This window comes from Balaenoptera ricei, chromosome 1, assembly GCF_028023285.1.
Source record: "Balaenoptera ricei isolate mBalRic1 chromosome 1, mBalRic1.hap2, whole genome shotgun sequence".
Classification (NCBI taxonomy): domain Eukaryota; kingdom Metazoa; phylum Chordata; class Mammalia; order Artiodactyla; family Balaenopteridae; genus Balaenoptera; species Balaenoptera ricei.
In genome coordinates, this window is record NC_082639.1 from 182,982,873 (window position 1) to 183,127,051 (window position 144,179).

The window sequence follows — 144,179 nt, forward strand, 5'->3', positions numbered from 1 at the left end:
TCTTATTTAAGATAAAAAAGACTGAAGAAATTATTTAAACCAATTTTACATTACTTATATTAAAGGAAATGAGCAGGATATGTTGGAAGTTTAGTGTAGAATTTGACCTGGCATAAGCAAATTATTTTCATTAGGTAACAGCAGGAAATTTTCATTGAAACCAATTTTTAAGACTTTGACTGACAGTGACCAAATTTGGCCTTTATCCTAAGGTCAATTAAATAAATAGAGATTATCACCACTCTCAAAGAAGGAGTAGATCAATCCAAAAAAGTGAACATTTCATCTAAAGTTTGTCATCTTGAAAATTTCATATCCAGAGAACATTTTAATTCATGAGCATCCCAGAAAGGCTTTAAAAACAAAACATAATAAGTCAACATATATACAAAAGACAACTTATCTTTTGAGTTATTTGAGATGATTCTGATATATCTCAAATCAAATGGCTACAACAATTTAATTTAGATCAGATTTATTACAGAAAATATTGATTTTGCATCCATTGAAATAATAAGCGAGGCACTGGGGTATATATTGCAGCTATACTCAATTGTAAATAATTTCAAATCGGAGTAAAGGAAATTGGCCAAATAGCATAGGTTCTAATTTAATATGCCTCTGAATTACAGTAAACAGTCAACATAAATGTTACTTAATTTAAAAAAAAGTGTTATCCTATTTTTGAGTTCCATTTGCGGCCTGCTGAAATTTTGAAATCAAAAACAGTTAATTAAAGAAAGTGTCTTCCAAATCTAAATATTGGTATAGGTACCAAGCCTGTCAAATACCATGTGTCTTACTGAAAAGGAAAACAAAGTAAACTGAGAGATATTCCATGTTCATTGATAGGAAGATTCAATATTTTCAAAATGTCAGTTCTTCCAAACTAGATCTATAGATCCAAAATAATCCCAATCAAAATCTCAGCAAGTTATTTTTTGGATATCAACAAACTGATTCTAAGGTTATATGGAGAGGCATAAGACCCAGAATAGTCAACACAATATTGGAGGAGAAGAACAAATTTGGAGGATTGACACTATCTGACTTTAAGACTTACTCTAAAGCCACAGTAATCATGACAGTGTGGCACTGGGGAAAAAGTAGTCAACTAAACCACTGGAATAGAATAGAGACCCCAGAAGTAGACACACTGAAGAGAAAAATCAGTCCTCCTGTATATCATCTACTGTCAACTAATAAATTTCTGACACTGCTGAACACCACAAGTGTTTGTGGGTAGTATTCCACACGAAGAAATTCTGCAACTCCAGCTGGTGCCCTACAATTCAGTTCAGTTCTGACACTATCTACCTAGAGTTAGCAACAGATCCCACAAGTTAAGGGCTCAGTCCCACAAGACTGTACCCCTCTCCACTTCAGATGTCAATTACAAGTCCGTGTTGTTATCTGTGCTTCTAACCAATTGCTTATAAATCAGAGGTTCCAAAGACCCATTCCTTGGGTTAGATTAAATTGCTAGAGTGGCTCACAGAATTCAAGTAAACATTTGCTTACTTGATTACTGGTTTATTATAAAAAGGATATGACCAAGGAAGAGTCAGAGGGAAGAGATGCACGTGGGAAGGTATGTGAGAAGGGACTAGTGCTCCCATGCTTTTGGTGCATGTGCTACTCTCCCTGCATCTCCATGTGTGCACCAACTTGGAAGATCTCGGAACCTTATCCTTTTAGGTTTTTATGGAGGCTTCATTACTCAGGCATGACTGATTAAATCATTGACCATTTGGTGACTGAGGTCCGAGATGGGACTCAAAGTTCCAACCCTCTAATTACATGGTTGGTTCCCCTGGCAACCAACCACCATCCTAAGAGGCTTTTAAAAAGTCATCTCATAACATAAATTCAGGTGTGGTTGAAAGGGATATGACTCTGGAGATATTTTAGGAACAGTGAACAAAACTAAATATAACAAAAGATGCTATTATGGCTCTTATATAGGAAACTACAAGAGTTTTAGGAGCTAAGGACCAGGACAGTGAACAAGTAACAAATATGTATTTCTTATCATAAATCACAATATCACCCCAACATAAATATAATCAACAGATGTTTAACAAAAGAGCAAAGGCAACACAAAGGAGAAAAGATAGTCTTTTCAACAAATGGTGCTGGGACAAATGGACATCCACATGTAAAAATGAATCTGGACACAGACATTATACCCTTCATAAAAATTAACTCAAAATGGATCACAGAGCTAAATGTAAGATGCAAAACTATAAAAAAGATGACAAAGGAGAAAACCTAGATGACTTTGGGCATGGTGATGACTTTTTAGATACCACACCAAAGGCATGATTCATGAAAGAAATAAATGACAAGCTGGACTTCATTGAAATTTAAAACTTCTGGCAAGGCAATGCCAATAGAATGAGAGAACACACCACAGAGTGGGAAAACATATTTTCTAAAGGTATATCTGATAAAATACTGCTATCAAAATATATAACTCTTAAAACTCAACAATAAGAAATCAAACAACTCGATTGAAAAATGGGCCAAAGACCTTAATGTACACCTCACTAACGAAGATATACAGAGAGATGGCAGATAAGCATATGAAAATATGTCCAAATTATAGTTATTAGAAAAATGCAAATTAAAACAAGCAGATGCTGCTAAATACCTATTAGAATGGCCAAAAATCCAGAATACTGACAACACGAAATGCTGACAAGGATGTGGAGAAACAGTAACTCTCATTCATTGCTGATGGAAATTTAAAATGGTATAGCAATTTTGAGAGACAATTTGGAGGTTTCTTGAAAAATTAAACACATTCTTACCATGCATTCTGGAAATCATGCTCCTTAGTATTTATACAAAGTATTTGAAAACTTATATCACAGAAAAGCCTGCACATGGATGTTTATAGCAACTTTATTCATAACTGCCAGAACTTGGAACCAATCAAGATGTCCTTCAGTATGTGAATGGATAAATCAACTTTGGTACATCTAGATAATGGAATATTATCCGGCACTAAAAAGAAATTAGCTATCAAGCCATGAAAAGATGTAGAGGAATCTTAAGTGGATATTACTAAGTGAAAAAAGTCAATGTGAAAAGTCTATGTACCATATGCTTCCAATTACATGACATTCTTGAAAAGACAAAACTATGGAGACAGTAAAAAGACCAGTTGTTGCCATAGTTTTAGGGGTGGGGGAGGGATGAATAAGTGGAGCACAGAACATTGTTAGGGAAGTGAAAATGCTCTGTATGATAGCGTGATAGATACATGCCCCAACCTATAGAATACACAACATTAGAAGTACACCCTAAGGTAAGCTATGGACTTTGGGTGATTATATCTGTCAATGTAGTGTACAATTGACAATGTGTCAGATGTAACAAAGGTACCACACTGGTACAGGACGTAGATAATGGGGAAAGGTATGCATGTGTGGAGACAAATGCTATATGGAAAATCTCCATACCTTCTTCTCAATTGTGCTGTGAATGTAAAACTCCTTTCAAAAAATAATCTCAATAATTTTTTTAAAAAATTGGTCAAGATTATTTAATTATAATTTAATAATACTTATTTTATAAATGTGTATGGTCTCTTACAAATTATAGGTAAAATATTTTACTTTGTGTAGCTCTTTGCAGCGCCCAAATTGATTTTACCCACGGTATATCATTAGCCAACATAACTACATTCAAGCTCAGCTAATGTTTGTCAGATTGTGCAGGTGATGAACCCACAGATCAGAGGCATTAAATTTCTTACTCAAAGTCATGTAATTGGTAAGCAATTTAAATCATTTCTTCTTACACTCAGTCAATTATCTATATTAAAACACTCTTGTCTCTTTAATACCAATACCATATATACATCTGATTAATGATCAGTCATTGCCGTTGACAAATATGCATTATTATGAGTATTCACATTCATACTTAGCTTCATTTTTCATGGTTTTATTGAAAAGTATAATTTTTAGAAACATAAGTGAAAATGGCAGATGACATATTTTGAACACTCTTTGTTATTTTGTTGTCATGGCATAAAAAATTCTCTTTCAAACACGTCATATTTTATCAAAACAAAATGGTAATTAAGTATTAGAGGCATCAGGAAAACCTTGTTTTGGGTGTCTGAGTAACAGGCTAATAATAATTTTCTTTCCCCTACTCTCCTAAAACTTTCATTCTCAGTGATATATAAAGTCTAGCAATTTTTAAATATTCATCATTGCTTAACTCTTCCAAAGTTATGCTTAAAAATAATTTGTTAAAAAATATGGGGTACAATTTTAAATTAGAGTTGTAATGTTCTAATAAATTAGCTATTTTCCTACCACTTTGAGCCCATCATGTGAAAGCCCTTGATTTCTGTTAAATATTGTTAAATAGCATTTTAATGTCATTAAACTATTGTAAAATACTTTACATCATTTAGAGGAATATAAATCACATAAAAGTTTGTCCTTTAGAGAGCATTTGCAAAGTTTAAGTGTATGCAAGCATTTATAAGTGCCTTTACAGCATATTGTAGCACTTTTTGCATTAATTACTTAGGAAGGTAATGGTTTCTACTAATTATTCCCAATGTAGTAACTGGTGAATGTTACAAAAATAATGCTGATGTACAAAATGAAAGACAATTTATCTTGTATGCTTCTAGGAAAACAAAACAAACAACAAATAACAAAATAATAAATGGTCTCACAGGATCTTTTTCAGTATTTCCTGATTCATATATTTATGAAGATGAGCTTTGTTTAAATTACTTGATAAACTGCAGTTCCCTTAATAAATCCCTAGGAAACCAAATCTTTAGGGCTCCTTTTCAGATTATGTGGTCATCAAAAAGGCTGCTATACACAAGTCAGCAGGCTCCTGGGAAGTCCTCTGTATTCTTCTGAAGTTTGCTTGAATTGCAACGCAGAGCCTTACATGAGATATACCAGGTACCAATAACTTTAAATGAATAAAAGAGAACTATAGATATGATTTTTGTATAGGATTATGTGCAGACTATTTCTCGTGCATATTTGGTATTGATCACAATGTTGAACTATTTTATTTCTTTATTCTTTACCTTTTAAACAAAAATTTAATTAAGATAAAATAATTCTAAATAAAAAGAAGTATTCAATATTATAATATATATTCTGGACACAGCATTAACAATGTGAAATTTGAATAAGTAATTAAACTCTCCTAAAATATTTAATATAGAATCTATCTTGAAGACTGTAAAATCTGAATGTCTAAGGCATATTTGGGGGCTACTGTAGGCACACTGTATTGTAATACAGATTTTCAGGTTTTAGTTGAAGGACTAATTGAGAAGAATATTATTGTTCTTAATGAAAGGCTTTATTAAATAACTTCGAGATAACTGTCTATTTTCTATCTAAATTCTTAATTTATAAATACACTTATTAAAAGTGTTTTTAATCAAAATTCTTCAACTACTAACTTTATATTCCTGTACAAATGAAAATTATATTGTTGAGGATTAAAAGGGTATTTACTGGCCCATAAATCTAAGAAATTTCACACCACTTATATCCCTGGAAAAACAAACAAAAATTACCAGAACAGCAATTAATTTTAAAGATACAATCATTAAACCCAAAGGTGAAAAATACAGAAAATTATAAATTATCTAGCTATCTGTACATAAAGTGTAGGAAAAACAATTATTCCGAACTCATTCATGCACAGTGAAAATACAGAATTAAATACACACACACACTCATGCACCCACATAACAGAATTAGGCCTCATGGCGAGAGCAAATAAAGAACAATCTGGTGACCAATATTCTGGCCTAGATCTGGTTATATATCCAAGAAAAACAAAAACACTAATTTGAAAAGATACATGCACACCCATGTTCATAGCAGGATTATTTACAATTGCCAAAATATGGAAGCCACCTGTTGCTAAACATAAGCAACAGATAAATCCATTACATATATATATATATATATATATATATATATATATATATACACACACACACACACAATGGATTACTCCTCAGACATAAAAACGAATGAAATTTTTCCATTTGAAGACACATGGATGGATTGGAGGGCATTATGCTAAGTGAAATAAGTCAGACAGAGAAAGACAAACACTGTATGACATCACTTACATGTGGAATCTAAAAAATACAACACACTAAGGAATATAACAAAAAAAGAAGCAGACTCACAGATACAGAGAACAAACTAGTGGTTACAAGTAGGGCGAGTGAAGGGGGGGGAGAGGCAATATAGGGGTGGGAGAGCAAAAGGTACAAACTACTGGCTGTAAGACAGGCTACAAGCATGTACTGTACAACATGGGGAATATAGCCAATATTTTGTAATAATTGTAAATGGACTGTAACCTTTAAAAATTGTATTATTAAAAAAAAGAAAAAGAAAAGAAAGCAGAGGAAACCAATATGCTGTCAAGGAATGTTGTATTCGGACAGAGGCGTGGACACTGGTGCCTCTAGGCAAGGTGGTTTCAAAAGGTTCCGAGTTAGAAAGGGTTAGTATGGAATATTTATTGAGAAACTCAAAAAGGCTTCATACATGAAATACTGCTTCATACATGTAATAACCCTTTTAAAAATAGGTAGGATTCCTCGACTTAGAATGCAGCATAAGTTAGGCAAAACTATCAGCAAAAGAAAAAACATAGATGATAATGATGTTAAAAAACAGACCAGTAAAGGCCTAACACCAAAGGAAGCTAGTGCCTGGGTATGTGACTCTGGGGAAATCATCTTCACAACTCTCAAATTCACTAAAACACTCAAAAAAAGAAAAATCTGGTATGTTACAGGTTAGGCTTCTGTTCTGCAGACAGACCTGTGTCTGCTGCAAACTCCTGCAAAGACAAAAGAGATCAGGTGGACATTACAAAAGAACAAAACAAAAAGAATGGAAAAGAGAGCTTTCTTGAAAGATGTGGAAAGATGTAACCAGATCCTCACCCAAATATGAAAGATTACCAGCAGCAGAACACGGTGGCATGGAATTTTGACCGCGAGTAGAGGAAAAATCTGATTATCACAATCCGCTGTCTTCAGTTAACTCATATCCTTTACCTACAGTAAAGGCAACTGTGTGCTTTAACTGTTGGAATTTTTGTATCAACAATTGTAGCACTTATGTCAGTCATGGAATGTAAATTAGAATGATCATGATATATATATACAATTTCTAATTTTCAGTTTCACTTTCTGAACTGAAGAGTTGTTTTAGATACCTTTAACAGCCCTAAATATAAATACATTCAGAAAAGCAAAAAAAGGTGGAAATTAGTAAAATGAGTCAGGAGGAAGGAAAAAAAGAGAGGTAGGAACTGTAGTGAACTAGAGAATGTATGCTCCATATCAAAGTATTCAAGTTAAGCCTGTGCAGTTGTTTTAAATTTTAAGAAACCTTTGAACTATACTTTGTAACTCCTAAACACATTTTATAGTTTATTGTAAGTATGTATGACAATATTGCTCTTACACCTCATTAAAGCTGTGAGCGCAGTGGGGGTGGTAGGATGCGGGGATGGGGAAACCCAAGGGTGCAGCCGCATCAAGAACATCATTCAGGATAATCTAGGAGAGGGGCCAAGCTGGGTATGGGATTAGCAAATGTCCAAAGCTCTTGAATATTATGAAAACGAGATTGAACTGTATCCTGAAGATATAACATGTCACTCATCAATTTTAAGCTTTAGAGAGTGACAGGAACATACTAATATATCTGAAAGATTGCTGTGGCAACAATATGCTGAATGAATTGCAAATCAAATCCATGTACTGCCATCTCTGCCTCAAAAACATAGGAGTTGATAAATGACTCACCCAAGGGCAGGAGGCTGAAACGGTTTGGATAGAATCAGCACTCAAACCCTAGTTCCTTTGATTTCACATACTGTGATCTCTAGTGGAACACAAACTTTTTCCCACACTAGATAATTTAAAGATCTGCAAATTGAAAATACAGGTATATATTCACAGAAAAAAAAAAAAATCTGCTTATAAGTGGTCCAGCACAGTTTACACATGTGTTGTTCAAGGATCAACTGTACTTGAATGAATGCAAGTTTATGATGACTCAACTAAGGATGATTAAAAAAAGTGAATGAAGTTGTTTATATTTATTTAAAAATACCAAATTAGTTGTATTAATTCACTTGTCAAATCATCCATTCAATCAATCTTTATTTACATCCTGTTATATTTTAAGTTCTGTTCAAGACACTGATGATCAGAAAATAAATAAGACAAATTAATATCATTTCTTCATTAAAATTATATAGTAATGGAGAAGTAGATACTAAAAATAAATGTTATTTCTTGTATTTACATGCAATATAAAGGTAAAAGCACAGAGATCAGACTATAGGAGTGGGGGCTTTGAGAAGGTAAAATTTGAAAAGAAACTTAAATGAAGTAAGGAAGTGGTTATTCAAAAATCTGGGGTGAAATATTCCAAGTAGAAGTTGCTACAAATGCACAGGTTTTGAGGCAGGAATTAGCTTGTCATACTTGAGAAATAAGAAGAAAGCAAAAGTGCGTGGAGTGGAGTACGCAGTACAGAGATTGAAGAAAGGAGAGGTTGAAATAATGGGATTAGGACAAAACAAGAGGGTCTTAGAGGTCACGGGGGACATTTGTGTTTTACAGACTGTGACAGGAAGTCAGTGCACTATCAACAAAGCAGTGAGGAACGACCTGACCTGATTTGTCTCTGGTGTGGAGAATGGAATTTAGGGTCAGGAACAAAACTTCAAGAAAGCAGACTTTTTGATGGCGTGATGGTCTAGGTGGTAGCAGTACAGGTGGTAAGTAGTAGCCAAATTAGGAGAATGTGTTGAAATTTAAGCTGCCAGGACTACCATAAGGTCGGGAAGAGGAATGTGAGAAGAGGAATTAAATTATTTCTAGATTTCTATTGTTGGTTTTCTTTTCAATCTCATTTATTTAAACTTTTAGTCACTGCATGATTGATAGCTTCGTTATGAAATTATGTAAGATGAAGCTAGGACAATATTTTGGGGAAAAACAAACTTTTAGATGGATTAAGTTTGAGATATCTTTTAGTATTAAATAATATTAACCTTAATTAATATTCATTTAATTAATAATTACATTGAGTAGAATACTCTGGTTACTTTAATCTGCAGCTCAGAAGAGACATTTTGACTGGGGATATAAATTTGAGAATTATCTATACATAGGTGGTTTTTAAGGCATAGGTAACCTAGGAACTTTGCATTGAGTGAAATGCCACAAACTAAACTCTAGACACTACCAAATTTTGAGCTAAGGAAGAAGAGCCAGAAAGAGACAATTTAAAGAATTGATCAGTAAATTAGAAGGATGACCAGGAGAATAATGTACTGAAACCAAGTGAACTAAATTTTCAAAACTGATAAATAATTTTATAATTCAAACTTAGAAAAAATGGTCAATTAACTCCAAGTTTTAAAATCAATTAATATATATACAAAATGCAGAGAGTTGTCAATTATTAATAAGTGAAAATCATAAAGCACAGCAGGAATAAACCCTGAAAGAACTGGAAAGAGAAAACAGAAGCACTGCACACAGAAACAGTTTTGAGTCTTTGATATAACAGGTAGAAGATAAGTGGCCCAGGAGTTAGACTAGGGATATATAAAGTTTAGAGACTGAATCATTTAAAAAAAAAAAAGTTTGCTGCTTCAGATGTGCTACGCATAGTTTAATTTACCAGCAGAGAGAGATTGTGAAAAATCAAAACTATTCTATGATACACTATTGTATCAATTCCTTTGTGAAAAGATTTGTAAATGAAAAGCAGAGAGATAATGAAGCCAACATCTAAGCAAGTATGTGTAGTTTTCGAGAAACCATAGATTTTTGAGAAATTGTTGGACCTTTATCTTCATATTTTATGAATAAGAGCTTTCATTATTACTGAGACAATGAAAGTTACTTCAAATATTATTTTCCAAAAATGCAAGAGGTAAATTAAGAAAATATTTTGCTGAGATTGATTTTTAAATTTGATTGTATGTTTCATTTAAAATTAATTTATTTTGTATTAAATGTTAGAGTTTTTCTAAGTGAAATAATTTTTCACTGTCATCAAAATTATAAGGAAAGTAGACATTGAGTATCATTTGAGTGAAATGGTGAATGTGTCAAATCCATTTTAACTAATGCATCAATCAGTCCAAAACTTAATACTGAAAGTTTTTGTAATTGGAAAACATTCTCTTCAAAAGATATTACATTTACCCCCAAAGATGTTAGGGAACTGCACATATTTCAACTTTCCTTACATAATCAAGAGGAGAATTTAAAATTAATTAACTATTAGACTGCAGAATGCTCCTCTATAACTTATATCTGAGAGAATGTTTATAACTGAGTGAAATAAACTGCAGAGCAAATATTTAAATGGTGTGAACTACTAAATGAAGCAACTGCTAAATATATGAAAGAATGTTGCAGACTCTGAGCAATTATGACACATACACTTACTCAATTTTTTTGTAGCCAAGGTAACTCTTCCTCCTGTCTATGTTCATTTCAGTTTAATTACTCCTGCTTGCTATTTTATTGAGCATGATCTTCAAAATTATGCTCCATTCATCTGAGTTATTAAATATACTTTGTGTGTTGTTTTACTAGAAAGAGAACAAAATACATCTTTTCTATTCCTTTAATATAAAAGGATTTAAAAAATCTTCATTTACACCAAAGCCAAGAATTGTGGGATGATAATGAAGATTCCCAAGAGGAATTATAAGCAGAGATGAAGCCAACACAGAGTTTACCATCAGTTTAAAGAGAGAGGATTAATTTTATTTATTATTTTTGTTTTTGTTGTTATTAATGAAACATGAATGTGTATGCATGCATACAACCAGCATTTTTTAAGTGTAAGAGTCAATATTGGTAAGAATTATCTATTAATAGTTGTGATAATAATACTTAGAGGAACAAATAGGGATATATTTTGAATATTTTTCACCTTTATCTTAAAGACTTGATCTATTACTAGATCATTTTGGATGACTCCTTTACTTTAGAGAAAAGAAAAACAAATGATATCTTATAGTCTATACTGGGCTGAAAAACACGACCCATTCACATTTTCTTCCATCTCTGGAATTATCAAGTACAAAATAGGCTGTGTTCTTAGTCTGTAACTATCAATGGAACAGCAAATAAGTTAAAACCCTTTCCACTTGGGTAATCTTCAGCATTTATCTCACTTAACATTTCTTTTCTTGTCTATTGTCTAGTGGAATTTCTTAAAGTTGGTGATTATCTCAGTTTGGAGGTTAGTAAAGGATAGCAAGTATTTGTGTTCTGAGTATGATGACATTTGTAACTTTAGACACATCAGAAATATACGTAGATTTTTATATTTGTTTGTTAAATTTGGGGGAGATGAATAAGTTGAGCCAATCAGAAGTAAACCCTACTTAGACGTGAAAACTCTAATAGTGACAGACCAAACTTGGAAACAGTATTCTATTAGGCTGGCCAAAAAGTACCTTCAGTTTTTAAGTAAAAATAAAAGACACATTTTTCATTTTCACCAAGAACTTTACTGAACAATGTATTCACCCTTTTGTTCCACTACCTTCTCCCATTTTTCAGACCATTTCATAATTCCATCTTCCCAAAACTTTTTATCTTTTTGAGCAAAGAACTGTTCCAGGTGCCTTTTACAGTCTTCCAGGGAATTGAAAATTTTTCCATTAAGAGAATTTTGTAAGGACTTAAATAAATGGAAATCCAAAGGTGTGATGTCTGGTGAGTGCTGCGGATGAATCAGAACTTCCCAGCCAAGCTGTAACAGTTTTTGCCTGGTCATCAAAGAAACATGCGGTCTTGCGTTATCCTGATGGAAGATTATGCGTTTTCTGTTGACTAATTCCGGACGCTTTTTGTCAAGTGCTGCTTTCAGTTGGTCTAATTGGGAGCAGTACTTGTTGGAATTAATTGTTTGGTTTTCCAGAAGGAGCTCATAATAGAGGACTCCCTCCAATCCCACCATATATACATCACCTTCTTTGGATGAAGACCGGCCTTTGGTGTGGTTGGTGGTGGTTCATTTCGCTTGCCCCACGATCTCTTCCATTCCACATTGTTGTACAGTATCCACTTCTCATCGACCATCACAATTTGTTTTAAAAATGGAACATCTTCATTACATTTAAGTAAAGAATCGCATACGGAAATATGGTCAAAAAGGTTTTTTTTGCTTAACTTATGTGGAACCCAAACGTCAAAGCGATTCACATAACCAAGCTGGTGCAAAAGATTTTCAATGCTTGATTTGGATATTTTGAGTATGTTGGCTATCTCCCGCGTACTATAATATTAATTGTTCTCAATTAATGTCTCCATGTAATTGCTGTCAACTTCACCTGGTCTACCCGACCGTGGAGCATCGTCCTGTGAGAAATCTCCAGCACGAAACCTCGCAAACCACTTTTGACACGTTCAATCAGTCACAACACCTTCTCCATACACTTCACACATCTTTTTTTGTGTGTTTTGGTTGCGTTTTTACCTTTCTTGAAATAATAAAGCTTAATATGCCGAAAATGTTGCTTTTTTTCTTCCATCTTCAATATTAAAATGGCTACACAAAAATTCACCAATTTTGATGTCTTTTTTAAATGCACACTGATATGAGAGCTGTCACAGTACAGTCTAACAAAATTGTTTTGAATGAAGTTAAAGACAACTAAGTGCTACTGGAGCCATCGTACAGGAAAAAATGAACGAACCTTTTGGCCAGCCCCAATACGTTTACGAAGCTCAACAGGGAACTCCAATTGTCATGAAAAGATAAAAAGAAAACACTGTCCTGGTAGGAGGCCTGAGCAGTAGTCACATGATGGATGTCTTATGATACGTGTCTTGAATGCTCTGATTATTTTCTACCTAGATCTACTAACTACCTTTCCTCCCTTAAAATATAAATAAAACTGGAAGTCCAAGCTATCCTGCTGCATTGATGTAGTTCCAAAATAATTGTCATGTTTAAGACAGGAGAGTTGCTCTTTCACGTATAACAGTCCAAAAGTAGCCAGGGGATGAGTCGGCTCCAGGCATGGGAGACCCCACTATTCACATATATGTCTTCCATCCTGACAGCTGTGCTTTTCCAGCCTGTGCAAGAAGTTTTATCTTTTATGAAATAATGTTGACATTACTTCCACTCTCGTTCTAAGTTCAAGACATTCCATCTAGATGGCCCTGTGGCCTGATTTAACATAAAGGTAAGGTTGCAAAAAGAATAAATGTAGGGAGAGAGTTTATCAGTTTGGGCCATAGGTACTTAGGGGGAACTCAATAAACGTGTAGTAGATTCTTCTTCTTAACATCAGTATTATTAAATATTATGATCCTTTCTGAATAGCTATGAGAATTGACATTTTTACAATAGTGAGGGTTTGCACATAACTTAGAGTATATGCTTCAATTTATTTTATTTTTAATGTCACTTAATAGGCGTGTGTGTGTGTGTATCGCAGAGATCTGTTAAGCTATTACTTGTTAGTGTTGGTAACATTGTGAACATGGATTCCTCCCTGTATTTCTTAAATAAGTACTTTTGGTGTATATTTTACATTTAAAAAATAAAATGTTATTATAATCTCTTATTATTTTCCCATGTCTTATCTTGGGTCTTCCAAGTTGGCAATTATATCACACAAAATAATGGCAATTTGGTCTTAGTCATCCCAGCCTGCAGTAACAAAATACCACAGACTAGGTGGCTTACACACAGACATTTACTTCTCATAGTTCTGAAGGCTGGGAAGTTCAAGATCAAGATGTCTGAAGATTCCAGTGTCTGGTGAGGGCCCTCTTCCCGCAAAATCAATATTTAGAAGATGGGAACTATTAAATGAAGCAACAGCTAAAGGTATGAAAGAATGTGTTAGTAAATATTTTTTCAGTATCTCATCATATACATATTTTTAAATATTAGATGTTATTAGAAGGAATTTGAGTCACAAATTTTTATTTCAATAAATTACACTAACAGGTTTCTTCTAGAAAAATATCTTAATACGCCTTGCCTGATGTAGATGCAATTCGCAGAATAAATGTTTTTGACTTTTTTATTGAGAGTTAGTTGTCTCACACCCTTTTCTCATAGTGTCCTTATTAAAACACAGATAATATTGACTGTAATGTTAATGTACAAAATCTATACAGGTGAATAAGTTACATGGGAAATTCATTTAAAATATATAAATGTGACTTAGTACTATGCTGTGCAATAAAAAAATCCTCTGAGAGACCCAGACATACTAGCTCACCCCCTTAGCCTACGCACTGAGTATTGAGTCTTCGCTTTTTGGTCTCCAGGTTTGCTCTGGATTCAATTTTTCTAAATGTTCACATTCCACATGTATATAAATGTTAATTCTCCTGTGTGATGATGTGCTGGAACTGGCTTTAACTGGCTGTATTTAGGGATATCACACTTGGAATTGGTCGTGGTGGCAACATTTATAACTACAGAAATGCAGCTTCTACAAATTGACTATTCTTCCCACCAGAGGACTGGTTTTTGAATATTTATCAGCATATCACTGGTCCTATATCCTCGAGTCCCTGTCTTCACCTCAAGGATTAGATAATCAGTAAGTTTCTAAATATCTTTCCATCTATTTAGTAATAAAACTTTAGTAACTATCTCCCAAATCCATGCTGATTCAAATGCATATCCCCCAGATAGACAAATCAATAAACTGTTTTTGATCAATCCCATATATATTTCAAATTAGATACATGCACACGGCCCTCTGGTCCTAGTATTCTTCCCTTGTGATGCCCTTTTCTAAATAAGTTACAACCTTACATGTTGTAGAAATACCAGATTTACACATTCTGCCCATGTTCCTTACCTACTGAACAGTTCCAGCATGAAAAGTTTCATTTGCAGTATTTACATTATATTGTGTTGTCAAAATATATTTTTTTTAAAGGAATAAAGTATTAATATATTTCTTGGAGGAACTTTGGATCAGATTCTGGTTTTCTATTTTCCTCTTGATAATATTTCTATTTTATGACCACTACTTTTTTCTCTCACTTACATCATGGAAAACTTATTGAAACTTACACCAAAGTAGTTTGTATGTTTATATGCCAATCTCTACTGCACATTCACCAAAGAGATGAAACAAATCTATTATATAACAGATTTGCAAAATGTATAACTGTGTGGAAATAGAGTGTGAAGCTTTAGAATGAACAGCACAAGATCATTCTTAAATACTTCAGTGGGAGTTATCATTATTACTACCATTATCTCGAATTTTATCATTGTGTCCTCTTAGCTATTGGGTTTGTTACTAGAATAAACTGTGAAATTACATTCAGGAATGCAATTAGGTAAAATTTCTTTGACTGAAACATGAATATCATCAATAATCTAAGCAATATTTTTTGAAAAAATGTGAGACCATTTTTAATTATTAAAAGTATAATTGATAAATATAAATAAATTACACAAATGCTATAATTTTAAAATGCTGCTATCCCTAAAATTATGGAAGGTTATGTGTATTCACTATTACATGATATAAATGATTTAGAATACGACTGTTGTCAGATTTCAAAAATATATTTCATAACTATATCTACAAATAAGCCAGAAAAGTGAAGTTAAATTGGGAATTTCATTTGAAAAGATTCCTTAGTGATTAATGTTAAGAATGTACTTAGTATTTTACATGGAATATGGTGTAAATACTATTACATGGAAGGTGACCATTTCCAACAGACAAAAATGATGCAAATAACTAAGCAGAGTTACTTAAGTTGATTATGAAGCACTAGGATCAGTTATTTGTTTCTAACAGCAATTCTCAGCACAGGTGAGTGTTAAAGAAATTATCAGAATATATGGGTGAAAAAAATGTTAGTGTAATGATTTGGTAATAAAATATTCAATATCATATTTTCCAAGTAAAAATTAAAATTCTTTGTAGATCTCATAAATAAACTATAAGAATTAAAGCATAAATATGAAACGTCCATTGCTTATTGAAATACACTTCATAAACCTACATTTTTATCATAAAAACAGATTTATTTAAAGCTATATAGTTTATGAAAGGCATTTTTTTTCAAAAATGATGACTTATACAGGTAATCTATAAGGCTCATATTAATTTTGCCCAAAACAAATATCTCCTGTGATTAATATTTTGAAAACATATAATCTAAATAACAGATAAATATAATTGTTTCCCTTTCTTTTCCTTCTTTTTTTTTTTTAACATGCATAGGAAGTGTGCTTCCTAGGTCTATCAATTAATGACTTCTATTTGATCAGGAAAATTTTTAACCATTATCTCCAAATCCTGCCTTCTCTCCATTATTTTTATTTTATTTTATTTTGGAACTCAAATTACAGATATTTTAGAGTTTCTCACTATAGCTTACATATCTTATCAGAGAAATATTGCACTGGAAGGAGTTAAACATGCAAGATGGACTCTACTCAAGTCTATTGCAACAGGGGTCAGAACTATTGCAATAGAGGAGAAAGGTAAAACTCAACTCCACTGAAACAAAGGGCACAAGGATTGTTAAACACTGGGGTGAGCTAATGGAAAACATTGAGGGGACGGTGGTCATTGTGATTAGGCCATCAGTGTTTTCTAATCCATGCCTATTGACATAAGGTCCTTACCTCCTACAGAGAGTGGGAGACAGGGGCCCTATCTTCCTTGATGATTACATCTCAAAGGGATGGCTCCAAGGTCCTTGTGAAACTTACAAGAAGCTGGGAGAAGATTTATACCAGAAGGACAAGAAAAAAATTGTAACTACAAGTTTTCTAAAGTAAACGCTTTAAGATGAGGGAGGTCAAAACAATTATATGCCAACAAACTGAAAAAGCTAGAAGAAATGGTCAACTTTCTAGAAACATACAGCCCACCAAAACTGAATCAAGAAGAAACAGACCATTTGAACAGACTGATCACTAGAAGTGAAATGGAATCTGTAACAAAAAAAAAAAACAACTCCCTGCAAACAAAAGTCCAGGACCAGATGCCTTCACTGGGGAATTCTACCAAACATACAAAGAAGAACTTATACCAATCCTTCTCAAACTCTTCCGAAAGACTGAAGAGGAGGGAACACTCCCAAAGTCATTCTATGAAGCTACCATCACCCTGTTACCAAAACCAGACAAAGACACTAACAAAAAAGAAAATTACAGGCCAATATCTTTGATAAACATAGATGCAAAAATTCTCAACAAAATATTAGCAAACCAAATGCAACAACACATAAAGAAGATCATACACCAGGACCAAGTTAGATTCATCCCAGAGTCACAAGGATGGTTCAACATTCATAAATCAATCAATGTAATACACCACATAGACAAAAGAAAAGACAAAAACCACATGATCATCTCAAGAGATGCTGAGAAAGCATTTGATAAAAGTCAACATCCATTCATGATAAAAACTCTTACCAAAGTGTACAGAGGGAACATATCTTAACATAATAAAAGCTATTTATGACAAACCCACAGCCAATATAATACTCAATGGTGAAAAGCTGAAAGCCTTCCCACTAAAATCTGGAACATGACAAGGATGCCCACTCTCATCACTTCTATTCGATATAGTACTGGGAGTCCTAGCCACAGTAATCAGACAAGAAAAAGAAATAAAAGGTATCCAAATTAAAAGGGAAGAGGTAAAATTGTCATTTTATGCAGATGACATGATACTATATATAGAAAACCCTAAAGACTGCACACACAACTACTAGAAGTGATAAATAAATTCATAAAGGTAGCAGGATACAAAGTTAACATATAGAAATCAGTTGCATATTTTTACACTAACAATAAAATATCAGAAAGGGAAAGTAAAAGAACAATCCCTTTTAAAATCACATCAAAAAATAAAATAATTAGGAAAGAACCGGACCACGGAGGTAAAAGACATATATGCTGAAAACTATAAAACATTAATAAAGGAAATTAAGAATGATTTAAAGAAATGGAAAAATATCCCATGCTCTTGGATTAGAAGAATTGATATTGTTTAAAATGCCATACTACCTAAAGAAATCTACAGATTTAATGTCATCCCTATCAAATTATCCCTGACATTTTTTTAAGAACTAGAACAAATAATCCTAAAATTTATATGGAACCATAAAAGATCCAGAATTGCCAAAGCAATCCTGAGGATAAAGAACAAAGCAGAAGGCATAACCCTCCCAGACTTCAGACAATACTACAAAGCTACAGTAATCACAACAACATTGTATTGGCACAAAAGCAGACATAAGGATCGATGTAACAGTATAGAGAGCCCAGATATAAACCCACACACCTACGGTTAATTAATCTTCGACAAAGGAGGCAAGAATATACAATGGAGAAAGACAGCCTCTTCAGCAAGTGGTGGTGGGAAAGTTGGACAGCTGCATGTATATTATGAAGTTAGAAGACACCCTGACACCATGCACAAAAATAAAATCAAAATGGCTTAAAGACTTAAACATAAGACATGACACCATAAAACTCCTAGAAGAGAACATAGGCAAAACATTCTCTAATATAAATTGTATCAATGTTTTCTTAGGTTAGTCTCCCAAAGGAATAGAAATAAAATAAAAAATGTACAAATGGGACCTAATCAAACTTATAAGCTTTTGTACAGCAAAGAAAACAACAAATAAAAAGAAAAGTCAAACTACGGATTGAGAGAAACATTTGCAAACAATGTGACTGATAAGAGCTTAATTTCCAAAATAATCAAACAGCTCATACAACTCAATAACAAAAAAGCAAAGAACCTAATCAAAAAATGGGCAGGAGACCTAAATAGACATTTCTGCAAAGAAGATATACAGATGGCACATAGGCACATGAAAAGATGCTCAAGATCACCAATTATTAGAGAGAAATGCAAATCAAAACTACAGTGAGGTACCACCTCACACTGGTCAGAATGGCCATCATTAAAAAGTCTACAAATAACAAATGCTGGAGAGAGCTGGAGAAAAGGGATCCCTCCTAACACTGTTGGTGGGAATGTAAATTGGTGCAGCCACTATGGAGAACAGTATGGAGGTTCCTTAAAAAACTAAAAATAGAACTACCATATGATCCAGCAATCCCACTTCTGGGCATATACCCTGAGAAAACCATAATTCGAAAAGATACATGCACCCCAATGTTCATAGCAGCACTATTTACAATAGGCAAGACATGGAAACAACCTAATGTCCATGAACAGATGAATGGATAAAGAAGATATGGTATATATATGTACAATGGAATGTTAGCCATAAAAAAGAATGAAATAATGCCATTGTCAGTTACATGGATGGGCCTAGAGATTATCATATAAAGCGAAGTAGGTCAGAAAGAGAAAGACAAATATCGTATGATATCACTTATATGTGGAATATAAAATATGTCATAAATGAACTTATTTATGAAACAGAAACAGACTCACAGATATAGAGAACAGACTTGCAGTTGCCAAGGGGTGTGGGGGGCTGCGGGGGAGGGTGGATTGAGAGTTTGGGACTAGCAGATGCAAATTATTATATATAGAATGGATAAACAAGGTCCTATTGTATAGCATAGGAAACTATATTCAATATCCTATAATAAACCATAATGGAAAAGAATATGAAAAAGAAGATATATATGGATAACTGAATCATTTTGTTGTACATCTGCAACTAACACAACATTGTAAATCAACAATACTTCAAAAAAAAAAAAAAAAAGAAGAAGAAGAAGAGGGAGGTCAAGGGATTAGAGTCAGGAAGAAACCTGTCTAAAGTTCAGTACATTTGAGGGGAATGCAAGGGTGACTTGGTCAATCTCTTTTCATTAATACTTTCTCTGACCTTTGTATGTCATTCTATAATGAATTCTATGTAATTTTTTCAGCTATATCTTTCACTGTACACATTCTCTTTTTAGTTGTTTACAACCTCCTGGTTTATGTATTCACTGAATGTGAGATATCAAACATTACATTCTTTTTCTCATTTTTAGATGCTCCATATGTATCCACTTTAAATAAGTTAAGACTAGTTACTCTATAATCTATATCTGAAAATTTTAACATCTGTAATCTTGGCAGTTAACCATTTGGATAATGCCTCAAATTAGTCTCTCTTATGGTGGCTCATGGTAACACCTGTTTGGCAATCTTTGATTGAAAGCTCAGTATTGAATCTTCATCAGTATCATATATTGAGAAATAGCAGGTACTCACAGGACAACCTCTTCCCTTTCTTCTGCTAATGGTAGACTGGCTCACTCTTCTGTCTGGACCAAACAGGATTTTTTTTTTTTTTGATATGCTTGTTTTTGGAGGAAGGGCAGGATTATTATTGTTTTCCCCTACTCAGGCTACTCTATTTGGTACCTCAGTTTTCTGCTGCAGGAAGGACTCTCAAAGTACTTAGCTTATTAAAATGACAGAAAGGGAAATCCTGCCATTTCTCTGTAACCTTCTTTAATTAGATGGTTGATCATAAAGCTTTACTGAATTCACTCTCGTTAAAGTCATCATTTACATCTTTGTTAAATCCAAAGCCAATATGTACTTAGCTTATTTGATCCACTATTAATATTTGATGAAGTATATCATACCCCTTTTTTTGAAAGATGCAGGTGTCTGCGTGCGTGCGTGTGTGTGTGTGTGTGTGTGTGTGTGTGTGTGTGTGTGTATGTGTCCATGTATAAATGCAGAGAGAGAAAGAGAGAGTTTTGGGACACTACATATTCTTTTTAATTCATTTCTTCTTAATTCATGGGCTTCCCCTTACCTTTCTTGCTTTTGTTTTATCCTTTCTTATCTCTTTGTTCTTCAAACGTTGGAATGACCCAAGGTTCAATTCTTGGAACTCTTCTCTGCTTTAAATATACTCCCTCCCCATATAATTTAGTTTTTCAGATGCATGAGTTAAAAATATCATCAATATACTGAAAATTTCCAAATATTTTTTCTCTGAAATCTAAAATACCTTGAATGGCAGCCTGGATCTGCAATAGCCTATTTAACATACCCATCTAGATGCACGATAGGCGTCTGAAAATTAACTTGTCTACATAAAAGTCCTTACCAAACCCAGGAACCAACAATCTACTCACCTAACGTCTTTTTCTACCTGATTAAATGTGTAGTCACATTTGTATTGTCTATTCTTAAAGTAGCCACAGGGATCTTTGAAATACCTGTCAGGTCACTTTATTCCTTTACTCAATACTGTCCTGTTAGTTGCTATAAAGACCTATTTGATGTGTTATCCACCACCTGTTGGCCTCATCTTTTACTACTTTGCTACTAGTGTATTCCACATCTGCAATGCTGAACTTCTTGATCCTCTCAAAACCCATCAAGCAGGCTTCAACCTCAGACATCTTTACTAACCGGTCTGTAATCTCAAGTCACTCCTCCGGATGGACACCCACAAATTGCTTCCCGCTTTCCTTCAGGTTTATGCTAAAAAATCGCTTGACACTGAAGCCTTGCCTGACCCTGTACTTAAAAGAAAATGCTTATACAAGTGCATGTACACACATACAACACACACAGACACAGAGAACTCAATAATGAATACCCTACCCCTTTTTAATGTGTGTTTCTAGTTTACTAAGATTTAAGGGAAAAGGGCAGGGGGGCAGTTTTCTGTATTTTTTTCACCTCAAAATTTTCTTCATGAATTATAAGGCCTGTCACCTAATAGGTGCTCAATGAATAAATTATTTCAATAATCTGCAAATGACATGTCAAAAACAGAAGTAAACTCTATATGTCATTATCAGACAAAACCATATGTATGTAAATGAACAGAAATATTAGGAAAAATAATACAAAACTCAGAACACTGGATACCTCTGGAGAGGCACCTATGTTAGGGTAATTGATAATTTCTGCCAACTTTTTGTTTCTTTGAAATGTATTACTAGATGAAAACTAAAAATAAAATGAAAAACTGTAAATTATATATGCCTACTTGAAGAAACTTGTAAAATGAAATAAGGGAAAAGTTGAAATAATAATCACCTTTGATAATATTACCCACAAATACCTCTTGTTAGTCTCTTTTCTGTCCATCCTTTCAGTTTAACCATTTTTCCCCATTCATATATATATGTTTCCATATCTATTATCATAGTAGGCTTTTTAATGGCTTTATATTATTACATCATATAAGTGTACTATCATACATTTAATCTATATACAATCCTGGATATTTTCATACTTGTCAAAATAATACTTATTTAAAAATAAATTTTAACCTGTTTTACATAAATCTTTGCTCAGGTGCCTTTTTTTTTTTTTTTTCTTTAGTGTATATTTCTTAAAGTGGTATTTTAACTACCATAGAAAATACCCATTGTTAATGTTTGTAATCATTGTATGACTTGTTCCCACCAGCAGTCCCACTTCATCACACCTTTCTCAAATACCCAATTGATATACAATTTACAATGTTATAAAATTTTGCTTGTTATTGTAGTTTCCTCTGTAATTTAATATTGATTTAAATCCCATTATGCGTTTATTCACTGTTTACATTTGTTCTTTGGTGATACTATTTCTTTTTCCATATTGTTTGAAAACAACAAAGAGGTTTTCATATAGGTTCACTCTTTTTATTATATATGTATATGTATGTGTGTGTATGTGTGTGTGTGTATATATATATATATAGTAATGTTTTTAAGTTTGGTAAGCTAATAGATATCCTGTTTACATTTTTTGTTAGTTTATTATGCAGAAGTTTTAGGTTATGAAGTCAGACATGTCCATTTTCTAAATGATTCCAAATTTAGTATCATTTTTAATAAAAACAAATCCATCTTTTAACAAATCACCTGTATTGTTCTTTATGTTTTTGATTAGATGTTTGCTTTTACATTTTAATCTATATATTTGTTTCCCAAGTGTTAGCTCATCTTACCAACATTATTTCAGGACCAAAAAATAAAAATCTCTTTCTCACTGATTTTAAATGCTGCATTTGTTATATATTAAATAAAATATGTGAGTCTATTTATGGAGCTTCTCTTCATTGCTTTTTTTAAACACTAACTTCCAAATCAACACTCCAAGATAATCACAGTTCTTTCAGGATAATCTTTAAAATGCCTCCTTGTCAATGGATTAGCATGAATGAAATAGTTTTCACAAAGTCTTTTCACACTTTTTCTTTACACAGTTAAAAAAAAAAAAAGTTAATGTCATTTAATTTTCCTTAGTAATTTCATACCTCATTTACACATTGATTATAAATAAGACCACACAGTTATAACTGAGTTACACCTTCAATGTTACTAAAACTTAAAAACTCATTAAAAGTCCAACAATTTTAGTTTCTTTTAGGAACCACAGTGTCTAAAATGTAAAATGATACTGTTTTCCTTTTTCCACTGAAGAAAATAGTGTCAATTGCTGTTTATACTTAGGTATTTAGAGAAAACACCAGGTGTGACTGCTGTACAAGGGTACCCAAAGCCAGGCAGAGAACATTTTATGTTGTGATTAAAGGTTCTTTAAATGCATTTCCTGTAATACCAATTCCTCAAAGCTACACCTATAACTTCAAGCAGATGCTAATTCTTTGAACTGTAATTAACAGTGTGACACTTATAAAATAATTTTTAGAATGATTACAGTCACTGTACTCTAATTCTCCAGAAGTGCTAAGTACAGTAATCATCACCTGTTCTCAGTGAACCTTATTGCACCGCAGGCTATTAACAATGGATAGCTCCATTTAACCAAAGCTTGGTTCCTAATGAATTATCAGTAACTGAATTTTTATGTCTGAGAAATGAACTGATTGGTACTTCCCTTTTTATTGACACAAAAATGATTCTCATATAAAAAAATAAACTTCAAAAATATACGATTTTTCTCAGTGTTATTCTTCAAATTGATTATAAATAAACTTTTAAATTCATACAAAAAATCTTTAAAAAATCTTAAGTCGGCTTAAAAACTTTATTCTGGTAGATTTTTTAAACTTTCAACTATTTTAAATTAGCATCATGTAATTTTTTTTCATTTGTTTGTTCATGAGGTTTGACCTATGTATGCATTTATGTAACCCTATCAATAAATTCTGCCTCTGAAAGGAACAGAATTAAGGCAAGGTAGGTTCTTCCCTTTTCCCAAAAGACTAAAATAGAATCTAAAAGCATCAGTAACTTGTCCAATTATATGTCTTATTATTAACAGAAGTAAACAAAGAACTCTCATATTCTAACTATAAACCTACCCACAGCTTTCAAAGAGGCTGTGGAATCCTTCTGTGCAAGAGTTTTCTTTGTTGACTAACATGATTATCCGATCACCAGGGCTTTGTGCTGACTCCATATTCTTTTTTTCTCAAAACAGAAGATCAGAGATGCAGCAGTTTAGACAGTCCAGCTCAGCAGCTACAAGCTCGTTGTGGGGAAGACAACGGCTTGAGTTTAAGCCCTGCACTGCCACAGGTTAGCTCTGAAAGCGATACCAGAGGAGAGGCCTTTCCAATTGTTCAACTCTGTATTCCTGACACCAGAACCCATATCCAGTAAACAGTAGATACTCAATAAATGTTCATAGAATGGCTGAATGAACCTTGGGTAATTTATTTATTCTATGTTTCATTTTTCACTTTTATGAATGTGGTAATAATACTAAATGTCTCATAAGATTGTGATGAATGGTATTGATATTTCAGAGTGTTTAGCACATTATATTCAGCATGATTATAATAATAATAGTGAGTATTCATGATTCTTTAATTCAGAAAATTTTTTTATTATCATTAATTCATTGGGTCATTGGAGAGATAAGAGCTCAAATGTTTCATTGAATTTCAAGAGCATTTATAATTGAGAAAGTATTTTCTCTAAGTATGCATTTATCAAAGCAAAACTATGTATATTATGAAAGACCATCTTAAGTGCTCTCGTTAACATCCAAAAAAGGGGAGGTACACCTAGGGCTGCAGAGTCCCAGGCCAAAGGTGTCCTGGGAGGAGATTTTGAAAAGTCAACTTAAGGAGCGGACAGATATGATCCAGTATTGGTGTCCCCGGCACTTACCAGCAGCAGTACTATCCTAGGTCCAAGGAGCCAAGCAAAGTAGAGGGACAGACATATCATATATACTGAAAAACAAAGACTTGGTTTTGTTTTTCCTTTTCTGTTTCCTGGTGGGTTTTTTCAAAGTCTTTCAATTACAGGTGAGGAATATTTGAGCCCAAGGCCAGAGGAGGCAGGTCTGAGTGGCAGAGGAGGGAGAGCGTCTCAGCCCCTGCTCTGGGAAACCAGAAAAGGATTGGCTAATGGTGTTTCAAGTTATCACCCAAGTCACCAAAGTGAGTGTCTAGGACCAGATTCCTGAGATAGCCACGCTCCCTCATCCTCCTTTTTTTTCAGGATTCTGTAATTTGGGCCAGACTTGAAATGCCTGGAAATGAAACTTCCAAAAAGCAAGGACTTGGTGAGGCCCCCAGCCCCCAGGGCATGTTTCATCCTGGAGATGTGGAGAGGTTGAATTTAGGTAAGCAAAGAAAAAAATCCTGTGTTACAATTAAAGAGAATCAGAAGCATTGGTGGTATTTAGTAATACAGTTGATTTTTTATATTGATCTCAAATACTGTGATCTTACTAAATATACATATTTATTCTAATTGTTTCTCTGTAGATAGCTTTTCATATTTTAGGCATTCATAACTCCTCTAATGACATATATATGTTCCCTTTTCAATACTTGGATTTTAAATTATTTTTCTTTTCTTGCTACACTGGCTAGAACCTCCAGTGTAATACTGAATCAGAGTTGTGACAGTGGATGTCTTTGGATTATTTCTTTGATTAGAATTGCTCCTGAGTTAAAAATACCACTGAAGGGGAGAAAAACTTCGATGCATATTTTTATTAATCATATTGCCATTGCATAAATGGGGTATTTTGTTGAATCTGCTCATTACCTTATCTCTAATTCTGAATTATTTTCAGAATAAGCAGGTAATAAGAAGAATAATATTGTACATTGTTTCTCTTATCCAAAGTGCATGATGTCTTTTATTCTATTTTGGTGTCTAAAGAACAAACTCATCATAACAGGGGGGCCTAAAGAGTCATCAGGGACTGCTCTATCTACAGATTATCATACAGTTCATATAACTTGTCTAAATAATTTTTCAGTCATCAAGATATTCATATAAAACCTCTATCAGTATTATTAACTATTTACACATTTAATCCACATTATTTGATAATTTAAAATAATACCAATGGAAATTTTTATTTAAGTAAATGCAGATATACTTAAAAATGCAGATTAACTTGAATTTCAGCAATTCTGCATAATACTCCTTTATCCATAAAGGTTGATTATACTTTCTTTATTAAATCCTGGACATAGAAAAACTACAGTGAATTCCTCAAAGTGTGACCTTAGAAACAAATATGAACCCAGAAATCACCCTAACAAATCACTCTAAACTCTACAAATGCAAAAATTTGCTAGCTTAAATTAAATAATTAAATAAATAAATAAATAAATAAATAAAATAATTAAATATTAAATATTTATATTATAAAAATGTGCATATAATAATCTATTTCAATAAAATGAAAGTAGAGATGTTACTTGATTGCAAGTCTGTCTTGTACTTAGAGGAGCCTATACGATTTCTGTAATTCTCATTTGCATATACAATGTATACTTATCTCTAATACCTAAATGACCTATGTTATGTATTGTTTATATGACCATCTCTCCACAAGAGTCCCTATGTCCTTTAAAGACAGAAACTATGTTTTATTTGTCTAGGGCATGGGATTACTTTGATGCAGAGCAGATTCTTAATGTCTTTGAAACATGAGTAAATTATTTCCTATTATGATGCTCTTAACTAAGAAGGAATTATTGCACTTTTCTACAGCTGCCCAAATGCCTTTAGTTGCCTTAAGATGTTTTTATGCTTATACTCCTGTACCTCTCACATGTTTTATTTTAACTTCTAAGACATTTTCTACCCTAATTTGAAATAATTGATAAGAACGTAATTGATGAATTATTGCATATATCATATTTTAAATAAAACTAGTAGATTTACTCATCTAAATATATCCAATATAATCTAAATACCAAAACAAAAGTGATGTCCATAATCATTTGTCTAAAAATTTATGAATAGGTTCCTCCCTGAAAGTCAGACATTTTACATTTTTTTTTTTACTGTTTGATGTTTCCTCCAGAGAATTTTTACCCTGTTGAAAATAAATGTAGGCTTTAAAATGTCTTGGTTACTAAAATATCATACTTTCTGAAAAATTAATCTGTTGATATTAAAAATAATTTTAACTTCCTGTTTCCATGAAGCTCTAATTGCTAACGTTTTTTCCTTCAGGATTGAACAAGCATTAACATTATTAGTTGTATATAACTGCTCAAAATGAATATATTACAAATTTTCGTTAGTATTTATCATAAAAAGCAAGCTGTTGTTGGAAATTTTACCATTAATGAAATGGAATGGGTATGTTTATTAGTCATTTTTTTGTTCATGACTATTACTTATTGTCACAGTAATAAAAGCAGCAGAATCCATTTTTAAAAATTTTACGTAGGTATAGAGATTTATTCATATGAATAAGTGAATGGTAATAGGCTTTTAGTAATGTCACTCAATTCCTTGAACTTCTTTGTAGTAGTAAGCCAAAGCCATATAGCAATCTATCATTTAAAAAATTTTATTGAGGTACCAGCTGAAAATATCATTCTTAAATTTGCTGAAAGCTAAGAATTATAGAATACCTGAGTTGTTAAAAGATTCCCTCTTTATTCATTAAGGTCATTCACTTTCTCCCTACCTACCCTAATACATAAATTATATCATAATTTGGATTTCTAGAGGTTTGCTCATTCACAGGAAAATGCAATATGGTAAGATTAGTGACAGGTTAGATGTGAGGGCGGTAACCAAAGGGCTTATTGTGAAATGGAAGACAGAGAAGCAGAATCTTCTTGATGGTTCACCATAGGCTCTTTGGTTTTGCAACAAATACACTTAGAAAAGAGTGTATAACAGTTTAAGAACATTAATTCTCCTAAAGATATCTAAGTTCCCCAAGTATCCCAGGTGTATTTTTCTCTTATTTGATGATCAACAATATTAAGTAACTTAAAAATAAATAAAACAATTCATGGTAATGCCATTAATCACATATTGGATCTCAACAATTGATAAAATCTTTCTTTTTCTCTTTAGGTTGACTTATTTTATTGATAAACCCATTTGATCCCTATATCTTTTCAGAAGGAGCACTAAATATATTTGGCTACAAAAACTCACTTTGTAATCTTGGTCCCCCAGCTTCATATACCCCCATGCCCTATGCTCATGCTACTCTGTGACTGCCCATATGCTCCTAGAAAGGCTTCTCTATCAAAACCTTACCCACCACAGAACAACTTACTTCAAACTTAGCTATTTTTATTAAACTATGAAACACCTAACTCACAGTTTCCTATGATGTTAAAATTAAATATGTTTACAAGACACAGCTAAGTATGTAAATATAGACAGATGATAGATGATAGCTAGCCAGATAGGTAGATAGGTAGAGAGATAGATTAATAGATGATAGATAGATGATAGATGTATATATATATCTAGAAATATAAATGTATTTCCCTATATAAAGAGAGTCATGCAATGCCCAGTCTGTACTATAAGCAATTTGGTTTGGGTTCAGCTTGAAAATCAGACTCACAATTGAAAAACTCCCAATAAACAAAAGTCCAGGACCAGATGGCTTCACAGGCGAATTCTACAGAACATTTAGAGAAGAGTTAATGCCTATCCTTCTCAAATCACCCCAAAAAATTGCAGAGGAAGGAATACTTCTGAACTCATTCTATGAGGCTAGCATCACCCTGATACTAAACCCAGACAAATATAGCACAAAAAGAGAAAATTATAGGCCAATATCACTGATGAATGTAGATGCAAAAATCCTCAACAAAATATCAGCAAACTGAATCCAACAATACATGAAAAGAATCATACACTATGATACAGTGGGATTTATCCCAAGTGTGCAAGGATTTTTCTGTATCTGTAAATAAATCAGTGTGATACACCACATTAACAAATTAAAGAATAAAAACCATATGATCATTTCAATAGATGCAGAAAAAGCTTTTGACAAAATCCAACATCCATTTATGATAAAAACTCTCCAGAAAGTGGGCATAAAAGGAACATACTTCAACATAATAAAGGCCATATATGACAAACCCATGGCCATTATCATACTCAATGGTGAAAAGATGAAAGCATTTCCTGTAAGATCAGGAACAAGACAAGGATGTCCATTCTCACCACTTCTATTCAACATAGTTTTGGAAGTCTTAGCCACAGCAATCAGAGAAGAAAAAGATAAAAGGGATCCAAATTGGAAAGGAAGAAGTAAAAGAGTCACTGTTGGCAGATGACAAGACAAAATAGGTTTTAACTAACACCAAGTTTACTTAGCTTTAAGAAAGAATACAAACAACAAACACACACCATCTATAGCAATATCAACCCAGAAGTCCCTGACTTTTAAGCCCAGCTCCAGTTATTCTACACTAGGGCCAGGTATGTTAAAAAGTTAAGTGTGTTTAGACACCTCAGCCCAGGAAAGTCATAACATCTGGGCTCCATAATGTTTTACTATGTGACTTACTCAAATGCGTGTGCCTGGACCTGATTCTCCCGCTCAGTTACTTCTCACTGGTACCAGTTATTAATTGTTCTATCAAAACCTTGAAAATTATTTACAGGTACATGGTTCAGTCCATAGTGTTGGCTAGATTTTTATTTATTTTGTTTCATGTATGGGTAACCTCCTAGCAATTCCTTGCATTAATAGTTGTATTAGATTCCTAAGGCTGCCATAAGAAAGAACCACAAACTGGGTGACTTAAAGCAACAGAAATTTATTATCTCAGTCTGGAAGTGAAACTTTGGAAATCAGGATGTTGGCAAGGTTGGTTCTTCTGAAGGCTCTGAGGGAGACTCTGTTCCATGCCTGTTGGCAGTCCTTGGTGTCCCCTGACTTGCAGACACAACACTCAAATCTGTGCCTCTGTTTTCATTTGGCCTTCTTTCTGTGTCTCTGGTTCTTCCTTTCTTATAGGGACAGCAGTCGTTGGATTTAGGGTGGGCCCTAAACCCAGGATGATTTCATTGCATAATCCTTAACGGATTATAGATGCAAAGTTCCTTATTTCAAGTAAGGACATATTTTTGAGGTTTAAGGTGGAAATGTATTTTGGGGACAAATGATTCAGTCCACTACATTGATGCAGGGAAAACTGATAAAGGTAAAATACTAATGTCACTGAGTCTAGAGGAAAGACTAATAACTATTTTTTAATGTTACTCTTTTAAATTATCTTCTCTTTCCATGAAGTTTTGAGACCATCCGATACTGATGGGCAATAAAGACAGTAGGCTAGAGTGAAGAGACCGATAACTAGAAACATTTCCATGAGCAGAGAAAGGAATTTTCAACATTGTGGTCAGTTTTATTTTCCCTTCTGAGAGTAAAAAATAGTAGTCTTTACTGTTAGAGTGAATGCTTTCAGTGACATCTTATAAATCTTTGCTTTGGCCAATATTTTTGCAAAGTCTTAACATGGAGGAGGTATGCCTGTCTTTCACTACTTCCAAGATTTAGAGGTATAATTTCAATTTAATGTGAAAAGATGTACTTGAGTAAGTTCCATTAGCCTCTTTTGTCAAGAAGAGAATATACCTATTCATTTTCATGTTCAATTTATATACTGAGATCCATCAACACGTGAAAGGTATTATGTAGTGTTTGCAAAGATGGGAGTTACTGTCTTTGAGATCCCCACATGAACAGAAGTCTTCTAATAACATTTATCTATATCTCTTTTACTAAGCAAATGTCAAGTACATAAAAGTTTATGAAATAGGGAGATTTTTCCCTCTTAAAACTCCTGCTTTCCAGGTAGTGGTGATTTTTCCATTTGCCTCAGGTAGTTATGATCTTCCAGCCTCTTCTTCAACACCCTCCAAAAATTACTCAGGGTAAATCTGATAAAGCAACTTACACTAAGATCTAACTAACATCTAAAGCTCAGTGTATAAATTAAGCGCAAGAATATTTTATAAATTACAATGTAGAGTATCTTATATATTTTAGTATTCCAGTTTGTGTGTGTACACACATGTAGGCTGAAAAGAAATATGCAAAAATGTTGATAAGGGTCACCTCTGAGTGATATTTTGCTTATACTTTTTCTCCAAGTTTTCTACATTGAACACTTACCACACAAATGGAGGCAGGTTGAAAGAAAGCTCACATTGCCTAAACAAAACTTGTGTTGATATTGATGCTTCTTTGCATAGGGGCTCAGTGAATGTATCACATGAAACTTCACTAAAGAATGTTTCTGGAGTGTCTAGGATGGGTGAGATGTGAGGGCCCATTTTTTGATAGCAGTGTATTGTCATTCTTTTACTCTATCACGGTATTGTGGTTTAGAAGTACTGTTCTACAAATGAGACCTAATCAAACTTGTAAGCTTTTGAACAGCAAAGGAAACCATAAAGAAAATGAAAAGACAACCTACAGACTGGGAGAAAATATCTGCAAATGAAGTGATCAATAAGGGCTTAATTTCCAAAATATACAAACAGCTCATACAACACAATATCAAAAAAACAAACAACCCAACCAAAAAATGGGCAGAAGAAATGTAAATCAAAACTGCAATGAAGGGAGAGAAAAGTTCAAGATGGTGGAGGAAAAGGACGAGGTCTCACTCCCTCTTCCAAGAGCACCGGAATCACAACTAACTGCTGAACAACCATCGACAGGAAGACACTGGAACTCACCAAAAAAGATACCCCACATCCAAAGACAAAGGAGAAGCCACAATGAGATGGTAGGAGGGGCGCAATCACAATAAAATCAAATCCCATAACTGCTGGATGGGAGACTCACAAACTGGAGAACACATATCACAGAAGTCCACCCACTGGAGTGAAGGTTCTGAGCCCCACGTCAGGCTTCCCAACCTGGGGGTCCGGCAATGGGAGAAGGAAATCCTAGAGAATCACACTTTGAAGGTTAGAGGGATTTGACTGCAGGACTTTGACTGGACTAGGGGAAACAGAGACTCCATTCTTAGGAGGGCACACACAAAGTAGAGTGTGCATTGGGACCCAGGGGAAGGAGCAGTGACCCCATAGGAGACTGAACCAGACCTACCTGTTAGTGTTGGAGGGTTTCCTGCAGAGGCTGGCAGTGGCTGTGTCTCACCGTGTGGACAAGGACACTGGCAGCAGAAGTTCTGGGAAGTACTCCTTGGCATGAGCCCTCCCAGAGTCTGCCATTAGCCCCACCAAAGAGTCCAGGGTAGGCTCCAATATTGGGTCGCTTCAGGCCAAGCAACCAACAGGGAAGGAACCCAGCCCAACCCATCAGCAGACAAATGGATTAAAGTTTTACTGAGCTCTGCCCACCAGAGCAATAGCCAGCTCTACCCACCACCAGTCCCTCCCATCAGGAAACTTGCACAAGCCTCTTAGATAGCCTCATCCACCAGAGGGCAGACAGCAGAAGCAAGAAGAACTACAATCCTGCAGCCTATGGAACAAAAACCACGTTCACAGAAAGATAGACAAGATGAAAAGGCAGAGGGCAATGTACCAGATCAAGAAACAAAATAAAACCCCAGAAAAACAACTAAATAAAGTGGAGATAGGCAACCTTCCAGAAAAAGAATTCAGGATAATGATAGTGAAGATGATCCAGGACCTCGGAAAAAGAATGGAGGCAAAGATCAAGAAGATGCAAGAAATGTTTAACAAAGACCTAAAAGAATTAAAGAACAGAAAAACAGATATGAACAATACAATAACTGAAAGGAAAAATACACTAGAAGGAATCAATAGCAGAATAACTGAGGCAGAAGAATGGATAAGTGACCTGGAAGACAGAATGGTGGAGTTCACAGCGGCAGAACAGAAAAAAGATAAAAGAATGAAAACAAATGAAGACAGCCTAAGAGACCTCTGGGACAACATTAAATGCAACAACATTCGCATTATAGGGGTCCCAGAAGGAGAAGAGATGGAGAAACGACCTGAGAAAATATTTGAAGAGATTATAGTCAAAGACTTCCCTAACATGGGAAAGGAAATAACCATCCAAGTCCAGGAAGCGCAGAGAGTCTCATACAAGATAAACCCAAGGAGAAACACGCCAAGACACATAGTAATCAAATTGGCAAAAATTAAACACAAAGAAAAATTATTGAAATCAGCAAGGGAAAAACGACAAATAACATACAAGGGAACTCCCATAAGGTTAACAGCTGGTTTCTCAGCAGAAACTCTACAGGCCAGAAGGGAGTGGCATGACATATTTAAAGTGATGAAAGGGAAGAACCTACAACCAAGATTACTCTATCTGGCAAGGATCTCATTCAGATTCGATGGAGAAATTAAAACCATTACAGACAAGCAAAAGCTAAGAGAATTCAGCACCACCAAACCAGCTCTACAACAAATGCTAAAAGGACTTCTCTAAGTGGAAACACAAGAAAAAAAAAGGACCTACAAAAACAAACCCAAAACAATTAAGAAAATGGTGATAGGAAAATACATACTGATAACTACCTTAAATGTGAATGGATTAAATGCTTCAACCAAAAGACACAGGCTCCCTGAGTGGATACAAAAACAAGACATATATATATGCTGTCTACAAGAGACCCACTTCAGACCTAGGTACACATACAGACTGAAAGTGAGGGAATGGAAAAAGATATTCTATGCAAATGGAAATCAAAAGAAAGCTGGAGTAGCAACACTAATATCAAATAAAATAGACTTTAAAAGGAAGAAGGTTGGGCTTCCCTGGTGGCGCAGTGGTTGGGGGTCTGCCTGCCAATGCAGGGGGCGCGGGTTCGGGCCCTGGTCTGGGAGGATCCCGCATGCCGCGGAGCGGCTGGGCCCGTGAGCCACAATTGCTGGGCCTGTGCGTCTGGAGCCTGTGCTCCGCAACGGGGGGGGCCGCGATGGTGGGGGGCCTGCGCACTGCGATGGGGAGTGGCCCCCGCTTGCCGCAGCTGGAGAGGGCCCTCGCACAGAAACAAAGACCCAACACAGCCATGAGTAAATAAATAAATAAAAATTTAAAAAAAAAAAAAAAGGAAGAAGGTTACAAGAGACAAGGAAAGACACTACAAAATGGTCAAGGGATCAATCCAAGAAGAAGACATAACAATTATAAATATATATGCACCCAACATAGGAGCACCTCAATACATAAGGCAACTGCTAACAGCTATAAAAGAGGAAATTGACAGTAACACAATAATAGTGGGGGGTTTTAACACCTTACTTACACCAATGGACAGATCATCCAAACAGAAAATTACTAAGGAAACACAAGCTTTAAAGGACAATAGACCAAATAGATTTAATTGATATTTATAGGACATTCCATCCAAAAACAGCAGATAACACTTCCTTATCAAGTGTGCATGGAACATTCTCCAGGATAGATCAAATCTTGGGTCACAAATCAAGCCTCAGTAAATTTAGGAAAATTGAAATCATATCAAGCATCTTTTCTGACCACAATGCTATGAGATTAGAAATCAATTACAGGGAAAAAAACGTAAAAATCACAAACACATGGAGGCTAAACAATACGTTGCTAAATAACCATGAGATCACTGAAGAAATCAAACAGGAAATCAAAAAATACTTAGAGACAAATGACAATGAAAAAACGACAATCCAAAATCTATGGGATGCAGCAAAAGCAGTTCTAAGAGGGAAGTTTATAGCAATACAATCCTACCACAAGAAATAAGAAAAATCTCAAATAAATAATCTAACCTTACACCTAAAGCAACTAGAGAAAGAAGAACAAACAAAACCCAAAGTTAGTAGAAGGAAAGAAATCATAAAGATCACAGCAGAAAAAAATGAAATAGAAACAAAGAAAACACAAGCAAAGATCAAAAAAACTAAAAGCTGGTTCTTTGAGAAGATAAACAAAATTGATAAACCATTAGCCAGACTCATCAAGAAAAAGAGGGAGAAGACTCAAATTAATAGAAATAGAAATGAAAAAGGAGAAGTTACAACAGACACTTCAGAAATACAAAGTATCCTAAGAGACTATCATAAGCAACTCTATGCCAATAATATGGACAACCTGGAAGAAATGGACAAATTCTTAGAAAGGTATAACCTTCCAAGACTGAACAAGGAAGAAAGAGAAAATATGAACAGACGAATCACAAGTAATGAAACTGAAACTGTGATTAAAAATCTTCCAACAAACAGAAGTCCAGGACCAGATGGCTTCACAGGCGAATTCTATCAAACATTTAGAGAAGAGCTACCACCCATCCTTCTCAAACTCCTTGAAAAAACTGCAGAGGAAGGAACACTCCCAAACTCATTTTACGAGACCATCAGCATGCTGATACCAAAACTACACAAAGATACTACAGAAAAAGAAAATTACAGACCAGTATCACTGATGAATATAGATGCAAAAATCCTCAGCAAAATACTAGCAAACAGAATCCAACAACGTATTAAAAGGATCATACACCATGATCAAATGGGATTTATCCCAGGGATGCAAGGATTCTTCAATATATGCAAATCAATCAATGTGATACACCATATTAACAAACTGAAGAAGAAAAACCACATGATCATCTCAATAGATGCAGAAAAAGCTTTTGACAAAATTCGACACACATTTATGATAAAACCTTTCTGGAAAGTGGGCATAGAGGGAAACTACCTCAACATAATAAAGGCCATATATGACAAACCCACAGCAAACATCATTCTCAATGGTGAAAAACTGAAAGCATTTCCTCTAAGATCAGAAACAAGACAAAGATGTCCACTCTCACCACTATTATTCAACATACTTTTGGAAGTCCTGGCCACAGCAATCAGAGAAGAAAAAGGAAAAAAAAGGAATACAAATTGGTAAAGAAGAAGTAAAACTGTCACTGTTTGCAGATGACATGGTATTATACATAGAGAATCCTAACGATGCCACCAGAAAACTACTAGAGCTAATCAATGAATTTGGTGAAGTTGCAGGCTACAAAATTAATCCACAGTAATCTCTTGCATTCCTATACACTAATGATGAAAAATCTAAAAGAGAAATTAAAGAAACACTCCCATTTACCATTGCAACAAAAAGAATAAAATACCTAGGAATAAACCTACCTAGGGAGACAAAAGACCTGTATGCAGAAAACTATAAGATACTGATGAAAGAAATTAAAGATGATACAAACAGATGGAGAGATATACCATGTTCTTGGATTGGAAAAATCAATACTGTGAAAATGACTATACTACCCAAAGCAATCTACAGATTCAATGCAATCCCTATCAAATTACCAATGGCAATTTTTGCAGAACTAGAACAAAAAATCGTAAAATTTGTATGGAGACACAAAAGAACCCGAATAGCCAAAGCAGTCTTCAGGGACAAAAAACGGAACTGGAGGAATCAGACTCCCTGATTTCAGACTATACTACAAAGCTACAGTAATCAAGACAATATGGTACTGGCACAAAAACAGAAATATAGAATCAATGAAACAGGATAGATGGCCCAGAGATAAACCCATACACCTATGGTCAACTAATCTATGACAAAGGAGGCAAGGATATACAATGGAGAAAAGGCAGCCTCTTCAATAAGTGGTGCTGGAAAAACTGGACAGTTACATGTAAAAGAATGAAATCAGAACACTCCCTAACACCATACACAAAAATAAACTCAAAATGGATTAAAGACCTAAATTTAAGACCAGACACTATAAAACTCTTAGAGGAAAACACAGGAAGAACACTCTTTGACATAAATCACAGAAGATCTTTTTTGTTCCACCTTCTAAAGTAATGGAAATAAAAATAAAGAAATGTGACCTAATGAAACTTAAAAGCTTTTGCACAGCAAAGGAAACTACAAACAAGACAAAAAGACAACTCTCAGAATGGGAAAAAACATTTGCAAACGAATCAATGGTCAAAGGATTAATCTCCAAAATATATAAACAGCTCATGCAGCTCAATATTAAAAAAACAAACAACCCAATCCAAAAATGGGCAGAAGACGTAAAACAGACATTTTTTCAAATAAGACATACAGATGGCCAAGAAGCACATGAAAAGCTGCTCAACATCACTAATTATTAGAGAAATGAAAATCAAAACTACAATGAGATATCACCTCATACCAATCAGAATGGGCATCATCAGAAAATCTACAAACAACAAATGCTGGAGAGGGTGTGGAGCAAAGGGAACCCTCTTGCACTGTTGGTGGGAATGTAAATTGATACAGCCACTATGGAGAATGGTATGGAGGTTCCTTAAAAAACTAAAAATAGAATTACCATATGACCCAGCAATCCCACTACTGGGCATATACCCAGAGAAAACCATAATTCAAAAAGACACATGCACCCCAATGTTCATTGCAGCACTATTTACAATAGCCAGGACATGGAAGCAACCTAGGTGTCCATCGACAGACGAATGGATAAAGAAGATGTGGCACATATATACAATGGAATATTACTTAGCCATAAAAAGAAACAAAAGTGAGTTATTTGTAGTGAGGTGGATGCATCTAGAGACTGTCATACAGAGTGAAGTAAGTCAGAAAGAGAAAAAGAAATATTGTGTATTAACGCATATATATGGAACCTAGAAAAATGGTTCAGATGAACCGGTTTGCAGTGCAGAAATTGAGACACAGATGTAGAGAACAAACGTATGGACACCAAGGGGGGAAAGTGGCGGGGGGTGGGTTGTGGTGTGATGAATTGGGAGATTGGGATTGACATATATACACTAATACGTATAAAATGGATAACTAATAAAAGCCTGCTGTATAAAAAAATAAATTAAATAAAATTCAAAAATTTAAAAACAAAAAAGAAAAACTGCAATGAGGTATCATCTCACACCAGTGAGAATGGCCATCACCAAAAAGTCTGTAAATAATAAATGCTGGAGAGGGTGTGGAGAAAAGGGAACTTTTCTACACTGTCGGTGGGAATGTAAATTGGTGCAGCCACTATGGAAGACAGTATGGAAATTCCTTAAAAAACTAAAAATAGAACTACCATGTGATCCAGCAATCCCACTCTTGGGCATATATCCAGAAAAGACAAAAACTCTATTTCGAAAAAATACATGCACCCCAATGTTCATAGCAGCACTATTTACAATAGCCAAGCAACCTAAACGTCCACTGACTGATGAACACATAAAGAGTATGTGGTATATATGTGGTATTTATATGTGTGTATATATATATAAATAAAATGGAATATTACTCAGCCATATAAAAGAATGAAGTAATTCAATTTGCAGCAACATGGACGGCTCTAGAGATTATCATACTCAGGCAGAGAAAGACAAATATTATATGATATCACTTATATGTGGAATCTAAAAAATAGTACAAATGAACTTATTTACAAAACAGAAAGAGACACTCAAAGAACACAACTATGGTTACCAAAGGGGAAGTTGGGAGGGAGTAATAAATTAGGAGTTTGGCATTAACAGATACATCCTACTATATATGGATAACCAACAGGGACCTATTGTATAGGAAAGGGAACTATATTAAATATCTTGTAATAACCTACAATGGAAAAGAATCTGAGAAAGAATATATATATTATTTATATATATATGTTTATATATATTCTTCATATATATATATATATGACTGAATCACTTTCCTGTATACCTGAAACTAACATGACATTGTAAATCAACTATACTTCAATAAAAAGATAAAAATTAATAAATAAAAAATAGAAGTACTGTCTATACCCTAATTAAATCATAATCTTAAGTCACCCAAAGAAACAATGACTTTTCTTTTGGAAAATAAAATTGTTTTAGAATTTTTGAGGAGGTATTCATATGCAATGTTAAGAAAATAAAGTTTATACCTTTTCTAAACCCCAAATAAAGGAATAACTGAACTGTAATAAGTTACTTTAAGTTTCAATTTTTCAAATTGCAAAAGCTTATAAATGCACAAAGTAATGACAACCTGAAATGGTTGATGAAATAATTCAAATGTCAAAGGGCAGTTAAAAGGATATTATTAAAACATCATGGATCATTTTATTTTGTAATCATCAATATAAATGTTGATATGTCTTTCTGAAATAATGTTTATTTCAACAACAGCAACAATATTTTGCCCAGCTTCCAATATTATTGAAGTGCTTGTTTACTGTTTAATACCCCTGTACCAAATTAAGCAATTTCTAACTGATGTTTTTTTCTTCTATTCTATTCTATTCTGTTCTACTCTTTCCTTCCTTTTTCTTCCTTTCTCTTTTTTTCTTTTTCTTTATTTTATTGTAGATTTAATAGTTAAGGATAAAAAACCCTATTAAATATTGACAATTACGAAAATATTAACCCAGTGTTATATTTAAAATTTTTCTTTGCCTTATTTTTTTCATTTTACATTTCATCATGGTTTCTACAAAACATCTACTATCCCACTATATGCTTTCTTATTTGGTATAAAAAAGGCATACACCTATATATCATCACATATATTTATTCTGCTTTCTAGTGAGAAAATAGTCATTTAAGCATTTCCTCTGACATTCTGTCACTGAATATTCTCTAATATGCTTTTAGACTTAAAGGTCTATAGGTTATTGATTAACATGTTGAATGAAGAAAGAAATTAAAAACTGTAGAATATAAATATGATACACAATATTTAGATTCTATTTATGTTTATAATTTTACAGGAAAACTACAAGTTGCTTTGTCATTAAGAGAACTAAGATCTAGGATGTTATTCACGAGGGAAAAAATGTATGGGTATTTATGTCTAAGGCTCTATCTCTGTGTGTATATGTAAATTAATTTCATCTACATCAGTATTACAGTCTTAATTCCTCTGGGACTTTAAGACTAAAATATAAAGATGATATGCCTTATTTACCAGTATTTCATATTTTACTTTCATGGGTTGAAGCTAAACTTTTAGTTATGCTATGAGAAGTAAGGACAATAAACAAGTATTTACATTTTTAATTCAAATCAAAAACAAATAATCTTTTTTCTTGCATTTGACAATCTGTATTTCAAATAATTCAATATCGGTGACTTCCTAATTGATTATTGTCAGTTTCTTGGATAAGTAGTACTACATACTTGTACTGTGTACATCATTGTGAGTACTATATTAATTGCCATCAAGCAGCCTAAGCCCAATATTTAGGATATGCATTTCTATGTGACTGGCTGCAAATTATTTTATAGTTATCTTTATGGTATATGACATTATTTTAAAATATTCCTCCCAAAATATCCTAATGAAATTATTACAGGTTTTCCTACCTACTGTAATACATTTCTTCTCCAAGGGGAGGTGTCAGGTAAACAAATTATATGTTCCTCAAGAGGAAGAAATAAGTTGAATAAACTTCATGTTAATTCTGATTCAATGTTTATTATATAGTTCACTTGTCAAGAATGAAATAAGTGCATCTTGGACTGAATACTTTTTGTGATTCTCAGTATTTCTGGAGGTTCTCATAGTCCTTTTAAGATTATCAGTCAGTAATCCAACTCCAACACCTGCACTGGTTCACATGGCTGTCCCTAATCAACAAGTACAAAGCATGTAGATAATTCAGTGACTTACATAAGACATTAATGAATACCAAATAAATTTCAACATAAGTAATATTTTAAAAAATATATATAGTAGGTTAACTTAGTTCTTTAAGAAATATTTCTTCAAACACTTTAAAACAATCTTCATGAAAAACTTATTAAGCAAATTCTTATATTGGAAGAATTCTCATGAATATAAAGTGATTGGCTGATTTCCATGCCTGTTTATTTCACTGTGTTGTGCAAGTTCTATCTTGGAAATGTCAACATTTACAATTGGACATCCACCAAGCGAAGGAAAATACCTCCCAAACTTGCCAAGTATAGCAAAGTCTGCTATTTATTTCCACAAATCCATTCTACCATATTTCTTGTAGCAAAAAATCTCCTAAGTTTTATGTGGTTAGATGGTTATCGAGCAAGAAAGTACATCACTTTCAAATCTCCAGGTACCTCAACAGGACCGACAATAAAGAGTTGGAGAAAAGCAGTAGTACATGGACCACATTTTGAGTAGCTCCTTTTTATACAACCTACTCGTCTATCTGACCATCACAAGAAATACACCTCCTTTCTATACAGTCCACTCTTCTAGCTGACAGGAAATGTACCTTCTTACTTATCTTCTGCAAGAGTATCCAAAATTGTTGCTTGTTTTTCATCTCCTTTTATCTGATGTTTCCTAAATTGAAGGAATAAGGGTCAAATTGGCTTTACCACTATTTCTGTCTGTTTGATAATTATGAAAAAATTATCTGGTATAGTTATGCTGACTAATAGGACATGTTCTCAGATTTGGGATACTTTACAAATACAAACATAATTTATATGTATTCTTCTAATCTTAGTGGTTGTATGAACTATAACATAATGATCTCTGAGTTCAAGCAAGGGTAGGGAAAACATTCTTTAGTTATAAATCCTCAAGTATTGTGTACACACTTGCTTAATATTTTGATTCCAAACAAGGATGGTTAATCATAAGTAGGAATCTGTTAACCTCCAAAGTAAAACATCATTCAGAAATGAAAGCGAATATTTCATCTCTTCATGTAATGTGCAAACTCCAAAATTTATGTCAGATTACCTAATACTTTGCATAGTGTTTGCTAGAGATTGCTTAATTCAATCAGTAACCAAGGACAAACATTTCATGTTACTTGGACAATTTCATTGGTAGCTTTCTCAATCCAATCAAGTATGAATTTTATATAGGGGTTTCAGAAATATAAAGGTAAAAGTGAAACTGAATGGAAAACTGTGAAAATTCTAAGACAAAAAGTATTCCATAAAGTAAATGATTATAACACTGGCAAGTAAAATGTTTTTTTTCTTCTTAGAATTAACCTTCACATAGAGTATCATCTATGTGAAGTTTGATTTTTCAAACCCATGTCTTTTCACTTAAAAAATTTCATGAGATTTTTTTCTTCAAAGAGTAAGCTGTTTAAGTTAAATGTAATTATGATATATAGTTGTTTGATGCTAGAGAGGTAGTTTGTTGTTAAACTAAGATTATCCACGAGGATTTTACTTCTTTCCCTGACACATAAAGTTTTAAACTGTATATAGACTGAAGCTTCAGAAGATATAAAAAATGAGTTCTTTCATGAATAAAATGACATTATAGTGCTTAAGCAGACATTATCAAAAAGGTCAGCCTCTGAAGTATAACTGCATTAACTTGCTGCTAACATTTTACTTCCCACTTAACCTGAACTTTCTGTAAGAAAATTCAGTGAAGTCAAGTGTCAAAGTGTATTTTAGTACCTATCATATCTTTTCTTTCCTCCTAATGGCCAACTCATCATATACTCAATAAATAAATAAACAAACAGATAAATAAGATAAATAACCAATGTGTGCTTTATTGCACAAGTACACACATAGGCATAAATCAAGACTTCTGTAGATTTCTATTTTTCTACAAAAAGATCTAGATATTATATTCAGTAAATTATAAATCCAGGGCCTGATTTTACAGAGATGTAAAATCTTAATGTTTACTACATGAAAATCATATTGTTCTCTGAGGACAGTATCTCCCTTATCTCTCTAAATACTTGTTTAATCCCCAAATTAATGTTTCCAGTTAATGACACATAATCAGTTTTCAATTTTTGTGAATAATGATGATCACCGGAATGTTTTTGAAATATTACAGCCAAATTCTTAATTTCTAGAGCCTCCTACTTGTAGACTGCAGAGAATCAATCTTCTTGAGATATGGGAAAGCACAAATCCCAGGGAGAAGAAAAAAAATTTGCAAAGAGCTGTTATGTCATTCATTAGAGAGTGCGAGATTAAGATTTAGGTTGATAGTAGGAGTGATAACCATGGCCACAGTCAGAAACACTTCCCCTTGGAAATAACCCAAACTTTTCAAAAGCACTTAATCTCAGGGCCACAACAATTAATTGTCTTATTAAATTGCTAGTCTCAGAATGCACACAGGCACTCCCGAGGTAGAAGGTAAAAGTGTTCAGGGACTGAACATGTTATTTTTTGGTAAATTCTCAAAACTGGGTTGGAATAGCATTGTGCTTTCACTTGCGAAAATTTTATTCAGGAAACCAGAGCAGAATAACGGTTTATCTGATTTTGTATAATAAAACTAAAACTTCACGCAACTCAGTTTTGACAGTGGTGAAATTATAGACTGTTTCATCTGAGTCATCTCTTAGGATTATGCCACTTTATAGGGAGGGCTGAGTCACGGGGATTACAGTTTTTAACACCCAGTTTCACCAGACCAGCTTTAATTTTAAAATTTTAAGTACTGGAATTTAAAACATATGATTTTGTTGAAAATAAAGAATACTTTGACTAGGAAAAAGAAAGTTTTGAAAATCAATCTAGTATATCCTTTTCCTTTGAAAAAAAAAAGTGAAAAGACTTTCTCAAAGACCACCACACCAGCAATTAGCAGAACCAGAATATTCTGTTCCATGGAAAGCTTCTTCCCTCACAGCATTCTGGAGGTGCGTCACCCCTCATTTCAATGGTGCTTCCCAAATCTGTAGCCCCTAAAGTTGAAAGGGAGCTTAAGAGACTGTGATCTTCCTCCATGAAGACAACTTATTTCCAGCCTCACTGGAAAAATTTAAAAATCAAGCCTTGAAATCTAGGTATGTTTTCATGTTTACAAACTAGTTAGTGGTAGAGAGGACACAAAGCCCTGACACAGCACTTCCACTAGACAGCCCCTCTCCGGAGCATAGGCACCCAAGCCCCAGACCCCTTCATGTCTTCATGCTTTCAGCTGTCAGTAACTCCTGACTCTTAAGTCTCCAGTTTCTCTGGACTCTGAAATAGAAGTGAAACTCCGGAATATAACTTTTTAAAGCCTTTCTTGAAAGTAAGGCATGTCCCTTTTAAAAGAGAACCCTAAGAAGTCTTTTCTTCTCTGCACTTCATGCAAAAGAAGATACTGACATGAAATTTTTATTTGGAGGCTGGATATTTAATAGTTAATTTAAAATTCTCTATTAAGTGAGACAAAACAGTACTAGCACTTTGGAAAAGTCAACTTTTAAAATAATGATAATTTTTAATTGCATCATTCTTGACCTGTTTTATAGTTTCATTTGCATTTTGTAAACATAATATTCATCATGGTTTGATGTGCTCACAGCCCACCCACTTTATAAATGTGTATGGTTGTTTTAATTGACTGGACCTAAATTGGCTTGTTGCTTTAGTCCAGTGGCACTGATCTGTACATAGAAAGTGATATAATGTTGCTTACTTTCTTAAGTGATAGTAGTTATTTGTGTGGGTATATTAACAACTGGTATAGGGACTTCCCTGGTGGCGCAGTGGTTAAGAATCTGCCTGCCTAGTGCAGGGGACATGGGTTCAATCCCTGGTCTGGGAAGATCCCACATGCCACAGAGCAACTAAGCCCGTGCGCCACAGCAACTGAGCCCGCGAGCCACAACTACTGAAGCCCGCGTGCCTAGAGCCTGTGCTCTGCAACAAGAGAAGCCACCTCAATGAGAAGCCTGCGCACTGCAACGAAGACCCAACGTTGCCAAAAATAAATAAATTAATTAATTAATTTAAACAACAACAACAACTGGTATAGGTACAGGCTATAGAGTGGAGAATGCTCATGTTAAAGGAGACAACATTCAGATATTTCCCCCCAAGTTTAGCCAAGGTAGTTCTTCTTGTTCTGGAAAAGGGAAGATTAGAGATGACAACTGCTGTTCATTTTGCACTTGGCACTACCCGAAAACCTCCGTGTGAATGGGTGCAGCTCTCTGCTTTAACAGCAGAAATGACACCAACATCAAGACAAGAAGGATACTGTAGTTTGTGATGATTGTAATTACCTGTAACAAAGCACTGTCTATACACAATCAGGAAAGCCCCTCATGTTTCTCCAATCTCCTCCTCTCTCCTTCCCATTCCCTAAGCACCCAACTGTATGTCAGACCTGCTGCCTATATCCTCCACTTGTACACACTTTAACATTTCCCATCTTATCTTTCTGTGGCCCACTACAGATAATTTCTTCTTTTCTAAATTTCTGTTCAGTACTTTTCTCTTCAGCTTGGTCTAATTAAAAAAAAAATTTATACTCAAAGACTGTTTCAATATGCAAAAACATCCGACATATACATTTAATACCTCCAGGTTAGATTTTGGAATGGTATTTTATTTCCTATTTTACAGTGGAGTAAAACTGGAGAGGTAAGTCACCCCACCAATGTTACACAGCTCAGTCTGAAGAAAAAGAAAGCCTAAATCCAGGGTATTTTCTACCGAATTACATGTACTTCATGTTAAGAGGAAATTTCAGTAAAGCAGATTTTATATCAACAAAGAATCAAGACTTTTTTTTAGGCCAAGTTTTACTTGCAGGAGAAGAGGTAGGATAGAGTGAGTGGCTAGTAACTGGAGAGGCAGAGAGTTCAGCAAAAAAAAAAAAAAAAAGTAACATTTACCATCAACGGGGGTAAAAGACATTTTAAAACTGTGAGCATTAGCTATGGAAATATTCCAATCCCTTGTGTCTACTCTTTTTAAATTAAAGACACTTAATTCAGTAATTACAAGTTCACTTAAATAATTCTAATCTTTAATAACCTATTTTTATATGAAATATGTGATGTTAAATAAGTTCCTTTCTTTAATAAGCATTTGAAATTACTTTATGGGAACTGTGAATACTAAGATGTTAGTATAATCAGAGGTTAAGAAAAATTTCTCCCAAAACTGTGTACTAGATTTAGAAAAAAACGATTCTTCCTAATCTGTTTACAATACATATTATGAAAAAAATCATTTTTCTTTGCATACATCTCCTTTGCATTTTGGATTTTTCTGCATTGGAATAGTTCCATTGCCAGGGTTGGCTTAGGATAACACATGGCTTACTAGCGACAATCAAATACACTTGAATTTAACATTTTCTGCCTGTGTTCCTTCATCAGGTTATGAATCTCTCTGCATTACAGATTATTCATTTATAATATGGAGTTTGGGATACCTACCCTGACAGGTTAATGTGAACACTAAAATTAGATAAAGGGTATAAAAGCTCCTGGTACCAGATCTAACACATTCTAAGAGCTTAATGTGCAGAATAAGAGTTGGCTTTGCCCTCAAAATGGGAAAATTAAAGCAGACATTCTTTGCCAGGATGGGGTGGTCTCTGCATCTGGCCCTCTTCTACTCAATGAATCTCATCTATTTCATCCTCACTAGATTCCTTACGCAAGAACCACCTGCATCAAAATCACCTGGACATATATTTAAAATATAAATGCCTGGGTCCCACCTCAGATCCACATATCGGACTCTTTGGATCAAGGAGAAAGAACACAAAACTTTAAAGCTAAATAATCAGTTTTGGTACTCATTTATATCACTTTCAAATTTTATTTTTAACTATGTTTATTGCCTGCATTGTTATTTATTTAACTATTTTTGCTTCTTTTTAAAAAGTAAGATATAACATGTAAGTTTAAGGTGTACAGCATGTTGATTTGAATTATTTATATATTCCAATATGATTACCACTGTAACTTTAGCTAACACTCTACCATGCCACGTAGTATGCCTTGAGAACAATTAAGAACTAGTCTTTTAGAAAGACTAGTGTTGTAATAGAGTGTTGTAGACTGTAATCGCTATACTGTGAATTAGTTCTCCAGAACTTTTTAATCCAAGTTTGTACCCTTAAACAACATATTCCTTGACCTGCCCCACCCCACCCCCAGCTTGGTAACCATTATTTTACTGTTTTTGTGAGTTTGGCATTTTTAGATTCCACATAATAAGCAAAATCATAGAATATTTGTCTTTCTTTGTCTAAAATGTCACTTAGCATAATGTCCTTCAAGTTCATCCATGTTATTACAAATGGCAAAATTTCCTTCTTTTTAAAGGCTGAATAATATTCCATTGCATGTATATGTCACATTTTCTTTATCCATTGATCTGTCTATGGACATCTGGATTGTTTCCATATCTTGGCTATTGTGCACAATCCTGCAATGAACATGGGAGTGCAGATATCTATGAAAACATGTTTATGGATTCGTTTTCAAACCGTATAGCTAAATAGATAGAAAATCTGCTTTATAAGATAACTGATAGTTACATTTTCTCAAAACAAGTTTTTCAAATGCATACGTTTAGTAATTAAACATGACTGAACAGATGCACAAGGGCTTTTGGAAGCAATGAAATAGAAAGACATATTAAAATAAGATCAAGCTGAGGGTGGGGGAGAGAAATTTAATAATCCCCAGTGGAACAATAAAGCAGGATAAGCTTTAAGAGGTAGTTAGCAAAAAATCAGAATAAAAATGTCAGAGTTTAAAATATATTGAGTTTTATCTCTTATATTCCTATAATTTTATTTTATGGATTATCTCTTTGCTATTATACATATTATAAATTCCATCCACTCTGAGATAAGATGTCTTTATTTTACTTGATTTATGAAAAAATTTATTATCTTATAGATAAGGACCACAAAATCCAGAATTTTATGACTTGCTTAAGGTCAAACTAATTTTAAAATGGAAGTAGAATTTTTGTTCCCACATATCAGTTCTGATCATTTTTTAAGAGCAAATTAATGTACTTATTTATGTAAAATTTATTTTTAAATAAAATGATAACATTATATCCTACTTTTTCTCCCACTAATTTTTAGTCTCAAGCATGTTTGAGTCCACTTATAAAAATGAAATTATTACATTATCTTAGTCATAACTTCAAATACTTCTTTATCTCTAAGGTGGTAACTGAAGTATGCAAAATAAAAGGTAATCAAGTAATAACATCTCAAGACTATGTAAAGAATTAATTTCAATAGTATAATAATTAAAATTTCTGTTACTCTATTTTAAAAATGCCTAAAATAAGCCAACCATGAACTGAATGAAGTATTCAAACTTCTACAAGCTTGAGTCTGAGATGAAAAAAAAATCATATTTTAATAATAATAATTTCTTTGATTGCTCTTGAAGATATGTACCTCTTTCTATTTGTATTTCCTATTTGATAGTTAGCCTACTTATATACTTTGCATAATATCACAGGGCTATCTGTTCGTTTTCTGTCTTAAAGGAACTCTGTCAATAATCTGTACATTAACTTGCGATTTTATACACGTTGCAAATACTACACTCCATTCTGTCTCTTGCCTTATTTGTATATATCTTCTAAATAAGGAATTTTTTAAAATGGCCCTGACATAAAAATTTGTAATTTTTTCCCACATACGTTCTTATTTGTTTCTAGTTTAGTAAGGTTGTGTTAGTTTCCTATTGCTATTGTAACAAATTTCCAAAAACCGAGTGGCTCAAATCAGCACAGATTTATTATCAGGCAGTTCCATAGGTCAAAGTCTAAAATTAGTTGGCAGGGCTGTTTTCCTTCTGGAGGCACTAGGGGAGAATTTGTTGACTTTACTTCTCCAGCTTTTTTTTTTTTTTTTTTTTTTTTACTTTTCCAGCTTTTAGAGGCTATCTGCATTCATTTGGCTCATGCACCAATGTTCCATCTTCAAGGCCAGCAACGTAGCATCTTCCTCACTCCCTCTTGCTCTCGCTCTCACTTTCTCTCTCTTCTGTTTCAGTGTTTCTGTCCTCATATCTCCTCTCCCTCTTTGCTTCTCTGACTGTGACCCTACGGCTTCCTTTTTTACCAGATAATCTAGGATAATTTTCCCAGCTCAAGACGCAACTTAATCACAACCACAAAATTCCTTCTGCCATATAACGTGTAAGGTAACATATTCACAAATTCAGAGGTTTAGAATGTAGACATCTTGTTGGGGCGGGGGGCATTATTCTGTCTACCCCAAAGGTGACATTAGGCTGAAGTTATTTATATAAGCATATATGTATATTCATTTCCCTACATTTTCTTCTAGTGATTATATAAATTAGTGCGTGTATGATATATTTCTTTACTATCTAATATACATATATTTTTTGGCCACACCACATGGTTTGTGGGACCTTAGTTCCCTGACCAGGGATTGAACTCAGGCCATGGTAGTGAAGTCCTAACCACTGGACCACCAGGGAATTCCTATCCAAAATGTATTTAAAATAAAATTGTTTCATTTTTTCAAAAAATTCCCAATTTTCCTATTCTTTCTCAGAATGATATAAAATCTGTCTTTATCACATATATTAATCTCCTGTATAGAAAATATCGTGCTTTGTTTTCTCTATTTTGTTACATTGACCTGTCCTTTTATAGATAACAAATTAATTTTTATAGTCCATTGATATATTTTTCTATATGTTATTACTCTTGCTTTTAATTTTTTAGTAAAAATTGATCTATAATCTATACATATAATTCAGCTCCTTCTATAAAATACTGATGGGAATTTTACTGAGATTTTTATGAATGTATAGATTGGTTTAGAAATTTCACATTATTATATTACATTTATAATTTTCTTTAGAATCCACAAAGGGAAGCTCATTTCAAGGCTCACACATAACAAAACCTTTTAAAAATATATGGCATGAGAACATTCTGTCTGAGAGCTGCTAAATGAGGCTGGGCTCAGTGGTTCATCCAGGTCTACAGTTTCAGTGAGTGCCTGACCATGATGGAACATATGAACTGACCTTGTGGAAAAGAGTCAGAGATTATTTAAGGATGGACTTGAAGGTTCTGGCAGTGGCCACATGGAGACAATTTTATCATCAGAAGTAAAAGTATTAGCAGAAGAATTTTGGTTCACTGAAAGGAGTTGAATTTGTAAGTGATGCCCCCTTAAATACAAATAATAATTATAAAATATATGAAATATAGTTGTAAGGCAAAAATGCAAAGAGGTGAATAAAATTTGATTTCTAAAAGAATTTAATTAGTAGAAGAGAATATTTATAAATGGTATTTTGTTTCTTCTATCCATTATATTTGTTTATAAATTACACACTTCTTTCTCAATTAAATATAGGGAACTAGGAATAAGCTAGGAAGGCTTTGAAAGTGCTGGAATGTTACCAGTACAGCAATGACTGATCAATTCTGGTGTTCACAACAATGACCAAGTAAAATCATTTGCTACAATGTGTTCTAAAATGATATATTAATAATAATTATCCCTGTATCCAAAAGAGGAGAGCTAACTATATAACTACGTAAATTTAATCCATCATATCTTAGGGAAATATTTAGTTGATCCCCTAAATTATAATAAAATACTAATAAGTAATATTTTTAACAAAGCTAACAGACCAAATAAATATGTCATGGTGACAGAGCAATTGGCTATGTGATATTGGCCCAAAAATGCTTAAAAGTAAATCATTTTAGAGAAAAATGCCAGGTACCAAACTGCTAAAATTTAAGTAAACATATGCATTTAGAAATGCTTTTAATGTCATAGGAAAGAGTAACTCTATAAGAAAAGTTCATCCAGATGCCCAGAGGATCAGGTTCCAATTTGCCTGGTGAAAAGGCAAAAGGACTATATTTCAAGCAAATTCAATTTATTAAAAACCTAGATTCTGGTTCTGTGTCAGCTTGTCTAAGATGAAGTTGCTTGTCTCTTGGTTCTGGTAAGATTACAGAAATTCTAGGAAAGTACCAAAGTAAGTATAGTTATAACTCTAAGACGCTCTGAAAACAAGTATAAAAATAATGGTGAAATAAACTAAACATGATGTTGATATGTAGAATTGGCTAAATTATACACAGAACAATAAATTGTGTAAGACTCAGAATTCTGTATATTTTGTCTAGTAATGTGTTTGAAATGGCCAGAAAAATTATTCTTCCTAATGTTACATTAAAGTGTATATTAAATAATGTTTTCTGGTTGCTTTTTTTGTTGTTGTTATGCACAGAAACGCCTTGGGCACTACAGGATATATGTCCAACAATAAGGTAGAATGGATGTCTGGATAATGTTCCCATTAGAGAACACCTAAAAATGTTTGATAAAAAATTTATTTTAAAAAGTTTTAAGTAAATAAAGTGCTAAGTACATGAATAAGAAAAGGAAGTCCTTGCAGATATATTGTGCTAAAAAGATGTTCTTTGAACTGATTAATCTCTAAAGCCAGTGCCTGTCATTTGAGCATCTATCTATCCCTGGTGGAATAAAGATTTTTAACAGTCTGCCAAAGGATGGAGGAGATACACTCAGAATGTCATAAGGTGGGAGATGGTAATAGAAATGTATCATCATCTAGGGCAACCCCAAAATAAAACTCTTAGTTGGAAAACAAGAAAAAAAACATACGCACACTGTAGACTGATTCAGTTTGGTGCTTGGTGTTTTAAACTTAATTACAGGTTGAGGGGATAATAAGAAAAATAATTCTTATTCACACACTGACCATCATGTGACTTATGTGATAGAAACCTCAAGCCAAAAACATAATCCAAGATAGTCTCAGGTTTGTAGTTACCTCAACTATCTCTTGTAGAAGCATAAACCAAAATTTTCTCTAGCAGGATAAATTTTATAATCAGGGTTCAAGAAATTCCCACAAATAAGCTTCCAGAAATCAAGAACTCATACTCAAAAATCAGAAAAATTTTGAGGAAGTATGCTCATGAGAGTCAACTAAAACTACAGGATTAAACCTCCAGCAACTACAGATACTGGCATTATCAAATGCAGACTATAACATTCATATATATACATGAATATATATGCACCAAAAAGCATTGCAGTGACTTGAACAGTGTGACAAAAGCATATGAAATATCTAAAAATGAAAAATATAGTAATTCTTATTAGAAATTTGATGGATAGGAGTAAATAACAATTTAGATACTGTTGGAAATTATTGATACTCAGAATGGACAGGGAGGTAAAGAAATGAAAAATATGAACAAATGTTTAAGAGACATGAAAATAGCATGAGAAAGACTAATCTATATCTTAGTGGAGTTCCAGGGGAAAAATAATTAGAAAGAGGGAGAAACATATGTGAAGATAACGATAAAGAAATCAAAAAATTAAAAAAAATAATAATCCTGAGACTCAGAAAGCCCAACTAATCTCATATAGGATAATTTTATAAATACAGTGCTGAAACCACAAAACCCAAAGACAAGGACACTATCTTAAAAGGAGTCAAAGATAAAGTAAAACACCTGCAAGAAAATAGAAGGCTGAAAGCAGATTACGTTGCAACAATAAAGAAAAATATTCAAAGTATTTAGAGAAAATAACTCATTTTGAAAATTATAGAGCCAATAAAAATATATTTTAGTAAATACAGTGAAATAACATTTTCATATAATTTCAACTGACAGTTGAAATGATTATACTACCCAAGGCAATCTACAGATTCAGTGCAATCCCTATCAAATTACCAAGGGAATTTTTCACAGAACTAGAACAAAGAAATCTTAAAATTTTTATGGAGCCACAAAAGACCCCGAGTAGCCAAAGCAATCTTGAGAAAGAAAAACGGAGCTGGAGGAATCAGACTCCCTGGCTTCAGACTATATTACAAAGCTACAGTAATCAAGACAGTATGGTACTGGCACAAAAACAGAAATATAGATCAATGGAACAGGATAGAAAGCTGAGAAATAAATTCACGCACCTATGGTCAATTACTCTATGACAAAGGAGGCAAGAATATGCAATGGAGAAAAGATAGTCTCTTCAATAAGTGGTGCTGGGAAAACTGGACAGCTACATGTAAAAAAAAATGAAATTAGAACATTCTTTAATGCCATACACAAAAATAAACTCAAAATGGATTAAAGATATAAATGTAACACTGGATACTATAAAACTCTTAGAGGAAAACATAGGTAGAACACTCTTTAATATAAATTGCAGCAATATCTTTTTGGATCCACCTCCTAGAATAATGGAAATAAAAACAAAAATAAACAAATGGGACCTAATTAAACTCAAAAGCTTTTGCACAGCCAAGTAAACCATAAACAAAATGGGAAGACAACCTACAGAATGGGAGAAAATATTTGCAAATGATGCGCCCAACAAGGGATTAGTCTTCAACATTTACAAACAGCTCATGCAGCTCAATATTAAAAAACAAAACAAACAAACAAAAAAACACCCAATCAGAAAATGGGCAGAAGACCTAAATAGACATTTCTCCAAAGAAGACATACAGATGGCCAAGAGGCACATGAAAAGATGCTCATCATCACTAATTATTAGAGAAATGCAAATCAAAACTACAATGAGATATCACCTCACTCCAGTCAGAATGGCCATCATCGAAAAGTCTACAAACAATGAATGCTGGAGAGGGTGTGGAGAAACGGGAAACCTCCTACACTGTTGGTGGGAAGGTAAATTGGTGCAGCCACTATGGAGAACAGCATGGAGGTTCCTTAAAAAACTAAAAACAGGGCTACCATATGATCCTGCAATCCCACTTCTGGGCATATATCCAGAGAAAAACATGGTTCAAAAGGATACATGCACCCCAATGTTCATTGTAGCACTGTTTACAATAGCAAAACATGGAAGCAACTTAAATGTCCATAGACAGATGAATGGATAAAGAAGATGTGGTACATATATACAAGGGACTATTACTCAGCCATGAAGAAGAATGAAATAATGCCATTTGCAGCAACATGGATGGACCTGGAGATTATCATACTAAGTGAAGTAAGTCAGACAGAGAAAGACAAATATCATATGATATAGCTTATATGCAGAATCTAAAAAAAATAATACAAATGAACTTACTGACAAAACAGAAAAAAACTCACAGACTCAGAGAACAAACTTATAGTTACCAGGGGAAGGGTGGTGGGGGAGGGATAGACTGGGAGTTTGGGACTGACATACATACACTGCTATATTTAAAATAGATAACCAACAAGGACCGACTGTATAACACAGGGAACTCTGTTCAATATTGTGTAATAACCCAAATGGGAAAAGAATTTGAAAAAGAATAGATATATATATGTATGACTTAATTATTTTGCTGTACACCTGAAACTAACACAACATTGTTAATCAGCTACACTACAATATAAAATAAAACTTTTAAAAATATTAATAGACTTCACTAAAAATTTTTAATGGTAAGTCAAGAAAATGGAAAATTTACAAAAACACCTGCAGTCTAACAGGAATCATAAACTAATACAATTACAAGGATGAAGAAACAACTAAGTATACGTTGATTATACAAAATAATAATTTTAATAAATTTTGAGGTGGTACATAAACAATAAAGATAAACAGTTGACAAAAATATCAGAGAATTTGGGCATAGTTGTAACTAGCGATAAAAATTATAATACACTATATTTCTTGGAAGAAGATTGGGTATTGATCAATTTTTAACTTTGTCAAATTAAATATTCACAGGAAAATGGTAATGGTAATGTTAAAAGATGAAATAGAAAATGTGACTACAAACTAGTGGAAGAAAATTATCCAATGAGTAAAACTCTTTTTTTTTTTTGAAATAGAAGAATGGAAAATAAAATAAAACAGAAAAAGTATAATACAAAAGTAAAAAGTATAATTTATTTCATAATGCATAATTAGATGGGCAAATCTACAAATTTACCCCATATAAAATGTATCACTATATTACAATCTACCAAACAAATAAAAAGCAGCTACGTGTTCAATTATTCAAGTATATCTAAACTTAAGGACATATATATGGCAGTATGAAAAGATGAAAATATCAAATATATATTGACCAAATAAAAGATTACATTAATCTCAGAAAAGTAGTGTAATTGACTCTATTACAAAGGTTTTTATATTACCAAGGAAATGTATTAATTTTAAACGTTCATTAATCTAATTACATAGATTTAAAATATATTTTTTAAATAGAGTATTCAAGGATAAACTGACAGACTCACTAATAAATGGAAGATTTTAGCATATGTTTCTCCATTCATAGTAAATGAGTTACTTGCTTTTACATAATTAAATAAGTGAAAAATCAATAGTAGTATTGCAGTAAAAAATTAAAGTATTTTTCAAAATGTGAACACATACTTCTAAAAACTCATAGTTTAAAGAAGGAATATTTGAAAATAGAAAACATACGCAGATTATTATTAAAAAATACTAAAGATAAAATTTATTACAGGTGCTGCAATTGGAGGGACAACTAAAGGTCAAAGAGCAAAAAGACCAAATGAAAAAGTACTCTTTTATTATGAAAACTTGAAATATTACAGAGCTAACATAGCAGATAATTTGGAAATGACAATGGGAGAATTGTCAATCAGATAGAAAAATGTTAACTAGAAACCTATCTCATACCATAAGCATAAACTTTTAGTATAAATTTAAGACTGTTCAGATATAAAAATCAAATCTATCACAAGAAAGATATGTTTAAGATCTCAATAAGAGAAGAATTTATTTAAAAAGATATAAACTGAAACCCATAAGTGAAGAAGAAATTACAGTTGGCAATATTTAAATTAAGAATATTGTTTTTATCAAAAGCAGCATTTATTAAAAGACAGGCCATTTAGAAAGTACTTACAATTTATATAACTGAATAGGCAGAATTTTAGGATTACCTCTAAGACTCCTGGTATGCATATTTTGTAAAATCCTTTCCCTTTGAGTATGGGTGGGCCTGACATAATCAGATGAGCCCATCTCACAAAGGCTCTAAAAGTCAGAGACAGAAGAGGTCAAAGAGATTTGAAGCTGCAGGAGATGCAGTTATCTTGAACTTGAAGCAGCTACCATCATGTTCTGGAGAAGGCCTCTGTAGTGGACACCATGCAATGACTTGAGAATAACCTCTAGTAGCTGAGAACAGCCACTGGCCAACAGGTAACAAGAAAGGAGGGATGTCAGTCATACAGCTGCAGAGAAATAAATTCTGCCAATGATCTGAGGGAGCTTGGAAGAACTTCCAAGTGAAAACATACCTCATGGACTCCCTGATGTAAGCCTTAGGAGATCCTGTGCAGATTTCCTAGTTAAATCGTGCTGGACTCCTGACCCACAGAAACTGTGAGATATATTTTTGTTGATTTAAGCTGCTAAATTTGTGGTGATTTGTTACATAGCAATAGAAAATCAATATAGTAACCAACAGGGAATTCCCCCGGCAGTCCAGTGGTTAGGATGCAGGTTTTCACTGCTGTGGACCAGGGTTCGATCCCTGATCAGGGAATGAAGATCCCACAAGCCACGTGGCACAGCCAAAGAATACGTAAATATAGTAACCAACAAAAAATTAGCATTCAATAAATAAAGATTTTACTAGTAGATAATTCAATGTGAAATAATGAATCAAAGTCATGAGCAGGCATGTCAAAGAATAAAAAAATTCGTCAATTAACGTATGAAAAGAGTTTTAAGTTCATTTGTAATTGCTGAAATACAAATAAAAACCACAATGGGGAGGAGACCTTCAAAATGGCAGAAGAGTGAGACGTGGAGTTCGTCCTCCTCCCCACAAATATATCAGAAATACATCTACAAGTGAAACAACTCCTAGAGAACACCTACTGAACGCTGGCAGAAGACATCAGACTTCCCAAAAGGCAAGAAACTCCCCACATACTTCGGTAGGGCAAAAGAAAAAAGAAAAAACAGAGACAAAAGAATAGGGACGAGACCTGCACCATTGGGAGGGGGCTGTGAAGGAGGAAAGGTTTCCACACACTAGAAGCCCCATCACGGGTGGAGACTGCAGGTGGCGGAGGAGGGAAGCTTTGGAACCACAGAGGAGAGCGCAGCAACAGGGGTGTGGAGGGCAAAGTGGAGAGATTTCTGCACAGAGGATCGGTGCCGACCAGCACTCACCAGCCCGAGAGGCTTGTCTGCTCACCCGCCGGGGTGGGGTGGGTGCTGGGAGCTGAGGCTCAGGCTTCGGAGGTTGGATCCCAGGGAGAGGACTGGGGTTGGCTGCGTGAACACAGCCTGAAGGGGGCTAGAGTGCCACAGCTAGCTGGGAGGGAGTCCGGGGAAAAGTCTGGACATGCCTAAGAGGCAAGAGAACATTGTTTTGGGGTATGCAAGGAGAGGGGATTAAGAGCGCCACCTAAACAAGCTCCACAGACGAGCACAAGCCATGGCTATCAGCACAGACACCAGAGACGGGCATGAAATGCTAAGGCTGCTGCTGCAGCCACCAAGGAGCCTATGTGCAAGCACAGGTCACTAGCCACACATCCCCTCTTGGAACCTGCACAGCCCGCCATGCCAGGGTCCCATGGTACAGAGACAACGTCCCCAGGAGAACACACGGCACACCTCAGGCCGGTGCAACGTCACGCTGGCCTCTGCCGCTGCAGGCTCGCCCCACATCTGTACCCCTCCCTCCTCCCGGCCTGAATGAGCCAGAGCCCCTGAATCAGCTGCTCCTTTAACCCCATCCTGTCTGAGAGAAGAACAGATGCCCTCAGGAGACCTATACACAGAGGCGGGGCCAAATCCAAAGCTGAACCCCAGTAGCTGTGCGAACAAAGAAGAGAAAGGGAAATCTCTCCCAGCAGCCTCAGGAGCAGCGGATTAAATCTCCACAACCAACTTCATGTATTCTGCATCTGTGGAATACCTGAATAGACAATGAATCATCCCAAAATTGAGGAGGTGGACTTTGGGAGCAATGATATATATGTTATTTCCTTTTTCTCTTTTTGTGAGTTATGTGTATGCTTCTTTGTGTGATTTTGTCTGTATAGCTTTGCTTTTACCATTTGTCCCAGTGTTCTGTTCTATTTTGTTTTGTTTTTAGGTTTTTTTTTTTTTTTTTTAGTATAGCTTTTAGCGCTTGTTCTCACTGGTGGATTTCTTTTTTGCTTTGGTTGCTCTCTTCTTTCTTTCTTTTTTTATTTATTTTTTTATTACTTTTTAATTTTTTATTTTTAATAATTATTTTTTATTTTAATAACTTTTATTTTTTATTACTTTTTCAATTTTTATAATAATATTTTTAATTTTAACAACATTTTATTTTATTTATTTTATTTTTCTTTGTTTTTTTCTCCCTTCTCTTCTGAGCCATGTGACTGACAGGGTCTTGCTGCTCTGGCCACGTGTCAGGCCTGAGCCTCTGAGGTGGGAGAGCTGAGTTCAGGACATGGGAGCATCAGAGACTTTCCGGCCCCACGTAAAATGAATCGGTGAGAAATCTCCCAGAGATCTCCATCTCAATATTAAGACGCAGGTCCACTCAAAGTCCAGCAAGCTCCACTGCTGGATGCCCCATGCCAAACAATTAGCAAGACAGAAACAAAACCCACCCATTAGCAGAGAGGCTGCCTAAAATCATAATAATTTCACAGACACCCCAAAACACATCACCGGATGTGGTCCTGCCTGCCAGAAAGACAAGATCCAGCCTCATCCACAAAAACACAGGCAACAGTCCCCTCCACCAGGAAGCCTACACAACCCACTGAACCAAGCTTACCCACTGGGGGCAGACACCAAAAATAACGGGAACTATGAACATGCAGCCTGCAAAGAGGAGACCCCAAACACAGTTAAGTTAAGCAAAATGAGAAGACAGGAAATACACAGCAGGTTAAGGAGCAAAGTAAAACCCCACCAGACCAAAGAAATGAAGAGGAAATAGGCAATCTACCTGAAAAAAAATTCAGAGTAATGATAGTAAAGATGATCCAAAATCTTGGAAACAGAATGGAGAAAATACAAGAAATGTTTAACTAGGACCTAGAAGAACTAAAGAGCAAACAAACAATGATGAACAACACAATAAATGAAATTTAAAATTCTCTAGAAGGAATCAATAGCAGAATAACTGAGACAGAAGATCGGATAGGTGACCTGGAAGATAAAATGGAAATAACTACCACAGAGCAGAATAAAGAAAAAAGAATGAAAAGAATTGAGGACAGTCTCAGAGACTTCTGGGATAAAATTAAATGTACCAACATTCGAATTATAGGGGTCCCAGAAGAAGGAGAGAAAAAGAAAGGAACTGAGAAAATATTTGAAGAGATTATAGTTGAAAACTTCCCGAATATGGGAAAGGAAATAGTAAATCAAGTCCAGGAAGTGCAGAAGAGTCCCATCCAGGATAAATCCAAGGAGAAAACTGCCAAGACATATTAATCAAACTATCAAAAATTAAATACAAAGAAAAAATGTTAAAAGCAGCAAGGAAAAAGCAACAAATACATACAAGGGAATACCCATAAGGTTAACAGCTGATCTTTTCAGCAGAAACTCTGTAAGCCAGAGGGAGTGGTGGGACATATTTAAAGTGAAGAAAGGGAAAAACCTACACTGAAGATTACTCTACCCAGCAAGGATCTCATTCAGATTCGACAGAGAAACTAAAACCTTTACAGACAAGCAAAAGCTAAGAGAATTCAGCACCACCAAACCAGCTTTACAACAAATGCTAAAGGAACTTCTCTAGGCAGGAAACACAAGAGAAGAAAAACACCTACAAAAACAAACCCAAAACAATTAAGAAAATGGTAATAGGAACATACATATTGATAATTACCTTAAATGTAAATGGATTAAATGCTCCAAACAAAAGACACAGACTGCCTGAAGGGATAGAAAAACAAGACCCATATATATGCTGTCTACAACAGACCCACTTCAGACCTAGGGATACATACAGGCAGCAGGTGAAGGGATGAAAAAGATATTCCAGGCAAATGGAACACAAAAGAAAGCTGGAGTAGCAATACTCATACCAGACAAAATAGACTTTAAAGTAAAGTCTATTACAAGAGACAAAGAAGGACACTACATAATGATCAAGGGATCAATCCAGGAAGAAGATATAACAATTGTAAATATTTATGCATCCAACATAGGAGCACCTCAATACATAAGGCAAATACTAACAGCCATAAAAGGAGAAATCGACAGCAACACAATCATAGTAGGGGACTTTAAGACCCCACTTTCACCAACGGACAGATCATCCAAAATGAAAATAAATATGGAAACACAAGCTTTAAATGATAAATTAAACCAGATGGACTTAATTGATACTTACAGGAAATTCCATCCAAAAACAACAGAATAGACTTTCTTCTCAAGTACTCATGGAACATTCTCCAGGATAGACTATATCTTGGGTCACAAATCAAGCCTTGGTAAATTTAAGAATACTGAAATCATATCAAGTATCTTTTCCAACCACAACAGTATGAGACTGATTATCAATAACAGGAAAAAATCTGTAAAAAATACAAACACATGGGGGCAAAACAATACACTACTTAATAATCAAGAGATCACTGAAGAAATCAAAGAGGAAATCAAAAAATACCTAGAAACAAACGACAATGAAAACACGATGACCCAAAACCTATGGGATGGAGCAAAAGCAGTTCTAAGAGGGAAGTTTATAGCAATACAACCCTACCTCAAGAAACAAGAAACATCTCAAATAAACAACCTAATCTTACACCAAAAGCAATTAGAGAAAGAAGAACATAAAAACCCCCAAACTTAGTAGAAGGAAAGAAATCATAGAGATCAGGTCAGAAATAAATGAAAAAGAAATGAAGGAAACAGTAGCAAAGATCAATAAAACTAAAAGCAGGTCCTTTGAGAAGATAAACAAAATTGATAAACCATTAGCCAGACTCATCAAGAAAAAAAGGGAGAAGACTCAAAGCAATAGAATTAGAAATGAAAAAGGAGAAGTAAAAACTGACACTGCAGAAATACAAAGGATCATGAGAGCTTATATGGCACTATATGCCAATAAAATGGACAACCTGGAAGAAATGGACAAATTCTTAGAAAAGCACAACCTTCCAAGACTGAACCAGGAAGAAATAGAAAATATAAACAGAGCAATCACAAGCACTGAAATTGAGACTGTGATTAAAAATCTTCCAACAAACAAAAGCCCAAGAAGAGATGGCTGCACAGGCGAATTCTATCAAACATTTAGAGAAGAGCCAACACCCATCCTTCTCAAACTCTTCCAAAATATAGCAGAGGGAGGAACACTCCCAAACTCATTCTACAAGGCCACCATCACCCTGATATCAAAACCAGACAAAGATGTCACAAAAAAAGAAAACTACAGGCCAATATCACTGATGAACATAGATGCAAAAAGCCTCAACAAAATACTAGCAAACAGAATCCAACAGCACATTAAAACGATCATACACCATGATCAAGTGGGGTTTTCCCAAGAATGCAAGGATTCTTCAATATACACAAATCAATCAATGTGATACACCATATTAACAAATTGAAGGATAAAAACCATATGATCATCTCAATAGACGCAGAAAAAGCTTTCGACAAAATTCAACACCCATTTATGATAAAAACCCTCCAGAAAGTAGGTGTAGAGGGAACTTACCTCAACACAATAAAGGCCATATATGACAAACCCACAGCCAACATTGTTCTCAATGGTGAAAAACTGAAACCATTTCAACTAAGATCAGGAACAAGACAAGGTTGCCCACTCTCACCACTATTATTCAGCATAGTTTTGGAAGTTTTAGCCACAGCAATCAGAGAAGAAAAAGAAATGAAAGGAATCCAGATCGGAAAAGAAGTAAAGCTGTCACTATTTGCAGTTGACATGATATTATACATACGGAATCCTAATGATGCTACCAGAAAACTACTAGAGTTAATCAGTGAATCTGGTAAAATAGAAGGATATCAAATTAATGCACAGAAATCTCTTGCATTCCTATACACTAATGATGAAAAATCTGAAAGAGAAATTAAGGAAACACTCCCATTTACCATTGCAAAAAAAAGAATAACATACCTAGGAATAAACCTACCTAAGGAGACAAAAGACCTATATGCTGAAAGCTATAAGACACTGATGGAAGAAATTAAAGATGATACAAACAGATCGAGAGATAGACCATATTCTTGGATTGGAAGAATCAACATTGTGAAATTGACTATACTACCCAACGCAATCTACAGATTCAATGCAATCCCTATCAAACTACCAATGGCATTTTTCACAGAAGTAGAACAAAAAATTTCACAATGTGTATGGAAACACAAAAGATCCCGAATAGCCAAAGCAATCTTCAGAAAGAAAAACACAGCTGGAGGAATCAGGGTACCAGACTTCAGACGATAGTACAAAGCTACAGTAATCAAGACAGTAATGGTACCGGCACAAAAACAGAAATATAGTTCAATGGAACAGGATAGAAAGCCTAAGGATAAACCCACGCACCTATGGTCACCTTATTTTTGATAAAGGAGGAAAGAATACACAATGGAGAAAAGACAGCCTCTTCAGTAACTGGTGCTGGGAAAACTGGACAGCTACATGTAAAAGAATGAAATTAGAACACTCCCTAACACCATACACAAAAATAAACTCAAAATGCATTAAAGACCTAAATGTAAGGCCAGACACTATAAAACTCTTAGAGGAAAACATAGGCAGAACACTCTATGACATAAGCCACAGCAAGATCCTTTTTGACCCACCTCCTAGAGAAATGGAAATAAAAACAAAAGTAAACAAATGGGACCTAATGAAACTTAGAAGCTTTTACACAGCAAAGGAAACCATAAACAAGACAAAAAGACAACCCTGAGAGTGGGAGAAAATATTTGCAAATGAAGCAACAGACAAAGGATTAATCTCCAAAATTTACAATCAGCTCATGCAGCTCAATATTAAAAAAACAAACAACCCAATCCCAAAATGGGCAGAAGACCTAAATAGACATTTCTCCAAAGAAAATATACAGATAGCCAACAAACACATGAAAGGATGCTCAACATCACTAATCATTAGAGAAATCCAAATCAAAACTACAATGAGGTATCACCTCACACCAGTCAGAACGGCCATCACCAAAAAATCTACAAACAATAAATGCTGGAGGGGGTGTGGAGAAAAGGGAACCCTCTTGCACTGTTGGTGGGAATGTAAACTGATACAGCCACTATGGAGAATAATATGGAGGTTCCTTAAAAAACTAAAAATAGAACTACCATATGACCTAGCAATCCCACTACTGGGCATATACCCTGAGAAAACCATAATTCAAAAAGAGTCATGTACCAAAATGTTCATTGCAGCTCTATTTACAGTAGACAGGACATGGAAGCAACCTACGTGTCCATCAATTGATGAACGGATAAAGAAGATGTGGCATATATATACAATGGAATATTACTCAGCCATAAAAAGAAACGAAATTGAGTTATTTATAGTGAGGTGGATGGACCTCGAGTCTGTCATACAGAGTGAAGTAAGTCAGAGAGAGAAAAATAAATACCGTATGCTAACACATATATATATTGAATCTAAAAAAAAAAAAGCTTCTGAAGAGCCTAGGGGCAGGACAGGAATAAAGATGCAGACATAGAGAATGGATTTGAGGACACAGGGAAGGGGAAGGGGAAGTTGGGATGAAGTGAGAGAGTGGCATGGTCATATATACAGTATCAAATGTAAAATAGCTAGCTAGTGGGAAGCAGCCGCATAGCATAGGGAGGTCAGCTAGGTGCTGTGTGACCTCCTAGAGGGGTGGGATAGGAAGGGTGGGAGGGAGACGCAAGAGGGAGGAGCTAGGGGATATATGTATATGTATAGCTTATTCACTTTGTTATAAAGCAGAAACTAAGACACCATTGTAAAGCAATTATACTCAAATAAAGATTTTTTTAAAAAAAGAAAAGAAAAAGGAGTACTACTCAGTAGTAAAAATAAACAAACTATACACACACACACAAAAAACCCACAATGGGCTTCACTGTCCATGAAACAAATGGAGAAACTTAGACCATATTCAGAGTGTGCGAAGACATGGATCAAGAAGAATTGTTTGATACTCCTTGGAGCGGAAGTGTGAAACAGAAAACAGAACATCAGAAATGACACTAACTATATATTCTAGAAAAACACTAGCACACCTATTCTAGGAAATGTGCTCAAGAATATGCATAGAAATAATGCTAGTAAAAGCAAAAGAAACAACTGAAAGGAACCCAAATGATAATGATACACTGAATGCATGTACTGTATAACAGTGTACTTATAGGTATTTTATACAGTAATCAAAATAGGTTAAGTGCATTAACATGAATGAAACACACATCATGTTGAAAGAAAGCAAGTCACAGCATACAAAATAGAGTATACTGACATGCAGTATAATGATATTGCAGAAACATTAGAAAGTATTTGATAGTGAGACATACACATCTCATGAAACAAAAACTTAAAAGTGATATGCTCAAAACTCAGAAAAGTGCTTACACCTGAGGACTTCAGGTGTACTTCAGTCAGGAACAAATAGTGTCAGACGTACTGATTATATTCTGTTTCTTAATTTGGGGGTATTATTCCTTAAAATCCAAAATACATGCTATCCATGTTTGTGTCAATGAAACATTACATACTTCTCAAACCCCTTTTTAAAAAGTAAAGCATAAGTAGTCACCTATATTGAATGTCATTCTCTCATGAAAATATGGGAACAGAAAATCATTTTTTCTCTCAGGTCTCCTAACAACCTTATTTTTCAAATTTCTGCTTTCTAAAATAATAGGTGGGGCATTCTACATTTTTTTCCCACAAAGAAAAGATAATTCTTCATTGGCTATCTTGGCTTCTTACTTAGCTTTAAAGTATCTATATAACTCTATATAAAGTATCTATATAATCTGTATAACATGAATTTATTGTTATTGAAAACATATAAATGAGTAACAATAGTTTCCTATTTCAAGAAAGTATGAAAAATACCAACCATTCCAATTAACATAGTTAAGCCATGTATACATATGACAAAACTAGAGAGATGTCTGCTACTTTAGTCATTAAAATTCCTAACGAATTTCATAAAGGTTGATATAATTAATTGTGTAAAAATTACTATTAACAAGATTTTTAAAATACAGAATTCTTTTCAATACTATATAAGCCTGTAATTTCAAATATCAAGTGATTGACATGAATATGAAAATATTTGGAGATAACAACATACCAAAAACACCATGCATTTTCATATAAGTAAATTTACTGTTCAAATATTTTATTCTCATTATGTATAATAAGGAACATGATTTTTTCTGAACTCATAGATTTGTTTCATAACTAATTAACTAAGACATTTAAGGAATCTCTGGTACTCTACACAAAAGAACAGATCCCAGCCTTTGTAGCTGAGAACACATTAACCAGATACATTGAATTAAACAAGCTAAACCCATTAAATGGGGGTGATTTGTGGAAAACATATCATTCATTTTAGAATTAACTAAAATGAGTAAAAGTTAGCTCCATTTCAAGCTATAAAGCTGTGTATTTAGTTCACTTCTGAATAACATGACAATGAAAAATTTAAAAGAAGAAGCCTATGTCAGCACTGGAAAATAATGAAATATTTTATTACTTTGCACTAAGTTTCTTCAATAAGGTTGTTTTAAATTAACAGACTATTCTTCAGAGCAGATTGGGGTTTATCATAAAAAGAACAGAAAGTACAGAGATATTCCATACACACCCTCAATCCTTTCTGGTCTGCCCTACATTAACATTTTGTATTAGTGTGGTTCATTTGTTATAACTGATCCAGTATTAATAAACGATTAACAAAAGTCCATTAAGGGTCCCTTTTTGTGTTGTACATTCTGAGTATTTTTGACAAATGTATGTGTCCACCATTATAGAATCTTACAGAATAGTTTCACTGCCATAAAAATGCTGTGCTCTGCTTGTTCACCCCTCCCCCTCCCCCACTGACAACCCTACCCTAACTTCTTGGCAACCACTGTTTCCATAGTTTGCCTTCTGCAGAATGTCATGTCATATGGTTGAACTCATACAGTATGTAGCCTTTTGGACTAGCTTCTGTCACTTAGCAATATGCATTTAAGGTTGGTCCATATTTGTTCATGGTTAGATAGACCATTGTTTTTTATTGCCAAATAATATTCCATTGTTTGGATATATCATAGTTGCTTAGGGCATCTTGGTGGCTTCCAAGTTTTAGTAATTATGAATAACTCTGTTATAAATATTTCTTCGCAGGATTTCATGTGAAGAGAGTTTTCAACTGATTTGGGTAGATAACAAGGAGCATGATTGCTAGAAAATAAGGTAAGAGTATGTATAGTGTTGTAAGAAACTGACTGTCAAATTTTCCAAAGTGACTGCAGCACTTTACATTCCTACCAGAAATGAATGAGAGCTCCCTTTGTTTCACATCCTCACCAGCATTTGGTGTTGTCAATGTTTCCGGTTTTAACTGTTCTAATAAGTTTGTGGTGGCATCTCATTGTGTTAATTTGCAATTCTCTGATGACAATGACGTTCATATACTTATTTACAACCTGTATATCTTCACTGATAAGGCAATTACTCAGATTTTTTGCCCATTTTTAAATTGAATTGTTTGTTTCCTTATTATTGATTTGTAAGAGGTCTTTGTGTATTTAGGATACCAGTTTTTATCAGCTAAGTGTTCTGCAAATATTTTCTCCTAGTCTGTGCTTTGTCTTTTTATTCTCTTAACAGCGTATTTTGCAGAACAGCAGTTCTCAATTTAACATCTTAAAAAGTTTCTTGAAATAACCCAGGTTTCATGATCATTATTATTCATTGTTGCATTTTAGTCTTGCAATAATAAATTTGCATGTATTACTCAAATGGTAAGTTTACATGTATACTAAAAACACAATTTCACATTACTTTTTCTCAGATATTTTGAAACTCAAAACTATGTACACTTAAAGGTAAATATTAAGATATTAAGAATAAATCTGAATGGAACCCTTGTTCTTAGTACAGATATCATTTCACTTTAAATATAATGGTAACTTCTGTTATCACCTTATTGATGATTGAACACAAGTTTCAGGATATTAAGAGACATTTGGCCCTTCTGTTTTCCAGAATCTTAGGACAAAGCCAAAGCCAAAAAGTATACTTTGTTGAATTATGAGGCCTTGTTGCATCTTCATTTTCATGCTCATGATTTGCTTCCTCAAAGTGTTGATCATTCCTAAGAGTATGGTTTACCTTTTCATCTGTAATTCTCAATTAGAAAATCTTCTCTATTGGGGAAAGGAACAACATGCTTAGCAAATGTGCACCCTGACAGCACGGTCTTTAAGACTTGAGCACACTCCATCCTTCCATCACCACTAGTCTCTGTAATCACCGTGAACAGCAACAGTCACAGAAAATGAAGTAAAAAGGCCAATTTAGAGAGCACATCTTAAGGCACGAGACACTTTCATACTGTACACTAAATATTACTGGAATAACTGTTCAAAACAAATTTATGAACCTGGGATAATCCTCTGAATAGGGCAAACTGTAATGAGAATGCTTTACTAAAATGCCATATCCAGGTAGCTTCTAAAGGGCACAAACCAGATTGACAATCAGGTCTACCTAAATCCAAAAGCTGTATTCTTTACAATGTAACACATTAAGTGATGTTGGGATGCATCAGTCTCTCACGGTATTTCTAATATGACGGTTTGGAAGGTAGCAGTGTGCTAGTCAGGAAACATGGCAGACAGTATTGTTAACCATGTATAGCATAGTAAACAATCAAGCAGTGGGGTTTTACAAAATTTTAACACTTGACTCTTGAAAAGCAAAATTAAACAACAACAAAACACTAGTTTGTAATGTTTGAAGTTTTTGCAGTGTGAATACTCTCACTTGGGACTATTTCAAGCTACTAAACTTCAAGGACTGTGAAGGGTATGAAATTTTTACCCGATTTGCAAGCAAATAGGTTAGCTTGCACAGTTTCATGGATACTAGCAGAAGATACAAGACCCTTGAGTCAGAAACAAAGGATAGTTTATTACTCATAGCAGTAGCAGTTGCCAGAATATCAAAACTTGTGCCATCCCCCAAATCTAGAATCCCACAGGTGAGACAAATAAGTGTAAGTAACACCTGCATGTGTGTTGCAGAAGAGGAACCCTGAGTTTAGACCCTGAATCATTCATAATGGGCAACTGGCAAACAGTCTTTTCCCAGAGAGAAATAGTATCTGTATTGTACTGGGCATCAAACATCTATCTGTCTTTTGCTCAGAGGAAAAAGGCCATCCTTCACATTTGTTTACTATACAAACCTCCTTGAAAAGATGGGTCATAAAAAGGTAGTCAACCACTCTTCACAAGATGTGCAGAAAATAAGAGACCAATGAAGAATTATCTCCCAATACAAATGTGATATCATTTACCATGGAGTTGGGAAGAGATATGCACAGTTGACTGTTGTAAGTCAGAACAAGCCACTTTGGGACATCATTCCACAAGTAAGGCCACCATGGATTATTAAAATGCTGTTTTTTATAGTTAAGTGAATAAGAACAATAGTGTAACAATTAATATAAGACATACATCAGAATCATACTTATTTTTACTGAAAAGTGTATGCTAAATCTAAAAGAAAAAAAAACAAAAACAGTTATCTTTCCCCTGTCTGGAAAGTACAAATCAAAGAATCATTTGCTAAATCGGTACAATATTAATTTCTCAATCCTGCCTTATATCAGCATTGAGAAGAACAAGTGTTCAAATTCTTTGCAAATTGTGTGTCACATACAAATGATCAAAGCATATCATACATTTTCATGTCATGATCTCATTGAAATAAAACATTTTGGCATTGCCTAAATTCTAACATAAATGAGTTAAAAGGCAGAAAGGTTAAACAAATACAGTTGATTTGCTACTGTTTATTTTCATAAAGACTGTTTCAGACTTTCAAGATAAATGTACTTTTGGAAAGTTGTATACAGCTAAATGATTAGAAAAACCACTCAGTAAATTATGATTTATTCAATTAGGTAATTTGTTTACGAGTTTCCTTAGTTCTATACTTCCTTATGTCATCACATTTGTCACACTGTATTGTAATTATCCATTTAACCATATATCTAAGTATTCCAGGCTTTTAACCTGAGTTGCACATCAGAATGAGCTAGATGATTTGAAACACACACACACACACACACACACCACATACCCACACACACACACCACATTCCCATGGGCCTATCTTCAGAAACTGAGTGAGTGGATCTGAGAATTGGCCAGTATATCTGTATTTTTTTTAATTACCACAGGGTAGTGTGATACACATTTTGGTTTAAAACAGCTGACCTACAATGTGTTATGAATGTCAGTGAAATCATTTATGCATCTTTGTTTTCCTAATGTCCATCATAGTTTTTGAAGCACAGTAGGTGCTTAGTATATATTCAACACATTTCCTTCTAGCTCACCTTAATATAGTTCACTATCGCTTTTCATAAACAAAGATGACTGTGGCAGCTTCCTGAATGTTTTGCTTTTCCATTTATTTCTTGCCCTGTCTAATAACATTTCCATCCAATATAAGAGTCAACTTGTCAAAATCTATAACTCTACTGTACTGGGAATTCCCAATGCCTTCTTGTTCTAATAAGAAATTGAACCATATGAAATTACTGCTTCTGTTGTAAAAATGATCAGATATTAGCAATTTCATATGGCTTAACCTAAAAGAACATAGTCCAAAATTTTTATCATGTCCTACAAGCCATGACATTAGTTTATACCTGTTTATTCAAACTCATCTTATGCCATATCCTTCTGTTCTCCCCACAGCAGAGTAATTTTATTCCAGATTCACAGATCCAGTAAATGCAATTCTTACTCTCTAGTACAATTTTCTCTCCCCTGCTTTACATCTGACTATCTCCCTCCTCTACATTAGTACCAGCATAATTAATACATTTTCTCAATGAACTTTGGAAGCATTACATTGGAAGTAGCTTTTTCTCTCATGAGTCTGTATCTCAACTCCTTATTTATTTCCTTTGTAATTTAGATTCTACCTAAATTTAACATTTTGGTCTTTTTTTATAACTATCTCTCAAAATAAATCATATATCTGTATCTATCTGTATCTATATAGCTAGGAGATATTTTCTGGTATTTTTCACACCATGTGCTCCAAGTATAAAAGGGGCCCTGGCAAATGTTCAATAAACATCTGTTTAGTAAGCAAACACCTTTCAAAAAATATTTTAAAGAAAATATAATTAAATGTAATATTATTATATCACAATATAATGATGTAAACTGTTACAAAATAAAACCCTGAAGATGTAGAAATGGTAAGCCTTATAAATCTTAAAAGCTGTTTCACACAAGTAGCTCTTTTCAATTCTTAAGACAGATAATGATATATATTTGATTTTCTCTTATCTACGTGTTTATCTTTCTCAAAACTTAATTGAATAATTCTCTGATAGCCATAGATTAACCCCCAAAATGAAATGTTCTATTTAAAGAGAACTGGAAGGTTCACCTATATATTGTTTCTGTGGCTATAATTATATTCCACCAAAATGTTACTTCATGAGGTATCAATAAAAAAGGTGTATACGTCCTTACAAAGATGGAATGTTGAGAGAAAAATACCATCTAAAGCTGAGTATTCCATGGAGCACAATGACAGTCACAGTGTTGCTTCTGCTAAGGGTATAATGGGTTAAAATTGAGACATTACTGAGCTTGTGGCCTGCATCTTGCACCGACATCTTTTTATAAAAAAAAATAGAATATGTACAATTAATATGCAAGAGCAAAATGTATCTGTATTTTAGCTATAAATGAAAATCCATATCCAAATAAAATATAGCAAATGGTTTTTTGTTGTTTGTTTTTTAAATCCAGACAAGCCCTTCATTATTGATGACAAAGAAAAACTACAGAACAGATGTCACATGTGCTAGGTTTTACTTTACTTCAGCAAATATTTGGCAAATATATGATCCCAGTACATCAGAGGCAAATAATTAATAGTGGTTTACTTCTTCATTTATGAGCATTCCAAAGAATTCAGCCTATGGCATAAATTCATAATATATATTCTCAATCTCAATTATATAGTTTTGTGCCTGTATTTTGAAGAAATATTACAGTTCTAAAGTGAACAGCTGTTTGGTTTATTAGTAAAACATGATTATTCATCAGAAACTAAAGAAAAGCCAATTGATTTTTTCTTTTTTTTTTTTTTAACTTAAATCAGTATCTTTGAAATGCAGAGACATTCAAAACTGATTAAATTAGTTTAAATCGCAGGAAGCAACAGGTAATATGAACATGTTCCATTTGCAGCCCGAGTCAACCCAACCCAGCAGTTACACAGGGGGACAAATAGAATAATAAGCCTTGGATACATTCTTGCCAAATTACCAGCCACCATCAAGAGAGGCCTGTGGAGAGTGATGCTGGACTTTCTTGCTAGGAAATGAAAGGACACCCAAAAAGAATCCAAGAAGTGGTGGTAGTCAGCATCAAGAAAGATTTTTAAGCAGGTGACAGATAATACTGGAAATGATGGGGTTGCTGGATCATATGGTAGTTCTATTTTTAGTTTTCTAAGGAATCTCCATACTGTTCTCCAAAGTGGCTATATCAATTGCCACTACTGGGCATATACCCAGAGAAAACCATAATTCAAAAAGACACATGCACCCCAATGTTCATTGCAGCACTATTTACAATAGCCAGGACACAGAATCAATCTAAATGTCCATCAACAGAGGAATGGATAAAGAAGATGTGGTACATATATACGGTGGAATATTACTCAGTCATAAAAAGGAACAAAATTGAGTCATTTGTAGAGACATGGATGGACCTAGAGACTGTCATACAGAGTGAAGTAAGTCAGAAAGAGAAAAAGTTATCGTATATTAATGCATATATGTGGAATCTAGAAAAATGGTATAGCTGTTCTTATTTACAAAGCAGAAGTAGAGACACAGGCGAAGAGAAGAATGCATGGCTACCAAGGGGGAAGGGGGGGTAGGAGGAATTGGGAGGTTGGGATTGACATATATACACTATTGGTACTATGTATAAAATAGATAACTAATGAGAACATACTGTATAGCATAGGGAACTCTACTCAATGCTCTGTGGTGACCTAAATGGGAAGGAAATCCAAAAAAGAGGGGATATATGTATACGTACAGCTAATTCACTTTGCTGTACAGTAGAAACTAACACAACATTGTAAAGCAACTATACTCCAATAATAATTAATTTTAAAAAGTAGTGGAAATGATGAACTTTAGTCTCTAAGTGAGGTAGGTTTGTGATTCCAAGGTATTTTAAGAACAAAGTTGTACATATTAGGAAAACACAGGTTGTCAACACTAAGGCTAAAAAGGAGGAAAAAAGAAAGAGTTCCAAACAGCATTTCTGATGGGATTACACCTCTGGATGAAAGCTGATTTCTCACCCCAAGAGCACAAAAGAGACCTCACCGAGGAGCAATGTCCCAATGAAGACTTCTGACGTCAGTCTTCTGTGCAGCTATTCTGGAGGTGGGGCTGGGAGTGAGCATTCAAATATACGCCCCGGTTTAGAGAGAGATGAACAAAGTATCTTCAGACACCACAGAGGATACAAAGAAAATAAAGCAACACACTTCAACACTTCAATACAGGGGCTTTTCACTTGTTTGAAACAACTGAGGGGAACATAATGTATAGAACAGGGAACACTACTTAATGCACTGTTACCCTAAATGGGAGGGAAATCCAAAAGGGAGGGGATATACATATATGTATGGCTGATTCATTTTGCTGTGCAGTAGACGCTAACACAACACTGTAAAGCAACTATACTCTGATAAAAATTAATTAAAAAATAAAGAAACAACATCTAATTAGAAAATCCACTTTTTTTTTGTATTTCTTTTTATATAATGGAATCAGAAAGGAGATATGCAAACAAGATGTCAAATAATGGGGATTAATACAGAAGATTTTTTTAAAGTGTTCAGCAGTACCAAATGCAACAAATTATATTAAGGGATGAGAAAGGAGCATGAATTAATAAAGCCCCAGAATTGTTTCAGCAGAAATCAGCATGAAGAGTAAGAAAGAAATATGTGATTAGGGAATTAAAGCTGTATTTCTAGTAAGTTTTATAATCTGCCACAAACTTGCTTGAATTGTGCTTGATGCTTTTACTACCCCCCGAGCCCACTTTGCTAGATTATGTCTTATTTGATCTGAACACTTAATAGTTTCACTGACCATAACTATGATATTCGTAGGAAACAGCATCAAATATTTACAAACGCTGCAGTCAACATTTTCATCCTTACGCTCCCTGTTTTGAGAAAATGTACATTTTAGATGTTTTATATTTTACGGTAAATTATAGCACAAGGATTAAATAATTTGTTTTGTCAACTTTTTCAAAACCGTGATGAAAACTGAAATGTATGCAGAGTGTAGGAATGAAAGTTGACTTATCTAGAATTTCAACTTTGGTGGGGTAGGAAAAAAGAATTTTTTCAGGGGTCACAAACATTTTCTAGAATGTATTATAAAAAAGGTGACTCATAAAAATATTTTTGTAAAAATAAAATTCTTTTATACTGGACAGCTGATTGGCCACGTGGCCTCTGTCTGAGATTAATAAAAAATATTGAATTCTCATTACCAACTTTGCTGGAAGGCTTTACTCTCTGTATATTGTCAGCTCTGATGAAAACAATCTTATCACTTGATCATTTTCTGGGATGCTGTGTCTTAAAGGAACTTAGATTTTTTAGTCCACTAGGTAAGTTCTCAAATGTGGGTTTATAAACTGAGATACTTGAGAAATTCTCACTAGTGTAATTATAGAAGTTAAAAAGCTATAGTGAGATTTTCATGAAGTTTAATGTATTAAATTTAAAATTCTCTTTTTTTATTATGGCTGTATAGCTTTCATATTATAATAGTATGATGATTGATAGTACCTTTATTTTGTCTAATATACTTAATTTAAAAAAAAAACTGTTACAATACATTTCCCTATTTTAAATAAATAAAGATATTGCTTGGTTAATTGAAAAGTATTATAGGATCACCTGGTTAAAATCTGGACATGAGCTCATATACTAATGGAAAAGTTCTTTTCATTTATTCACCCTTATTCAAAGATTTCTTTATTAAAGTCAACATTAAACAATCAATATGATAATAAAGGAAGAGTAAAAGAGCATTTGCAAGACCAAGAAAAGGGTAAGAGCTTATGTAAATGCAAGAGTGAAAAAGCATTTTCCAAGACTCACCTAGGAGATTACTCTACCAGGATGTATGGTGAAGTGGTGATAATATAGTTTAGAAACCAAAACAGATGCAAATATTCAATTCATAGAGCTATGACATTAAGGATGTCTTGGTAAAATTAGCTAATATCTCTGAATTTCATTCTCCAGCTACTAAAATATATCTAGACAAGTAGTAACATGATTAAATGAGTTAAATAATATGAAAAGCCTTACAGTATATCTTAACTATTATTAATTTTCTTTCTTGTAAATTCCTCTTTTCATCACCATTTAATAAAAACACACACATTTCTATACAGAACAAGATAGAACGATTAACTCCTAAATGTCAGAGGTCACACTGTCTGTCTGTCTATCCATCCATCCATCCATCCATTTATCTATCTTTCTAATCATATACATATGATTTTTGAGGGTATATCATCTTTGATCTTTATTTTTAACTATTAAGAACATAATACTAATCACTTTAAATGATTCAAAAACAGTAATATACGTAGAAGAAAGGAGTATAAGAAGTAATCACAAATAAGATATTTGTATTTGTGCTTCTCTTTCAACCAAATGTGTTGTACAATATTAAATATTATAACAATGTATCATATATTTAAATAATAAATACATGCACATACAAAGGAATCTTATAAAGATCTTGGGTACAAATGGAATATCATAATTTCCCAAGTTATATTATATATACTCTTTCAGGTAGAATCGTTATTATACAGTGTTACTAAATTTATTTTTAAAAAATGTTTAATCCCTTAAGTTTGGACCAAATCTATTAGGAGGAATCCATGAACAATTTTATACTGTTTGTTTTTATGTCTCTGTGTGTGCTGTTTTCACATAATATTATATCTGAGAATTATGAATAGATTATAGACTCCTTGCTACTTGCTAAGCTATAGATCAATTACTTGGTTTCAATTACTTGGATAAGACTGTGAATGAAGGATTTGAATTCCAAGAGACAGACACTAGTTAAAAGAGTTTTTCAACAAACCCTTTAGCTTATGCTCAAGTTGAGATAAAGCAGTATTCAGGTACTGCCAATGCTAATTATTAAGCCTTCTGCTGGAGAACAAATTCCTTATTTTGATGAGTCATATGCTGGTGGAAAGACAACACACAAATGTAACTTAGATAATATTCTCCATTTATCTGAAGGGATACAAATTTGAAGGGAAGTGTGGTGGCCAAAAGGTGGTCTTAGTTGCAGCATATCCCCAAATAGTTCCCCTTGGTGTGTAAATTTCCTGAAAGGAGTACACAGCAACAACTCACAATGTCAGCACAAATAAGGTCTTACTGAATCTGAGAAGCTCATTTCTTCCTGTGTAAGGTCCTTTCATGCTACTGGCTTACATTGATATTCCATATAAATTTATTTACAAAAACAATTGAGACCACAAATAAAAAGTAACTGTAGGCATACAGAGCTTCCTGGTTTTCCTCCTAGGTCCCAGATCAAGTTTCTGCTTTCTAGAACCTCACGGATTTGTTTCTTTTTGTTTAAAATACTCTAATTTTCTTGTAGCAGGGGCAGAACAAGAAAACCAAACTCTGTATTAACAAATTAAAAACAAATGGCTAAATAATCAAAGTAAGCTCATGTGAATTATAAATCTTACCCAATACGATTTTACTAATGATTAAAAGCATGTAAGCAAAAGCTAGGCAGAGCATTGCTTTCTGAAGGAAATTGTATCTGCAGTATAGCTTGTAAATGTCCCCTTTTCTCCAGCACTAATCACATTTTAGATTAATAGAGGAATTCTGAATAATATGTGCAGAATCATTATTCTTTAGGGAATATGCTTCAGGTTGGGTGCCCTGCAGTTTTATATTCTTTGGGTAGACAGCAAAAATGCATATATGACTCATTCCTGTTTTCATACCAACTATTCTATTCTCCATAAACCAGCAATTCCAATTTTATTTATAATAAGCCATTGAGAAATACCAGTTTTGCATTGCTGAAAATATAATTTTTAAAAAAATTTTGAAATAAAACAATACTTATTATTAATCAAATCCTCAGACTCTATTCAAATGTTGACAGCTGTCCCAATAATGTCTGTAATAGCAAAAAGATCCATTTCATATTTACGTTTCACTTTTATCTTCAATTTCTTTCCGTCTAAATCAGTCATCAGTGTTCCCTTGCCTTTCATGACTCTGACACTTAGACATTTCTTGGACAGGAAGTCTACTGATAAGTATCATTTAGCCTGTTTACAAGTAGGAGGCACTCTTTCTGTAGAACACCACCTCATTAAAGGAGAAATAAGTTTCACCCCTCTTCTTACTCTTTCCTTTGCCACCTACTTGCTACCCATGCTCTGTTTCTTCAGGGAAAGGCAACATGAACCCTCATCTTATAACTAAGCTAACAAAAAATAATGAATTCTAGCTAAAATTCTTTTTCATTTGATTTTCATGTGTTCACCTGGTTGCCAATAAAAATTTTACAGAAATTTCATGTTTGTTTTATCCCCTTCTTGTAACTTGTAAAATTGTATTATAGGAGGGCAAAGGTCTGGCCTTGCAGTACTATGTTATAGAAGCATTAGTATTAAATTGTAAGACTTGCATTTTTTAAGATAAAATTTGGATTATCACATGACAAATGGCTAAGAAGCACTTAGTCCTGCAAAGTTTTTCAGTGTTTCAAAGGCCCTTTGGTACATTCATGCCTATATGTATATTTTATTAAAACATTATTTGTGGACACAATACCCAGAATATATAAAAACATTTTTAACCAATTTCCTACTGAAAGGATTTAATTATGAAAAATAGGTTGTTTCCATTTTACCCTTTAAAAAATCTTAAATCAATAATTTTTTGCACACTTCTCATTATTTACTAAGGGAATATTCCTAAAATGTAACCATTCTTTTCTCTTAACTCTTCCATTTGAACTTTATAATATGTTTCAAGTCTCAATTGAAAGCTCAAGGCAGTATTAAATTCAAGGTAGGATACAAAAAACAAATATCAGGATGAACGTTTAGTCAAGGTTTATAATCAAATAATTACTATCAGAGTTACAGGAATTCTGGAGGGGATAAGCCCTGTGTAAAATTTTAGTATATGAGGCAGAGAAACAGAAGACCATGTCCATGAGGTAACAAAGGGAGCTAGTCAGAGAGTCCATAATCCAAAGAGCCATCTGGCAGGAATATTAACTTGACACATCCAGTCCACAATGAACGAGAACTCCCAGGATTTTAGTTTGTTTCCACCATCTTTGTAGAAGACTCTGACTGTTTTAAAGTTTTTATCCTCTTTACCTGGATAATCACCCTGGTGATGTGAGAGAAAGTCGCTTTCTCTCCCCCTGTCTAAACCAAGAATTTGAGATTTCCATAATAATATAGAGCTCTATATTCACATTCTTAAAGGGTCCAATATGGTGCTGGATGATGATGGAAGAGAAATTCTGTTATTTTTATGTCTGAAATGGGTCCATTCTATGATCCTTCCTTTGAGAAGGGAAACTCTTCTGTTTGGGTTCAGAGCCTGGAGAAGTAAATAATTAAGATGGTTTCCCCTCATTTTTTCAATCTACTTCTCCATATAACCCTTCTTTCCTTATCAGAGCAGGCAAATAGCAGAGTTCATTTAGCAAGATAAAGATCTTAAAATACAAGAATGTTCTATTTAATGGGACTATAACTTGTTTTTGTACCCTTGAAGGTTCTTAATGTGTTTAGACAGACACAGTAAGTTATTTTAATAGAAATACTAATAAAAAAGAAGAGAGCTTTCAATTTGTGTATCGTGCTGAGCTGAAATCTGTATTTAAATGCATCTGGGGCTCCCTTTGCTAGTTGGTTAGCAACTAATCATGACTACAGTGTTTGACTGCCTAACACCTACAGGCCATTACCAAGAGACTGTTTTTAAGTACTATAGGACCCACATTCCATTGCTGTATAATCTGAATCAAACTTTCATCATAATGTAGACTACAACTGCAGAGCTAGGTAGATACATACATACTTGGATACATATAGATAGATTTAGATTTATAGATGTATATTCTAGACATAAGGTAATTTCTGGAAAACACTAAGAATTTGATAGCATAAAATTTATAAAATTAAAGATACAGCCAAGTAAGCAGTGTCATAAATCTTTTTTTTTTTTTAAGTTCCTTTACTACTGCCCCAAAGCAGTTGGGGATCCTACTAAAGACTATTCAAAAGTGACTAAGAATGTTCAGATGAACCTTAGCCAAATACACAGCTGCATCATTGAATTTTACCCTAGACACATATAATGCACATCTGTTCTTCAGCCTCATTGAACAGCAGACTGCTCCAGTACATCAGATAACATTCATTGGTTCTTTGAAAGATGAAGTCACATGCTAAAGTCAGATAGCTATTGATTTTCACCACAGTTTCCGATCTGTATGAAACCTCTATTCTATTTCTAGCCTATTGCAAATAGAAAATTTTTAAAGGCATGGTTTATATCTAAATCAGCACATTGTGTTCACTGAGATAATTTTAATTCCACAGGCTATGCAAGAAGATATGCCAAGTGAAACGACAACAAAAAATAAGAATGAAAAAGAAAAGAGAGAAAGAAGGAAAGAAAGGAGAAAAAAGAAAAAGAGGAAGAAAGAAAAAAGAACAAGAGTAATTCAGTGATAGTGCTAAGACAAGGAAAATAGCATATATATTTAGCAAGACTAGGGTAAAAAGCACTTCACTTATTATCAGGCCATTACGTGGAAAATATAATTTACTCAAAACCATTCAGAAACATTCATTCAGAGTTAATATTAAGCAAACCAAACATCCTGTCATTTAATTTTTGCATTTCCATCTGAAAATTTAGGCACAATGGAAATAAATCAAAGAAGCTTTTAAATCAAATAATTTTAAACTGTTTTATTCCCCTTGGCAAATGTGTGTGACTGTATAAAAGTCTGTATAAATTTAGGGAATGTTATTTTACATGATTTTTGTTAAGAAAAAAGACAATTACTATGTATTTATTGGAAATTACAGTTCTTATCATAATTTCACTAAAAAAATTCTAATAATTGTTGTCCCTGAAATTACAATACAGTTAATACTACCTAGTCAATTCCTTTTAAAAAGGGGATATAGGCCTCATGGAAATTAAAATTTAAAAGTGTGTAAAAGAATAATGTAAACAGTAAAGGGAACTCCCTGGTGGTCTAGTGGTTAGGACTCTGCACTTACACTGCAGGGGGCCTAGGTTCCATCCCTGGTCAGGGAACTAACATCCCACAAGCCACGTGGCCAAAAAAAAAAAATCTTTGAAAAAGAAAAAGAATAATGTATAAAAAGAAGTATAGTTTATATCATTCAGGTGGCTATGTCCTCGATATTCCATTAGTCCTGTGTGAATTGCTGTAAATTCCTGAATATGTTTTAATCCCAATCCTTAATCATTACACCTTCTCATGTTTAAAATTATGTATTGTTTATGGCAGGGTTATTCAAATGTATAAATAAACTGACAATCGTTAAGTGGGTTCCAATAAAACAGCCAAGGAAGCAACAATTATAAAAATGAAAAAAAAAAAATTGTTTACTGGTATATCACAAATGTTAAATGTAAGGTAAAGTCCTATTTTTCCTTTGGAATCCTGTTGTATCAGTCTGGTAAAGTTTGATTTTGCTGTAAAACCAAGCAACCCGTCCTGCGCCTCAGCGTGGCTGCTTTGCATTTACTGCTCTCCAGTGTCCGGAGGCTGCACTGTGGCGTCGCGGGTCGGGTGGGCAGTCGGTGGTGAGCCCAGCAGGGCCTTGCTGCCAACCCCTCTGGCTATGGGCCCCTTGCGGAGCTCCCAGACTGGTCTTACAGGGATGGCCACCCTGCTCCTCCAATGAAAGGCCAGCTTCGAAGAAAAGGCCAAAGGGAAAAGTTTGCAAGACGAGTTGTACAGCTGTCACAGGAAATGGATGCTGGATTACAGGCATGGCAGCTCAGGCAGCGGAAGTTGCAGGAGGAAGAAAGGAAGCAGCAGAATGCTCTTAAACCCAAAGGGGCCCTACTGCAGAACCCACCCACGACCAAGTCAATAAAAAGCAACTCCTGCCTCCCCCAGAAAAACAAACAAACAAACAAAACAAAACCAAGCAACCCTAAATTCTCACCAGCTTAAAAAATTTAAATTTATTTATTGCTCAGTTGACATGACATTATGAGTTGGCTGGGGGCTCCACTCCATACTGTTGTCTGGTAATTCATCAGAGATGAATAACTATATGAAAGTATTTCTTTTTTTTTGTTATGATATAAAGTTATTTAATGGTACTTTGAGCCTATTTATGGCAAATCCAAAATCTTAGACAGATGCTTGCTCAAGTTATATTGTATAAAATTAAAAATAATAATAACCTAATAATAGAACTACCACATGACCCAGCAATTCCACTCTTGAGTATATATCTGAAAAAAACAAAAACACAAATTTGGGAAGATACATGTACCTCAGTGTTCAAAGCAGCATTATTTACAACTGCCAAGATACGGAATCAACCTAAGCGTCCATCAACAGATGAATGGATAAAGATATATTCCATACAATGGACTACTACTCAGCTATAAAAAACAATGAAATTTTGCCATTTGCAACAACTGGATGGACTTGGAGGGCATTATGCTAAGTATCAATAAGTCAGACAGAGAAAGACAAATACCGTATGCCATTACTTATATGTGGAATCTACAAAATACAAAAAACTAGTTAATATAACCAAAAAGAAGCAGACTCACAGATATAGAGAACAAACTAGTGTTACCAGTGGGAAGAGGGGCTAGATAGGGGTAATGGATTAAGAAGTACAAACTATTATGTATAAAATAAGCTATGAGGATATATTGTACAACACAGAGAATATAGCCAATATTTACAATAACTATAAATAAAGTATAAACTTAAAAATTGTGACATCACTCTATTACACACCTGTAACTTATATAATTCTGTACATCAACTATATTTGAAAAACAACAAAGGATTCATGGCAAAAAATAGTAATAACTTATTTCTCTAACCTGGGTAAAATCAAAGTGAGAGCCAGGAAATAAATGTATTCTAAAAAAATTACTTATAGCAGATACTTATACTACATGTAGTAAATATTAAGATTAAGAATTTAAGAAGAGAGAAGTAATGAGATAATTATATTATCTTTGATGAGGGAAGGCCATGTTTTAAATAAGTGCTAGGTGCTGAGGAATCATAGTACATACAAGAGGCTTACAAAAAATATTTGAAAAACTTTGGTTTTCAGACAAAAATAAAGTTGATTATAAATAATTTCAAGTATTTCATCAATGTTTCCTGATTATTTTCATGAAAATAGTCATGACTTGATTAAAAACCAACTAAAAGATATCTGAACACATAGACTGGTCTTATATATTTTAATAAGTAATGTGAATTATTCTATGAAAAAATACATTTGTGTAAATAAGACATTTATTTACTCATAAAATATTAAGTAACAAATTATACTAAATATTGAAAATACAAGGGTGAAGAAGATCTAGGCATAGTTCTTCCCCTCAACGATTTTTATTCTACAAGAGAATACAGAATTTTTAAAAAAGCATTCAAGCTTTCCACAAGTGCTGAAAGAATGTTGTAACAGATAAAGATGAGAGTGAAGGAGTTGTTTTAGACAGAATAACAAGGAGACCTGCATACTGTAGTGAGATTTAAAGTTGATACCTAAAAGATGAAAAGAATTCATTCATTTCAAGACACAAGGGGAAAGTGTATTGAGGAAAATCTAAGTTAGAAGGATTGATGTGTTCCACAAACTATCTTAAAGCCAGACTACTGATTTTAGATCTAACAGCTGAAGAGCTTAGAAGTTTTCACTTCCATCCTTACAACAAGAGGAAGCGGGACAGATTGAAAATTAATGACTTCTTGTTCTCATTTGAGAATGCAGATTGTAACGTAAGCGACCACTCCAACATCTACAGAGAAAGGCACACCAGGAGAGATACAGCAACCGAAATGTACTAGCATGGAACAGTGGGCACTGGAGCCATAACATGATAGAACACTTGAACGATAATTTTGATGAATTGTTGCAGGCTGAGTGTCCACTAATGTAAGACCGAGGAACTGCTGAACCCCATCTCAAATCCCTTCATACTCTTACACGAGGGTTTTGGGTGAGGATTCCTAAGATCACTTTGTGGCTATGGCAGAGGGAAGGGAAGAGATCCTTGTGAAATACACCCAGAGTCCACCTCATTATTCCAGGGATAAATATTTCACTAGAGCACAATTCTGGAACCTAATTCCACTGGAGGAACGGGAATTCCTCTCCACTCCAGCTACCTCCTACTTCCTGTCTCACCTTAGGTGAGACAGCAGGGAAGGGAGGAAGGCAACGTTTTACAGGGCTTAGCAATTCAAGAAAGTAGATTGGAAATGCTGTAGCCAAGAAATTGAGTAGGGAACAGAGTGAAGAAAAACTATACTACCATTAGAGAAGCACTTTTAATGATCGTAATCCCGAGACACAAGCTCACTAAAAGGCTTAGATTTAATCAGAAGACTATAGAACACTTCTCTTGCCTCATAACTTAACCACCACATCAACAGGGCTCCAAGATAATAACCATGGATTACAGCTGAAAAAGTGTCTTCCTATCTGAGGAAGAGTACACAGGGAATCCAAAGTCCAGAAGAAAGAAAAACCCTTGGATACGGGTGAAACGAAAGCTTCTGGTACCTAAAGGAGAGTTTACAGGCCTAGCTGCTGAGTACAGAGAGTGTTTCAATAAGCAGGAAGATATGAACTGTTGCTAAAAGTGCTGACAGTTTAGTGAGATGACCTTATATGTCCATTTAATGTGAAAAGTGGACATCACAGGTGACCTTGACCAAAGTACAGTAACTTCTGTGGTATAATGGAGATAGGAGACAAATTGATATATACTTGCTTACCTTATAATAAATACATGCTCTACCCCAAGAGATTCTGACATTTTATAAAGTGCTAGGTTCAGTCATGTATGTAGTGGAATGATATAAGGGAACAGAGAATGGCAAACAAAAATTGATATCAGTGTTAACTGGAAGTAGCTAGTCTTGATGACAAACGACCTTTCTATTTATCATCTACATAATAAAGACATATCCTCAGAGGGAAATATATATATATATATATATATATATATATATATATATATATATACACACATACATACACACACATTTATAAAATATGAAAAATGAAATGCTATAGGTTAGCAATCAAGATGAAACTTTAAGATGTAATATTGATAAAAGCATATGATCATAAGCAATTTGGGGCAAAACACTAAATTATGAAAATATAGCATTTTCATTTAACTATTTCCTAAAATATAACAAGGCATCATCACTATTTTTCCTTTAACCATTTTTTTCCAAAATATTGACTATTCATAAATAGAAAAGTATATATGAACCTATAAAATCAAAGAAATTTTATTTCGTGGATCCTGAGCTGCTGTGTATTTTCCTGATTCTGCCAAGAGGAAGAATATCCTTTAGCTGAACAATAAACAACTAAAATTATAAGCTTATTCATTTTTATCTACACAATTTTCAATACATTTCCATTTTTAGGACCATACCATGTCCTTTTCAACACTTTATGTTATCAACATAACACTTGAAAAAAGAAAATGTAGATTTCAGATTGAATAATTCCACATTTATATTTTAAAGTTAAGTAGTATGTGCTATGACTTATAGATTAGATAGACACAAACCCAGAATTCATCTAATTGCTTGTCTACTGTCATAAAGACATGACTTCAGTTACTGATGATATCACTTTACATTTGGCTTAACAAATTACAGTAATGGATACAGACATACATTCAAAATAATGTGCATGTTTCCTTTTGTGTGTGTGTGTGGTCACGCTTTTGTCTTTATATTATGCAATTTAGGTAACAAGGATATCACAAATAATTTGGATAATGCCAATATTATTTAGTGGATGTATTTATTAAAATGACTGCTAGAGGGAAAAAAATGTGTCCTTACAACGGTCATGTAACTGTTTCTTGCTGTTACTAGATATCACCCTTACATATGGAAATGTAGAAATAGTAACCACTTATAAAAATGGATGCCTAATATATATTCATACATAGGTTGGATAGGTTTCTGAATATGCAGAAATGAGGAGATATGGTAAAACATTGATTTATATCCCCCATTCAAAAAAGTTGTCTTTTATTTACTCATGTGTTTCAGCAGGTATAATAAAGAAAGATTTAATGATAGCAAGCTCAATTTCTATAACAAATATACCACAAAAAACTAATGGCTCAAACACATAGAAGTTTATCTCACTCTGACAGTTCAAGAAGGGTATTTATGTTAGGGGGCGTCTCTTTTCCACATGTTGATGCAGAGACCCAGCTTCCTTCCATTTTTTTTTTTTTTTTTTTATAAATTTATTTATTTATTTATATTTTATTTTTGGCTGTGTTGGGTCTTCGTTTCTGTGCGAGGGCTTTCCCCAGTTGTGGCAAGCGGGGGCCACTCTTCATCGCGGTGCGCGGGCCTCTCACAGTCACGGCCTCTCTCTTTGCGGAGCGCAGGCTCCAGACGCGCAGGCTCAGTAGCTGTGGCTCACGGGCTTAATCGCTCCGCGGCATGTGGGATTCTCCCAGACCAGGGCTCGAACCCGTGTCTCCTGCATTGGCAGGCAGATTCTCAACCACTGCGCCACCAGGGAAGCCGCCTTCCATTTTTTATCATCACCAAACCTAGAGTCTCAGAAACCTCTTAAACCATATAGTAAAATGGGAAATAAATTGAGGAAGAAGAAATTCTGTTTTTTATAGTCTTGTCCTGGAAGTAACACAAAATGTCTGCTTCCATTCTATTGGTAATAACAAGTAACATGACCATACTTATTGTAAGAAGATAGAGAGGTTGGTGGTATGGGGCTTTAGGTTTTTGCTTTGTGGTTATCATGAGGCTTACGAAAAATACCTTATATATAAACAGTCCATTTTAAGCTGAGACCAACTTAACTTTGATTGCGTACAAAAGCTCCACCCTTTTACTCCCCCCTTTTTACTTTTTTATAACAGTTTTCCTCTTATTACAGTGTGTATCCATTAAAAGTTATAATAGTTATAGTTATTTTAATACTATTTTCCCTGAATTCTGATACTATAGTTGATTTGTTAACATACCATCCTATTACAGAATTGGATTTTTCTAAATCTGACTGTATATTTACCTTTACCCCAGTGTGTTGTATTCTTTCCTATGTTTTTATGTTACTAAATATAATCTTTCATTTCAGCCTGAAAAACTCCTTTTAGCATTTCAGACAAGACAGGTCTATTAGAGATGAACTCCCTTAGCATTTGTTTGTTTGTATGGGAAAGTATTTCTCCTTCCTATCTGATAGATAACTTTGCTGTATACAGTACTCTTGGCTGGCAACTTTTTTCCTTTAATATTTTGAAGGTAAATGGATTGAATTCACCAAACAAAATGCACAGAGTGGCTAGACAACTATATGCTGTCCACAAGAGACTCACTCACTCAGCTATAAGGACACAGAGACACTGAAAGAGAAGGGATGGAAAAAGATATTCCATGCAAGTCAAAAACAGAAGAAATCTGGGAGAGCTATACTTATATCAAATAAAATAAACTTTAGGTCAAAAATGGTAATAAAATACAAAGAAGGTCAATATGTAATGATCAAGGGGTTAACTCATCAAGAATATATAGCAACTGTAAATATATATCCACCCAACATAGGAGGACCTAAATATATTAAACAAATATCAACAGATTTAAAGGGAGAAATAAGAAGCAAAAATAATAGTTGGGGACTTCAATATCTCACTTTAAGCAATGAATAGATCATCCAGACAGAAAATCAACAATGGAAACTTGGAATTGAACCATACTCTAGAACAAATGGACTTAACAAACATATATAGAACAGTGTATTCAACAATAGCAGAATACACATTCTTCTCCAGTGCACATGGAACATTCCCCAGGATAGACCGCATGACAGACTGCAAGACAAGTCTTAGCAAATTTAAGAAGACTGAAATCATACTAGTTTTCTTTTCTAACCACTAGAAATCAAAACAAGAGTTGAAAATTTACAAGCATGTGGAAAGTAAACAACACACTACTGAACAACAAATGGGTCAAAGAAGATATCAAAAGATAAATTAAAAGATAACTCAAAACAAATGAAAATGGAAGCACAACACACCAAAACCTATGGGATGCTGCAAAAGCAATTCTTCTAGAGAAGTTTATAGCAATAAATGCATATATGAAGAAAATAGAGATCTCAAATAAACAACCTAAGTTTTACAACTCATGAAATGAGGAAAAGAAAAATGAACTAAGCCCAAAGTTAGCAGAAGAAAGGAAGTAACAAAGATCAGAGGGAAATAAATAGAGATCATAAAGACAATAGAAAAGATAAAACAAGAGATAGTTTTTCAAAAACATAAACAATATTGACAAGTATTTAGCTAAACTACCAAGAAAAAAAAGAGAAAACTTAAAGTTAAAAAATCAGAAATGAAAGAGAAGAAAGTGAAACCACAGAAATACATAGGATCATAAAAAATTACTATAAAAAAGATATGCCCACAAATTAAATAACCTGGAAGAAAAGCGTAAATTCCTGGAAACATACAACCTGCCAAGAGTGAATTAGAAAAAAAAAAAAAGAAAGAAAATCTGAACAAACCAATAGCAAGTAAAGAGACAGACTGTAATAAAAAACCTCCCAAAACAGAAAAGTCCATGACCAGATGGCTTCATTGGTGGATTCTACTAAACATTTAAAGAAGAATTAATGCTAATCTTTCTCAAACTCTTCCAGAAAAATGGAAGAGGAGGGAACACTCCCAAACTCATTTTATGCGGCCAGGATTATACTCATACCAAAGCCAGATAAGGACAGTATAAGAATAAAAAAAACTATAGATAAATATCCCTGATGAATACAGATGAAAAGAATTCTCAGCAAAACATCAGCAAACTAAATTCAACAACACTCTAAAAGGATCATACCCCACAAACAAGTGGGATTTATCTCTGGAATGCAAAAATGGCTAAATATCTGCAAATCAATAAATGTAATATAACACATTAATAGAATGAAAGATAAAAATTATATGATCATCTCAATATATGCAGAAAAAACATTTGACAAAATATAACATCCTTTCAGGATAAAAACCCTCAACAAATTGGGTGTAGAAGGAACATACCTCAACATAATGAAGGCCATATAAAACAAACTGATGTTAACATCATATTCAATAATGAAAGACTGAAAGTTTTTCCTCTAAGATCAGGAAAAATACAGGTTGCATACTCTCATCACTGTTATTCACCATAGTACTGGAAGTTTTAGCTAGAGAAATCAGGCAAGACAAAGAAATAAAAGGCAACCAAATCAGAAAGGAAGGGGTAAATTTGTCATTATTTACAGATAATGTGATCTAATATGTAGAAAATTTTAAAGACCACACTCAAATACTTTGGAACTAATCAAACAATTCAGTAAAGTTGCAGGATATAAAAATCGATATACAGAAATCAGTTGCATTTCTATACAGTAGCAACAAAATATCCATAAAAATAAAGAAAATTATCCCATACACAGTAGCATCACAAACAATAAAATACTCAGGAATAAATTTAACCAAGGAAGTAAAAGATCTGTACTACTAAAACTATAAGCTTTTGATGAAAGTTACTAAAGAAGATAAAAACAAATAGGAAAATAACCCATATTCATAGACTGGAAGAATTAATATTGTTAAAATGGCCATATTACCCAATGTGATCTGTATATTTAATGCAGTCTCTATTGACATCCCAATGGCATTATTTCACAGAAATAGAAAAAAAAAAAAAATAGTAAAATTCCTATGAAACCACAAAAGATTCTGAATAGCCAAAGCAATACTGAGAAAGAATAACAAAGCCAGAGGCATCACACTTTCTGATTTCAAACTATAGTACAAAGGTATAGTAATTGAAACAGTATGGCACTGGCATACAAATAAACACAGACCAAATGAAGCAGAATAGAGAACCCAGAAATAACTTTCAGATTCTTCAGATATGATGCCAAAAGCACAAACAACGAAAGCAAAAATCAACAAGGGGGATTACATTAAACTAAAATGCTTCTGCACAGGAAAAGAAACACTAAGCACAATGAAAAGGCAACTTACAGTATAGGAGAAAATATTTGTAAACCATATATGATATAAGAGGTTAATATGCAAAGTAACACAGTAGAGTGTGGTCAAAACAATTTTTTGTGTTGAATAATCAAGTAAGATTGAAATTAAAACATTCAATAGTCAATCTAAAAAGATAAAAATATGTATGACGAAATAATCCTTGAGAATATATAAAATAATTAATGATGTTAAAAGCAGAATGTAAAAAAATTCTGCTAAAACGATTATGTTTAATTGTTAATCAAATATTTATGAATCTATAAATATATGTAACAAATAGATTCAAGGAAATTACTTATTCTAAAACATAAACATGTTTTTCTAAGTTTTTACAGTAATTTCAATATTGGCCTCCAGGAAACTTTCCTAAATTAATTTTTATTTATAGTTTGGTTATGCCAATTTCCTTTTATACATTCACCACATTTCTCTGTATATAATTAGTCATCATAACCAGTGAATTTTGCAAATACAGAAAATGAAAAAGAGTAGTTCTTAAAATACCCTGACAATCTTCATTCGGACACATCTGATGTAAATGGTTCCACAGACGTCTACAAGTCATATTTACAGGTCTGTATCTGTGCATGTGTATGTGTTATATCAATGGGAAACTGGACCTCTACTAATAACATCCTTATATTTAAATATTTTATGCCTTATATTTCTTTTGTAATCTAAAACATGCACAGTTGTTAAAAATACAGTTTCAGAATTTGAAAGATTTTGAAAAGACTAAGTTTTAGAGAAAAAGACAAAAATCTGAATCAAAATTTGTATATATGGCTATCTTTCTTTTCTGGGAATTTGCTTTTCATTATATAACTTTTCATAACTCTCAAGGAATAATTTGAAATTAGAATGTAATTTGAAGAAAACTGATAAATAAAATATGAAAAAAAAATCCAATTGATATATAAATGAAATATGGCACTTTAAATTAGTTAGTACTTATATTTATAGTTATTCCATTAATATTCGTTAGGCATAAACTTCATAAATATTAAACTAGTACATTGTAGTCTCCTTCTTAAAACATATTTTTCTTTAACTGATAAATAAAATATGAAAAAATAATCCACTTGATATATAAATGAAATATGGCACTTTAAATTAGTTAGTACTTATATTTATAGTTATCCCATTAATATTCGTTAGGCATAAACTCCATTAATATTAAACTAGTACATTGTAGTCTCCTTCTTAAAACATATTTTTCTTTAACCTCAGGGTTTATGGGACTAAAAGAATGTATATACTGATAACAATAAAGCATCTGATATTCCACATTGAGATGAAATTTGTCATAATGGTTGAAGCCTTTCAGCTTGTTAATACATCAAGAGGTAGAACCTTGGAACCTGAGAGAGGGCATTGACTTGTTTATTTTTCATAATATGGTTCCAGCCAGTGAAGAACAGAAGAGTGGAAGTTCCTCTCCTTCTAGCCTGAGGGGGTGAAGAAGTGTGACTGACATAAGCTCAAGCTGGGTTGAAATCATAGCCCAAGCTGCAGCCAAATCTGGAGAAACCTGGTCTGTATTAGAACAGATCCAAATTTAGCACAGTGACCAAAAGATGCCCCTTGCATCTCAGTAACCACCAGTCCAGGAGACTGCCCGGAACCACCACTTTGCAGCAATATCCTGCAAAAACGTGTAGTAGTCAAAGATGTTTCCTCACCCTTATAAAGTTACTGAAGCCACATTTCTCCACCTACACCCAAATAAATAAAGAAAAGAAGGGCAAGGAGGTTTGAACTCGGAGAGAAAGGACATGTTTGCCTTAAGAGAATTTAAATCCAACTTGTCTCTCAATACCCATTCTTTTCATCTTCCTTAAAACATAGTCTCTGATTTTTAATGTTGCGTATAGCCAAATAAACTTATTTAAAAAAACAACAAAATCATAACAGCAGCAGCAACAAAATCTTCCAATTTCCAGCCCTCTGTGCTACCTGATGAGGCCACATGCCCAAGTCTTGCCTAGTGGAAGAACAGGGGAGAAGGAGCCTGGGTCCCTGAGTGTCATGGTGCCACCACACAGCAGGGACTGCTTGGCCTCTGACCTTGTATAAGTGAGAAAGAAACTTCTACCTGCTTATGTTTCACTTAAATTTTTTTTGTCTTCACAGCTAAATATAACCTTATGAGTACAAAAATAGTTTAACATTAACACATCTGTCTCTATTGAGTTTAAAATGGCTGGCCTAAAATTAGTTTTCTTTTTCTGTTACCCAGTATATGGAGCATATAAGAAAGATCAGTGAGTTGAGAGAGAAAATATTGAAAATTTATTTGCTCTCCTAATATTTACCTATTTACTTATTTATACTTAGTTTTAAGGCATAGCACACACTTCTTTTTTTCCCAATTTGTTTTTACACTCATGAGCTCTGTAATCTGAGGTCAGTTGCTGGAAGGGTTATGAAGGGCCACTTTTCATATCATAGTGGGAATCAAAAACCCATCAAAAGGATAGAAAATATGTTTTAAAATAAGCATCACCAATTTATTTGTTTACAGCTATATTCCCCTGAGCATGTAATTTCTATTTCTTTCTCCCCAATACATAGATCAAGCTTCAGATTTTTGTTGTCTTCAAGGAACATATTGTGAGGAATAAACTAAAATATTTTATCTTTACAAAACTTGGTACTGTCCTTCACCTTCTACATTCTTTGAAAGTTTGTCTCTCATTTAATCTATTTTATGGCACCTTAGAGCCCTACAGGAGTCTTCCAGTGTCCTATTTATCTTTTCTATGGAGGATTATTTTAAAGTCTAACTGTTTAATAGTGACTAAATATAGTAGAGGGCATGTAATAGGACACATTAAACAAACTTCTAGTTATTTTGGTGTATAGGATGAAAATGTGACTATACATTTGATATGTTGTATTATGCTATTATGTCTGAAAGCCTTTTTAGATTCTTCATCAAAAGAGTATTTTTAAAACATGACACTATGTGAAATATATTTTGTTAAATGCCAGCATTTCAAAGTCTATTAAAATTGGATCGTCTTAAAGATGATCAAATGGAGGAAACCATTTAAACAGAAAATTGGAATAAATACACTTTGATCAGTACTTCAATAGATCTATCACTAGGTGATATTAGCTCTCTAAAATAGACATAAAATCTCAAAAAAGAAGTAGATATGAAAAGTTTTTTGGGATTGATGCAACATTAAGTGAAATCCACAGGAGCAGAGTTTAATAACACAAGGATTCAAAGGGCTATGGCACCAGAGGAGCTGCCCGTGTAATAACCCAGAGGTTTGAGAGATTATAACACATTTTGAGAATTTTTTTTAAAGAGCTTAGCATGGCTGGAAGAATGTATAATAAATGCTAATAAAGACAGAGGGAGGGAGAGGGGAAAAGGGGGGACGGGGAGAGAGTGGAGGGGAGAGAGAGGACACAAAGTACCAATATCCACAATGAAAGAGACATATCACTACTAATCTCACTAATCTTGTGGACATTAAAAGGCTAATAAGTGAATACTATGAACAGATGTATGCCCCCAAATTTGATACCTTAGATGAATGGGACAAATAACTTGAAAGGCACATGCTGCATAGCTCACAAATGGAACAACTTCCATTTCCACAACTTGTTTGCATTCATTTTGGTTATGAGAGAAAAACACTACATATTAGTCACTGATTCAAATTATATAAACTATCTTCTACTGTGACATTTTAATACCACAATGTGTTTCCTCCAGAGTTGTCATAACTGAGTGTTCAATAGACAATTCTTCCGTAATAAAATCTATCTACTTCAGTATGACAGGGTACAAGTAACATAATTAAATCCAATTATTACAACTTGAAAGGTGCAAATCTTCAAGAATTGATAACCTGAATAACTCTATATCTATTAAAATTAATCAAAATTTAAAAGGCTTCCAAAAGAAAAGCACCAGGTCAAAATGGTTTCACTAATAAATAACTCTAAGTATTGAAGAAGAAAATAGAAATATCTACTACAAAATAGAGGCCAACAGAATACTCAGCATTTGAGAAGCTGACATGATTAAATTGTGCCTACCCAGAAAATCTTCCTTTTGTTAACACTAAAAGTCAATTGATTAGGAAATTTATTTACACCTACAAATTCCCTCTTATCGTGTAATATAACATACTGATGGATTTAATATCTCCTCGTATTCACAGTTCCAGGAATTATGACAGGAAATCTTGGGGAAGGCATTTTGGAATTCTGCCTACATACTCATTACTATACTTATAGAAATTATACTGGTGATTGTTCTTTTGTCCTTTTAAATTCTTCTCCATTTCCTATAAATCCAGGCATGTTGACTACATCTTAGCTGAGACTAATGAGAAAATGAATGCTGAGAATGTACACGTTGACTAAGTTGTCCCCTTTTAACAAACTGCGTTAGATGACCTTGCTTACATTTCATCAGATTTGCGACACATGATCAAGGATGAATGTAAAGGCATTTGCAAGACTGAGCATTTTTAATTGAGTAAATTGTTGTCCACCTCTTCCACTGCCCCAGCTGGGATTCTGTTATTAATGAAGAAGAAGATGGTGTATAGAAGAGGATCTTATATATTGTATTCCATACTTCATTTATGTTAGTAGGGACATAATTTTGTTTTGTCTTAAAATAGCATAAAACCTCATTAATAATTAGTAGGACTTAGAATTATTGTTAGATTCGGAGAGACTAAGTACAGGAAACATTTTTTAAATGACCAGTTTGGTCCCATTGTCTCTTTCAAGACATCTGTAATATTTCACAACATTTTAAAGTTTTGAACTTTTTCTTTAAGGAATTGAGACACTGAAACTTTAGCAAGTATTCTTTAAACAATCGCCAAGTAAATGAGTATTATTTTGATTAGTAATGTTAGTAGCCGCAGTGAAAAACGATATAAAGGTTAATAGTAATAATGTTCAACACAATACTCACCAAATACAAGACACTAGTCTTAGCACTTTCTTAATCTTAACATTAAACCAAGGATCTGAGTACTTTTATTATTTCTATTTTACATACAAAGAAATCAAGGAATACAGATGTTAGGTAACTTATCTAGATACTTCAGGATGCAGTTTCAGTCCACAGCTAATGTGGCTGAGTTTTGTGGTAGAAATAAGCATATTTTCTACCAATTGAGTAATTCACTGTATTCTAGATGGTTTTGTTACAAGAACTTTATATATTCGATGTAGATTCTTAATTAGGAAGTTTTAGTCACATGCTAGGCGTAAACAGATGTATATTTTACATTATATTCAATTTTAAGCCAGCAGATGTGATTTTCAAGTCAATGATTTCATAGAAAGTGACTTCTGATTGTGCTACATATGGTATGAGTGCATTAATATAATGAGTAACTTCTGGAGTAACAGTGCAAATTTCCCATGAAATATATGTTTGATAGACATATAAATCAAGGTGTGGACATATAAAAATCATGACATTTCAAGGCAGTTTTAGATTCTGACAAAGAAATTTAATAAAACTGTTTATATTCAGCGGAAAAAAAACATATTTGAGGAACCTTTTAACATACTTTTAACTCCAGTGGAGATTTTATCATATAATCTGGGAACTGCAATAGCAGTTGACTCAAGGCATCTACATAATGCTAGTTATTTCAAAGGGAGATAATTATAGTACAGATAATTGATTATGCAATTACTGGATGACTGAAAGACCAAAAAAATGATGCTATTATGAATAACTGTAGAAGTAGTTACCATGTCTAGGTGAAGGAGAAAGAATGTAGGAGAAGGAATTCACAGCAGACACAGGCGCTTGGAGTAGAGTGTTTTCGACAGCTGGGTTTTGGAGGTCACCACATTGCCTGTGCTCAGACCTGGGAGGGAAACGCATCTGATGGTCTCACTGCTTAAGGTCAGAGCACTTTTCCATGCTCAGATCATGTGTCAGATAATCTGTTTTCTGTTCCCTCTTGAAATTTATAATCAGTGACACAGTCCATTCATGCATGCCCTTTGCCCTTTCCATACTATGGAAAAGGTGCAATTTCAATTTCTAATTGAATTAAACAATCGTTATTTACTCTGGTAATATAAAGTCTAAATAAACAGAGATAAAAGTCAGTCCATATGGAGATGAAGTACAACTTTGCAAGTGGGTTTTCTTAAAGATGTAGGAAAAACCTCAAACTGATTATTAGGTTAAAAATAGACAGGGAACTTCCATTTCTACATGTTTCCAAATACATTCATTTCGGTTATGGGAAAAAGCACCACTTAGTCATTGATTCAGATTATATAAACTATCCAATAATGTGGTATTTTAACACCAAAAGGGGTTGTATGCAGGAATATCATAATTGAGTATTCAATAGACAATTCCACTGTTACAAAAGTCTAACTGCTTCAGTATGACAGGGTACAGAGTAACACAACTGAACCTAATTATTATCAGCACACAGTCTAAATTGCTGAAAAATGAGTTCTCTGGTCAGATAGACTATTGAATGGAATGTCATGGCCATAAATACTCCCTTCAGTATTTCTGAGATGGTGTTCCTGGCAGAAGCATTAAGGGCAGGACAGGCAACAAAGCCTCTTGCCAATACTGTGTGTTGGTCAAACTCAAAGAGAAGGCAAGGGACGGCAAATAAATCCACTGATACGACAAGTAAATGTCAGCCTCCTAAAGTACAGAGTAGTGTAGATAAGGGTAGGGAGTAATGTGGAAAGTCCAATGAGGAACATCCAGCACACCATACTGGTTCCAGAGCGTTTAAATAAAAGAAGTAAAGCATTACGGATACATTTGAAGTGATCTATATCATCTATGATGAATTTAGTGTGCCTTTTTATGTTCTTGCTTTAATAATTTCTCTATGTACATATCTACAAACATTATTGTTTTATGTTTCTATTTTTTTCATATCAATGGTATACTTACATACCATACCACAACCTATTTTTTCTTCACACACAAGTGTGCTCACAGGAACTGTTTATGCTGCTTCAAATAGATCTAACACACTCATTAATTACTGTACATTATTATATCTTTGTGAAAAATATCACGTTTTAGTTATCAGTTTTCTAACTAATTCTTAGGCGATTTTCACTGATAACCTTTTTCCTGTCTCATTTAACCACAGTGAAAGTTTCTTTAAAGAACATACCTGCCATAGAATTATTCAGTCTTAGGGTTTTTGTGTTTTCAATTATACTAATACTGTCAATTTGGTCTACAATGTAGTTGCAACAAATTTCATTCCCACTAGCAATCTAGGAGAGCTCCTATTTGAATCAAAACTTGGTTTTATTCAACATACACCAGTCTGATTCAATAAAATGCGGTTTTAAAAAACTTTCATTCACCAGGTAATTAGAAAATATTATAATATTTCCTTTCTAGATATCCATCCAATTCATTTATAGAGCAACTCGCTTCTGCAAGCATCTTCCTTGGATTTGGAGATGTAACAGTGAAACAAAGAAATCACAGCCCTTAAGGAGCTTACATACTAATTTAAGGTGTGATATATAATCAATAAAATAAATAAGTGGCTTATAGCATATTAGAAGCTAATCATTTTTGTGCTAGAGTTTGGGGGAGGGGGCAGGCAAAGCAATTTTACATTGATTGATTGATTGGGGAAGGCTGCTCTGGGACTATGACTTTTGAGTGAGGATTCAAACAATGTGAAGAATATATCATATGCACATCATTGTAAATGTGTCCTCTTTTCACATGTTCAAGCAATTTTGGGGCCATATATCGGGGAATGGAACTGCCAAGTAAAGACTGCAATATTTTAAACTTTAACATTTAATTCCAAGTTGTTTTTCAAACTGATTGTAACAAATTTCTTTCTGAACAGGTGTTTATTTTGCTTCATATCTGTATTAGTTTGCTGGGGCTGCCATAGCAAAATACCAAACACTGGGTGGCTTAAACAACAGAAATGTGTTTTCTCACAGTTCTAGAGGCTAGAAGCCCAAGATCAAGGTGTTGGCAGATTTGGATACTTCTGACGCCTCTTTTCTTGACTGATAGATGGCTGCCTTTTTGCTGCGTCCTCACATGGCCTCTCCTCTGTATCCACAGTCCCCTAACTAATCAGGACACCTGTCTGATTGGATTAGGGCTTACCCTAAACACCTTATTTTAAGTTAACTACCACTTTAAAGACCTTATCTCCACAAAGAGTCACATTTTGAGGTACTGGAGAATAGGGTTTCAACATATGAATCTTGAAGGGACACAATTCAGCCCATGATAACATCCTTACTACGTTTTGCTAAATGCACCTGATTAAATACTGACAGATAAATGAAGTAGCAATTCACAAATCCCAGTGTTTAGAAACAAGCCCAGAAATGGCAACTAACTACTAATTCGGGATTGTTTTATTCCACATTTTGTAACCCTCCCCAAATACTTGAAATAAAACCCTATTAAAAACCTCTTTTATGTGTATATAGAACTTCAAAAACTGCTCTTTAAATTCATATGGAACAATAAAAGAACAAAAGAACTGAGTTGGTCAGCAGGATAATGAGTTCCCCCCAAATGTCCACATCATAATACCTGGAACCTTTGAATATATTATGTGATATGGCAAAAGGAAATTCGCATATCTAGTTAAATATCTTGAGCTAGAGAGACTATCCTACATTATCTAGGTGGGTTCAATCTAGTCACGTAATTTCTTAAAACAGGCATTTCTGAGCTGTGGTCAGAAAAAGAGATGTGACAACAGAAGCAATGTCAGAGAAATGCACAGTTGCTACCTTTGAAGATGGAGAAAGAGGGTCACAAGCCAAGGAACGTGGGAAGCCTCTAGCAGCAGGCATTCATTCACTACATAAAACAAGTCAATCAACATAGCTCTCTATCAGAGTTTCAACTTGTCATCTTCATAACAGCCCATACAGGTTATAACTGTCAAAATAATATTTTGAACACAAACAGTATTACTCTAGGGCTTGTCATTTTAACTACTAAGATAGGTAAACAAATTAAGTTAAAAAACTGATAATCACCAATGAGAATGGATGGAAACCTAAGGCTTTTCCACAAGACTACAGAGAACCTAAGAAATATTCAGCAATGATTTTCATATACTTATAATTTTAATACATGGTATTTTCTTTTTCTGCAAGACAGAAGATCCTGAGAAAACAGAGTATGCAATATTCTTATTACCAAAGTAACTGTCTTATAGCTTATCTAAAGGGATAATTTATTTGAATATGTCACAAATGCTGAAAATTCAAAATATAGAGACAATTAATATGATCATTTATGAATACAAAATATACCCTAAGGGAACATAATATGAAGAATGCACAGTGAAAATCTTTTATTAATTCTTCAGAACTCATACTACTTTATAAAGACAAAATTAAAATATGATGCATTTTCTTGGACTGAATTGTCCTAAATTTGGCAGACAGCAAATCTAAAATTAAGAAAATCCAAAAAGGAAAATTTAGAAGGACTCCAAATTAGTCAATTTGATATAAACCATCCAAATTGCATTAAAAAAGCATTCAGTGACACAAATAGTGTTACCCATTGAGGTTAAAGATTAATTTCATCATATGTTGTTTTAAAAACTTTGTTCTATAACATTTTCATGTGCATATGTAGAAACTGGAAGAATGTACATAACCAACAAATACAAATTAAAAGATTTTCATTCTGAAAATTCATAATTTCTTTGCAAATAGTTTGCCTTTTATTTTATTGGCAAAAAGTAACATTCTTCCTGAATTATATATATAACTCCCATTAAATATATACTTACGTTCCTTTTAAAATAATAGTTTATTACTTTCTTTAGTTTGCAAAACCAAAATGTGTACATTATAGAAAATTTCAGATTTGCAGGAAAATGAAATAATGATTTTAAAATAAAATATATTAAATTCTACCTCTAGACAAGATTAAGTAAAGGGACCAGATTAGCAATCCAGTTATAAAGAATTAAATATCCAGATAAAAAATTGAAGCAGCAGTTTTCAGACACTGAACATAAAGCGGCTCAGATCCATGATCCCTAAGAGAGGAAAATAACTGAGGGAGCCCAACAATTACCCCCATTTTCTTCTGAGAAAGTTTCCAGCACACAATGCAGGCAGGAGGAATACGAGTGGAACCTGGTGGCCTTTCTGAGCTGAGTAGACACAGCTGAGGTGTGGGGAGGGGGCCCAGGTGGCTTGTGTTCCCAAGACAGAGCACTGCAGAAGCGGGAGCTACATAGAAATAGAGGTTCAGAGATTTGCAGAATTTTCTATTCAGTTCTTTAGTTGAGTACAGATCAGGTTATGTGCTTGAGAAGATTACCCAAGACAATGTAAAGAACCACCCCCAATGGAGCAAATTGAACACTGATTGCCACTTAGGCCTGAAAATAGGCTAATATAAAATAGCCACCGTGAAAAACCTTGTAGTTCAAGTGACATGAGAAGATTATACAGAAGGAAGTGGAGGAAAATTAGTCCTAGAATACACACTGCATTGATCCACCCACCCCCGACAAATTTCCTGGCATAGAAAAAAAAAAAAAAAAAGAAAACAATAATGAGGATAATCAAATATGCAGATCTGGAAATGACATAGATGTTAAAATTAGTATATAAGGGCAGCAAAGTTATTATAAGAATAATATGTTTGTGAAAGAATAGAAGACAAATTAAATATGCTATTCAGATATATGAAAGATATAAACAAATAAATCCAGCTTGTAAACAAGAAAAATATAGTGTCTGAAATGAAAAGTACACTGGATTGGATTAATAAATTAGATTCTGTGGGAAAAGAAATAGTAAATTTGAAGATAATATCAATAAAAACAGTTGAAAAAGAAAGAAAAAAAAGGACTTAATAAAAAGGATCAGTGAAATGTTGAAATGCTTCAAATGGCTTAACTGAAAACTCTAAAGGAGTTGAGACATGGTAAAAGTCTTTGAAGATATGGCTGAAATGTTCCAAATTTGATAAAAATTATAAGCACACAGATCCAAGAAGCTTGAGAAATACAAAGCACAAGAAGCAAAAAGAAAACTATAAGGCATATAATAGTAAAATTGTTTAACGTTAAACAATCATACCAGTGATAAAAACAAAATCCTGGAAGGATGGAAGGAAGGAAGGAAGTGAGGGAGGGAGGAAGCAAAGAAGGAAGGAAGAGAGAGAAGGAATGAACAAAGAACAAACTTGTCAATAAATCTTTGCACATAGCAATACTTAATTCCTAATGATAACTTGGTATTCCTCTAATTTAAAGCCTGAGAGTGTCCATTTCCCTCTCTTTTTCACTTTTACCACCATTGTTTAAATCACCATTATTTCTTATCTGGAATATTCCACTATCAACACATCAAGACGATCAATCCTTTAAAACACAAAGCGTCCATCAGACAAATGAATAAAGAAGATATGATATATACAATGGAATTACTACTCAGCCATAATAAAGAATGCAATCTTGCCATCTGCGACAACATGGATAGACCTAGAGGGCATTATGTTAAGTGAAATAAGTCAGACAGAGAAAGACAAATACTGTATATCTTTGCTTATATGTGGACTCTAAAAAACAAATGAACAAATATAACAAAACAGAAACAGATTCAAGATACAGAGGACAAACTAGTGGTTGCCAAACTGGGAGGGTAGGGAGCTGGAGTGGGGGGTGGAGGGATGGTTGAAATAGGTGAAGAGGATTAATAGGTATGAACTATCAAGTATAAAGTAAATAAGTCACAAGAAATATTTTCAGTAATATTGTAATAACTTTGGTGCATAATCTATAAAATATCAATCACTGTGTTGTACACCAGAAACTAATATAATATTGTAATTCAACTATACTTCAATTAAAAAAAAAAAACACTAATCTTATCCCTTGCTCATGAACTTCAAATATCTTTCCATTGGAATAATAGTAAAAGTCAAACTACTTACAGTCAACTTTTTGCTTCTAGTGGGATGGACTTGCTGGTGGCAGAGCAACACACTTTCCAAAAACAGCTAGAAATGTCAGATAAAATATGCAATTATTTAGAGGAAGTTGAGAAATTCCAAAGCAACAAAGACTCCAGAGAATGAACCTTGAAAAGGAAAATGGGCTTCAAGTTTCTTTCTCTGAGGGTGTTTCTCAATTTTGGGGACAGAAAGCAGAATTATTTTGAACCCTGATAAGTTACCTTCATGTCATCCATTTTTCAATTGAATAAGTTATTTCTATGTGTACTGTTAGGATACGTTTAGTTTTATCTACATTACCAAAACAAAATAATGGATGTTAACTAAGCCTGAAGATAAATAAAAAGGTTAAAGTTGAAGATTAAGCAGATTTTTAATTAACTGGCATAAAATCACAGTGAAATTTTAGTCCTATTGCACTTGCAGAGAAAGCACAATTACATTTTTTTCTGGATATGAACAAAGACTAAAGATGTGGAGAATAATTAATTGGAATAAGCATTAAACATCATGTTCCATACTCAAGAGGAGGAGCAAAATGATGATTATTTTCCTGGTAGATGAGCAAGTAGGGGAGATTTGAATACCAATTAACTCCAGACCATTGGGTCAGAACAGAGTCTATTAAGAGTTTCCCTATCAAAAAATTCATAGTAGTTCACACTGGACTGAGGCATTTCCTTAGAAGGTTTGGATCCTTAATACATGATTTAAATGTTACTGAAAAAGGAGAGTAGTTCAATTTGAATATACTTGCAGTTTGTAAGAATATTAAATATATGTAAGTGTAGATCAGCTGATTTTAAAACTTATTAGCTATTTGCCTCAAGTTTACACTTGTTTTATGGTAAAATAAATAAGTAACAGTTTTTATTTACAGTTAAATATATAACTAAAAGCACTCACATAATACACATTTACATATTCTCCAAGAAATCTTATAAATTCTCCAAGAAATGGGTGAATGGAGGAAATAATAGCCAATTGTTCAGTGAATAAATTACCAATAATTTACAGAGTATCTTTCCTGTATGCATCAGATGGTGGTCACTACAAATGATGAGAGAGTAACTTCCGTCAAGGTATTTAGCATCCATTTACATCTCAGAAAAAGATACATTAAAAACTGTCAACTACACAAGGCAGCTTACTAGTGAAAAAATGATACTTCACAGCTAAAAATATAGCTATGTACGTTTAGAAGCTATAAGATGAATGAAAATGGCATAACCAGAAAATGTTTTCTACAGGAGTCAATTCAAAGAGTTATAACTTGAAGGAAGGATAGAATTTGGTGAGGGAGGTGAAACTAAAAACAAAGGAAAAAAACCAAAAGTTAGTTTGAGCACAATGACTTGCTAGGACAGAGAAAACTTCCATTTAACAAGAAGAGAGAAAGCATGGAGCAGTAATGAAGGCTGTCAGTGGGAACAAAGGGGTAAATGAAATGCTTGATGGTACATTTAATGAAGTGTAGTTTTTTTTGTTTTCTTGGTCTTTCACAAATGACCTGGAGGCTGTGCAGTGTGCTGAGTAAGAGAATGTTCACTGGAATCAGATAAAAAATTTAAATCAGATAAAGAATATAATGAAAAACATAAGTTGCTTGACCTGCATTCATTCACCCCTTGGTTATCACATTTGAATTTTCAGCAGAAAAAAAAAAAAAGACATTTAATGTATATTGTCCCTTTCTCCCTAGACATGATTATTCCACAGATGGTCGGTTCATTCAAGATGGGATTGCCCTTTCCTGATATTTTTGGATGCGAAACGTCTTTCATGTGGTTGAAGCTATTATATGTAAAACTAAGGAGAAAAGAATTACAACCATTGTCTCTTTAGAGATCTTGCAAGCAAGAAAACAATAGAGTGACACCTTCAAAGTGATGAAAAAAGAAAAAATCTGTCAACCTAGAAATCAAATATGAATGAAGAAGACTCTCTCTGACAAACACAAAAAATTAGAGAATTCGTTGACAATAGACTATCCTCAAAACTCTTAATGAAAGTTTTTCAGGGAGAAGGAATTTAATATGCTTTAGAGACTGGCTCTATATACAGAAACACAGAAGATTAGAAATGGAATTTTGAAAAAAAGATAAAATATTTTTTTCTCATTTTAGTTGCTCAAAAGAAAAATAATGCATGATTTAAAGCTAATAAAAATGTGTTGTATTTTTATAACATTTACAAAAGGTAAATGTGTGACAATGATGACACAAGAGATGATATTAAGGTTGTATAATATTTGCAGGTATGGTCAGATTACTTAAAAATGTATACTCTATACTCTAGGGAATACTCTACATTACAAAGATGGTAGATAATCACTTAAAACTCTAGTATAAACATTTAAAAAAGTATTTTAAACAACTACAATGATTTTTAGTGGGCACAATATACAAAGAGGTAAATTATGATATCAAAAACATAATGTGGGAGTATGTAAAATTGTGGAGTTTTGTATTTGCATGATGTTATTACAGCTTAACACAGATTGCTATAACTAAAAGATGTTTTGTGTAAGCAATATGGTAACTATAAAACAAAAACATATAGTAGATACACAAAAGATAAAGGTATCAATGTATATCACTACATAAATTTACTATATCACAAAGGAAGAGAGCAGGTGTGGAATAAGGAAAAAAGGAACTAAAAAACCAGAAGTAAATTTAAAATGGCATTTATAAGTCTACACCTATCATCAAAATTACTTTAATTGTAAATGGGATAAATTCTCCACTCAAAAGACATAGAGTGGCTGACTGGATAAATAAACAAGACCAACTATATGTTGCCTACAAGGGACTCACTTCAGCTTTAACAACACACATAGGCTCAAAGTAAAGGGATGCAAAAAGGTATTACATGTGAATGAAATCCAAAAGAAAGCAGGGTTAGCTACAATTATATCAGATAAAGTAGACTTTAGGCCAAAAATGGTAGTGAGAGACAAATAAGGTCATTGTTATTCATCATATAATGATGAAGGGGCCAATTCATTATGAGGATAAAACAATTGTAAATATGTGTGTGCTGAACATCAGAGCACCTAAATACATAAAGCAAATATTAACAGATTTTATGGCAGAAAAGATAGCAATACGATAATAGTAGGAAATTTAATATCCCACTTTCAACAATGGATAGGTCAGTCCGAGAAAAAATTAATAATAAAACACTGTACTTTACACATTAGACCAGGTGGACCTAACAAACACATACAGATAGCTTCATAAAGTGCACATGGCACATTCTCCAGGATAGATCATATGTTAGGCCAAGAAACAAGTCAACAAATTTAAGAAGACTGAAATCATATTAAACATCTTTACTGACCTCAATAGTATGAAGCCAGAAATCAATTACAAAAAGAACACTAGAAAATTCACAAATATGTGAAGAATAAAAACATTCTCTTAAATGTCCAATGGGTCAAAGAAGACATCAAAAGAGAAACCAAAAAATATCTTGAGACAAGTGGAAAGGGAAACACAACTTATCAAAACTTACGGAATGCAGCAAAAGCAGTTCTAAGAGGAAAGGTTATAGCAGTGGACACCTACATTAAGAAAAAGGAAAGATCTCAAATAAACACCCATTTTATACCTCAAGGACTTAGAAAAAGAATAATAACATAAGACCAAACTGAGCAGAAGGAAATAAATTTTTAAAACGATCAAAGTAGGAATATATAAAACAGACTAGAAAGACAATAGAAAAGTTTCATGAAGCTAAGTGTTAGTCTTTTTAAAAAGATAAAGAAAATTGACAAAACTTTAGAAGACTAACAAAGAAAGGAGACTCAAATAAATAATATCTGAAGTAATAGAAACAGACACTACAACTGATAAATATTAAGAATCATGAGAAACTTCTATGAACAATTACATGTAAACAAGTTGGATAACCTATAAGAAACGGATAAATTCCTAGAAATATACAACCTGCCATAAATGAATCATCAAGAAATAGAAACTCTGAACAGACCAATTATTAGTAAGGAGATTGAAGCAGTAATCAAAAACCTTCTAATACAGAAAAGTCAATAACCAGATGGCTTCACTGGTGAATTCTAATACACATTCATAGAAAATTAATATTAAAATTTCTCCAATTCCTTCAAAGAACTCAAGAGGAAGGAACACTTCCAAACTCATTTTACCAGGCCAGAATTGCCCTGATATCAAAGCCAGACAAGGACACTGTAAGAAAACAAAATTACTGGCCAACATTCACTGTGATCATAGATACAAATATCTTCAACAAATTAGTAGCCAACTTAATTTAAAAGTCAATAAAAGGGTCATACAGCATGATCAAGTGGGATTTATTTCTTGGATTCAAGGATAATTCAACATATACAGATCAATAATTTGATACATCACATATAACAAAATGAAGGATATAAATCATATGATAATCTCAATAGATGCAGAAAAAGCACCTGACAAAATTCAACATCCAGTCAAGACAAAAATTCTCAACAAATTAGGTGTAGATGGAATGTACCACCACATAATAAAAGCCATATATGACAAGCCCACAGCTAACACCATACTCAATGGTGAAAACTTTAAAGCTTTTCCTTTAAAATCGGGGCAAGAAAATGATGCTCACTCTCACCACTTCTGTTCAACATAGTAGTGGAAATCCTAGCCAGAACAATTAGGCAAGAAAAGGAAATAAAAGGCATCTAAATCTGAAAGGAAAATGAAATTGTTTCTGCTTGCAGATGGCATGATCTTATATGTATAAAACCCTAAAAACTCCAATTAAAAAAATGTTAGAATTAATAAATGGATTCTGTAAAGTTACAGAATACAAAATCAACATATAGAAATCAGTTTCTTTTTGATACACTAGCTACAAACTGTAGAAAAGAGAAATTAAGGAAACAATTCCACTAACATTAGCATCAAAAAGAATAAAACACAAATAAATTTAATGAAGAGGTGAAGGATTTGTAGACTGAAAACTATAAAATATGATGAAATAAATTGATCAAGATGCAAATAAATGGAAAGATATCCAGTATTCATGATTGGAAGAATTAATATGGAACAATAAAAGAACCAAAGAACTGAGTTGGTCGGCAGGATAATGAGTTCCCCCCAAATGTCCACATCCTAATACCTAGAACCTTTGAATACATTATATGACATGGCAAAAGGAAATTTGCATATCTAGTTAAATATCTTGAGCTAGAGAGATTATCCTAGATTATCTAGGTGGGCTCAGTCTAATCACATAATTTCTTAAAACAGTCATTTCTGAGCTGTGGTCAGAGAAAGAGATGTGACAACAGAAGCAATGTCAGAGAAATGCAAAGTTGCTGCCTAAGATGTCCATTTGATCCAAAGCATTCTATATCAAATGAAATCCCTATCAAAATTCCAATGGCATTTTTCACAGAAAAAAAAAAAAACGTAAAATCATATGAAATCACAAAAGACTCTAAATAGCCAAAGCAATCCTGAGAAAGAAGAACAAAGCTGGCAGCATCATGCTTCCTGATTTCAAATATATTACAAAGCTCTAGTGATCAAAAAAGTGTGGTATTGGCATTACAAACAGACATGTAGAACAATGGAGCAGAAAGGAATATCAGAAATAAACACATGCATTTATGGTCAATTAAGTTTCAACAAAGGCAGCGAGAATAAACAGTGGAGGAAGGATAGTCTCATCAATAAGTGGTGTTGGAAAAACTTGATATCCATATGCAAATGAATGAAACTGGACCCCTATCTTACTCCATACAGTAAAATCTACTCAAAATGACTTAAAGACTTGAATATGAGACATGAAAACAGAAACTCCTAGAAGAACTCCCAGGGGATAAGCTCCTTGACATTGGTACTGGCAATATTTTTGCTTATGACACCAAAAGTATAAGGGAATCCTTGTATATTGCTGGTGGGAATGTAAAAATTAAAATTTTCAAAATTTAAAAATAGATTTACCATATGATACGGCAATCCTGCTTCTGCTTTATATATACAAAGAAAATGAAGTCCGGATCTCAAACTCTTCTCTGATATCTCTATCTGCACTCCCATGCTCATTGCAGCATTATTCACAATAGCCATGGTATGGAAACAATATAAATGTCAGTGGATGAGAGGAAAAAGAAAATATGGTATATATATCAAATATATATGTGATTAAAAAATAAATAATATATTGGATTATAACACAAAGGACAAAACAAATATCTATGAGTCCAAACTGATTTAAATGAGAAATAAGTAAATTGAGGAAATAGTCCAAATCTTCCTCATAGAAGAATCACAAGTCTATATCCCGAATATTTATACATGCATGTAAAAGGAAAGAAAGAAATAAAAAAACCACCATAAGAACATCACAATAACTGCTGCTGCAGGCAAGAACCACTAATGAATGCTAGCAAAAGTGAGCAAAATTTAAGTGAAATAGAATATTTGCACAGTTTCAAAGTTTTTACTTCAAAAGATTTATTAATTTCTGTGGTGGTTTTAACATAATTCCACAAATACTTTGATACTCCATCTTCAAGAAAGTGGAGCTTAATTCTTCTCCCCTTAACTATGAACTACACTTGGTGACTCATGTCTAGTGAACAGCATACAGAAAGGGAAAAGCAGTAACTGCAATGTAAAGATCTGCAGACACCATTTTAACCCAGTGGTAAGGTAAACATCTCCAATAATCATAATTAAGGTTGATATCATGCATCCCCTGATATGATGCAATGAATGATAAGGGTATAATACCTCATGAACTTCCTTCCAAAACTGTACTGCTCCAGTCTAATCATGAGAAAAACTAAAATGTAGGGGCATTCTACAAACTAACTGACCAGTATTCTTCAGACGGACAAGGTCATGAAAAACCAGAAAAGACTGATCAACTGTCAAACTAGAGGCGTCTAAGCAGGCAGGATGACTAAATGCAAGATGGAATCTTGACTGGATCCTGGAACATTATTGAAAAAAAAGACATTATTGAAAAAAAAGTTGAAATTTAATAGAGTCTGTGGTTTTGTTCGTAGTATTGTACTACTGTGAACTTCTGAGTTTTCATAAATGTACCCTGAATGTGTAAGCAAGTAACATTAGGCCACGCTGAATGAAGGGTATACAGAAACTCTCTGTAATATGTTTTTAACTGTTCTGTAAAACAAAAATCATTTCAAAATAATAAGTAAAAAAGGTTACGAAGAATTTTATTAAATGTCAAGGGCAAAGGGAAAAAAAGCTTATTAAAGATGACTTTGAAAAACACAAGAATAGCTATTTCTTAAAACAGAAATTGTGTCTTATTTAGCTCTGTATTTCTGGATATCAGATAGTTGTTTGGCACATGGAGAACAAAATGTAATAAAGCAAATTAAATGAATATTTGTTTGAATGCTTAATATCACTATTTCTTATAGAGCTAGCATACTAAAAGTATAACTTATATGAAAATGAACCAATAAATTTGTTTTAACAGCAAACTATACAATATCATAACTATTTCTACACCATAAATTGTCAAAATCATCACGTTATAAGCTGTTTCAGCTTCATTTAATACTGTAGAGTAGGGAACATGTTGGCATGTGCAATAGAGGAAAGAAGCATATTTTCTACCACTCAGTAAATTAAAACTTTATATAAGTTTCCTAAATTTGTTTTCTTTTTGCCTATGTAAGATCATTTTTTGGTACAGTAGTACAACTGACATCTTTTGAAGCTAAGTAACGTCTTTTATCTTATTGTGTAGCTTTCCTTGTGCATTAACTAAGGCATGATACATCAAACTTGAGAAGCAGGGGAAACAGCTACATCTTTATCTCTCTTGTAAGAACTTTATATCTGTAAAATTTTAATGCCTTATTTGCAAAATCAGTGTTGTGCATGAATAACATGGGATTTCACTAGTTTCCACAAAAGTTTTCCACAAAAAGGCTATTGATGAAAAATTAATTTGAACTTAATAAGACAAAAGAAACAAAAAGAAAACCCTGCTTTTATGGACTCTTTTTTTTTTCCTAATAATTTTTTTTTAACATCTTTAGTGGAGTATAACTGCTTTACAATGGTGTGTTAGTTTCTGCTGTATCACAAAGTGAATCACCTGTACATATACATATATCCCCATATCTCCTCCCTCTTGCGTCTCCCTCCCACCCTCCCTATCTGACTCCTCTAGGTGGTCACAAAGAACCGAGCTGATCTCCCTGTGCTCTGCAGCTGCTTCCCATTAGCTATATATTTTACATTTGGTAGTGTATATATGTCCATGTCACTCTCTCACTTCATCCCAGCTTACCCTTCCCCCTCCCCATGTCCTCAAGTCCATCCTCTACGTCTGTGTCTTGATTCCTGTCCTGCCCCTAGGTTCTTCAGAACTTTTTTTTTTTTTTTTGATTCCATATATATGTGTTACATATGGTATTTGCTTTTCTCTCTCTGACTTACTTCACTCTGTATGACAGACTCTAGGTCCATCCACCTCACTACAAATAACTCAGTTTTGTTTCTTTTTATGGTTGAGTAATATTCCATTGTATATATGTGCCACATCTTCTTTATCCATTCATCAATTGATGGACACTTAGGTTGCTTCCATGTCCTGTCTACTGTAAATAGAGCTGCAATGAACATTGTGTTACAGGAACCTTTTTGAATTATGGTTTTCTCAGGGTATATGCCCAGTAGTGGGATTGCTGTGTCATATGGTAGTTCCTTTTTTAGTTTTTTAAGGAACCTCCATACTGTTCTCCATAGTGGCTGTATCAATTTACATTCCCACCAACAGTGCAAGAGGGTCCCCTTTTCTCCACACCCTCCCCAGCATTTATTGCTGGCAGATTTTTGATGATATGGCCATTCTGACTGGTGTGAGGTGATACCTCATTGTAGTTTTGATTTGCATTTCTCTAATGATTAGTGATGTTGAGCATCCTTTCATGTGTTTGTTGGCAATCTGTATATCTTCTTTGGAGAAATGTTTATTTAGGTCTTCTGCCCGTTTTTGGATTGGGTTGTTTGTTTTTTTGATATTGAGCTGCATGAGCTGCTTGTATATTTTGGAGATTAATCCTTTGTCAGTTGCTTCATTTGCAAATATTTTCTCCCACTCTGAGGGTTTCTTTCGTCCTGTTTATTAGCTTCCATTTGTTTATTTTTGTTTTTATTTCCATTTCTCTAGGAGGTGGGTCAAAAAGGATCTTGCTGTGATTCATGTCATAGAGTGTTCTGCCTGTTTTCCTCTAAGAGTTTGATAGTGTCTGGCCTTACATTTAGGTCTTTAATCCATTTTGAGTTTATTTTTGTGTATGGTGTTAGGGAGTGTTCTAATTTCATTCTTTTACATGTAGCTGCCCAGTTTTCCCAGCACCACTTATTGAAGAGGCTGTCTTTTCTCCATTGTATATTCTTGCCTCCTTATCAAAAATAAGGTGACCATATGTGTGTGGGTTTAGCTCTGGACTTTCTATTCTGTTCCATTGATCTATATTTCTGTTTTTGTGCCAGTACCATACTGTCTTGATGACGGTAGCTTTATAGTATAGTCTGAAGTCCCGGAGCCTGATTCTTCCAGCTCCATTTTTCTTTCTCATCTATGGAATCCTGAGAGATGCCATTTAAAATAAGAATCTTTTGGTCACCCAGGTGGAATATTTAACCATTTGTTATGAAGGTCAGCAATTTTATTCATTTTAAGGTGTATTAATTACTCTACATCAGAAAATTGAGTATATTATCTTCAAATTCATATCAAATATTAAAAACCCAATGTTTAAATATCACCAATATAATTTCTTTGAGGATTATATGGCAATTAAGCTGCATACTTAGCCAATAGAGATTAATTTATATTCATTCTTTCTGTTTCCCATTCTGGGACCAATACATTGTATCATTTGGCATTACATAAATGTCAACTGTTGTATTTGTGCAATATGCTTTTTTGCTGTTATCTGTGTCTTTCTAGATGTTTTTAAACTTTATATTATAAAAAAGTATCTGTTCACAAAAATGTAAAAAACTGTGTGTGAAATGAATAATCCTTGAATAGTTTTTTTAAATGTTTATAGTTATTTAATTCACATTCAATTTTTCTCCCTGGATATACATGCTTGATATGAAATACTTCAAACATTAACATACTAGCAATGGTAAATCCTCAAGACATACTATGCCAACTAGGAATCCACTCTAGATTTTCTTTTTTATAAATCCAAAACACTAAGGTTTATTGCAACAGTCCATAAAGCATATAAATATTCTTTAATTCATTATCTAAAGATCCATATGTTTGAATATTTTAGTTGTTCTCTGTATTGTATTGTCAAGGGTGTCCTTACAGTGAGATGATTAGTTATACTTTGGAATGATGAACCTGTAATTTATGAACTTCCTTCCTTTTCTAAAAGTCCAGTGTGCTCACAAAGTGCTAAGAAATAAGAGTATTTGAAATTAAACGGAGTTCTATGCTGGGCTCTGTCATGGTGTTATTCACGATGAGGAATATAGTCAGGATTCTTAGTCCAAATCCATCATTGCCCTCACAGAACCACAGCAGATAGTGCTAAGCAGTGACGATGCATAAGGTACACAGCACTTTTATCATCAACTATGTCTCTGACTGCAAACCTCTAGAGTCATCTCCTCTGGTGACTTGGTTGGGCCATGTGTCAGCTGATACTTGCTCGTCCACATACAAGCTATGAGACAGTATGGCAATAATAGATACTGGAAAAAAAATCTTACAGAGAATGTAGCCAGGGGCCACAGAGGACAGTGGACAAAGGACTATCTGTCCAACAGCAGAATCAGGTCAGAATAAGGAAGATCCTCACTTCCCTCAGTCTCCCACGGTTTCAGACTTGCCGAGGGGCAGTGAGTCCCCCATTCCCCTCACCCATCCTCTTCTGTAAGTTTAGCTTAACCCTTTGAATTAGGCATTTCTAGGCTGCATTAACCACTGATAAATGCATGCCCCATGGTAGATTACTTAAACTCTAATACTCAGCTTCCATATGTGAAAAATAGGGGTGATGATACATAATTTTCCAGGTTGTAAAGTTTAGAGAAAAAGCTATGCATTTCAATACTAAGCAGAATACCTGACATATAGGTATTCAAAAATGATATTTTTAAAATTATCATTATTAAAAAAATACTCCTTGCTCAGTTGATCAAAACAATGTGTTCCTCAAAAAAGTATTATTTTTTAAAAAAATTTACCCTGCCCATTTGTCATTTTGTGTCAGAGATATAATGTAAAAAGTGATTTTAGGGCTTCCCTGGTGGTGCAGTGGTTAAGAATCTGCCTGCCAATGCAGGGGACGTGGGTTCGAGCCCTGGTCCGGGAAGATCCCACATGCCGCGGAGCAACTAAGCCCGTGCGCCACAACTACTGAGCCTGCACTCTAGAGTCCGCGAGCCACAACTACTGAAGCCCACATGCCTAGAGCCCATGCTCCTCAATAGGAGAGGCCACCGCAATGAGAAGCCCGCTCACCGCAACTAGAGAAAGCCCGCGCGCAGCAACGAAGACCCAACACAGCCACAAATAAATAAATAAAATAAAGAAATTTTTTTTAAAAAAGCGATTTTATAACTTAAGATTTTACAAATACGATTAGTTGTGAAGAACTTCAATAGCTGTGAAGAACAACAACAACATTATATAAAAAACTACCAATACTTTGCCTAAACATTTGAACAAGAACTTATATGTCACTAATAATTTATCAACATTACCCTAAAATGTTATTAATTCTGAGAATCCTTATATAAATCTATGCCCATTTGCCTAGGGGAAGTGGGTGTGCTCCTGGGGAACAGAAAAGATCCCTTCACATAGCTCTTACGCGCATTCATATACCCACATATATATTCGTTGTCCCTTTCCTCCAAGGCACTGTTTTACATATAACTATAATTTACCCCATTCATGAACTCATTCTGCTTACACACGAGCCCCATTCAAACTACATCCCAGAACTACTGCCTCTGTAGTGTTAATAAAACAGGTATGGTCCTTCTGTAATTCTTCTGCTCATTTTGTGTGCGTTAATTATAACACAAATGCCATAATGAGAGGTACGCACTGCTAAATTGACTGGATTGGAGGGTACACAGTGCAACCTTGACTAAGAACTTGAAATCTATGTGTTCAGTTTCAGGGATGTGTTTAAAGGAATGTAAACCATTCTCAAGTTCCACCTTTCTCTCTCTCCACAAAGTGTGTTTTCAAACATCCTGGCTATTTTTCCTGTTTGTTATGAATTTACAACTACCACCAAAAAACTATATTTATTTTTAGCACCTAAACATAATGTCCATCCTTCCTTATACACAGTAGCTTTTCCTCTGAGTTCTCCATTCCGGTTTTTATTTCTCTCTCAATATGTTTGTGATACTTATATTCTTCATTTTCTATACACTTTTGAGAGTATAACCCATGTCCACTTAAAGCTCACATACCTCAAGTCATTGCTGTGATTGTTTTGAATATCCATATATCTGATAATCGTTAAAATAATTCCATGTTTTAAAATATTTCTTGAAAATACTAAATAATTTTTTAAAGTTTTTAAGAATAGAAATTTTATGCTGATCATAAAAATTATCCTTATCAGATATTATCAGAGAAACTCTGAGCTATAATAGGATAACATCCAAAAGACCATGCCATAGCAAACAAAAGAAACAATGTCAGAAGATTCACAATCTGAGTTAATCAAGATACAGTACGTTGGCACTTGGAGCAAAGAACATACGGCAACTCTCAAACTAGCATATGTGGTGGTTAAGAATTCAGGCTCAGTTCCCAAGGCATGTGGACTTGAATCCTGGGATAGGCACTTACTACAGTTGGACTCTGGGTCAGCTGCTTTAACTCTCTGGTTATAGCCTCATTTTGTCTAAAATGGGATGGAGAGTGGCAAAAATATCATTCACCTTCTAAAATTCTTACAAAACATAAAAAAATAAGTTAAGTATGTCAAATATACCCAGACCGAAGAATTTCCTGTTGTTGATTTTGTTGTGATCACTGTGGCACTAAACAATTTAAAAATAAATCAGTGCTGGGTGGTATGGATCTAAAAGGGATATACTCAGATTTTTTGGTGTTCTCAGTCAAAACAGGAGGGTGCTGAGCCTGAAAAAAATGATTTCATTAAATATTTACTGAGGGTCTAGTATGTGATTGGCATTACAGTTAGTGAGCAAAAACTGATGTAGTCTTTTCCTTTTCATTGAGCTGTAGTCTAGCAGAAAAAATAGACATGTGTGTCAAATATCACACAACTAGTTCCATTAATTGATTCCTTCAACAAACACTTAACTGAATATTCACTATTTGTCAGGTACATTCAAGATGCTGCAGATGCACTTGTGAACAAACACAGACAAAAGTTTACCTGTTATCATGAAACTTACATTCTAGTTGTAATGTCCAAAAATAACTGAAATTCATAAAATATGTGGTGATAAGTGATAAGAAGAAAAATAAAGGAGAAAGGGGGATAAAATGTGAAAGATGCCAATGGAAAGTTTACCCTAATTATGGTTTGCCTGGGAGGCTCCCCTGATATGGTGGTCACTACTGAGCTAGAACATAAAGAAGTAATTGGGATCACCAGGCAAAGAAAGGGAAAGAACCCTTTAGGCAGGGGGGATTGCATGTGCAAATGTCCTGTGGTAGAGATATTACTGCTCAGAAGTAATGTCCTTGTGCTTGGATAAGGAAGAGCAATATGAGAATTTCATTGTCTAGTCACTTTGATGTAAGCTTTTAAGAGTCAACTGCAGGCTATGCTCTTCATTCCTGTGTTGTATGTAGGTCTACAACAGACTGGTACAGGCCTCTTTTACAACTGCCTTTCCATAACTAACATAAATAATAAAGTTGATGCTTTGTATGTCTAAGAAGTTCACCTACCCCATTTCAGTTGCTCTTGTAATTCTGTTTTCTACATCGTGAAGAGGCCAGGCTCTAGAGGTAGACTGGATGTGAGGTCTTTGTGTAACATTTATCAGCCATGTGACTTGGACAAATGATTGAATGTTTCAGAGGCTCATTTTGCTCACCTATAAAATGAAGACAATAATGTTATCTGTTACACAGTGTTGTGAGGTTAATATGATAGTGTTGTGTGAGATGCTGCATTTGGCACAGTTCTGGGATCATAATCAAGCTTTCAGAGATTTGTGACTTTTAATGAAAATAATAATAGGTATAATCCCTTACTGCAATAGAATGACTGTGACATATGGACTTCAGGTGCTCTAACTTTCATAAGCAACTTACATCCTCTGTCACTCTCCTTGAATTACAGAGAGGCACTTGTAAGGTTTTATTGGTTTAGTACACAAAACATAAATCTTTCAGATAGATTATTGCTTGGAATATTCTCTTTCTTTTGTGGCTGTTTCTTGACTCTAAAATATCTCTATTTCTTCCTGGGATAAAAATTGCCCACTAATGAAAAAATGCTCTCTCATTTAGCAGTGCCTATGAAAGCAAGGAGAGACTCCTTTAACTGCTTCTTGACTGCTACGAAGATAATTATAGCCTTTTTTTAAAATTCCAATTTTCTTTGTAACATTTGTTGATAATGAAGTCCTATTGTTAATAATGAAGACTCCTACATAACTTTCAGATTAATGATTTATTACTACATAAATAAAAATTAAAAACAATGTTCATTTTTTTAAACTGGGCTATCATTACAGCTCCAAATGTGTTACCAAAAAAAAAAAAAAAAAAAAAAAAAAAATCCTGTGGCATTGTTAGTTCTTCACAGGAACAAAATTTGTAACTTTCTGTGGCCATAATGACACTGATTTCTACAATTGAACTTTAATAAGTTAACCATTTTAAATTTAAATAATACATATAAATGAGCTGTCGATAAAAGTGTCCCATTATTTCAGTGAGAAATTAACAAAGATATATATTATGCACTATCACAGTATTTCTCAAAAACAACATTTTTTTTGCTCTTTGTGACATTCAATTTTAACACTATGCATACACTGAATTCACATCTCTTTCCAAAGATATGAGATTTTCCTTTTAAATGGCTTGGGTATAAATGTAAGGTCAAGCTGCTGTGAAATCAATCTGAAGGAAAGTGGATCTATTACTGGAAAGTGGCGCTTGATATTTCTTACCCTCGGTGATAGAACGGGTCTCCCTTGCTAGCTGAGAAATTTCTATTTAGTTACAATAACACCTCTAATTTACTGTTTTTATTTTGAAGATGAACCAGATATAAAGTACACATAATTGGATTTAAATGATTGAAACCATTCTGCTCCTTCTGAGAAAATAGCAATCTTAACCAAATAACATCTCTTCTTCAAACTGTGGCAAAAGATTGAACAAAACATTATTGCTCTTTCCAATTGTTTTGAGAACGTTGATTATAAAGTAGGAAGACAAAAAATCTCACATTTGAAACTATTTACCTAAATATATATTAGTCCCCTTAAAATAGTTCATGTAAGATGCTATATTATCTTTTTCCATGATGTAACTTTACTTAAAATAAATATTGAACATGTTTTCACTGTCCTTATTATAGTATATGATTGTATGTAGCAGCTGGAAATCTCTTGTGACAATTGTAATGTTTTGACACAATCTAAAGACATTTAGAGCTCATGTTCAATAAATATTGATGGAATGAACTGAAAATGGAAGGCTAATACACTGAGCTAGGAAGCTGGATAGTACTATTTTTAATAAAAATAATATATGACTGTAAAGCAACAATAATAATATTTTGCAAGGCTCAACCATATTTGGAAAAAATAAGAGAAAATATTGATTTATTACTAGAGATGTAATATAACTGTATTAACTCAATGTGATTACTACCAAAAATATTTTTAAATTATATTTGGAAAAATTCTATAAATATAACTAAATTTTAATCAGATCTATATATACTGAAATGAAAGGTTTACAATAATTTTAATTTTAATATGATGGATTGAACATATCTTGAATCCTTCCCCTTCTATTTACTTCAGATATAACAAATGATAGCCCACCGGTGAAAATTAGGAAGAGAAATTGCTAGGGGTCCAAATAAGAGACATCTCTAACAGAAAAAAAAAAGCAGTTGTGAACCCCAAACTCCAAAAATCTTCTAAATTCAGTGGTCTACAGAACCTGAGTTAAATTAGAATTTCTCAAATCTGGGGAAATTTGAGAAATTTCTACGATCTGGGGTCTTGGGACTGTGCAAAGCTTTGCAGGACTGGAGGGCAAATATGCACAATCTATAAAAGGCTGGGAGACATATTTCATCCACAGTTGTGAAGCTGGATACTAGGAGCCTTACACTTCTATTACGAGGGACACAAATAGAATCGCTTGCCAAACAGAAGTTATTATAACAGTGTGGCATCAGAGCCAGAATAGAAAAATAAAATGAGAAGCAGAATAGAAAAACCAGAAGCAACAACATCAACAATAAACTCATATAGTAAGTGCATATATTTTGAGGGACCACTATTAATCATCTGGGAGATAATGTAATGATCCACAAAAGTTATTGGAAGAATGAGTTATCCATATTGGGTAATAATGAAAATGGATTACTCCTTCACATTGTACACAATCAGTAACAGAGTTATTGAAGACTTAAATATAAAAAAATACATAAAATCTTTGGAAAATAATATACAAATATCTTTATAACACAATATAGGGAAATATTTCTTAAGTAAGGCACAAAAAGCACAAATCATAAAGTAAACATAAGTGAATTAAACTACATTATACTAAGAACTGTTGTTCATCAAAAGATACCAAAAAGTGAGTATTTACTAATAGTATATTTATAACACATATGCACATTTTTAATAATACATAAAACCAAAAGTCATTTAGTATTCAGAATTATAATAAACATTTAAGAGTTCTTAAAAAATCAACTAACAATTCAATAAAATAATGAACAACAGACACGAACATGAACAGACATGTCAGATAAATACAATTATGACCAGCCATACAGAGATGAAGGGATACTCAAACTCAGTAGGGATTATGGACATGCTAATTAAAACAGGTGAGATATTTCACATTTAACAGATTAACACAAAATAAAATAGTAAAGCGCCAAATGTTGGTAAAATTGTGGAACATCTTCATTCATAGGAGATTATAAGCAATTTTCACAATTAGCTTTTTCTAGTAAAATGTACATAGCCTGTGTCCCAGAGTTGCATTACTCCAAGGAACCATAGGTACACAGCACTAGAATCTATGAATATGAATGTTTCTTAAAGAGTGGTCCACAACAGGAAAAACATTTAACAAATGTTCATAAATAGTAGAATGGATAAACTGTGTTAATTTTTTTTAAAAATGGATTTGTTACAAAGGGAAAACAAATGAATTAAATCTGCATTCATCAACATAGCTGAATCTCAGTCTCACAGTAAAGACTGTCACAGAATAATTCACAATATACTTCCATCTCTATAAATTTTAAAACAGGTCAAAGGGGAAAATGTTGTTTAGGGTCACATAAATATAGTAAACCTATAAAAGCAAAGAATAGAAATAGAAACCCATAAAACAAAATCATATAAAAGCAAAACAGATATTTAAGTTTACGATTATCTCTGTAGGAAGGTGACACTCAAGACCATACATGAAGGAAAGTAAAATATAAGTGAAATATTAAGAGGTATGGGGATGGCAATAATCTCCCTTTCAGTTGTACTCCATGACCCATCAGTGTGTGTTTCAGATCCTACTACACATTTTTTTGATATATACAAAACTATAGCTAATAAACTAATGTTTATACCCCTCAATAAATATTTTAAAATACACATTTGCTTTTTTTGAGCTAAAACCTAATTGATACTTAGTATAATTAATTTGAAGAAAGCGAATGATTAAATTGTTTGTTCCCTTTTAATAAGATCATCCACTGGGGATCATTTGTAGAAACATTATTGGAATAACAAATTCTGATTTTGTAGAAATATTACACAAAGGTTTATAGTATATATAAAATAGGTATGTGGGAATTTTATACATGCATATTAACATGGTTTGGATCACACAGATACTTAATTAAGACTGAAATAAAGAAAAGTTCTACTTAATTTTCACAATATAAAGCAGGATGAATGGTTGTTTAGCAGATATACCAAGGACTATTAATTAAATAGCAATCTGATATAGATAGAGGTGAGAGAGAGAGAGAATATATAGAAGAATGAAAGAATCAGAAATTCCTTCTTCAGTCGCTAAAGAAAGATAATTGATCACAATTCTATCATAGCCCAGGATAAAATGAAACGATTTCCTTCACCTAACTTTTGTTTTCTGATGATTTCATCTAAACTTTTAAAATTTTAATTTCCTTTTACGAAAACCATTTCCTTTCTCCTTTTTGAGCACAATCTCCTTCCCCCATACACAAACTCGGGCTCAAACTGCTTTCTAATATACCCTGTGATCTTCAAGAGCTACATGGATTGTAAGTATAATGTGTATACTAAACCAGCTGATAAGATCTAATTGTGATTATTCAAACAATATGTCTGTTATTCCTTCTCTATATCACTGCCTATATTTTTCAAAAGAATTTGAGCTGAACAATTGACTAACAAATGGGAAAGGAATCAGGTCCATAAAAAAATAAAGTAAAAAATACAATTTGTAAATTTCTAAAAATTTTAGAAAAAGTGAACTTATCCTTTTTGTTCTCCATAAACGTGTTCATGGGCTGGCAATATGCCCATAGGACAAAGTTATTTATTTATTTATTTTGGTAAGAACACTTAACATGAGACCCACCCTCTAAACAAAGTTTTAGATGCACAATAGAGTACTGTTAACTATAAGCACATAATGTATTGGCAAATCTCTAGAAGTACTCATCTTGCAAAACTGAAACACTGTACCCATTGAACAGCAACTCCCCATTTCACCCTCTCCCCAGCCTCTGGCATCTAACATTCTAGTCTGTTTCTATGAGTTTGACTACTTCAGATACTTCATATAAGTAGAATCATGCAGTTTGCTCTTCTGTGATAGGAGTTACCTCACATGACATGTCCTCCAGTTGATCCATGTTGTTTCATATGGCAGGATTCCTTTCTTTTTTAAGGCTGAATAATATTTTATTGAATGTATGTATACCACATTTTCTTTATCCATTCATCTCTCAAACATTTAGACTGTTTCCGTATTTTAGCATTTCAATAAATTAAATATTGTATATAAAATTTTATAAGAAATAAACTCAAAATAATACAAACGAAATGAACTTGTTTTCTCTATAAAGCACATGAAATGAATTAAAACATATAAAGCACATGAAATGAATTAAAACAAACTCCTAGGGAATTTCCCTGGCGGTCCAGTGGTTAGGACTCTGTGCTTTCACTGCCGAGGGCTCAGGTTCGATCCCTGGTTGGGGAACTAAGATTCCACAAGCCGTGCAGAGCAGCCAAAAAAATCCCAAAACCAAAAATCAAACAAACAAAAAACTTCCTAATTGTCAGAGATTCAACCAGATATTTAACACTTGGGCTTTGTGATGCAAGTTTACACCACTTATAGTTATTTTTAAACAATTATAAAAGGAAGGAAGATGGGATCTGAAAATCAGCAAAATTCAAGAGAACTGGACCTGAAAGCAAGAGAAATTGAAAGCAGGGTAGAAAGAATGACCAAGAAGCAGATATACAGAAACAGGCAAATTAAATGCAAATGTAACATAAAGCATCAGACTAGCTCCATTTACATTCATTGAAAATGTGGCAAAATCAACTTTTGGAATTTGTTTTGATTTCTTTACTTCTGTCTTTCATGTGATCTTAGAGGAATTTGTGTATTTATAGAGATAACAAAGATGGGTAAATATGAGTGGAGGCAATACATTAAGGTGAAAAAAGTCATAATCAGAGTAAAAGCAAGAATGCGACAAAGAGTTTGGGTTACTACGGACTGAAAGCAATTCTAGCTGTGTGGTACGCAAAGGACTGAATATATTATTAATTTTTCATCTTCAAGTTTATATTTATAAGATAAAATGATTTATTTGTTTAAAGTGATTTCTAATTTAATAGTCATGATTGTGAATAAGTTTAAAAAGTGTGACATGATCACAAGTTCAGTAGATTGTGTGCAATAAAGAACTAGTGAAATATTTCATGTTCCCTACCTTTATGCATTGATATTTAAACCAACAGGCTGCTTTCACTAAGGCAAGAGGATGCTATCAGCTGATATTCAAAACTGTAAACAACAGAACCCACTCTAGCTAATTCCAGTAGAAAAATAATTTACTGGAGCATATGAGGAAGCTCCAAGAATCTCCAAGCGGGCCACATTATCATCATTGTAGGTATTTACTTAGTGACAGTGGCAATGTGTTAGCACAATTTACACCACTGATGCTGATACTCAAAGTTAAATGCCACCATCCTCTCCCTTTCAGAAAATAGATTCTGCCTGACATCTGCTCTCTCACATTGCTCACTTCTCAAGTGAAAGCTTCACAAGTGTGTATATGATCCCAGAGAACTAGGTCACATACCTGCATTCTATTTTCAAGGAAGGAAGAAAATCAAATTTCCATTCCGCCTAAGGGAAGCATGTCTTAGCAATATGGGAAAATTCTCCAAATAAGAAGCGTATTCAAAAGATGTACAGTAAAAAAAAAAGACGTATGATTGATCACTACTGTCTATTCCTTGACAATTCAATATAGTGCACACTCCTTTTTCACACTTAAACTTCCCCCAAATAGCAAAACAATAAAACCAACGATGAAATTCTCACATCCTACAAAATGCGATGTTTTAAGTAGTTTGGTAAAGTGGCTAAAACCATGGAGCTTATAATGAGATTGCCTTTAAAATGTAACAGGGACTTCCCTGGCGGTCTAGTGGTTAGGACTCTGGTGCAGGGGGCACGGGTTCAGTCCCTGGTCAGGCAACTAAGATCCCGCATGCCACGGCTAAAAATAAATAAGTAAGGAAGTAAGTAAGAGATGTGCCTGAATAAATTGCTAACCTTCTGTACCTCAGTTTCTTCACTGTTAAATGAAGTGTTAACAGTGAACACCTGTATGGTTCTCATGAGAGTTAAGTAGACTATTCTGTGTGGACGTCACTTAGAACGCTTTGCACACACTAAGTGTTCAATGTACTCTAGGTCTTAGTATTGTCTTCCATCCAGATACAGATACAGCCTCGAATCATGACTACAGGGAACACATTTTTGCAGGTGTCATTAGATGTAATGGTGCAAGGTCCCACTCTCAATTTCTTATCCTGTGTTAACATTCATTGAAATCTATGGCAACCACTTGGTCCCTACGCCAGACACACATATTATAATCACAGGAAAAAAGCCGTTTTATGTGGGTGATAATTCACCCCAACTTCACAAGGTTTTTCCCAAAACTAGTGTGGTTCCAGGGATTTATTAAATCATTTAATGATTCTCAAAGAACAGCTGCATCTGGATAACTAGGATCCCACATGCCACGGCTGCTTTTAACAGCCCCTTAAAGTTACCTTATTTCTATTCATAAAAAAATGCAGGTAATAACTAGATGCAAAATGTTGTGTGATACCATAACGATGAAGATATATGAACTCAATACTAAAAGGGTATTATGGCAGAAGCATGACAGAAATGGAAAGCAAATTAAGAATAAGTGATTTGGGCTTCCCTGGTGGCGCAGTGGTTGAGAATCTGCCTGCCAATGCAGGGGACACAGGTTCGAGCCCTGGTCTGGGAAGATCCCACATGCCGCGGAGCAACTAGGCCCGTGAGCCACAATTACTGAGCCTGCGCGTCTGGAGCCTGTGCTCTGCAATAAGAGAGGCCATGATAGTGAGAGGCCCGCGCACCGCGATGAAGAGTGGACCCCGTTTGCCACAACTAGAGAAAGCCCTTGCACAGAAACGAAGACCCAACACAGCCAAAAATAAATAAATAAATAAATAAATTTTTTTAAAAAAAGAATAAGTGATTTATGGGAAAAAAAAATCCTTGTTCCCTACTACATGGAAGCGGTATAATAAAATGAACCTGTAACCAGGAGACTTGCTGAATCCCTTGGAAAACAAAGATTTAAGATCAGTCAATAGAACAGCACAGCTAGATGAGCTCTGGTCAAGTAAAGTCCATGTGTTTGAAGTCACCCCAGTCGCGTGTGTCCTGGGATAGCAAGTGAGTGACATACATACGCAGGACCTGGGCAGCGCATTAAAACAGTCACACAGCCCCACCTCCTGGCCTCCTCTGAAGTTCATCCTAGCTTCTATTTCCACAGCTTTGTGTCACATAGTTTCCAATTTCTTTTGTTTGTTTTTCTTTTTTCCCTTCTAGGTCACATGTTTGGTACTGAACAGAATTTGTTAGAATAATAACAAAGGCTATCTCTTTTTTTAGAGCAAAGGTGATGTGATACCACAGTTCACTGCTGGGAGAATTTTCCTTTCCCTTTTCCTTCTGAGCCACCTACAGATCTATTGCAAAAGTCCTCCTGTGGCTGACATCAGAATTTTGTGCCCATCTACCAATATTTTTGGCTTATTATTTTTCCTTTAGTGTGTTCCGGTCCTAGGGGAAATGCCTGAAGAACTAGTGTGTGTGTGTTATTTTGTCCCACATATATTTGTATATTTTCTTGCTCTATATGCTGAGACTTAGAATTAACAACCCACTAGTAGCACGGAGCACACCTAGCCCCCAGATCTTAAGGTTTAAATGTTCTTGTAGTTTGGTACAGTGGCTACATGCATGGAGTTTATAATGATATTGTCGTTAAACTGTAACAGATGTTTGTTTAAGGAGGCATGCCAGTGTGGCGGGAGATGACACACGGGGAACAGTGGCTGCTGACAAGCTTTGAGTGCTGCCGGTGACTCTAAACTCATGACCTGATGAATAATATCCAGTCCATGATAGGCGCTTTAGCTCGCTTGGACAGTTAGTTTTCTACGTTTGGGTTTATATTTTCTTCAAGGACGTAGAAGCAAGCCAAGATCTATTCCTGAAGTGAAAAACTTAATTTCTGAAAGAGAAAGTGCTCCAAAACCTTAGGACTGTCAGATCTGATTCTCCTATAAAGGATTTCCACCATTTCTATATATTACACTGATATTGTAGCAGAGATACTTTTTGCAATGCTAAATACATGTCATAAGAGCCATCAGGAATATCTGCTTCTACCTTATCCTATACCAGCTAGGGGCTCCTCTTGTCTATTCCAGATCATATGTTTTAGCAGTAAGAGTACAAGGTAGAGCAAACTTGCTTTTCACTTTGGAGGAGATGGTAAAAAATATTTCAAACCACTGAGACTTCAGAAATTCTACCGGGGTATCAGAACGCTATAATTGCATTATTTTTTCTTATTTAGGAAAGGAGAGTGACTGCTACTTTGTACTCCCTAGGTCCTAGCAGGATACCTCATCAGTGTAGTGGATCTAGGTAATGGTGACATGATCAAGGAACTTCTGGTGGCACAGACCTAGGTTTCTACTAATATTCTATTGCAATATGCTCAGATGTGTTGCTGCCCCTGCTGTGTAAAATGTCACTTATTATGATAGAAAAGACAAAAGAAAGAAAAGAAAAATCCAGATCGATGACTGCCTAACTGATGCAGGGTCTACGTTACTCACTTCGGTAAAGGAATCATACACAGAGCACCTGCAATTGGAGGTTACAATAATGCGCTAGCATTCTCCAAGGTCTGCCTGTGCTCTGTATGGAACAAGTTAAGTGGGGTGGTAAACATGTCATCAGTGGGCATTGTAATAGTTCTGAGTCACCCAGGAAAATGCAGGCATGCCTCATTTTGTTGCACTTGGTTTTACTGTGCTTCCCTTTATCGAGCTTCGTAGATAATCGCATTTTTTACAAATTGAAGATTTGTGTCAATCCTGTGTGGAGCAAGCGTATTTGCACCAGTTTTTCCATCAACATTTGCTCAAGTTGTGCCTCTGTGTCACTTTTTGGTAATTCTTGCAATATTTCAAACTTTTTCATGATCATTGTATTTGTTATGGTGATTCGTGATCAGTGATCTTTGATGTAACTACTACTACTTGCTAAAGTCTCAGATGATGGTTAGCATTTTTTAGCAATAAAATATTTTTAATTAAGGTATTTACATTGTTTTTAGATACAATACTATTGCACACTTAATAGACTACAGTATAATGTAAACATAACTTTTGTGCACACTGAGAAACCAAAGAATTTGAGTGACTCACTTTATTGTGATATTTGTCTTCTGAAACTGAACCCTCAATATCTCCTACGTATGTTTGTAGTGGATTTTTTTAATATGGTGGAGAATAAAGCACTGGTAGTTTCCAACTGGTTTTTCTACCATAATAAAATAATCTCTGTAAGTGAGAATGCTAACAAAAGTAGTCTGAACGTGGCTCAGTAAATCTATTACAACTCTAGATTCCAAAGCTGGCAAATAACTTGCAGGATAGATTCACAGACCTCCTGGACCTTCTGATTGACCCCCCATGAAAACAAAGTCAAATTTAAGATTGTAGTTCAGTTTTATTGCTATTATTAAAATGGGTTTTACATGTATATTATAAAAAGGAAGCTACTGTTTCCCCTTCTGTCTTATTTTGAAGAAACCATTACTTTGCTGTTAGCTTCAGTGGATTAATTTAAGGCAAGCTATCATTCCAGAACTGTGTGTCCAATACAAATCAGACTTTGCGCATTGAATGATTTGAAGTTGTCCTTACTTTCTCTGTTGTTTTATCCCCTACCTGACAAATGACAAGGTGACTGTTAACACTGGGAACTTTACCTGGTATAAACAGGGTTAATGTGTGATACGTGAAAAGCTTTTAAAAAATCAAGATGTATTTTTCTTTCATACATATTATACTTTACACAGCAGTTTCCCACTACCTAGAGTCAGTTCAAATGTCATTCCTGGAACATCTGGAAATAAATAATTAATTCTCTGTGATTCCAAAGTATATGCTTTCTATTAAAGTTCTTGCCATGTTGCTTTAGTGAGTTATATAATATGTCACATCAGCTAAACCTTGAATCCCTCAAGAGCAAAGAGGATATTCTCATGTTCCTGATAAATTTTTTGTCTAATAGAGTGACTGAAACACAAAAGTATACATGAAATCAACCTCATTTCTAGAAACACAGATAAGTACACATTCTTTTGGAGAGTACTTTCACTGTATTCATTAAATTCATTAATTGATTAGCAAATTGGTGAATAAATGAAGATTATGGAAACTGGAGTTGTGAAAGCAAATGGGCATTTTTTTCCGGAGAAGAAAATTTTAAAAACATCTTTGATATGAAGCACTCATTAAATTATTTTAAAAAGTTAGCATTACCCACTTATGATTTTAAGTGGTTGCATGTGATTAAATAACATGGGCTCTGCTGAAATAAGACAGATTTAGAACTTTAAAAAATATTTAACTATGAAAGGAACTTTCTTCTAATGTATCTAAAAAGTTCTATGAAAGATTTATTCAGTTAAAATTTCTGTTAACCTCTTTCCACATGTCTCTAAATGTTTCACTTGATTTTCCTTTGGAACACACAATTGACTCAACTATTGAGTACCAATACAGCAGAACTTAACCAAGGAACTTTCACATAACAGTGCTAAAACTTGTCCTCCAGAATTAGAATTAGATTCACTGTTTCGAAGTTTATAGTTTTATATGCCCTTGAAAAATTTCTCATAATCCCTGTATTTAAAAGCAATAAAAATAAATAACTTCAAATACAATAAAAATCCAGGTCAGTAGAAAAATATGTTGGGGCAAAAACATATTGAATAAAATATTGAAAAGTTGTTTTATGTTAATTATGTTTGGCCAACACCTGCTGTTTCTCCTGGGTCAGCAATTCAGGTCAAGCTGAGCAGTCAAAGTGGTGACTGTAGAAACAAACCATATAGCTCTGGTCAACCCCATAAATAGAACTTTGGTCCATTTTTCAATTGCTCAGACACCAGCACTAGATTGTTCAAGAAGGCCTCAGCACCTTTGTGATGGACTTTATACAATTACTCTGTTCTCTCTCTTTATACAGTGTTTCTGCCAATGGGATCAGCCAATACTGGAAACTCTGTTGATTTCTGCCACCTTTGGGCACCAAGGATGCGTTTGCAAAGTGGGTTGAGATGAGAAAATCCTTTATCTCATAGAGAACCTCTATGGCTGTCATTCCTCAGGAGGGGAAGTCTGCAAAGGAATGCAATGCTCCTAAGAAGATGGCATTCCCAGTATCAGGAAAGAAATCCCCCGGCCAAATCTTGACCAAGCTCTCCAGTGTACAATGCTACTCTCATGTTTATCCTTTAAAAAGATAAAAGAGCAGGTTGAAGGTTCACTGTCCTGGAGCATAATTCACAGCATGTTGATTTATGCCCTCACCAGTTCAAGTTTCATTGTTGAATGAATAGAGCTTTGGAAACCGTAACGTATTACACTAATGTTCTGCTTTCCAAAGTTTCCCAGTAAATCCTGCTTCATGCCTTCGACATATGGTGTATACCTTCACCCACCATGGTGCAAGTGCTACAACTATGTTTCATTCCTTGTACTCCTTTTGTTGGTTTCAATTTTTAAATTTATAGTGAATTTATCTTCCAAAATTCTGACAGCAGTGAGAAATACACACACACATATCAGTTACTTTATTCTATTCCATACTTTTCTCCCTCACTCTACACTTCCCTTCCTTTCTTCTTCCTTCCTTCTTTCTTTATTTTTATTTTTTGAGACATATTTCCAAGAGTCTTAGCTATTTCTGGGCTGTATTTTCTATAGGCCTGTTACCCTGCTGATTCCCTGCAATTCATATCTATCCTCAATCATCTTGGAAGTTTTTGCAATTCTTGCCTTTATTGCATTCCTGGTTTTCTGGATCCCATGTCCTAGACTTCATGTTTGATTTCCCTCTCCACTAATCCTGATAATTGTTGCATTAGAAGTACTATTTATCATTTCTGGTATGTCTAAAAAGTAGACATTTAAATTCTTTTCTCTTGTCCTTAATTGGTTGTATGGACGGGTTTCAAAGCCTAGTTTGAAAATTAATATCAGTCGAACTTTGAGGATAATTTCTTCTTGGTTTCCGAGCTGTAGCTGAAAGTTCAATGTGAAGTTACTATCAGGCGTTATTTTTCTGTCTTGAATTTCTTTTTTCTGGGACTTAAGTGATAATCTATTCATCCTATTTTTCCATTATTTTTGATGGAAAAAAACCGTGTTATTGTTATAAACACACATATACTCCTTATGTTGGAAATTTTCAATTTAGAAACTTATTCCCCTTAATTCCAGTTTCTTTCTATATAGTATTTTTTTACCCGTCTACTTTGTCCATTTTATCTCCCTATATTATTCAGATATTGGAATTTCTAGATTAATCATTTGTGTAATATTTGATTATTTTCACTGAAAATAACAGTGGTTTAAAAATGATATAATTTCTTTACCTTCCAACATAAGTCCAGAGAGAGTCAATTCAGTACTACTATACCATTCCTTATTTTCAGGGACTGGGAATTTGATATTTTGCAGTTTTCTAAATCTTTCTTATATTTCATGGCCCAATATTGCTCCTTGAACTCCAGTCATTATAACTAGACTACAGCCTTGAAAAAAGGAGGAATTCTTGTGCAATGATGTATTAATCCCATTTGAGATGTCCTGGAAGTCACACCATATTTCTCCTTGCATCATCTAGCTAGCTAAAAGGAATTTGTTCTCAGCTAAAACTTTGTGTTTCTGTTCTTCAGAGACATAGGTAGTGGTTTCTACCATATATTGTACTTAACTGGGTTACCTTTCTTCTCTTAATTTTCATCATTTTTGCATTTTTCCTCTCTAGGAGATTTTCTCAATTTCATCTTCTAACCTACTGTTATTTTAATTTCATTCCTATATCTTTTCCCCTAAGCATTGTTTGTGATTTTTTTCTGCTTTTTTATCTTTCTAAACAATATATTCTTCTTGTTTAATGGATGCAATATTCTCTTATTCAGAAGTCATTCTATAAATCCATATAACAGGTTTCTTCTAATCACTTTGTTGTTTTTCTTAGGGTTTTTTTTCGCAGTTTTTTTTTTCCTAAGTACTTTTTGCTTATTCTTGTTTTCTGACTTTTCAGGGGAAAAAAAAATGGTTTTCCTTGGATGTCCATGACATTTAAGTGGAAGAAATGTCAAAGTATAACAAAATTTCATTTGCACGGGTGGGCCTTATTGACTAGTGAGTTAAACTGCAGAGAATCACATGCAATGGCACCTTTGTTGGTGGGGGAGAGGGTAGGTGGTCATTCACTGACAGTATGATAGTCTTTCTTTTTTTCTGTTACTCCAAGGAGAAGTTTTCCAAATTTCTGATTCAAAAATACAAACCTTTCAATCAGTTTTTTTGGGGGAAGCCAAGCAGGAGTAGGAGGCTGGAATTTCACGGTTTAATATGCAGATTTTTTCACTTAATATCTCTATAATCACTATAACATCACATCCCTCAGATCTTCCTACTGTCCATGAACTCAAGAGTGTAATATCTTTAACTTTCTATCAGAGTAAAAGTAGGGAAGTCACATGGCATGTGTGAAGCCAGAAAAATTTATCTTAAGGTCTCAACATTTTCTCTAGATTTATTTAAATAATCTTTTCTGTCTTAGTCCCACCTGTATCCAGTTTCAGGGTACGTAGGGCCTCCAATCCTCAACACTGTTCTGGAGAACAGAGTGCAAATAGACCGCTTTAAAACATAATGTGAAAAAGAACATGGACTTTGAAGAGAGAGGGCTTGAGTCTTAATTATGTTATAGTTGCTCAGTCTTTTCTTGTTTTTCATGAAATTGACAGTCTTAAGGAATTTTTGCCAGATTTCCGGTAGAGTGTCCTCCAACGAGGATTGTCTAAGATTTTTCTCATGATTTAAGTTATCACTTTTTTGAAAGGATACTGCAGAGGTAAACTGCCCTTCTACTCCTATCATACCAGGGGTGATGATATCCATATGACATCATTAACGATGTTGACTCCATCACTTAGTTAAGGTGGTGTTTATCAGGTTCCTCCGGGGTGAAGTTTTCCAGTATACTCTTTGGAATGGAGTCACTATGTCCAGTCCACCCTCAAGAGGAAGAGTAGCAGGAATTAAGCTCTACCTATTGAATGATGGAGCATTTATACATATTATTTAGAATTCTTCTGTAGGAAAAATTTTTCTTTAAATAAAAAGAGAACTTCTGCCATCAGTTCTGTACAATATCCCAATTAGGTAGAACAGTGATTATTAAGGCACAGATGAATTAATTGTGCAAACACAATTAATTGATAGAACTAGAATTTGAATGTAGTCCATTTGGGAAATCCAGAATCTCTGTTCTTAACTATTACTATGATCATTTCCATTATCTTCTATGTATGAAATCTTAAAAATAAATTTGAGAAATTCCTCTATACTAGACACCTGCTCTCAGCATAATACATAAACAAATGTAATTTATCTTTCAAGAAGAAAAATTGCTGTCAGCCTTACATTTTTCATGATAATATCTGTTTATTGTTGAGAGCAGGAAATAAGGTTTTATTTAGACTCCCCTTTAAAATTTTCTGTTGGGTAATTTTACTCAAAGGATACTAAAATTTTCTTTGCCCTCAAGTAAACAAATGTGTCCAAGTGTATTAAAGTTAAGTTGGTATTTATAACCTTATTTATAAAAGTAAAAGTTTATTGCACTTTTGTGTTTCTTCCTTTATTGGAATTTGTTATTATTCCTCTTGAGACCTACAATCCCCAGCTATATAATTTAAAAATAAACTTGGGTTTACTCTATTATTGTTCTACATTGTATACAACATTACATTGAGGAATTCAGTAAAGGCTCATTACTAATCAGTTAAGAATTATAGAAAAGCAAAAATATTAAAATAATAAAGTAGTCTCTAATCCTATCATCCAGCATTACACATGTGTGTAAAGCAAATACAAATGTATGTATGTAGCATATATATATATATATATATTTATATATACACATACACGTGTAAGTGTATGCTTATGTATTTATATTTAGAATATGTGTGTATAAGTATAGACATATAAATACACTCACTTAAAAATTAGATTTACATAATATTATATAATAGAAGTTTTTATATAAATGCGTCTGTTTCTACAAAGGAGTGAAGCCTAAAAATAATGATAAAGGTAATAAAATTGTTTTTCAAAGTAATAAAACAACAACATCAATAACAAAATAAACACATTTTTGTTCTAGGTCCTGTTCTAAGTTCTTTACAAATGAAATTACATTCATTAATGTTTAATACTATATAAGATAAATATTACTTTCAAGCAAAATATCAATTACTTGTCAGAGTGAAATAAATGTACTGAGAAAATATATAAGCATGCAAGCATTTTAAAGAAAATACTAAAAAATCCAACTCAACCATAAATAAATCAGAATATAGACCTCAATAAGGAAAGATGAAGAAGGGAAAACACTCACAATGGATAACAGAGTGTGCTTAGGGATATATAATTTAAGTACTAAATACAATTCTTTATGCAGAAAGAATATACTTTAACAAAAACAATTCAAATTGTCAGAAACTACTGTTCTGAATTAAGAAAATAATAAATATAGAGAGGGAAGGATTATACTGAAGAGAGAAATAAAAGTTCTAAAATATTTTATTTGGGATGGAAGTAGAAGAGCAGTAAAATGCAGTGGCTGTTGATAATACAACATCTGGCTTTCACACATTGATAGAGAGATTCATGTTTCAGTATGAACGAAGCAAAAAGGGAAATTAATATAAAAAACAGAGGAAAATGAAGTTGAACTCCCAGATTAATCAAGGAGAAATATGAATAAATAGCATCCTAATAAAATCAGAAAAACATTAGGTAAAACTTAGATAAACCAGAAAGTGAAATGAATAGTAAACACAGGTTACATTAAAAAAAAAAAAAAAAGGAACCATTATCCACATTTATATTAAATGCAGAGTAAAATAAATCTCTTGTTAAAAATAATTCTGGTCACATGATAAAAAATCTGATAGTGAAAACCTTTGATGCATTTATTTTAAAAGAATCAGATATCTATAGTAGAAAAAAGGAGTGTATAAATATTTTCAAATCTTACTGACAAATTCCATTTAAGAGATACATAGACACATATTCCTAAAATTGGGAATAGAATTTTCCCCTTATTATCATATAATCATGTTCTGGCTAAAAGGAAAATCTAAATAAATGTTTTAAAAGTAAAGATTTTATAGGACACATTCTCAAATTATAATTCCATAAATGTTAGACAAAGTAATAAAAAGAAGTTTGCTAATATATTTTAATTATGGAAATTTTAAATCTGTACTGTTGAATGATTTTCACCCCTAAGTGTGTCTGATAGAGTGTGTCCATCCCTGATTTGCTAATTTTTATAATGAAGTGGGAACAGGGGGAGGAGATGTGAGAACAATGCTGATTGTTGCATAGAAAAAATGTTCACTGGGCAAGTTGTTGCTGAGAGATTGAAGCTGGTTCTTGTTGCTATTTGTTACAATGGCTCTAGAATAATCAGAACTCTTCTAAGCATGTGAGAACTTTTTTTACGCTCCTAGAATTTTCAAATAATTAACAAAAAGTCAGTGGCATATCAGAAAAAAATGAAAATCATTTAATTAAAGAAAACATAAAATTACTGTATAAATAAGTAGCCTTTCAATGTGTAGTGTGATTTATTAAATAAAAGCATCTATCTGAAAGATAATAAAAGTACACCACTACTTATACTATGTACAAATATAAAAAATATGTATAAATGTACATTTAAACTACCAAAATCAAGCAAAATGCCTAAAAAGCATTTTTAGAATGTGAGATGTATAGTGGTACCTTCTTGACAAAGACTGGATATAAAAAAAAACAATTCACCAGTTGTTCTTTATGCACCCTTATATTGTCCTTCCTTGTAATAAGAAACATGTCTTACTTCGTAATTTTTAAATATCAAATACCGTGGAGAAAGAATCAGTGGTGCATTACTCTGTAAACATTTCTAAATCCTAAGTATATTAAATAGAAGCTATTTTTTTTTTTCATTTATTCAGGAAAAATTTTATCCATCGTCTATCTCATTTGAGGTGCCTATTTCTACTGTTATATATAAAGCCAGTTATGGTCTGGTCTTAGGCACGTGTGCCCATGTCAGAACGAGATGGGAGAAAGTAATGAGTCGAAGAAAACTAACTCAACAACGATAAAGTAGTATACAAATTACTAAACACAAAGATTGTTATGGAAAATACAGTAGACCAGGGTTAGAAAAATTTAAATAAATATTTACAGTGTCCTTCCAAGAAAAAAGATGTTTGATCATCCTTGAAAGACAAGAATGACTAACCTTCATTAAGAAGGTGCGAGGTGGCAATCCAGGCCAGGAGACTATGAACAAAAGCATAAACACCAAATACCATGATACGATCCTGGGATGACATCCCTTATGTGATATTGTATGGCATGGCTATAGTGAAGGGCGCATCTGAAGAAGGACTGAAATATGATAGTGGAAAGGGAACTGTCTTGGAACCTGATTAATACAATGATAAATAGGACAATATACTATTATGCATGAAGAATATTGTTTGTTACACAGATGGGCTGAATGTGGCATTGACAGGTCATTAGGAACCAACCTGACAAAATAACTTCTCTCTCACAGTGTCTTTCAATAAGTATACTACTCTAAACTCCTAAGGAAAAAACTAGTTACTAATTCGCACTTAATTTATTTTTTAAATGTAAGGTAAACTATTTTAGGAAAAAAGGGTCTTCTTAACATAAAGTATAACCAGTATTGCTTTGTATATAATGGCTCCAAAATCATATCTAACCACATTTGCTTTGAGTTTGTTGTTGTTGTTCTTAATGTGTATTAAATGTCATAATTTGATTTTCTAAAAACTAATCTTTTGATGAAAATGCCATTTTCAGAGGCTAATGATGAATTCATATATGAAGTGAACCACTGCATAGCTCATTAAAAATAAATAGTATGGAGTTAAATAAACTGATGGAGAAAATTAATGAATACAAGTAAGTTTTAATTCTCAAGTTCTTATTTTTAATTTTTAAGTTCTTATTTTTCAAATAATCACTTTATTTAGAGTTTATTAAACTTTGAAATATTTGAGGAAACAACGAGCCTTTCACTTTCTTAATGGTGTACAGACATTCTTGAACAATTTATTCTGAATATTCTTACTGAAAGAGCAATTCTTATTATTTTGTGCTTTTTAACTTTTCTCATTTTCTAGTGGTGCTTAATATTAATCAGCAAGTCAAAAAATGTCTATTGAGGCTTTTCTCTGATTTCTACTTGTTCAACTCCTGTTACATTTAGCTGCTTCACCTTTATAGATTAAACACTGGTTAAAGAGTTAAAAACCAAATGTCCTATTACTACATAAGATGGGGAAATCAAATATTTGAACACAAGTTTACCAGTTTCTTCCACTGAATTTTCACAAACTGCCATTTTGCCTTCAAAATAACAACACAAACTAGGTTTAGCGTCCCTGTCTGAAGTTAAGAAAATCCAAAAGATGATTATGCAATAATTTTTAGTGTCTATTGTCTCAATCCTTTCAGGTTGCTATAACAAAATACCACTGACTAATCCTTTGTAGCGTATCCTATAAGCAATAGAAGTTTATTTCTCACAGTTCTGGAGCCTGGAAGTCCGAGACCAGGGTGCCAGCATGGTCTAGTGAGGGGCTTCCTCTGGGTTGCAGACTTCCCCTTGTATCCTCACAGGGCAGAAGGGGCTATGGAGTTCTCTGCGGCACCATTCATGAGGGCACTCATCTCCATCATGAAGGTGGAGCCCCTTGTGACCTAATCACTTCCCAAAGGCCCCATCTCCTAATACTTTCACCTAGAGGGTTAAGATTTCAACACGTGACTGTTGGGGGGGACACAAACGTGCAGTCCATGGCATGTATGTCTTCACTCACTGCTTGTCTTTTAAAGAACAGGAAATGAATCATTATGAATATTTTATGTTTTTAAAAACTCAAAAGTGCAGAAGTATAATTTTTTCAAATAATTCTGATTATGTATAAACATCTAAAATGATCATGTTTCACTCCTAATTCTAATGTATAAAAATCAGGTACTCTGTATTTCGCAGTTGTCATTCTCACTACTCATGAATAAATGTTTAATACCAATTGAAAAATCATACTTTTTAGTGCTGCCATCTTAAAAACATAGGAGTGAGATAATTATAAGTCCTCTCCTTATTGTTTATAAAGTTGAGTACCTTAGTTATTAAATACTTCTCTATCTTTATTGACCACCTAAATTTTTCTTTGCCTCACTATTATATATATTTAATTGTTTATTGCTTGTCACTTTCTCTCCCATTGTATGCCCCAACTTCTGTTTCACAAAATGGTCAATAAGGTTTAAGCAGGGAAATTAAATGTCAAGGCAGCAATGATAACCAAGTGAAGACCAAGCTTGTTTGATTATTCAAGTATTTGTTAATGAATTATCCAACTAATTTTCTATTTATCAAACATTTATTAAGTCTTTCCTATGTGCCAGACCCTCTCATAGGTTCTTGGGATATATCAATAAACAAAACAAAGGTCTTTACCCCATAGTTCTCACATTCCACAGGGAAAGACCGACAATAATAAACATAATAAATAATTGCAAGTTTAGAAGGTGAAATTATTCACCTGAAGTGTGACCGTAGCTCCATAAAAAGTAGTGTCAGAAGTAAGATTTCACTTTTGGAATTTCAAATGATTTATGACCTATTAAGTTGAAGGCTAGTGTTAAAAGTTTCTGTTTTTTAAAAGAGGCTATAAAAAATGATTTTGATGTGAAATCTCCCACTTTATATTCAATATTTAACAGCATGGTTTCACACTGTTCAGATCATATAAAACATATTCATGTGTCTCATTTGGCCCACAAGCCTAGTTCTAAAAGCCTGATACCAACTAAGTTATTTCACACTAGGATTCATTATTGTTAGGATTTTTACACTTAACTCCTCTTGTCAGGAACTATCCCATTGCTTAGTTCACTTCCTGAGTTAGTGTTACAACACATCTTCATTCTGGCTGAAAAAACTGTTAAGGGTATTCTCTGATAATTTGAATGCTTTCTCAGATAACTGTATAATATTGCTGTGTATTTGCATAAAAAACATGACTCCACACTTTTTTTTAATATTGAAAGTTAATGAGACTATTTTTTAGCAAGCCTATGAAAATTTTAGAAAGCACCAATCACTCAAATGTTCTTCCTATGAATATTAAAATTGCTCTGACTTAAGGAGATAACTAAGTTTAATTTTAGTATAAGGTAGAGTCTGCCAAAATATATATCATTTGAAAACCCAGATTTATAGTTTATACTATTTTTGTACTTAGTTATAGCTAAAACTTTCCAAAGATATTGTCTAATAATTTTGTGTTGAATAAAAATCCACCAAAAATTAAGGATTTTGATTCACTACATACTTGTGAACTCCATTAAGCGATACTGTATAAGCTCTAATTCCTTTTCATAGCATAAGGTTATGCGATCTTGGTTTTGCTTAAGTTATCTTAGGAAACACACTTTCCTGTATATAAAACAATTACTGGAATCATTCATTTTCATCCCCCAAATTCCCCACTGTGAGGCAATTGTCCACGTAAACAGTTTTCATTTTATAGAATGCTATATTTTAGCAGGAATCTACGTTATTTTGGAATGTTCCTGCTGAAAGCAATTCAGTGCAATTTTTGCTTCTAATTTGTATCCTGAAACTTTACCACAAGCTTTGATTCATTGATACATAACAGACTGATGAGTTTTGATCATGTTTTCTACTTAAAAGCATTTTTCAGCATCAGTATAGTACAAAGGACAGGGAATTGAAACAACTATCATACACGAAATAAGAGAAAAAATATTCGCCAAAAAAGGTTTATGGAGTTATTTAAAATACAGTTGGCTGCCCCTGAAATTTGTCCATTTCAGTATATTCAAAACTGTCAAGTTACTTTCAACTTTAAAGCACATACACACACAAACACACAAAAGGAACATCTGATTTTCTAGCAATAGACACAGATTTCTTTTGGGTCCATGGACACTATAAAATATTGCAAAGCCAATGTGTAGACTTTACAGCTGATGACAAATACCTAGCATTTGCGTTGTGAATGGCTGGGATTAGCAGTATTCGTGATGCTAGGATAAACTTTTACAGGAAGTAGAAAAATTAGGTAAAGCATTTTGTAGATGGTGAGAATGTAAACATATTTGTTGCCCATGTGATAAGAATTTTGTGCTTAGGTATCCTGAAGAATCTCTGGGTTTGTGTGTTTAAAAAGAGGTTTAGGGACTTCCCTGGTGGTCCAGTCGCTGGGACTCCACGCTCCCAAGGCAGGGGTCCCGGGTTCGATCCCTGGTCAGGGAGCTGGATCCCGCATGCCACATGCTATAGGTAAGATTCCACATGCTGCAACTAAGACCCACCGCAGCCAAATAAGTAAATAAATAAATATTTTTAAAAAATTTTAAAAAGAGGTTTAGATATTCTAGGATATCTAGAGAAAGAGGTACCCAAGAAGAGTATTTTACTTTCTGGATATTATTAAAAGTGTCTTATAATTCATGGACTCTTATTTGTATTGCATTACAAATTCCTCTTACATCATTTTCTCTTTCAGATACAATATAGATAGAGATATTTAGCAAGGTTGCACATCACTTACTACTGCCTTCCCTCTTATTCATCTGATGGCCTCTCATCCAATGCTTATTTCGAGTGCATTCGCAGATGGGTGCATGGGTCAAATATTCTGTGAATTTCTGACTCTCCACAAATGCCTTCCTTTTACTCTATCTGGGTGTATAGAATTATGTGGTCTGGTCTCTTCTTTTAATAGTCTTGCTCTTCTACCACAAATTTCTAGGAGATGAGAAGTTCTATATCCGTCTGAGTCTTATATCTTTGTAAGTTACATTTTCTTTTTGTCTGAAGTTCCATATTAAAAATATTGTCCTAGGCATTCAGTCATCTTAACTAGGATATATCTATGTATGTGTGTTTTATAGTCAATCCTCAAAGAATTTAATGAGCAGCAGATTAAGCCTTAAAAATCAGGTTTTTCTTTACATTAAAAAAAAAAATGTGCTGCATCTTTACTGCTGCCTCCTCTCCATTCAGAATCACCAAACACAGCCTCACAGACTGTGACCCCTGCTGCTGTGCAATACAGTGGTCCTGTCACTATCTCTTCTATTTTTTCCTTTTGAGATTCCTCCAATTTTCATTTCAGATTTCCTGCATAAATTCTCAGGTCTCTTTTGATTTTCTTAAAGAGGTATTTACTTTCATCTTTTTGCTTTTAGATATTTCTTACAAAGAGTGTTTTTCAAGACATCAATTGAACACAGCACTGACTTTTCTCTCCTTCAGTTAATTTAATAAATGCTTTAAAAACAACTGTGTTACTTTTTGAATAGTGATTTCATCTTGTATTTGAAATTCAATAAGTGCTCTACACACACACAAATATGTATATATGTAAAAACATACACAAAGACACATGCACATATACATATATTTACAGATATGTTTCATAAGTGTAACCCTTCGAATTGTATCTAATAGTCACATCTCTGACTATTGGGCCCCCTTAGATATGCTGTTCATTACTTCTCTAGACTAGGGATTTATTCATCATCAGATTGCTAGTTCGATCTTAAAGCTCAAGGAGGAAGCTTCTCTGGTTCTATGTTTCCTAAAGTTTTCTCAGCCTCAAGAGTGGAGGGGCAAATAGTGACAATTTTACCTCTTCCCTTCCAATTTGGATACATTTTATTTCTTTTTCTTGTCTGAATGCTGTGGCTAGGACTTCCAATACTATGTTGAATAGAAGAGGTGAGAGTGGGCATTCTTGTCATGTTCCAGATTTTAGCAGGAAGGCTTTCAGCTTTTCACTGTTGAATATTATACTGGCTGTGGGTTTGTCATAAATGGCTTTTATTATCTTGAGATATGTTTGCTCTATACTCACTCTGGTAAGAGTTTTTACCATGAATGAATTTTGAATTTTGTCAAATGTCTTTTTGTGTCTATTGAGATGATCATGTGGTTTCTGACTTTTCTTTTGTTGATGTGGTGTACCACATTGATTGATTTGCGTATGTTGAATCCTTCTTGTGAGCTTGGGATGAATCTCACTTGGTCATATGATCTTTTTTATGTGTTGTTGGATTCAGTTTGCTAATATTTTGTTGAGAATTTTTGCAGCTATATTCATCAAAGATATTGGCCTGTAGTTTTCTTTTTCAGTGGTATCTTTGTCTGGGAGATGGTGTGATACATTATAGAAAACCCTAAGGACTGCACACAAAAACTACTAGATCTAATAAATGAATTCAGCAAAGTAGCAGGATAGAAGATTAACATTTAGAAATCAGTTGCATTTCTTTATGCTAACAACGAAATATAAGAAAGGGAATGTAAAAAAAAAAAAGAAAAGAAAAACCTTTTAAAATTGCACCAAAAAACAAAACCAACCTAGGAATAAACCTGACCAAGGAGATGAAAGACTTATATGCTAAGAACCATAAAACATTAATAAAGGAAGTTAAATAGAATTCAAAGAAATGGAAAGATATCCCATGCTCTTGGATTGGAAGAATTTTGTTAAAATGGCCATACTACCCAAAGCAATCTACAGATTTAATGCGATCCCTATCAAAATACCCATGACATTTTTCACAGCACTAGAACAAATAATCCTAAAATTTATCTGGAACCATAAAAGACCCAGAATTGCCAAAACAATCCTGAGGAACAAAAACAAAGCAGGAGGTATAACTCTCCCAGACTTCAAACAATACTACAAAGCTACAGTAATCAAAACAGTGTGGTATTGGTACAAAAACAGACATATGGATCAATGGAACAGAATAGAGAGCCCAGAAATAAATCCACACATGCTACAGGTAAGATTCCACATGACTTATGGTCAATTGATCTTTGACAAAGGATGCAAGAATATAAAATGGGAAAAAGTCTCCTCAGCAAGTGGTGCTGGGAAAGCTGGACAGTGTCAAGTAAATCAATGAAGTTAGAACACTCTCTCACACCATGCACAAAATAAACTCAAAATGGCTTAAAGACTTAAAAATAAGACATGACACCATAAAACTCCTAGAAGAGAGCATAGGCAGAACATTCTCTGACATAAATCATACCAATGTTTTCTTAGGTTAGTCTCCAAACTCAATAGAAATAAAAACAAAAATAAACAAATGGGACTTAATTAAACTTAAAAGATTTTTCACAGCAAAGGAAACCATAAACAAAAAGAAAAGACAACCTAAGGATTGAGAGAAAACATTTGCAAACAAAGTGACTGACAAGAGCTTGATTTCATAAATAATCAAACAGCTCATACAACTCAATAACAAAAAAAACAAATAACCCAATTAAAAAATGGGCAGAAGACATAAATAGACATTACTCCAAAGAAGACATACAGATGACCAATAGGCATATGAAAAGATGCTCAACATCACTAATTATTAGAGAAATGCAAATCAAAACTACAAGGAGGTATCACCTCACACCAATCAGAATGGTGATCATTAAAAACTCTACAAATAACAAACGTTGGAGAGGGTGTGGAGAAAATGGAACCCTCCTGCACTGTTGGTACAGCCACTATGGAAAACAGTATGGAGGTCCCTAAATAAACTTAAAATAGAGTTGCCATATGATCCAGCAATTTCACTCCTGGGTATATATCCAGACAAAACTATAATTTGAAAAGATTCATGCACCCCCTATGTTCACAGCAGCATTATTCACAAGAGCCAAGACATGGAAACAACGTAAATGGACATCAACAGATGAATGGATAAAGAATATATGGTACATATATAGAATGGAATACTACTCAGCCATAAAAAAGAATGAAATAATGCCATTTGCAGCAACATGGATGGACCCAGAGATTATTATACTAAGTGAAGTAAGTCAGAAAAAGAAAGACAAATTACCATATTATATCACTTATATGTGGAATCTAAAATATGACAGAAATAAACTTATTTACAAAACAGAAACAGACTTGTGGGAATTTGGGGTTGGTAGAATACAAACTATTATATATAGAATGGATAAACAACAAGGTCCTACTGTATAGCACAGGGAACTATATCTAATCTCCTGGGATAAACCATAATGAAAAAGAATATTAAAAAAAAAGAATGTCTATATGTGTAAAACTGAGTCACTTTGCTTTACAGCAGAGATTGGCACAACGTTGTAAATCAAAATTACTTCAATAAAAAATAAACTAATTAATTAATTTAAAAAAAAGAGTGGAGGGGCATCAGACACCTCCTTTCTACTTGTCCTCTCCATGGATGTTAGAGAAACAGCTTTTCTTACATGGCCAGGGTGTACTTCCCTCCTTAAGTGGTCTTTGTGTCTCATAGACACCAAGATATCTCCAGGTTGCATGAATCTTTGTCTGGTGTTTCCTACTCATTAAGGGCAGGCAACACTCAGAACAAACTCTAAAGATCTAAATAGACATTTCTTCAAAGAAGACATACAGAAGCACATGAAAAGATGCTCAACATTGCTAAGTAGTAGAGAAATGCAAATCGAAACTACAATGAGGTACCACCTCACTCCGGTCAGAATGGCCATCATCAATATATCTACAAACAATAAATGCGGGAGCCGGTGTGGAGAAGAGGGGACCCTCCTACACTGTTGGTGGGAGTGTAAACTGGAACAGCCACTATGGAGAACATTATGGAGGTTCCTTCAAAAACTAAAAATAGAACTACCATATGACCCAGCAATCCCACTCCTAGACATATACCCAAAGAAAACCATAATTTGAAAAGATACATGCACCCCAACAGTCATTGCAACACTATTTACAATAGCCAGGACATGAAAGCAACCTAAATGTCCATCAACAGGGGAATGGATAAAGAAGATGTGGTACATATATACAATGGAATATTACTCAGCCATAAAAAGAACAAAATAATGCCATTTGCAACATGGATGGACCTAGAGATTGTCATACTGAGTGAAGTAAGTCAGACAGAGAAAGACAAATACCATATGATATCGCTTATATGTGGAATCTAATAAAAGGGTACAAATGAACTTATTTACAAGACAGAAGAGTCACAGATGTAGAAAACAAACTTACGGTTACCAGGGGATGGGGCAGAGGGATAAATTGGGAGATTGGGATTGACATATACACACTACTATACATAAAATAGATAACTAATAAGAACCTGCTGTATAGCACAGGGAACTCTACTCAATACTCTGTAATGGCCTATATGGGAAAATAATTTTAAAAAAGAATGGATGTATGTATATGTATAACTGATTCACTTTGCTGTACATCTGAAACTAACACAACATTGTAAATCAACTATATCCCAATAAAAACAAAAAAATTAAGCAAACAAAAAAATGTTAAAAAAAAAAAGAACCAACTCTATCTTCCTATTTCTCTTGGGAACTGGAAATGAACCTGCTTATTGAAGCCCAAACCTGGCAGCTGCTTGTCTCAGGAGATTAGATGGGTAAGAATTAGAAGTAGAGGAGAAACAAAGATAATTTCCCCTGAAAGTGAATAAATTAACATTTCTGTTTCTCATTTTAATCAGTCCACTGTTTCCATATGCTTAAGTATATACAGGACATATGTTGACAAAAGAAAACAAATATTTTTATTTACTACAATATTTGAAATTAACATATACTTGGGATACTTTATTTTTATTATTTATTTAATATTTGTTTTTTAATTATTTACTAGTATACTTTTATTATTTTTCTCTTATTATTTATTTTATTAAATATTTAGAATATTTATATTATTATTTATTTACTACCAGTCCTTAAAATAATGCTTTTTACATTGTATGGTATCAGTAAATATCTGTTAAATAACCAAACACTCTGGTAAGAAACTTGATATTTGCATTTTTTATACAAATAAGGAATATTATAGTTCTATATAACTGTATTTTTATTATTAATCAGTTTTCCATGTATGCGTGAGCAGTTATATTTTAAAATGTAACTGTTATTGTCATGAAATATTTTATATATTTGCAGCATTCATCTTATCCTGTTTTATTTTGGTTTGACTTTTTGGATATGAAACACATCTCTTTATAAAATAATCAATTTATAAAACTTCAGAGACACAGAAAGTCACATGGTCTCTATCTTAAAAGATGCCAAGTTATAGAGCAGTCTCTATATCAAAATATGTTCTGGCATGGAAAACAAAAATGTGACTTTCAGAAACATGTGAGGATATTAAACATGATCATATACTAATTTTCTATATAATTTTAGCTCGTAGCTTTTAAATTTTACATTTAAAAAACAGTGTTCTAGGTATTTTGTTACAGTGTAAATATCACACTTTCATGTTACCTATAAATGAAAACAAATAAAACTATAAATATCATTTGTGGCTTGCATATCATTAGTTTACTCTTTTTTATATACACTATTTGATTGGCAAATAAAAACTTTTTTAAAAGTGGTGGCATAGATTTTTCTTTCCACACAAGTCCTGTGATCTTTCACATTTGTGCTTTTAAGACATTCTAAATTGCTCTGGCAGATGACAATGTAACCACTCAATACTCTTTAACTGCTCAAAAATATTGGGCAGCTGAGTCTTTTAACAGTTTACTTCTCTAAGAATAGAAAAAAGAGAGTTAATTTTAATAAATCTAAATATCTTCCATTTCAGATTTGTGTACGTGTGCTCTAGTGCTCTGTGTTTGCTTCTTACGTTAAGGCACCTTAGCATTAAAGTTGGTTAAATGCAAATCTGCCAAACTTGTATAAAAGTCAAAGTGTAATAGAATAAATAGTGAAGCAACATGCTTATCTGCTATTATAGTTCTCACGTTTATTCTCAGAATAACTTTGACTAACTTAACTCTACTAATTTTCAATCCACTGCAGGTTGTGTAAGCTCTAAATATCAAATATTTTTCAGGCAGAGTTACAGCATATAAAAATGTTTGGATATGTTTCGAGGTTTTTCAAGTGAAATTAAGTTAACATAAATTAAAAGAAAAGAGGAAAAGAAAAGGAATTAAAATATATGTTCTAAAAATACTTAGGGGAAAATAGGAAAGCATACATTTATATCCCTATTTGTATATGTAAGTTAAAGTGATTAGGTGTTTATGTGTCTCTGGATATGTTTAGTGGGAAGAGGATAGAAGACACCACATTTCCACATGTGAAAATGTGAAGAGGTTAGTCAGAAATACACTCTGTGCATTGCTGATGAAATGAAAGGAAAGCTAGAAGCCCTGAGGAGAGAAATAGAACTTATAAAAGAAATCAAATTGCAATTTTAGAACTGAAAATACCAAACTTATAAATTACTTGATGAGCTCAGTAACAGAATGGAGATAATAAGTAAAAGAGTGAATGAATGTGAAGATGGCT

General features: G+C 33.8%; 1 non-coding gene and 1 pseudogene across 1 annotated transcript; both read left to right on the forward strand.

Moving 5' to 3' along the window:
- Positions 1-6,452: 6,452 nt before the first annotated feature.
- On the forward strand, positions 6,453-80,459 carry LOC132373534 (large ribosomal subunit protein mL52-like; annotated as a pseudogene).
- TRNAV-UAC (transfer RNA valine (anticodon UAC)) lies at positions 79,495-79,567 on the forward strand. Its single transcript has one exon. It is a non-coding gene; the product is annotated as a tRNA-Val (tRNA).
- Positions 80,460-144,179: the final 63,720 nt, after the last annotated feature.